Source organism: Lathamus discolor, chromosome 1 (assembly GCF_037157495.1).
Source record: "Lathamus discolor isolate bLatDis1 chromosome 1, bLatDis1.hap1, whole genome shotgun sequence".
NCBI classification, from domain to species: Eukaryota; Metazoa; Chordata; class Aves; order Psittaciformes; family Psittacidae; genus Lathamus; species Lathamus discolor.
Window position 1 is genome coordinate 73,436,264 of NC_088884.1, and position 143,475 is coordinate 73,579,738.

At 41.4% G+C, this 143,475-nt stretch overlaps 2 protein-coding genes and 1 long non-coding RNA gene across 9 annotated transcripts; 2 read left to right on the forward strand and 1 right to left on the reverse strand.

Annotated features, from left to right (window-relative positions):
• The first annotated feature begins 12,215 nt into the window (after nt 1-12,215).
• Nucleotides 12,216-34,960, forward strand: NT5DC3 (5'-nucleotidase domain containing 3). The gene is made up of 14 exons (XM_065680281.1): nt 12,216-12,433; nt 15,883-16,067; nt 20,068-20,142; nt 20,587-20,642; nt 23,584-23,674; nt 25,310-25,447; nt 26,781-26,841; nt 27,078-27,180; nt 27,313-27,414; nt 28,329-28,410; nt 28,752-28,838; nt 30,029-30,169; nt 30,538-30,602; nt 31,749-34,960. The coding sequence occupies exons 1-14, from the start codon at nt 12,238-12,240 to the stop codon at nt 32,008-32,010; spliced, it is 1,644 nt and encodes a 547-aa protein (XP_065536353.1). The 5' UTR covers nt 12,216-12,237; the 3' UTR covers nt 32,011-34,960.
• A 1,295-nt stretch (nt 34,961-36,255) lies between these two features.
• Nucleotides 36,256-118,614, reverse strand: STAB2 (stabilin 2). 3 transcript variants are annotated; one of them, XM_065680255.1, is made up of 69 exons: nt 118,446-118,613; nt 114,439-114,572; nt 113,443-113,558; nt 109,419-109,504; nt 108,515-108,584; nt 106,220-106,315; nt 105,800-105,925; nt 103,641-103,837; nt 102,466-102,599; nt 97,911-98,044; nt 96,213-96,295; nt 95,615-95,764; nt 94,104-94,247; nt 93,270-93,332; nt 93,058-93,177; nt 92,626-92,679; nt 91,337-91,417; nt 90,265-90,417; nt 87,118-87,180; nt 86,233-86,316; nt 84,664-84,750; nt 84,034-84,145; nt 82,616-82,796; nt 81,505-81,598; nt 81,147-81,305; nt 80,667-80,762; nt 79,816-79,911; nt 78,810-78,857; nt 76,323-76,459; nt 75,857-75,971; nt 74,826-74,903; nt 74,556-74,648; nt 74,335-74,442; nt 71,650-71,781; nt 70,460-70,585; nt 69,066-69,122; nt 67,779-67,874; nt 67,101-67,296; nt 66,527-66,622; nt 65,210-65,255; nt 64,494-64,570; nt 62,871-62,996; nt 62,260-62,333; nt 60,399-60,470; nt 57,651-57,770; nt 57,150-57,197; nt 55,896-55,979; nt 55,648-55,794; nt 55,141-55,266; nt 54,463-54,522; nt 53,754-53,930; nt 53,582-53,671; nt 52,381-52,527; nt 51,115-51,171; nt 50,533-50,656; nt 49,377-49,526; nt 47,462-47,566; nt 46,964-47,071; nt 46,174-46,367; nt 44,579-44,720; nt 44,104-44,237; nt 42,815-42,980; nt 42,498-42,604; nt 41,660-41,779; nt 40,765-40,923; nt 39,015-39,122; nt 38,242-38,370; nt 37,038-37,157; nt 36,256-36,427 (listed from the first exon to the last, which is right to left on the reverse strand). In XM_065680255.1, exons 1-69 carry the CDS (start codon nt 118,527-118,529, stop codon nt 36,377-36,379), a joined length of 7,647 nt encoding a protein of 2,548 aa, XP_065536327.1. In that variant the 5' UTR covers nt 118,530-118,613; the 3' UTR covers nt 36,256-36,376. The 3 variants fall into 3 exon arrangements, with proteins under 3 accessions (XP_065536327.1, XP_065536334.1, XP_065536341.1); XM_065680262.1 differs by lacking the exon at nt 87,118-87,180; XM_065680269.1 differs by lacking the exons at nt 36,256-36,427; nt 37,038-37,157; nt 38,242-38,370; nt 39,015-39,122; nt 40,765-40,923 and having other exon boundaries at nt 41,697-41,779; nt 42,464-42,604; nt 118,446-118,614.
• Nucleotides 48,065-84,285, forward strand: LOC136015010 (uncharacterized). 5 transcript variants are annotated; one of them, XR_010613034.1, is made up of 3 exons: nt 48,065-48,099; nt 73,105-73,157; nt 77,211-78,078. It is a non-coding gene; the product is annotated as an uncharacterized LOC136015010 (long non-coding RNA). The 5 variants fall into 5 exon arrangements; XR_010613029.1 differs by lacking the exon at nt 48,065-48,099 and adding an exon at nt 48,135-48,169; XR_010613031.1 differs by lacking the exons at nt 48,065-48,099; nt 77,211-78,078 and adding exons at nt 48,136-48,169; nt 84,211-84,285.
• Nucleotides 118,615-143,475: the final 24,861 nt, after the last annotated feature.

The window sequence follows — 143,475 nt, forward strand, 5'->3', positions numbered from 1 at the left end:
TAGGGTGTGTTATTTGGTTTTGGTTTCTTGGTCCCATATTACACTAGACACAAAACTTATTTTCAGCTCTTTTCTATGATATTAGACCATCCTTCTTATTTCTGAGCCAAATGATTTAATTATTGCATGCAAAGTGGAACAGCCTTAACAAGGGTAAGAATATTTGTTATTTGAATATTGAGGATTACACTCTCAGCTACTTTTCTGATGTACTTTTAGCCTGGCATTTCTCAGTCATTATAAGTGTTAATTTATTTGGTGCTCTGCTCCATCTCTTGATGTATGAATGTTCCATCCGTAGCTGCCTCGCTATCCTTATGTATTAAGCGCATTTTTTTTTTTTTTCAGCCTTTGTGAGAAGTGTGTATTTCATTTGGTGGCAAGGCTGTTGAAAATTGTTTCCTTGCCAGCGTGACTCCTTCTACAGATTCCAGGATTGTCTTTCTCTTGAACATTCCACGTGAAGTTGGATGGAATACTTAATAGGAGAAAGGGTGCATCTCCTAAGATAAAGGTACTTTTTACAAGGGTGTGTAGTGACAGGACACTTTAAACTGAAAGAAAGTAGGCTCAGACCAGGTATTAGGAAGAAATTATTTGCTATGAGGATGCAGAGACACTGGCACAGGGTGCCCAGGGAAGTTGTGGCTGCCCCATCCCTGGCAGTGTTCAAGCCTAGCTGTAGGATGCAACTTTGCTTAGACTGTAGCTATGTGCTGATAAAAGTTGTAAAAAACATTTACAAAGCGGTTGTTTTTGTCAGCTATCTTTTATTCATTTCTACCTGAAAGGAAGCAATTTAGCATGCAGTTAGAACTCTCAGTACTCTGAAAGCAAAAAGATTTTTATAGTGTATGAGAGCTACTATGACAGGTTCAAAGAACTGCACAGTTTTTCAGTCACAGGTAATTGTCAGCAATCTGATACTCATAGATGCTACAATAAATACCTCTGTGCTATTATCCAGGGCTATGATATGGATTTTGTGGGTTGAATAAGTAGTAGTTTTGAGAATTTTACATGATAATACTTCTCCCCTTCCCCCCCCCCCCTCATTCTGCTTGTATCTAACAGGTAACAGGTTGTGATAACACCTGTAGGCATCATTATGGGACAAAAACAGCTGTGGGGGAGAGGGGAGAATGAATCTTCTGCATTTTCCCAAAAGACAGGAGCAGTCAAAAGAGACATCCCAAAATCTGTTGTAATAGTTTTGTACCAGATGATTCAGTTCTCCAGCTACAAGACCTAGATGCTTTTGTATAAGTGAATGCTTCTTGCTGTGAGTTTTTATTAATAGCAATGCTAAATATGCCATTGGTTTAAAGAAGCAGCAGAATGCAGTGGATCATGTGCTGAAATTATCAGCCTTATGAAACTAATGAACTCTTTGTAAGGATTGGCAGTAGATTTTTAAGATTGAACGTGTCTGTCTATGGCTTTAGATTTTTCTGAGTAACTCATATTTAAGAATGGTGTGTTAATAGGCTGAATGGTGTGTTAATAGACTTTGGTGTATATATTGGAGTAGAATTTTAAAGGGACCTATTATCTGAATTTAGATCTATCAATAGGCACCCAGATTTTCAAAATATGTCAGTGCTCAACAGGACATGTGAGGCAAATCTTAAGCCAGACTTCAGTCTGTATCTAGCAATTCCTTATTGTTATTAAGTGAGAGCTGCTAAGCATTTGACAGTTCTGGAAGAGTTGTCTGTAGTGGTCAACTTGCCCATTCCCACTGATATTTAGGCAAAACTATGGATTTCAGATGAGCATGATCAAGCCTCTAAGGTCTTATTTCATCATTATGTCACTCAACAATATATGTCAGGTTGGATGCAAGGAAGAAGTTCTTCACTGTGAGGATGGTGAGGCACTGGAATGGGTTGCCCAAGGAAGTTGTGAATGCTCCATCCCTGGTGGTGTTCAAGGCCAGGTTGGACAGAGCCTTCGGTGACATGGTCTAGTGTGAGGTGACATGGTCTAAGGTGAGGGGTGGAACTTGATGATCTTAAGGTCCTTTCCAACCCTGACTATTCTATGATTCTATGTTACACTACAGTGATAGAGATCTCTTACAGTTTAATATACTATTCTATAAGTATTACCATGTTGATACTGAATTTTCCTGAATTCTGAAATGCACAAGTAGTTTTGTATCTCTTGCATTTTTTGTAAGGTTGATCTAGAAGGTTGATCTAGAAGAGACATGAAGATAACTTCAGTTATTTGCCAAAAATAGATTTCCATGAGACATGCTTGAATTGTACACACTAGAAACTAACAGTAGACTAGAAAGTAAGATCTTTCAAAAACAGGTGGGGTGAATTATCACTGGTTTAAAGAGTGATGGTGTTTCCTGACAGGCTCATAAGAAAAGGTTTTAGTGTTTAATTCATGCAATATGTGCACCATGAGCTTTCCAGATGCATGGTGACACTCTGGATGTCTGTAATGCCGTATTTCTTCTGTGTACAATTCCTATCAATAAGAAGATCCCAGAATAAACTGTCTGTTTGGCTTTATAGTGCTCTTGCTCTGTGCTGATTACAATATATAATTCACTTGCCATGTTTGGTCAGCAGATGGATATGGACATCATACTGTTTGCCAAGGCCATGTCCTCCCTGACTAGAGAATGACTTGCCAGTGATTGCCATCACTGATGGTATTTCTAGTGCGCTTCTGTGAAACTGTTGTCATCAACCCAGCAATTGTGCAGTAAGCTCTACAACATACGGTTCAGTTCTTTAGGATATTGAGATTCCTCATCAGGGCATCTGCTGCAGAAAACAGAGGAAAAAGGCAAATATGTATTTAATTTCATGTTAGAAAATACAAAGAGGATGAAAACCACTATAAATTGACTGTCTACTTACTCTTTGTGAAGTGAAATAGTCTGAGCCTTCTTCCAATAAAGCTGATGATAGGGTCCAGAAATGGCTCAGATTGCAGATTGAAGCTGTACCAATTTTATCTGAGAGATCCCTGTAATTGCAGCAATAGAGTGACTACAAATTCATGTTGCTTAGTAACGTTGTGGACAGAGCTATGAGGAAGGAGTCGTACTTTTAAACATATACTTACTTTCACCGACTTCTCTATTTGAATGTCATTTGCTACTTGCATATTACTATTTTAGCATTATGCCCTGGCAAGACACAGTTCCTGCATCCTGTGTTCATTGAACCTGTGCCTGTGAAGCCTTACCTCAGTGAACAACTTAGTGTGAGGAGTAGTTAAGGCTATGTCAAGCATATCCATAAATCTTCACAGGTTCCAGACACAGTCTATTTATGCTAAAGTTAGTTACAAGTGCAGTATAACTGTGATGCTTTGTAACTTACTGGATTTTGTGGAGAGGATGCACAGGCTTCCCTATTGAAGGGGAGCCATGCAGGGGGATAGATAACAGATACTAATCACCTTTAAGGAACATAACAATATGATGCATCCATCTTCACCTAACTTAATATTTATGCTTGCGTATTCTCATGATTATAGGTGGTAACATTATCAAAAGTACCTGTTTATCAACAAAGTTGTAATAGAAATTAACTGAAAAGTTTAATTCCATACATGTACTGTCAAATGTAGGCTCAAAAGAGGAAATGGTCTTTCAACCAGTGAATAAATCAATCCTGCTTTTGCCAGGTCTTACTGCTGTAAAATGTTGTGTGGAGGGAATCCTTGAAAAACTACAGGAGATGGGTAGAATCTCCAAAAAGAAAATAAAGTAGTGGGCTGAAGTGATTTTTAAGAGGAAGATGAATTAAAATATTCACATACACCTGATTGCTCTCTAGAAAATATGGGCTAAATGAAAGATTTATGAGCTACACTTAAGAAGAAAACCCATGATTCTACGATTTTCTGACTCTTAGGATCAAGTCTCATGTAGCTAAGATGTGGAGGGTCAGATCTATTTGATTAAATTCTTCAAAGATTTTCACAGGATGCAGACCAGACATGGCTGCCCTTGACTTCTGTTGTCTTTAGTGAGTGTGCATCATACTACAGCTAAAGTAGTATCTGCACAGCTAAATATGTATCCCAAGACTTTAATATTTTAATGGTGGGGTCATAATTGTAATACAGCCTTCTGAGTATTGAGGAATAAGTTTAGTTTGTTTGGGTTTTTTTCTTCCTAAAATTGATATATGCCTGTTTTTCATTCGTAGCAAGATAAGATTTTTTTTAATGCCAAAAAGCATGGGGTTTTAAACTAATTTAATTAAAATTGAGAGTTCTATCTTAGGGTGCATTTTTAAAGTAATATATGTAGACACACAGCTGTCATTATTTGTTAATGATTTGATTTTGGGCCAAAGTAGGAGACCATGTTTAAAAAATAAAACAGCTGACTGCCATGTTACTAAGCTGAATTTAAATCACCTATGAAAATAATGCCACCTATAAAAAGAGAGCCATACCACACTATCAAGTTTGAAGCACTGAGGTTTTGTTGTTGTTGCTTTGAAGTGCCTCTTTTCCCTAACTATGTGAAGGTTAGTTGTTTCAGTCAAATTAGAATAAAATTAAGGCAAAAGTTTTCTATGCAGAAGATATTACAGACAGTTAATTTGACTTGGGTAGAACAAAATCTAGTTACTGTAATCAAATGAGGTGTGTATTATAAGGATCAGAGAAGAGTCAGCAGTATGATGAGTGCATTCTCCTTTGCATTTGTGCTAAGGCTATGAAAAGGTTACATAAGTGTAATTAAGCTGTGTGGGCACTTAATTTGATAGGGGTTCATATTTAGCTTTAGAATAGAAAAGGTATCTTGATATAGGGTAAATGCAATGAAACATTCTTAAACCAACATAATAATTTTATATGACTTTAATCACAGCATCTGAATAAACTGGATGAAGTTAAACCAGTGCAATTTTTCCCAAGTAAAATAAGGCCGGAGAACACCTGTACATTTCTCTGAGAGGGTGTAAGTTAAAGAGGGGCTGGAAATGAGAGGCTGTGTCTTATGTACTACAAATGTCCCTCTGAAAATCTGCTTGACTGTGGCTACGCTGCAAGTCTCTGCAGAGTTTGCATCTGCTCGACAGGGACTTAGCTAAACCTCCCTGAGGGTACCACTGGTCAAAGCCCCCGCCAACCCAGTGGGCTATGGTATGATATACAAAGCTGGTACTCATGTAATGTTTCAATGTAACTTTATTTGCTCAGTTAACTTTATTCAGGCAAACAAAACTGTTCATCAAAAATAATCCTTTTTTATTTAGAGCCAAAATTTCTCTTTGCTTGCTTGTGTTCAGGAAAAGAAATGGTTTCAGTAATTCAGTAATTGTTGTGTGTGTAGTTCTTCTGACTTGAGAATTTTTTATTAGGTGAAAGATAGTTCCCTTTTTGCTCCTATGCAAATTACACTTTCCATGGCAAGATTAACCTTTTAGTTGGAGGTCAAAGGCAGTTGGCAGAGTTTTCAAGTCATCCGAAGAATAGTAAAAAGTCAGGGCTATATATAAAGTGCTGAGCAATAAGTGACATATAATTATATGATCATCTTACCTAAATTTGTCTGTAAAGGAAATAACATTTTGTGGCATGTTAAGAATTTGAAACCTTATTCAAGTTTCATTAGTCTCTTTAAAGATTGACAGCTCTTCTCCATTTCCCCCCGGCTCTTCAAATTTATTGCCAACATTATCTTTGCCTAGCTGAGTAAGTGAAAACAACCCAATTCCCCAATTGTTTCTTGCCTGCTCATAAACATGCTGAAAATAAGATTATTGGATAAGTGTTTACTGGGCTCTGGTTGGATATAGTAGGGAAAAAAAAAAAACAGTCCTGCTTAGTCTCATGACATGATGTGACATGTCATGCTGGTAATCAAGTCAGTCATGTGGAGGGGTTCTAGTGATGGAGAGCCAAAATAGCAAGAGCTATGATACCTTCTCTTTCTGCAGCCCTAAGGTGAGGCATGCCTTAGGGAATAAATTTCCTAGCTCCTTTGCTTGGAACTCCTTGGTGGCCACTTTTTGAGATTGGAAGGGCAGTGTCAACTGGTGTAACTTGAAGGGCACTCTGTCCCATGACTGCTTGTCTATGCAGTCCAGAAATATTCTTTGCGCTTTGAACTATTCTGGTTGAGATTAGTATAATATAGAGCTACCTTTCCAGTACTTCCGCCGGGACCAGAAGCTGTTTAGTGGGACAGCACTAGGTTGTGTACAGGCTTCTAGGTTAATTTACTTTGCCCAGAGGCAGATATTTTGAATTATTAGCTAGGAGCAGGATAAATTAGTGCATGGGAACTCTGGGCTGCTGCAGCTGGATTAGTTTTCAGATGACCTGGAAGCAATCCATGCACTAGAGAACCAGGGTAACCATTTTTTTTGGTCTAGATATATGTGGGCCCTGCTCCTTGTGATATGTCATTTGACCAGAGCTTGCTCCCTGGCATTATTATGTGACAAAGCTAGAAAGATGGCCCTCCAACAACTCCTGCTGAAGGAGGGAAAAATGCCTGCATTGTGACCTGTTGCAAGTGCTGAATTCAGTAGGGTTCACCCCCCCCCCCCCCCTTCTGTCATGTTAGGGATGAATTGTCAGGAACACACTGAAAGTGGGGATAGAAAATCCTCTCTCCTAGCGTAAGGTGTGATGAAGTAACATCTTGATTCTAATAGGAGTGATATATGCATTTTGGGACTGCCCTGGCCAAATCAAAAGTATATCTACACTTTTTTTGGCCAGGTGTTTGTTTACAATGCAAAATAGAATTAGATGTAGTTTCATGGGGTAGAACAGGCCCCAGTGGATTTGTCTTAGCTCTGGATAATTTCTGAGGGTTAAACAACCTTGTGCAAGAGCTACTGGGAGTAGCTGAGTGCCATGCCAGGCAGACGTGTCCAGGATGTGACCCATCTTTCTTCCAGACCGTTTGGCTGTCTCTGTACTGTTCTTGGCATTTCCTGTCCACTGTGAATTTAGGTACAGATAGACCTGGCTTTGTCTGCTTTGCCAGCATTATTATTTTGAAATCTGGTATAAAATAATTCAAGGTTTCTTATTTTTTACCTTGCAGACTCAGACTTCGCTTTGGACCAGATGCTGGCTAAGTGCTCACCTGTCACATAACAGCTAGCATGTACTACACTGGATAGCATTAACAGAGAAAAATGATGGGCTTCTAACTCCTCTGGTTAATTTGCTCTAAAGTGAATATATAGTTAAAAATGTATTTAATATAAAAATCAAGGTTCTTTTTTGTTATTTAATCTCTTCAGTACAAGATTAGGCTGTAAAGCTAGGAAGTTGGGCAAAAGCAGTTACAAAACTTGCATCCCTGTTTAGGTTTGCTTGATAATACTGGATTTGTTATATTGAAGAGGGGTTTTTTTTAGAGTTTTGGTAAGTTTTTAGTATGTCTGATGTAATGGCTGGAAAAACATACCAGAATTCACATGGTAAGGTGCATGGATGCTAAACTGTGCCATTTGGGTTACCAGAAAATCTTGTAACTTGTTTGGATTAAACATTTTCTTCTGGGAGGAGGGATGGCTGACAAAGGCTCACCAGGCAGAACCAGATAGTCAGTATCTTCTCTACTCAGCTCCACTATGGAAGTGTAACATTTAAAATATTCAGCTCTGGTTTATATTGGAGTTTGTGAGGAATATTACAGAGCCTAATGTTTCCTATTTCAGTTGCTTTGTTTTTTTACTCTTGTTTTAACCATGTATTTGCATGCATTGGTAGTGTGTGCTTACATTCTTGCTTTTCCAACTGAATGCGGCAAATCCACTTCAAATGGTGCTAGCACTACCACAACAAAGCAAAGGAAGCAAAAAAGTAACTTGGGGAAAAGATTTTTCTCCAAAGTTAAAGATGCTTTTCCCAAATGGTTGCATGTAAACACAGTTCTCCATGTTTTTAAACACCACTTCCCCCCAGAAAAACTACATAAGATTTTAATGTGTGGAACAATTTTCCATATGGAAACATTGGTTGGAGAGAGAGGTACTGGCTGGGTAAAGGGACTGTAACAGGGTACTGTTTCAAAGAGGACTCTGGTTAATAACACGTAAAAACTGTCACCAGCATCTGATGGTTCTGTGGCCTTTAAAGCAAAATAATTTTGACAAACACACTTAGGAAAATTTCTGTAAGCAGGCAATGTATTAAAGATGAAGAATGTAACATTCCTCAGAATCTTTTAAGGCAGTAAGAAAGACTTCATATCCTTTCAGAATGGACTGCTTCTGTGTTGCTTTTGCCCATTCTCTGTTAGTCCAAGGTCATTCACCTCTGTAATAAACAGCTGTCTGATACAATCTGTTAAATGGTTTTATTGCTTACGAAGCTATTCTGTTTGGAACAGTGTACCACAGAAGCTCCATTAAGACATCATCAGCTTTCCTAGCGTTGCATTTTAATTTCATTCAATGGGACTTTAACGAATTGTAGTATCTGTTAGCCCAGTCTTAGGCTTTACTTGAAGACTATACTAGCTGATTAGAAATCCACCCCACGATCACTTAAGTGCAGGAGTGTCTTTATTAGCCAAGTGGTTTCTGAGGTGATGAGTGCTCTCAATAATCACAGATGTGAGAAGGAGCTGGGAGGGCTGAGCAGGCTGCAGGGAGATTTGCATGTTTCCCTGTGTGAACAAAACTATGAAAAGCAAAGAAATTAGAGAGTGGTGTAATTACAGGTCTCATTTGTCATACATGGCATATGTGAAACACTTAACAGGTACTCAAAGGTGTTTTATGTATGTATGTATGGAGATTACGTGGCATCTATGTCTTGAACCTTCAACAGGTGTTTGTGAACTGGGGATAGTATGCAGCCTCTCTCTGAATTACTCCTGGTCACAAAATTCAGCCGAAACTAAAACATCTAGTTCATAAGCATTCTGTTTATCTTGAAAGAAATTGTGTATATGATCCCTACTCAGACCCTAGTTAATCCCACAAGTCCTGAACAGTAAGTAGTAGGATGCCAGATATAAACCGGGGTACATGGTATGTACTTAACACAACTGCATGCATTTTTGGTTTTAGGTCCATGCTATTTCTTGCTCTACTTGTGAAGTTAGATGGCCCTCTGAGATTCTTCTTTGAAGGATAATTCTTCTGTGAAGCTCTTTATGTTGGGTGTGAACTTTTCTAATTGCCAGCCATACCTGAACACCTTTCAGTTTGTACCAGGAAAGTGTCATAGTTGTGGTCAATTCTGACAATAACATGAGGGAAAGTCTGGGTTCTTTTGTGCATTGTGTAAAGTATTGGATACTTTTTAATCATTTTGCAGTTGGAATCACTTGCACCAATCTGATTAAGAAAGGACACTTAAAGTTACATTAGCCTGTAGGATTATATTTCAAGTTAAGTGCAGTTGTAGGTTGACTTCTACTTCTGTATACCCAATTCTGTTTATATAAGAACTGATATAACTTCTGGAAGAAAGAATGTATATTCATCTATCTTCTATAGACCCCAAATAAAGACAAATGAATTTCCATGTGAGCTTCTTCATGCCAGTTTACATTACCACATATTTTCCAGTATTTGAGTCATTACTCAGAGACCAACAGGCAAGGCAAAGGACAGAGTTGTCTGAAGCTGCGTTGTTTAACAACTTGTTTTTAAACACTGCCACCTCATGTTTTAGTTCTGTCTCCAGTCTTGCTTCTAACACTTAGGGATTACTTTGATTTGTGTGAACAACCCACTGGCCTAACAGGTAAGTAAAAAGTAATCCCCCCATTCCCTCCCAAAAGCTGCTATGGTTAACAGAACAGCATATAGAAAACAACATTTTTTAATTTGTATCACATACCTCAAGAATATGCTAGCACTACAAAAGCATATTGCCTGACATGTGGGGAGGATGATCTCTTGAAAGCGCTGGGACTAGATACTCAAGCATACATCTCTCTTTCTAAGTTAGTCCTGGCTACCTGCGGAGCTAACTGCAGATTGCAGCAAAAAGGGGAGTTTCTTAACCACAACAGTGGTTTCTACATTCAAGGCCCTGTCTTGCACATGCTTGCAGAAGAAATAGAAATACTGTAATTCTAGTTTAATAGTATAAAAAATAAATGAATGTGAAAGTTCAAAGTCTTTGGGTTTCAAAGAGTGAGTAACAGTACTATAAGCACTTTATTGCCTTTTTAGAGGCAAGTTTTCTAACCTTAATGCTGGTGTCATGGTAGAGGAACATAAATCCCTGGCCCTACAGTATTCTTTCTGCTTATGCCACAACAGCAACACCTCCACTGACTGTTGGAAATGGCTTTTCTGCTACTGCTCCTTCTTGTATTACTCAGAGCAGTTCTTGTAACTCTTCCTTGAGAATGCCTCACCTACTGATGTGGTTATTGTTCACAATATTTATAGCCTTGGGACTTGGAGACCAGGCTAGGCTGTGTTCAGGAGAGGAACAATGTGCCTTTTACCATTAATTTCAGTTGAATTGCACATGAGATTAATTAGCCCATAGGCTGGAGTGGAGAAGCTGTCCAGTTCTAATGCATTTTTGCTTTGTTGAATGTGATTGATTAATTAGGGGTTTGGATGATGAGAAAATCTACAATGCCCTAGAACTGTGCTATGAATTCAGAATGACTTTTCACTGAGTCTCCTAATTTCATAGATGACTTGTTTTGGTTTTTTCTAGTTGTACATGGGAAGTCTGATGCTGAAATGTACATGGAAGTTTAAATTTCCTCTGCCCCAGGGTGTTGTAACAAAAATGTTCTGTAAAAATCTCTGACTAGAAAGATCAGAGGAAGCATGTACCAGGTTAGAAATTCTCTATGGAGTTGTCTTTTGCCTTGTCTGTTTCCTAAATACTGTCTTGTTCTGCCCTTGTTCCCAGAATTCATCATGATAGATTCCTAGTAATGTATACCAGAATCACACACTGCAATAACAAAATGACAATGTAATATAAGTGATAACGTAGGAACTTTGATGAAAGCTGTATCTGGTCTCCACAAAGTAACCAAGTCTGGGTAATCCGCAGGTATCAGACTTTTGGCAACCACAGTTCTAATGTCAATCAAGAACTCAGCCTCAGTAAGGAGTACAGAACATGCAGCTACCCACTGACAGGCACTTTGAAATACAAGGTTGATTGTTTTTCTTTCAGTTTATTGTGGGTTTGCCTGTAAAAATACAATGGGTGTCATTATTTGTAAAAAAAAAAAAAAAAAAAAAAAAAATATTGCCAAGAGTCTGAAATCCTTCAGATTTGTGAGGCTTGCGGCTTTAGAGATGTATGGGGAGGAATGGCTGACTAACTTCATAACTTCCAGACTTAAGTGACAGTAAGTTCTGTGGATCTCCTTGGTATAAGAACAAGCTGTCTTATGTTTACTGTACTGGAAAAAAAAAAGTATGTTCTTTTTGTTGTAAAGAAAGTTTCTGAGCACATCAGGAGTTCTGCATGTGGAGCCATCACCTTTCTGCTGCAGAAATGGCCTGGACTTGGTGGTTCTTCACCCATGCATCATCTAACTTATTATTTTTTTAAACAAATATTGATAGAGCTGATTGAAGCTCTCAGACGGATAGGGTCTACAGATACCAGTGGCAAGTGTTTCATAGGGAGATGGGGGCCTCAAAACAGCAGTACGGCTTCTGTGAATTTCATGGTGTTGTTTGTGCTATGTATTTTATATCCAGCTTGTTTTGAGCTTATTTTGTTCATGGATGTAAGCAGGTGCGCGTAGCTCGAGTGCGCCATGGCTGGAAAAGCAGACCTTTGCTGTTGGTGTGGTACGAACAGCAGGCAGCTCCTCGCACAGCCAGACATCCGAGGAGCAGGCTGCTGTGCGGCTGGGGTGCCTTTCCCCAGCCGCTCCTTGACCTTGACCTGCGTGTGACCCCTCGGCAGTCGCTAACGAACTGCAGCCGGCGGTTACGGGTGGGGCAAGCTGCTTTCCATCGCCGCCACGGCAGACGCCAGGACCCTGTTAGCTCCACCGGGGGTCAGGGCTTCAGACAGCCGCTTACCCGCTGGAGCCGGCCGGTCGCCTCAGGCCCCCATGGAAGTGGGGCAGCAAGCGGCGACAGCTACAGAGCGGCCACCGCCCCCGGGCAGCTGACCCCGCCGGAGCGGGGCGGTCGCGGCCCTCCTCGGGCCGGTGGGCCGGCGCTACCTGCCGCCGCCGGGCAGGGCCCCGCCTCCGCGCGGCCCCGGGGCGGAGCCCGAGGAAGTGACTTCAGCCGGCGGCGGCAGCGGCGCGGGGCTGAGCGGAGCATGGCAGCGGCAGCGGCGGTGCGGTCCGTGCTGGCGGCCGGGCGGGCGGCGCCGGGCAGGCAGCGGTGCAGGGCCCTGCCCGCCGCGGGGGCCGCTGCCTTGTGCACTGTGGCCCCGCAGCAGCAGCCGCAGCCGCCGCCTGACATGAAGAACTACCTGTGGTCGCGCTACAAGGAGGCCAAGAGAGCCACCAAGGGTGAGCCGGGACGCGGGGCCCGCGGGCGCCGGTCCCTCTCCCGCTGCAGGTCGGAGTGCCGCCGGTCCTAAAGCGAGTAGATACATGTTGGCGGTGCGGAGCTGAGGAACGGCGAGCCCCGTGGGCTCCGTTCGGCAGCGGGAAGGGTTCAAGGAGCGAGGGGTGTGTGTGTGTGGGGCGGCGATGAAGCCGCCCCGTCTCTGCCCCTAAGGGGTTCGTGCCCGGCGTGAGCGTCTGTGGGTCTGTCCCGCAGGGCTCCGAGGAGCCGCCGTCTGCTCTGGGAGCCGTCGCGGGTCTGGTGGCCAGGTGCTCTCGCTCCTGCTGCCCCAGGTCGGACGGAAGGATCGTTGCCTCGCAGGTCTCCGTATCCCCGGAGACGTACCGCTGGAAGCGGCTGCCCCTTTTAATTCCACCGGGCTGTACCTGTTCAGAAGGGCCTCGGAGGAGAAGCCTCTCCTCCAGCGTAGCTTGGGCTAGGCAGAGCGGTGGGTTGTTCGAGGCGTGGTGTTTGGAGAAAGGCAAGTGAAAATAGAAAGTTGGGAAGTTGGTTGTCTGTTAGAGGGGAGCCCCGCAATAGGCTGCGCTTCCAAAAAGTGCGGAGAAGTTTTGCATAAATTTCGATTTTAATATTAGGAAGGAATTGTTCCCTGCGAGGGTGCTGAGGCCCTGGCACAGGTTGCCCAGAGAAGCTGTGGCTGCCCCATCCCTGGCAGTGTTCAAGGCCAGGACCTGGATGAGCTTTAAGGATCCCTTCCAACCCACACCAGTCTGTGACTCTATTACTTTTTGTTTTAGCTATGATTCCATTATAATACCTCCATGAAGCATTGAAGCCAGGGTGAAACGCTGCTGACACACACATTACTCTGGGAAGCACTGTTGTTCAGCCCAGTTAGGCATTGCTTGAAGGTTGCTTGCTTCAGCCCTTGGTCTGATGGAAAGAGTATTACCAAGGAGCTTGAATATGTGATCTTTAATTTAAAGATCCAAAAGACACTGTTCTGCAGCGTCAAGTGAGAAAGCTTGTCCTATAGTGGCAGTAGATTATGTTACAGTCTTGCATGTTTTGTCCTTAAAAAGAGAAATTACTGTATTATCCTGCACTTAAGAGTCTTGAGTATGAACTGGGGCTTCACTGTGCTGGGGGCAAATGTAGTGTTTGCAAACATAAAATAGAGGCAGCATTTCACAAGTGAAGTAAGAGATTTCAGAAGATCTAACACAAGCATTGGAGATCTCGGGAGAATGCTGTGGTATTTGGAGGGTGGGATAAGGGATAGGGAGAGTAAACACGTTTTATTTTGAATTTCTTTTCCTGTTCTTGAAATTAACTTTTTCTTGTTCTAAGCCACACCCAAATAATACTTCAGAGCTGAGGCTAGAGAGTAGGGTAATGTTAAGAGGAAAATAAGTCAGTCAGTGGGTGTGGGTTGGCAGAAGACGCGGCAAGTGCTTCTGGAATAATTCGGAATACTTTATTACAGCCAAAGTCACCCCATGGCTTCAAGTATGTGGCATTTCACTTAGTTACAGTCTTAAGATGACAAAGCTGTGCTGATTTTTGATGCAAGGTTTATAGCACTTGGGATGCTGTCTGCCAGCCAGAATGTCTTAATAGCTATGAAGTATTTTTACTGTTTTCAGTCAGGTGCTGGTCAAGGTTTTTTAATCTGAAACGTGTATCTCTATATATAGCTATATTTTTAAAATAAATGTTAACTCACCAGGCTGTACAACTGAAAAAATAATTTATAATACAGACATGGGTGTTGTAAAGTTATTTTGGAAGTTAGCTTAAAACTATGGTTATGGCTTCAAGTTAATTAGGTGATTCATGGCACTTTTTATAGAGTAAGAGTATTTGCCTTAATAGTATCGTGTCAGATTGCATTTGGTTATGTTGTTACCTCAGCTGAACATAGCATTTATCTCATGTATTACTATAAGCAGTGAGTAGAGATAGCAGGAGCTAATGTTTTGATTGAGGCTTATTTTGTTAAATCCCCTGAAAGATAGAGCTTACTATGACCGCTTAAGCATGGGAAACTCCTGGGATCTTTTTTTGGTGACAGAAACTTGGAATTAAACTTTGTCAAATTGCTGTTCTTTCTCTCAAATTAGAAGACTTGGGTGTCTGCATCAGATAAAGTGGAATGGTTTCACGTTGCAATCTGTTATTGGGCATCTGTAAAAGCTTCTTATTGTTTCTGTCCATTCACTGTGTGGCAGACTAAGGCATTGCTGTATAAAATAAATGTCATTTCCCTTTCTATGTGTTTGGCCAGAGTTTTCAAAATGAAATGCTATCAAATTTTTAACAGATCTGGAGTCTCCGTGTCTACCTGCCTTGTGCACAGGTAGTTTCCTCCCTCCCAAGGTGGAGCATGTTGTGTATCATTCCTCATAGCTGAAGGTGTTGACCAATTTCTTCTAAACTTATATGTAGAAAGTAACCAAACAAAGCATGTTCCGTTTAAACTCACCCTTCCAAGCACAGATGTAAACTCCCTTTTTTCCACAATAGGGAAAGCTGGTTTATAAAGATAGTATATGGGAAGGGAAGGAAGGAAAATATGTTCATGTTTTATGGTTTCACAAGGGTAGCATTTAGCCTCCTAATGTTGCTTTTTCAAGTTTTTGAAACAAGGACAAACATCCTTCATACTGACGTTGGTATTGGTCCTAAAGTTACTTAATATGTTATGGCTCTAAGTAAGTGGTCTTGGCTTCTCAGTGTACTTTTCAAACAAATATCAAGGGAAACATACCCTTAAAAATAAGAGGTTTGCACACACCAGGTAGTTGTGTGTAGAGAACAGAAGAATATTTTTAGCTTCCTAATATGCTAGAAGGTTAATAAGCATAGCAATGTGTATGTAACTGTTGTGTGGAAACTATTGCAATCACACAAAGCACAAAGTTTTTTTATTGGAGTTGACAGTGGGTTCTGTGGTAACCTTGAAATGATGAAGCAAAAGAATTAAAAGTGTCAAATTAAAACAATGCCAGTTTGGCTTCTGGGGCAGAAGCCAGACCAGATAGTGGGAGGAGAAGACAAGGCTTCTATAATAATAATGATGATAATAATCATCATCATCATCATCCAACTCCAAAGTTCATTTTCAAAAGCAGTAATAAATAGGTTAATGGAGTTAGCCAAAGATTACATGTATTGAGTCTGGGGTTCTCTGATGAGACATGTCAAAATACACCTCTCCTACTTGAACTGTAGAGAGGAAAGTGTGCTTCAACTAAAAGCTGTGGGTCACCAAGAAAAGTTAGGGACAGCACTTTCAATGGCATCATGTTGTTAAGGATTAGCTGGTTAGTGTAAATTAGTTTGATAGTTTCCATCATCATTTATCTATATTTAGAAATCGCTAATGGATTTCTGTGCATTATTAAAAACTACAGGGCTAGTCTGACTTCTTTGTTTTTTCCTTCACCAGAGTTGGTTCCTTCAATCATGAGTAACATGCTGAATCCAGATGCTATCTTTTCAAACAATGAAATGAGCCTGTCAGACATTGAAATTTATGGATTTGATTACGACTACACGTTGGTCTTTTATTCCAAACATCTGCACACGCTGATCTTCAATGCTGCTCGAGATCTTCTTATTAATGAGCATCGGGTAAGAAAAATTAGTGAAATAACAATAAACTGCTGAATAAAGAGTATAGAAATAATTTCTGACTGAGAGGGACATAGCTCTTTTCATGCCTTAGTCCTAGCTTGGCTCCCTTATAGCACATTTTATACAACAGCTGCATATGAACCACACAAGTCCTGGTTTAATCTCAGCTGCAGTTTTGAGCAGAGTTCAATCTGTCAACTGTTAAGGAATAGAGTTTTATTTGTTCTAATTTTTAATTTGGTGGTGGGTTTGTTTTTGAGGGTTTTTTTTCTGATTGTCATTAATTGGAGTCACCCTAATAAATAAGAAGCTTACAAATGACCATTGCTCTGTTTTATGCATTGCTGTGAGTGCAGTGATTAATTTCCATATGAAATACTTTTAGCCTGACTTCTTAGGAGGTCTTTGATTGCACTGTGTGCTTGTGAGGTGCTCTGTTATGTCCCTGGTGTTTCAGCTGAGTTAGCTGAAGGGGCAGCGTATGCAGTAATGCTGTAATCAGGTTGAATACAAGAAAGACGTAAGTAGGTGTTCAGCTCTGTAGTCCTCTAAGAGGGAGCACTGCCCTGTCACCTCACCAAGCAGTGTGTTACATTGGTGACTTGTTGACATCCAAGCAGCTTGGAGTTGGTTGGTGGGTAGTCTGGGGATGGGAGAAGTTACTGTCTGTCATGAAGGTGGGGAGGAGGTGGGTGACTTGGAAGCTGAAGGTATTGCAGGGAAAAAGATGGAAGAAAATGTGGACTGAAAGAGGTAAAGGTTATTGGACTGTAGGATTCGCAGGAAAATTCTCCTGCAAAAGTATTCCACAGAGTAACTTAACTAATAAACTGCTTGTGTATTTCATATAACCTAAATCTGAATGGGTGGTGTTATTCTACTTTTGGATTTGAATCTAAAGGTTAGGAGCTATATATAAACATCTATAAATATCCCTGGAAGAGCAAACAAAACTTCATGGGTGCTACAAGCGTACACAACTTGATCCCTCTGAGATCTTGGCATGTCTCGGCAGCAATTGCTGTAGGATGTGTAAATAGATTTTATTAAAGCTGTGTGGTTCTTGCAAAAAAAAAACGTTACTGTAGGAGTCAAGATTAATTCTTGTAGACAGAATTTCAAACTGTGCTCTGTCTTTATTATTTGATTGCATTCAGGTAGTAATAACTTTCCAGTTTGTCTCAATTAAATTCTCTTGAGTTATAGGAAATGAAGCTGTAATTACTTTTTGAGACAGCTTATTGAAATATATCATCTCTTGTTGGAATTTGTTGAGGGACAACAGTTTTTGTTAGTGCTGTCTCTGTAGCTTCTTACACTGGTAATGTTTTCCTTGCCTTTAACATTAGAAAAACTTCTAGATAGTATTGCCCATTATGACTGTCACAGTCAGCCTTAAAGGTGGCCAATTTTGGTCATGGCAGTATGAGGTAATTCATCAGAAATTGCAAAATGCAGTGTAGGAAGCAAGGAATTTTGAAGTGTGTCCAAGAGAATAAACATCAATTTAATGCTAATCTCAGAAGTGGCAGCAGGTGTTGAATGTAAACTTTTGCTCTTGGGCTTATTTCTGTTTTAATGTATAGGCCTTGTGTCACCTTATCTGGACTGCTATTTCAGTCCAGATACAAGTAACCCTATCAAGAGTAAGGCAAGCAAACAGAGCAATATTTTTATCATTTTTTTGTGTTTGGATTATAAGGAAGCTTTGATTTGCATGCCAAGGTAGACTCAATCTTTTTCTCATGTGTGCTGGCATGCACGCAAAAAGACAGCCCTCGAGTAAAGCAGGAAAGTCAAGTATGCAGAGTCAGAAATAGATTTCCTTCTTTGTGATTGATCACATTATGTATCCTCCTCTGATGTTTTCCCTTGTCTCTTCTGCTTCATGTTCCCTGGCCAAATCTACAAATCTTCACAACCTGTCTGTAAGCTTTTGCTGCTGTTCTTCGTTCAGTCAGTAGCCTTCCCCAAGTTTTCTGGAAGTTGTAGTGGGGATGATAGTTCAGGAGTATTTTCTTTACTCCAGATGCTCGTGTTTGGTATGAGCACAATCTACAGCAGTTACAGAGCAGGTCCTCTTCAGCACAAATAAAAACTTTGTGGAGAAAATGAGATTTATAAAGTTTTTTTTTTATAAAAGTAGCTAGAGCCTCTATTGAAGCTGTAGAATCTACTTTTTTCACCAAAGGCTTGTAAATTAGCCCTGTATGTATGGAGACAGTTGTAGACAAGGTGGAGAATGTGCCTGAGATTCGTCAAGTTCTAAGATGGTTGTGCCTGTGGGAGGGAAATCAAGAATTACCTTTCATTTGGTTAATCAAAGAAATGATAGGTTTCTCAAGCCTTGTCAGAAATGACTGAAGCATTTTACCTTTTAGAAACAAATGAACAAACCCCTTAGCCCAAGGCACACACCTAACATATTTTTTTCATGACTAACCTGTGCTTAGAGCAGGACAAAATTACAATGGGCTTGTACTGAAGAATGTTAGAAAACTCTCTAATAGGTGGTATGAGCTTTCTATGCAGTCATTCAATTCCCATGCATCATTAAGCAATCTTACAAATGCTGTTCAGGGTAAATATAGTTGGGTCACTGTGGTGGTCTCCTGATGTGACTCACCCTGATGGTGTTTGATGCCTGACTTGCTTTCAGGATCTGATCTTAGTGACACACTATACCTTGGGAAGGTCCCTGTGGGGAAGCATGGCTTCTCCAGGTGACATCAGCTGTTGTGAATTCTCTTCTTCCTTCCTCCCCATCTGTGTTTATTTGTGGTGCTTTGTATCTTTATAAGCACCTGTAGGGGCTAAATTTCAAACTCGACAATCTAAGATCGGGAGTATGGTCTATAGTGAGTTACTGCATAGTAAATCCCCCGAGTACGGGATACATATCTTGATTGCTGTTAAACCTCAGTAAATGAGTCTTTCATCATCCGTGGGCAATTAATTATCAAACAAGAACTAACTGCAACAGATACATAGCCACTTAGATTGAAGTCAGTTGTTTCATGTTAATTAAGTGTAGGGGTCCGTGAATTACACAAATATGTTCTAACCAACATACAGGCAGAGACGAGCACTGGGCGGGGGGGAGGGGGTGGTAGAGTCCTTATTTATTGGCCCAAGAAAGCACCCACAACCAGTGCAGGCTGCAGCATGACATCCTCAGCACAGCTCCCTTGGGCCTGGCGCTGGCAGCAGGGCGCTACTCCTCCACACGTGGGGTGAGGCAGGAGAAACGGAAAGCCTTGCGCAGAGCCCTCAGCACTCTCCTGAAGCGGTAGAGTCGTCGCCGTGGGGCCGCTCCTGGGTCTGGAAGAGTGGCAATGCCTGTGGGGGAAGAAGAGCTGTGGGCGAGGGACTTCCTTGGGCAATCCATTCCAGTGCCTCACCACCCTGCTGCCTCACGTTGTGCTGCTTTTATTTCTTGACAATGACAAAAATGGTGGGTTTTTTCTTTCCTCCTGTTAATATTGACGATGTATTGCTTTTTCTTTCAATAGAAGTGAGTGGTAAAGTTCAGTTATCTCTGTAAATTAAGGCATGTTCTTGGGTTTCTAGCTAGAAGGTTGAGTTGGAAACTGTGTTCATATAGTCTGTTTCTTGGGGAGACTTCACAATGCAAGATAACTCTGCATTAAATTTTAGGAATTTAAGAAAGTGAAGTTTGCTTTCAAAGGTGTATATATTAACCTTTTGAACAAAGGCTAATGCTCAAAAGTGATCTCTACAGAGTATGTGGATACCCAACTTTAGGTGCAGTGCTTGACTTGGATTTAAAACGATGACCTTGCATTTTGAAAAAAAAGTTTGACTTGTCTAACACTGAACATAGATTTCTCCGAATCTCCCCAACCCATCAAAAAGTCCCTTAATGACTAGTGAAAATGCGAAACATAGAAAAGGGAGGCTTTAAAATTCTGTAGAAAAAGATTTTTAGTTGTTGGTGTTACGCATTTAAAATAAAATCATTGCTCTCTTTTCTTAGTACCCTGCAGAAATAAGAAAATATGATTATGATCCCAATTTTGCAATCAGAGGACTTCATTATGATGTGCACCGGGTATGTATAAATAATTTTGTGACGAGTTATCTAGTGCTGAGAACCTAACCAAAGAAAATAAATAGGGCTTTTAAGTCTTCTGACTTTTCACTCTGCATTGACATGCAAGGGTTTTGTTTCATATTTTTCTCTTAAGTAGAAAAAGTTTTGGGTGCTTTTTTTGGTGGCAGAAGGTAACACAATAAACCTAAGCAGGCATCTGTTAGTAGCAAATGTATTTCTTCATGACTTAGCTCAGGTCACTGGACAATGTTTCCTTGATGATTTTGCAAGCCCTGGGTAAAAGCCATCGATGACACTATTTTGGAAGCTGTAAAGGAAGTTGAAGCAAATGTGTTCAGGCATTACTGAGACAGGTTATAGATAAAATTGCTTTGATCTTTATAATTTCATGGCGATCAGTTGATGTGATTAAAACTGATTTTTGTTTTTCTTCCCTGCAAGGCGTTACTAATGAAGATTGATGCTTTTCATTATATTCAGCTGGGAACAGTTTATAGGTGAGTAAAATTACTTCCTATTTATAAGACATATCTGTTTATTTTTTTAATCCCTTAGTTGCATTTATTAATGTACATCTTAGATTCGCATTGGGAACAGTGCCCTGACAAGCACAGACATGAATTAACAGCATTAGTAGTAAGGGGGTTTCTTTGCACCTTGGGGCTACATGCAGATATATGCACAAGGTTACCGACTGATACAGTACAGCTGACGCCCCAGTTCAAAGCTGGGGAAGTTGGCAAGCTGGTTGGTCACATAGTGCTGACTCACTTTGTTTCCGGCTGTTAAATTGTGCTGAAAGACATCTAAAAATACACTGATGACTTCTCTGCTGTTGCTTTCTATGTAAATAATGGTCGCAGACTGGCTGTTAGCATGACTTTGGTGTGGTTGTATTGATACTTGAGAGGTCTTTTCTGTGTTTGCACAGAGCTTTTAAGTTTGGACACATCAACCACATCATACTTGCAGAATGGAGCACAACTGCTTTGTGTTCGCACAGCCTGATATTTTTGAGTTTACTGAACTGAAGTTAAATAGGAAATCTCTGTGCTGTGCTTTGTTACATAATACAGACATACTGTATGTGATCTTTGACAGGAGAGTTTTTAGTATGGCTCAGTTTGCTGCAATGAAGCAGTACACGTTTGTAAATGCTACATTTGGTACCAGATTTTCAAGTAAACAAGAAGCCTAAGCATCTTTCTTGATATCATTGCACAAAAAGTTTTCTTCTAGGGCCAAAAGATAATGCAACCTCACAGTGATTTACTATGGGGACTGTATATGGTAATATGAAATGATGATAACATGCTCATTACCCCTTTTCATCTGCTAGTGAGGCAGGTAAGTAGACGATTCAGCCGTAGTCATTGATCTGTTCTTCATGGGTTAGTCTGAGATGTGCTTTGGGAGAGAGGAGAGGCAGGTAAGGAAAATGAAAGAGGAAAAAAGATGCCATGGTCCAGCACTGGGCTCATATTGTCAACGTAGTAGCTAGCTAAGGCTGCCAAAGGAATGTGTTCTGTATGTATTATCAGAGTCTGAGTGAAACTTTATACCATTTATATGTGCTGGGGTAGAGTAATTACTGTATGTTTCAACTGACAGAACCTGTTCCTGTGGTTTTCAAAGGAATGATTTATTCAGGCCTAGGAGGGAACCAGAGAACTCAGTGTGAAGGTCACTGATTGTAAGATTCATTTAAAAAGGCTGTCACATTATTATATTTTTCACTGTGAACAATGCTAGTTTTCTAGGTTAAAGGCTAGGTGAAGTAATCAGAGCTACATTTATCTGTAGAGGTATCTAGCAGAAATATTAAGATTGTAATGAATGGGAACGTGTATGTATGTATCTTTGGTGGAGGGGCTGCCAGGGCACTTACCACCTTTCTTCTTCTCTGTCCCTGTGGGGGAATTAAATTTGGGAAGTGGTGGAATTGCCATGCCTGGAAGTGTGCAAAAACCTAGTAGATGAGACCCTTAGTGACACGGTTTAGTGGTGTCCTGGCAGTCATCATTAAATGTGGGGTTAATGCCCAGGGGTAATGGTTGGTCTTCATGATCTTAAAGGTCTTTTCCAACCTAGTTGATTCTATGAGAGTAACAGAAGAACTGTTCATAGAAGGGACAAAAGGATGGCATGTGTTGATGGGGCCTGGATCTATTGGTCATCAAGTTCTCATGATATTTACATGCTGCTTCTCCAACCACCTGTATGGAGGTGGGGGGGGAGAAAAAAAAGGGCTGAAGGCTTTGAGAGATGTTGGGAAGGATATTGGTATGACTGGAACCGTATATAGTGACCTGGAGGAGAAGATGAATGGGTGGTGAGTTCGTCAGCAGTCTTGCCTTATGACTCAGAGTGGGACAGAATGAAGTAGTAGATGATCACAGTTGTTGTCAGCTCCTAGTACGGAATGCACATCTAAAGCCAGAACATGATGACCAGTCAAGAAAGGTGTTGAGATCTGTTGAAGAGCTGGTGTCCCTGGTTCTCCATATCACCCAAAGTAATTCTGGATGGACTGCTAAGCCACACATCATGGTACCTGTGAGTGTGTGTAGGGGCAAGAATGAAAGCTACAGCTCACTCAGTGCTTGCTTTTGTTTAAAATAATCTTACCTTTCTCTTCTATGCCAACATGGAGCTTTGCTGTCAGTTGCTGTACATTTGTAGTTCTTAGTTTTAACTGTGTGTTCTGTAAATGCGTAGGTCACTTGTATAGCAGAAGGTAGTAGAACTTGCTCAAGCATACAGCTTCATTTGCACTGAGAGGTGTAAGCAGTTCTGGTATGCCTCTGACAATGCACATCTCCAAGAGCAGTAGTGGGGGTGCTGCTGTAGGTGAACAGCTTCTAGTACATCTGTTGATGCTATCAGTCGAACTTTGTAGTTGTACAGATGAAGTGTACTGACTCTGAACAGGCTGTGATTGTGAACAATTCTTTGAGTAATCTTAAATTTTGGGAAACTGAACTGTTGATACACTTCAGAAGAAAGTCTTATTTTGTTAAAGGTTGTGTATGTTTTTCTTTCCCTTGAGTCTTCAAGGTCATGCTGCAGAGTAGTCTGGTTTAAACATTATCAGTGCTGTATGAAACAAAGGCAGAGTGAGGAATTACTGTGTTAAGAAGCTGGAAGCTTTAGCTAGTACTTACAAACCCTTAAGGCATAGTTTCAATGGAGACTAATTAGCTCTTTTCCTGTAAGAAAAAAGACTTAAAATTGGAATGCATTCTATGTGCATCAGCCTCTTAAAAAGTTACTTGCTCTGTAAGGAAAGATGCTGTTTTAACATACAGACTAAAGTGTTCCTATGATGTTATTAGTATTTTAATAAGCTCCAGATCTGTTAAGCTGTCAGACTTTCATTCTGTAATTAATTCAAGGTTTTAATCTGACTTTTAAGCTAAACTAAGTGTTGTTTTCCAGAGGCCTCAGTGTTGTCCCAGATGAAGAAGTCATTGCAATGTATGATGGTTCCCATGTCCCTTTAGAACAAATGAGTGACTTTTATGGAAAGGTAAAACCACAAACTGCTCTTTAAAAATTATTTTCTTTTGGGAGGGGAGGGATAGTGGTGGTTGCCTTTTGTTCTTGTTCTTACTAGCAGTTATGTTTTCTCAATACGTGATTGACTTATAGTGCTAGATGTGAAGTTTGCCCTCTAAAATGACAAATGCATTTTCTTTCTCCTGCTTGCTGTAGTTTCTTCTTTCACTGTTCTCTTGCCCAGTCATACAGACAGTGAAGTGGAACATAACAAAATCAAGTGACTTGCGCCGCAAATCTGATAAAGGCTGGGAAATGAACCATATCTGGTACCTTACCCTGGTTATGTACTTCTTCCCAGTGGTCTAATGACTTAGTTGATGTAGCAGCAAGTAAATGTGTGGAGGCATCCCTTGCATACAAGCTGGCAGAGTTGACATTAAGAGTATTTCACTAAAGATGAATGATAAAAGTTTTAGGATTTGGCTCTATGGGGAAAGTTGAACATTTTGCTGGTAGGTTCCTTTCTCTTTCCCAAATGAAGAATGGTGCTGTCTTTTCAATAAAAAATAAGTTTATTTTATGCCTTTTACTTATAGATGTTAATTCCATGCTGACGCAAAAGGCTCTTTGTGCCATGGAGCATTTTGTTCTCGCACTTGTTCTTATTTTAAGGAGCTGAACTTAGAATTCCCAAATGTGGTCTCTGCAGCAGTTCTGAATATTACCTTGGCATTCCCTGTGGAGTGCCTCGGTCTCTGCAGGTCTGCTTTCTTTGATAGTGACAGGACAAGAGGCCATGGGCACAAACTGAAACACAGGAGTTTTCCTCTGAACATCAGGAAACACTTCCTTTACTGTGAGAGTGACTGAGCGCTGGCATAGGTTGCCCAGGAAGGTTGTGGAGTCTCCATCCTTGGAGATTCAGAAGCCATCTGGGCAAAGTCCTGAGCAATTGGCTCTAGGTGGTCCTGTTTGAGAAGGGAGGTTGAAAAAGATGGCCTCCAGAGGTCTCTTGCAACCTCAGCTGTTATGTTTCTGTTATCTTGACCTGTGTGCTGTCTTGGGCAGGTTGCTTTACCTCCCCTGTTCTTGAGAAGTATTTGGTTGTATTTGCTCTTGTATGATATTCTCTGCTTTTGTGGAACAACTATACTTACATCTTTTGCAGACTAGAAATGTTTTCTTTTGTTGCCTCATTATTGTAGATTCTTACAAGTTTTTATCACCTCTTTTCAAGGATGTAAAGTGTTTTGTAGTCCTAATCAGTATTCCCCTCATTAAAAAGAAAAAAGAAGATAGCAAACCCTCCACCCCATCACAATACCCAGTGCCTCTTATTTTTAGAAGTGCAGACTTGCAGTGAAGGTCTCAAAGTCCTTCTCTTGACTTTTAGCTAAGCACTGTCTTTTATAGGTTTATGAATTAAAATACTGCTCTTAAGAGTAATGCATCGTGATTAATGCTTAAAATTAAGCCAACACTTTTGTTGCAGTTATTTTATAAAGAAAAATCTGTTAGTTCAAAAAGCATCTAAAGCAATGAGAACAGTTACAGCAAAAGCTGAGTATCTGCAACTAAGCTCAAGTGGTTCTGCTGAATGAATGGAAGTCTTCTAATCTGAGAAACACCTGTATTTTCTTCTGTTTTCCTCCCACCCCTATAGAGCTCACAAGGAAATACAATGAAGCAATTCATGGATATATTTTCCTTGCCAGAGATGACACTCCTTTCTTGTGTGAATGAATACTTTCTGAAAAACAACATAGACTACGAGCCCGTTCATCTGTACAAAGATGTCAAGGTACTAGCTTTGAAGATTTAGTTAAACCTCTGCATTTGTGCGTCTTCTCCCTGAGCTCTTCAGGAAGCTTCAAAGTGTTGTGCCTGCTCCAGTGAAATACCTCAACTTTATGTGTTGTATAGAGTAATTATTGCTATAGAACCATGAAAACATGAGTAAAATGAAGGTAGACCTTGGAAAAGAAACAGAATAATTTGAAATTTGTTTTAAATCCGATGTTGCTCTTTTTATAGGTTTGAGGGGTGGATGGGGGTCTTCTTTTGATTGTTATTAAATGCATACTTTTCTCACTAGGAGGAATTGTAAGAGGCTGTAGGGAATTCCAGTTCAGAGCTTTCAGTTGTACTGCTTCTGTATCTTCACTAGTATACGATCATCTGCCGTCTCTTGCTTTTGGCATATCTATTTTGTGTGTTTTCCTCCTCCTAAAAAATGTAGTAAGAATGACTAGAGTAATTTGACCCCCTTGATTTCTCAGGATATATCCCGCAGAGGAGATAATTTTGTGTCGTAGTTGTTTGAGAACAGGAGGTTATGCCCAAGTTGATGGTATTTGCCTGCACAGGGTTTCCATACAGGAAACTTCTGACCTCCAGAGTAATCTTCCCTTCTGGCTATGGTTACATAGAGTCAGAAGGCTAGTTCTTGTGGTTTCTGCTGAGCTGTTGATAGAAACTTCTGTACTGCTCAGCATTACCAACATTTTGTAAGCCCTGTAATGGCATTTTTTTGAGGATTTTTAGGACATGCCCCATAAGTACCAAAATGGCAGTAGCACTGTCCTAAACAAAGCTGGTACGGAGCTGATTCAGGAGAGCTGCCAAATGCCTTCAGAGTGCCTTATGAGTACTTTGCTTAAGCATTTAGCTTCTTTCATCTGTTCATAAATTTATTTTTCAAATAACCAGGGCATTTGTGAGTGATCATAATCTAAAATCTGACCTAAAGCTTTTGGGATTTTTGCAAGAGGAAAGGAATGTGTTCTGCTCCAAAGGTCATTGGAAACTGTGACGACTTTGCTTCTGTAAAGGGCTTTCACCCCACTTCACCCGTATGAGCACCCTTTCATAGTTGTTGTGTAAACCAGCCCCTATACTATACAGTTTCATACTTTCCAAAATTATGAGGTTAGTTTCTTGGAGGGCAGGCTTACTCTTTGTCTGGTGGTGGCGTGTGTATCTTGAAAATCATATGGCATTTCTGTGAAGTTGAAAGAGTAATTCAGAGAAATCAATTGTTTTACGAACAAATTACTACTGCTATGCAGTGAGCACTGGTTTTTATACTTGAAAAAATTTTTCAGCTCTGTGGTGCTCTGTTGCTTTCCTGACAGGATTCAATCAGGGATGTCCACATCAAAGGAATAATGTACAGAGCAATTGAAGCAGATATTGGTAAGTACTAGTGAGATCATCTATCAAACCTTTTTTCACTGGTAGTAAAATCGTATTTCTGGCTTCCTTATTTAAGATTACAAGTTCTAAATTTTAAAGCTTGAAAGAGTTATTTGACTTGTTTAAAGTGCCTTTGTTAAGTGTAACCTCATTATTCTGAAACTTTGGTTGAATGCAGAGAAAATTCTTCTTGAAAAGTTTTTCAATTAATACCATATTTTCCTCAATCTTCACAGAGAAATACATCTGCTATGCTGAACAAACTCGTGCGGTGTTAGCAAAGCTGGCTGATCATGGCAAGAAAATGTTTCTCATCACAAACAGTCCCAGCAGCTTTGTGTAAGTGAACAGTTACTTGCTGTATACATTTCTGAGGGCTGGGGAGGATGAAGTTCTTGATTGTAACTCATAGTGCACAGATAATTGCACTTCTGTTATGCTTCACTGTTAATATGGCTTTGTACTTTTTAGGGACAAAGGCATGAAGTTCATAGTTGGCAAGGACTGGAGGGATCTCTTTGATGTGGTCATTGTACAAGCTGATAAGCCGAACTTTTTCAATGATAAGCGAAGGTTGGTATTTAGTCAGTAAAAATTATTCAAGTAGTTTATTCCATATAAGGCTGTGGAGGATGTTACAAAATACTTCAATTTGGGCACAACGTAAAATGAAATCATATTTGATGAAGTCCTGTTTAAGGTCATTACAGAATGTAGCAACACCTAATTCTGAAGTCCAAATATTTGCCTGAGAAAGTTCCAGCAGCTATTAAAGGCCTTCTGGACTGAATTAGGGTCACAGAAGCAATTTCTAGCATCTTAGCTTGTAAGCTGGTGAAGCATGTTCCTGTCTTAATAAACTTGAGAATTTTTGGTGCCTTTCAGAATTGGCCCTTATCTGGAAATGTCTTTCATTGCTTCTGGTTTTTTTTCAGTCACACATAATATTTAAAGGGCAGACTAGCTGACAGACTGGAGTACTTGGACTAGTTGCTTAACTAGGTAAACACATTTGTAATGCATATGCAATGCTCTTACACTTGAAAAAAACCCATTCCTGTATGTGTACTTCAGATTTGAAAGCAAGACAGAGGGAGGTGGAATCTTCTGCCCCCCCCCCCCCCCATTTTTCTTTTCCTTTTCATTTAATATTGAAAAGAATTTTGCTGTACACCTTGCCCCCAGTCTTCTGCCCCCTTTTTTGGCTGCACAGAATGAGGCATTGGGTAAAATTTTTACACATCTTCACTTTTTTTGGTGTTCTCTTCTTAATGGCAGACAGTTCACACTGTTTATTCTCATCTGTCTGGGATACCTGCCTTAGTTTTCAACAGCTGTTCTCAAACTCCATTATGAAAGTCATAGGTAGACTGGATAGATACACTACATTTCACTGGGTAAAGTGGAAATTCTGATGCTTCTAATCCCCTTTAAAAAGTGGCAGAATTTCTACAGCAATGTAACGATTGTGTATAACTCTATTCTAGACCGTTCCGGAAGGTGAATGAAAGGGGAGTATTGCTCTGGGACAGAATTCACAAGCTGCAGAAAGGTCAGATTTACAAACAGGTATGCTTTCAATAAAGTCTTTTCAATTCAAATTTAATACCTATTTCCTAGAATCCCAAGCTTCTTTAGCTAAAAATGCTTCTAAAAAGTAGATACGCTTTTTAACAGAGTTATTTTAATAATTGAAGCGGTACAAATTTATCATTGGTATTGTATATCTGCAGTTGCCTTGCCTCTTGAGGTATTACTGAAACTGCTTGTAAAATTTGGAATTCATAATAGGTAAAGGAGGATAAGATTCTTTATATGAAAATATTTTTAGGGGTGTACTAAATTCTTTTTTTAGCCTGTGAAGGTGCAAGTGGCATGCTGCTGCAATGTTCGTGTCATTGTTTCTGCAGGGTAACTTGTATGAATTTCTGAAGCTTACTGGCTGGAGGGGCTCTAAGGTTCTCTACTTTGGTGATCACATTTACAGTGACTTGGCAGTAAGTAGTTTACTTTCACAAAATAGGATAAAAGACAAGGTTTTTTGTTAGTTTTCCCCTTTTCCTCCCAGTTATTCAATATAACACACTTTAATTTGAGATTTCTAAATACACCAACATTTGTGTTGGTAGTTAAGCCGTATTGCTTTTCTTGCAGCGAAGAAAATTGGTGCTGACCATATTTTCCACCTGACTCGTAGCATTTAACTTGTTTCCAAACTGCACTTAGGAATGTGGGAGTTTATATTCCTGTTCCAGATATTGATTGTGTCAGATGTAACAGAGAGTAAACACAGATATCCAAACGTACAGGATATGGCTAAGTTGGATGACATTTGCTACCAAGTGTAATATGAGCTGAATGAACTTCTGTTCTCAATGCAGGAGGCAATCTTCCTGTCACTAATCATAAGCTTTCTTCCTGGGATCTTGTGATTTGTAGCCCCACTATGCAGGCATTTTCTTACTATCTAACGAGCGAGTATATTGTTAACTGTTACTTTAGAATAAGCAACCACCACTTAACTCTTTTGTAATTGATGGTATATGAATGCCTGGATGTGGCTTAGCACTGCCAAGCTGCAGTAACAAATTTCAGCAGCAGCAGATGTTAATATTTTTGCTCCGGTCTGCTTTTAAAAAGAAGAGTAGTTTCAGGTGCTTCAGAAGGCTGTGAGCCAAATGAAGGAGGATGCGGCTCTGTCCTTCTCTGGTACAATGGAGGAAAGAGCACAGGTGGCAGCTGCCTTGTCCTATATTTGTCAGGTGGAGCTTGAATACCTGATAGGTCCCGATAAGACCCTTCTGTCAGACAAGTATATGTGTAAATACCACAAACCCAAGACACGATTTCCTCCAGATGATTCTGACAGCAGTAGAGTTTTTGTCTACAAGAAAGACGAATTTCCTACTGTTTGTTCCAAACCTAATGAATTAGTGTTTGTTCACAGGTGCTCATATGTTTTCTGCCTCTCTTTAAAACTGTGGCTTTTGAAGCTTACTCTGAAATTAAGTTCTGTTTTCTGTTGGCACAGTTAAGTCCCACTGTTTAATATTTCTGCTTATAGATAAGAAGCAATTAAATTAGTGCCCCTTTGGGATAAACAATGGTCAAATTATTATTATTTTTTTTATTATTATATATTTCTTTTTAAGACTAATACTTATATTTTGTAATTCTTGATAAATAGGATTTGACCCTGAAGCATGGCTGGCGCACTGGTGCGATTATTCCAGAGTTACGATCAGAGATTAAAATCATGAACACAGAGAAGTACATTCAAACCATGACCTGGCTTCAAACCTTGACAGGATTACTGGAACACATGCAGGTTTGTTCTCTGTGTGTATAATCGGCTCTGTGTAGCAGAAGAGATACAGCCAGGTTTCTAAATGCTAGACATTGACGTTGCCAAGCGCTTTCTGTCTCATTAAAGTTCACCAGTTTGACTGTAGATAAATAAATGCAATTATTTGTGTGGCTGGTTTAATAAGAATTTTGTCAAAATCTTGTCTCCTTCCTATACTAGTCAGCCTTGATTTATTCCTGCTTTCATTGTTTAAAATGCATGTGGATAACTTCTGTATACTGATCTCTGAAGCATTGCTCTTATTCTGTTAGCCAATAAAGGTTTAGTAATGGAAAGCCTCATTTATGAGGGCATCCTTAGTTACTTGTTACCCATACTTTACATTCCAGGTTCACCGTGATCCTGATTCACAAATGATTTTAGAAGAATGGAAAAAGGAAAGAAAGGAAATGAGGTAAGATGCTAGAGATGAAGAATTTGTAATATGCTTTGCAGTAGCCAGGTGTTCTATGTGATGTCCTCCAAACGTCTCTTCATAGTTTTTCTTCATCACTGATTTTATATTACCTGGTAGTTATGAACCTTCTAAAATAATCTGTGTAAACCACTATTCTGCCTGTCTCCTGTGCAGCTCTTCTCCCTTCTGACCCTTTGTGCATACGAACCACTTCTCCATGTTCCCCTTCTTTGGAACAGGCATTAGTTTTCTGAATGAAAGGGTAACATCGTGTCAAATACTTTTCTTTCTCCTGTCCTGTGTTAATCTGCCCCTGTTGCTACTGATTACTCAGCTTTACTTCTGCATGATATAAATATGCATTTCTGTATCAAGACTTGTGGCACTTCAGTTCTTTTAGATGATTTTGTTAGATTACATACAATACATATTAGAGTATGCAGAAACTGGGCTCTGCACTAGATTGGATATATCAGTGGACTCATCACAAACATAGGTAATAGGGCTAAAACTCCTAGAAGTCTAAGGTGATAGGGCTGAAACTCCTAAAAGTCTACTGTTGTGAAGGAGTAATCCCTAAATGCAGAGTGTGTGAAGTGAATAGCTGGCAAGGCCAGCAGCTGCACTACCAGCAGCTTTCTCCAGAAATGTGGAAGTAAATGAAATGGGAATTACACTTAGCAGTGACTAATAACAGAAGTTAATTCCAAGACGTGCTTAAGCTTTTTGTGTACATTAAGCCAAATCTTTGCAAATTTTTTTTTCTTTTTTTTTAAAGTCTTATCTTTGGGACAAATGGATGCCATTAGGATTTAGATGAAGGCAAAAGCTGTCTTTCACTATCTCTGGGATAAAGACAACTTGAGACACCATGTTTCTGAAGTCAGAAGCAACTTATCACTGGTTTTAGTGGGCAAAGTGTGAAGCTCTTCTGTTCACTGTTGTGACTGCTAGATCTAGGCTACATATATGCAAGAGGTGCAAAAATTATGTTGCATTAGAGTGTGTTGGAGTGCAATGGCAAGACAATAATGCAGAGAACAGATTATAGGAACTGCTTGCTTCGGGTTCTGGATGCTAGCTGGTAAGGAGATGTGTGCAGGTATCTTCATTCTTTTTGGGTGTTGTTTTTTTTTGTGACAGGGAGATGAACAGGAATTTCTTCAATGCACAGTTTGGAAGCTTATTCAGAACTGATGAGAATCCAACTTATTTCCTAAGACGTCTCTCTAGATTTGCAGATATCTACATGGCATCGCTGAGTTGTCTCTTGAACTATGAGCCTGATTACACGTTTTATCCAAGAAGGACTCCATTGCAGCATGAACTTCCTGGCTGGTCAGACCAGCTGTACACTGGTACATTCAGAATACCTTTCCTACCAGAGACAGTTCAGATCAAATAAACGTTCAGCAGCTTCTCTTTAAATTAAAATGGGCAAATACATACAATTTTTTTTTTAATGTACATGTATTTTATTTAAGTCACTTATATGCATTATCTTGATCTAGAGGTAATTCATGCTTGTTCTCATAAGTGTAGTACCTGTTTTCTCCTCTTTTGCTTGGAGATCTATAAACTCATCTTACATACAGAAGAAATGATGGACTGCCAAAACTGTAGTGGGCTGGGAGGGAGGGCACGTTTGAGGGGAAGGACTGGTGGCGATCTGGGGTGGTTAATCTTGTTTGTTCATTGGAAATTTAGATCTGCAGCCTTGTGGTTTACAAACGAATACCTGTACTCTGTTCTGGCCCTATTCAGCACTCCAGCTGCAGCCTGTAATGGATCTTGGCATTGAAAAGCTTAAATGCAGTATTAGTAATTCAGTGATGCACAGTTAATAGCCAGTTTACAGTGAGACTGAGAAGGGATGATGTATGCATTTTAACTTTCCTTGCTGCCATAGCTAGAGCCTTACCCGTAACTGAACTAACTGCTGTGGTGTTGGTGTGGCTCTGCTGCATTGCAGTGATTACAGTACTGGTGGCTCAGGCGGAGGGGCTTTTTCTCCCGTCTGTGCAGTTTCTGTTCTTGTAATGGCTGTGCTTGGCTGTAGGTGGACCTCAGCCTAAAACTGAAAGTGACAGTAACTTGGGCTGTTTCAGCTTCCTTTTATTAACTTTTCTTTCCTTTTGTTAAATATAATTTTATTTTTTTTTTAATTTGAAAAGACTTTAAATATTCACTCTCTAATACTAAAGCCATTTCAAGAGGTCTGGCGTTTTGCATTTTGAAGCGGAGACAGATCTCTGTCAGGCTTAAGATTTAACTGCTGCTTTTTAAAATTTTAAGTGTCTTACAACGGTATGCAATGTGGTTTTGCTGTTCCCTAGGAGAGAATGTATTTCATATAGCCTTCATTAAGGGACTTTCACAGTCAAAAGTAAGCACGCACAATGAGCAAATGAGTTAAAAGACAAAATACGAAATGAGAGAATGAAACCCAGAGCTTTCTGATGCCCTTTTTTTAGCTCAAGCCCTGAAAGCTGAATTGGGGGTGGTGGACAGTTTGCATCAAGCAAAATAATTTTGATGGTGCAGTTTTTATTGAATTACTGAAATTGCAGGTAACATGTGAGCACAAACTCTGGGTACAGTATATGTTCCAAAGATTTGAGCTGAAAAATGTCTTATTTTGCACAAGGAAAACGTCTGTTGATGTGTTTCCTCAAACAGGCACTTTATGGAACTGCTACCTAGTTGTTTTTAAATGAGGATGCTTTACTTTCTCTGCATCCAAAGGATTTTTTGTTCTTTTTCTTTAACTGGTGCTTTCCACCCCAGCCATTTTAGAAGGCAGAATATAATTAATATTTTTTCAAACTGTAGGTATTAAAGGCTCTGTTTTTAAAAACATATACTTAAAATATATAGCATTTGGTATTCTTCACTTCATTTTGGGATATCATTTGCTTCCTACCGTGATTGTCAGGTAAACAAACTTTTGGTGACCAAAAGTTTTCTTGTTTGTTTTATTTTCTTTTTAACCTCTCTGTATCATGTGCAAGTACCTGTGTGGAATTTCTTATGCAGTACCTCCCATATTTTTGAAAGCATATTTGCAAAGTAATGAATGTATTCTAATCTAGCCTGCACAACTTCATAAGTAGTTTTCCTGTATTCTTGAAATCAGTCTGAAGTCCTCAGAGGTTGTTATAGATTTCATGTTCCTGGTTTTCTTGTGTTCCTGCTTCAAACTTGATGTGCAACACCCCTGAAGCATGTGTATTTGAACAGATGAATATACTCAAAATGAGTAAGTTCATCTGACGGTCCTGCTGTTTTGCTGGAAGAAAAAGATAAAGTTTTTCAGGAAATCAGTTTGGCTTTATCAGGCCACTTGTTGGTGGGGCTGTGCAAGAAATATTTAGCATAACTTCATAATGAAATGCGGGGATGGAAACACCCCCCATTTGCCTTCAGTTCTTTATCCTGACGCTCAGCTAGAACTGAACTTGGTGTTACATGTGTGTAGCACCTCTCAGGCTCCAGAGATTTCAGTGCACTGTTTAAAAAACCCCCAGTCACAACCCCAAACCACTGTACATTCTCCATCTTACTACCAGCAAATAATAATCTTCTGTTACTCAGTTCTGCATTGCTGCATTTGATAATGTTTTGTTGGTTATAGCTCTGTGATTATTCTTTTAAAGCTGGCTAGGAGTCAGTTTGCCTGATTTTCCTGTGTTAAGCAGGAACAGTTTAATTGGGTTGGATGAGGTTATCCACGTAACACATGGCAGGGGGGTTGGAACTAGATGTTCTTAAGGTCCTTTCCAAACCTAACTATTCTATGATTCTATAAGATGATTTTCTGCTCTCCTTCTTCCTTTCTCTTAGCTTACAAATCAACCTTCTGTACAAAGCTATGTTACAACAGCCAGCTGAAGTAAAATCTTGTTTATATTGCATGACTTCTTGAAATAAACAACAGTGCATGAAAAGAAAAAAGATTGTGGGAGGGTTACGTTCCTTTAAAGCAACCCAACTATAGATAATATGAATTTAAGTGAGAATTTTAAAGTGTATTATTTATTTTTCAGTGCTAGAACGCTCTTTAACTTTTAAAAATGTCTTTCATTTTTGTAATGATTTCACTTTGTCACTTTCTGCATTACTTACTTTAATCTTGTTACGTTACTGACTTCAAAGATGTTTTTGAACATGTTTATCTTTGTTTTGGGGGAATAGTTCATTTGAACACCAAAGCAAGAAGAAATTTTCATTCTAGTCTGTCGAAAACATGGAGGAGAATAGTCTGTCAGTAAAAGAAGAGTTTAATGAACTGTGGAACTTTTTTTTGCGATAAAAATATTTAATGATTATTACAAAAAATAAATGCTTGGACTTTATCTTATGATCCTTACGAGCCTTGCCTTAATGTTTTGGGTGACTGGGGAGAAGGAAAGAACATGACAAAACTCTATGGGGAAAACTACTCTAAGTATATATATATGTGTGTTTGTGTTGTGAATCTTTTAATATCTTACAGGTAAAACCAAGCAGGCATATGTATGATGGGCAAGGGAAGGACTTGGGAGCATCACCTGAGTCTGTCTCTTTCATTCAGGCATATATACACATTAGATTCCCTTGGCTGTGCTAGATAGCTGTTGCCAACAATCCTGGGTTTGCCTGAAGGCCTTGTTCTGATGGGGCTGCTTTTGGAGGTAACTTACGCTCTCCTGGAGTGGCACCTTCCCTCCTGCCCCCCGTGCACAGCAGACACCAGGTAGCATATCACAGGGGAGTGCTACTGCTGCCAGCAAGGAAAACCTTCCTTTCCTTGCTGATCTGTGGCTTCTGTAGTGTTCTCACAATTTGCTATGGTATTAATGTTTTGAGGAAAGAAAATGACAGCACATCAAATGAGTTTGATTCACTTCTAATAGTACAGTGAAAGTTGCAGCTATTAGTGCTGTGCGCCGGTTGAAAGGCAGTGTTAGTGTGCTTGGGAAAAGTACAGTACGTGAGCAAGCAGGTAGCTTCTGCTCCTCTGGGACAGAACAAACTTCATGTGGGCAGAACATGGCAGGGGTATGTTCATCTTCATTGCCCGCTTTCCAAACAAACGGCTCAATTATAAATCAATTGCTATTTGAATGCTCTCATATCACCTGCATTTCTTGCTAAAGCTGCTATGATTACTTTTTATTCCTTTTATAGAGCGAGGTGAGATGTAAACAAAACTCAGTTCAAGTCTGAGGAAGGACAGAAAAACTAGAGGAGGCAAGCGGGGCAGACAGGGTGGTTGCATTTCCTGCTGCTGCAAGTCTTACAGGAAAGTATACTGGCAAAAAATCCCCTCTGCTTAAAAATACAGGTTTCGGATGTGTTCTGTTTCACACTTGCCAGTTGTAACTGAGCCAAATGAAAGCATAGAGCCGGAGAACTACCAGATCTAGGATAGTTGCCTATTTAACAGCTCTCTGTGTTTGAGGCCATTTTAAAGTCTGTGAAGAAGAATAAGAGCAGTTAAATAGACTGGTGAAAATCATCTACTTTTCACAGGGAGGCGTCTTCTTCTGGGTGGGTTAGTTGAGGTTCAGGTTTTGCATTTGGCTCTCCCAGCTGGTATTGCTCAGACACAGCCAACACTTGTACATTGGTAAAATGTGAACTCTACGGAATGCATCTTAAACAAAGCTGTGCTCTTTTGGGTTTTAATTTGTAATGAGATTTTATTCCCTGAAACAAGTAGGTGCTGTTTATCCCAGTGAGTGTAAATAGAAATGTATTTTATAACTGACTAATCCCAAATTCAGTCTTTAATTCTGATCATGAGGGCCACTCATCACAAGCTGCTGGTCATCCAAATCCTATAAAACAGAAGAAAAGGAAAATCAGGCTTGAACCTTGTGTTACAAAAGTCACTTTTTTGGCAAGTTCGAACATACAGATGGCAGACTTTGCACCTGACATTTTTGCACCAAACAGGTGCTTGTAGTGGGTGCAAAAAGGTTTATTTTGATTTAGACTCTGCATGTACATGAGAGTCCTGCTAAATTAGGCCATTGAACCTATGCAGATACTGTGGTTTTACTCAATCTTTCTTTCCCTTGCTTCCCAGTCCCCTTCCCATTGTGTTTCAAATACTTTGGAGTGCTAGCATGGCACTCAGCTGCCTTTGCAGCAAGAAGGGAAGACTTCTTGCTTCTTTTTAAGTTTCTATAGACACGTCACTACCATCCTGTGGCATCTGAAGTCCAATTCTCTTTACAGGTAGACTTGAGATACAGCTGTAGAACATAGCCTCCTTTTTGCCGTAAGTGAGGATTTCTAGCAGTGGTGAGGCAGAAAAGCCAGGAAAGTTGTTTTCCCAAGTTAATTTTCCTGTGTTTTCCAACTAGACATTTCCCTTTCATAAAGTCATTCCCTCTTACCATTATTTTAGCTGTGTCTCAATCTCAAATCAAAATGAACACTTACTGAGAAAAGGTCGTAAGTAGGCTCTGGTAGAGTCGGTGCAGAAGAACTTTCGTATGAGGGGTTGGTGATATTTGAAGGCTGTGACTTGTCCAGTGGTGTTATGTCAGTGTCATCTTTTGACTACACAAAATCACACAAACCTGCTTAAAATCCATCCTTTTCCAGTGCATTAAGTGGGGCACTTAAGCTTTACTACCAACTGGTGCAATGCTGTGACTGAATTGGTTTTATCACCTAAATCAGTGTCTCTGGGGCACGAACTCTGCGCTGGGTTGTAGTATTACCTCAGGTCACTTAATACTGGGATCTTTTTTCCTCTTCGTGGTTGTTTTTAAGCCTCAGCAAAGACTGGGAGAGGAAGGGCTGCCCTGACATTGTGCCTGGGGTAAAACGTACTTCAGGGCTTTCATTGCAACTGTATAAAAACACAGGTGCTTCCCCTGGCTCCTGGCTTTTGTTCCTTGATGATCCACATTGCACGCAGAGGCTGACTAGAATAGGAACGGATGTCTGGTTACCTCTAGACTTTCTTTGGGATTGATTCTTGTGCATTTTGTAACACTTGGGTCTTTATGGTCATCCCTTATCTCTGAGTAGCTTGGCTTTTGCTGGCTGGTTTTGCGTCATCACAACTCTATGTGAGGCTAGCAAAATTAGTTAATAGAAAGCACGCATGGGAGTGCATCAGTATAAGAATTTGCACTTTTCAGTCCTGCAGTTGTTTAAACTTGCTTGTCTTTTGCATCTGGCCTTTTTCCTATCAAACATTTCAATCTCCAGAGCAATAAAATGATTAGCAATGCCATAGAGGAGGGGAAAGAGAAGAGGTACCCTTTTCAGTGGTTGTAATTCCCTGCTTCCCAAAGGGTAGGCTTTCTGGTAAGGCAAAGGCTTCTGTGCCTATGCTGTGTAGTTAAATCAGCTTTTGCCCAGTCCTTGGTGTTGGAAGTGTCTGTGAAAGCAGGAGCCCTGTGGGCACCCTGGAAGGGACGGATCTCAGGGAGCAGTAGGCAAATGTAAGCACATGCCTGGGATGAGGCTTCCCCACTTTCTCTGGGTCTTGGTCTGAACAGTTCAAGTGGGAAGTGATCAGGAATGTTTCTAGCGTAATAAACTGCAAAGAGAAACTGGAGGCTGAGTATGGGAGGTGTGGGTGGTCATGGGAAGTGCTTCCCCTTGCTTCGCATTCTGGTCTGCAACTTACCTTGAAGTGCTGGAAAACTCTGTTTCTCTTCCTGAACCTAAGGTAAAAATACCCAATAAAAGCTACAATCCCAGTAACTACGCAGATGCCAAAGAATATCCCTGTCCCGGCTGCGGCGTGGAGAGGAGCCTGGAAACCAGAGAGAGGGTAAGTGAGCTATGGGTGGGCACTGATCACCTTTCAGCACCCAAACACGTGCAGTGTCCCTTGAGATATGCCCCAGTCCTTCACTGCTCTTGTGCTCAACTTCCCTGGTACAGGTACACCTAGATAAGTAAATGTGGTCTTTTGATAGTAGTTGCAAGCTAGACTTTTTGGGGGTGCTGGCCATCGCCTCTACTACAGCTTCATCTTATTTGTGGTTTTGAAGTTACGGAGCCTGCAGGCAAAAAATACCTGTTTTCAGAACACCTTGTTTTGGATAAGAATGAACACAAAGGCAACAGTAAAAAGCTTTTCTTTGTAAGCTGTTCGGAAGAACTGAAATGCAACTTTATGAAACCTCCATTGCAAAAAGGAGCTCCATTGTAAAATGGAGTTTTAATTTTATTTATATGAAATAAATATGGGAAGAACTTGTTCAGACAGAAACATTTTGAAAAAGTTTCACTGGCACCTTGTTCTGAACTTCCAATTTACTTTTGAAGTAATCTTTTAAGCACAAACTGCATATATAGGAGGAAAAGTGGGAATATGTGAATGTCAGCAATGAATTTTGGATGATCTAAGCTACAGCACCTCTCATCAGCCCACTAAAAAGTATCACTACTTACTAGTGCTGGTGGAGCCTTTAAAGGCTCTGAAATGATGTGGATTATCCCATTGGAAGCGAGTATATCCCACTCAACAATAGCGCTCCTGTCCACATATCTGATCTCACCCTGCCAGGAAAAAGAAGCAGTGAGAGCTGAGCTTTGACCCTCCTCCCTTTGGAGCTGAAATAAACCTTGAGACTATTTCCCCACTGCAGTTACTGGAAGGTGGTCCCATTTTGTAGCTTATCAGGAAGGGAGAGGAATGGGGTCAGTCATTGCTGCCCCAATACTTCTCTACACTCTGCTTTGAGCTGGTCTTAGGTCTCTCCAGTGTCTGTGTTTCAGGAGGGTGGGCTCATGGGCACCTGCACCATTGCAAACTCTGCTTTAAAACTGGATCCTTGCAAAATGGTTTCTCCCCAGTGAGCAGAACCCGCTCTTGCCCCTGGCATGAGGTAGTACCTTCATGGTGGTACCCTGCTGCTGGAGCACATGGACACTTTCTGTGCCCAGGGACAAAGGGGCTCAGCAGTGGCGGCACTGCAGAGTGATGTAGGAGTCGACCCATGTCCTTCTGCCTCAGCCCTGCCCTGCCCTGCCAGGGTGCCTGGTTCCAGCATGGTGTGCTGGACTGGTGGGTGCTTGGCTGCCTGGAGCATGTGTGGAAAGGCACCATGACACCCCCCTGAGCTTCACTGCAGCTGGGGGAACCAAAGGTTTGCTCAGGCCCTCCAGGGAAGAAGAGAAGCTACACATCTTCAACCAGCTTTGAAGGGCAGGAGCAAGATTTGTGTTAATGGGCTCAGATCCTCCCCTTGGCAGCTTCTGAAGAAAGGAGAATTTTCTTAAGAAGAATGCCTTCAACTCACATGTCAGATCAAAGTGATCGAGAAGAGCTTCTGGCATGCTGATGAATGATACAAGTAAGCCTTGTGCTGGTGAAGCTATCTCTCATGAGGGTTTAGTTTATTAATGTGATTAATGGGCTTGTAGCATAGGGTGGTTTTACAAATACAAATGGTAATTCTCATGCCAAAGGGGCTTCTCCTGAAAGGGGAAGGAGGAATGGAGCAAAGGCAACGGATGAGTCATTTGTGCATCTCTTCCTGCAGCAGCTATTTCCTTCTTGGTGGTGTGCGTGAAAATCCCTCCCTACAGTTGGCATGTTGGGCACTCAACTTCCCTTGAGTCCAGCCCATTCTGTAGGGCACGTTTTAACTGCAAGCTCACAGACACAGGGTTTCTTATTTTCATGTTCAGCTATACAGCATGGCTCACAGCAGAGTTCCAGCCATGTTTTAAAGGGGTTGCTATCCCAGAAGTCAGCTTGAAATGCTTGAGCAGTGAGTATTTTCTTAATAAAAGTGAGAAGTTACGTGTGTTTTCAAAGGAGGCATTCCCCTAAGCCATCAAAGGATACTTTCCGCTTGCAAGAAGGTTATAAACTTTTGCATTTAAACCCCACTAAAATAGTAATAAACCCCACTGTTTTGTCTGCTTTTGTTCTGAGCCAAGGCTGTGCTGGCATCTCCTGAGCCTCCCAGAAAGCTACCAAGAAACATTACAAATGCCAGCACCTTTCTTTAAGGATAAACTATTGCTGTCCTCTTTCCGCTATCACACTGTCATCTCCCATAATCCTGCCAGGTTGAGGGAGGGGTTGAATCATGCCTATATCCGCATCCTGTGTTTCCTGCAGGCCATCTGAACAGCTTCCTTCCATAAGGAGGGGAAAGGCATGAAGGCGGGAGGTTTATTAAGAAGGTACCTGTTCAGTGGTGGGGGCCTGATGTTCATGGCCCCTGCTGTTTGTAATGAGGAGTTTTTCCCCTAGACGAGTTAGAAGAGTGGTTCCGTTGGCCAAGTCCTCATAAAACATGATGCTGGTGTTAGATAAATGATACTCAATGTCCCGCCCGGAGAGTGTCTGCAAATGAGAGCAGTATACAAGGAACGTTAACTGAGCTCATTAATCCTCTGGATTTACCTGCAGGCTAAGTGCCTGTGACCTTTTTCGCTCTTTGCTATTAATGCTGCAACGAGTGCAATGTGGGGTAGAGGCTGTTGGGAAATTTGGGTGAGAACAGTGAGATCTTGTGTCTGTGCTGGCCCTGCAGCAGGCAGTACCTTGATTCCGGTAGGAGAAAGGACTTTACTGTTTTTGTATGATGATCTGAAGTGGTCAGCCTCAGAGGTATTTCAAACAGTTCAAAGGTGCGAGTCAGGGCATAACCTATGTGGACTGTTTGAGACGACGTTTGATTGAAGAAAGGGAAAAGGAGATAAGCATAGAAAAGAAGCTCAGGACAGAGGCCTTTAAAGTATTTGTGGGAAATTCCAAAGCTGTGCACTGCTTTCTTCAAATAACTGGGCTTGATGTTAACAAGGCAGACAGACTGCATCTCAGGCAGTCCTTTATAACTGGGTAGATAAAATCCCTGGTGGAAGAGTCTCTATAACGACTGAAACACTCAATAGCCTTGCACTCCTAGCCATGGAGGACAAATTACGAAGCAAAGTTTACACTATGCAGGCTTACACAGAAGTCATATCATACTAAGATTTTATCCTTAAAAGCTTGAATTTCACCAGGATGCAGAAACACATAATGGCTGTTTAAACAGTGTTATTAAAACGAGATGGAAAAAAGAAGCCCCCCTGACCTCATTTTCCCTTAGCCCATTATCATTTGGAGCAAAGAGAGTGGCGTGCACCGACAGGTCCGTGAGGTACCGCAGGAACTCTCTTCCCTTCCTAGAGGTGTTGGAGTAAGCCATGATGTCCTAGGCAGAAACAAGATCCAGCTTTACCAAAGAGCATTTATGTGCAGGAGCTGAAAAGATGAGACCATATAAATAAGAACAAAGATTTCTGTTACTAGCCAAGAAGCGCCTCTGGAGTGACATTACAAAAGAAGTTTGTATTCAAACACCAGTTTTAACTACAGATTTGATGAGCACATCTTAAACTGACTTGCAGGATGTGGCCCTTCTTGTCTGTGAGGCTATTTATACATATCATGTGTTTCTGAGTAGTGGCATGAAAAGGACCCTTCAAACATTTTGCCTTTCTCCAGCAGCAGTTCAGTAAAGTTACAAAGCAGCACACTTCTTGTGATGCTTAAAACTCCAGAAGCAGTTGGGCACTGAATATCCTTTAAGCTAAAGCTGCAGAAGCATTTGATTTTGTTGAATCATATCACAGAATGGTTTGGGTTGGAAAGATCTTGAAGCTCCTCTAGTTCCAACCCAGATGTGAAGCTAATCTGCAGCAGCATTTTGTTTCCAATGAGTTTTAGAAACACGAAACCTCTTTGGAGCAAGTAATTAAAAAGCCATTAAGTTCTGATTTTGATGGTGTGTATTTAGGCCACTCCACCTTACTTTGCTAGTGTGGTGGTGTTACCTGTCTGTATTTGCTGTGCTAGTAAAGCAATCGTTGAGATACAACCTGGTGGCAGAGCTTACTTTGCTCTGCTCATGTGCCCGCTGTTGGCCGTACCGACAAGAAGTTTGTCAGCGTTGGGAAGGACATCAGCACTTGGAGCAGGTTCCCACTGCAGGAGAAGCCGTCCCCCACGTAGCCTGGCTTGCAGGTGCAGTTCACCTCTGGAAGGTACAAACATGGATAGCAAATGCCCTGCTTGAAAAGGCTTCAGGCTGCCCTAAAAAACAACTTGCAGGCAATAGATTATTATTCTTTTTAAAGTTAAAAAGAGGCAGAGTCTCTCACATGGCAGCTTGTGGTTGACTAAAAGAACCACAGTCTTGGCTGCTGCTCCCTTTTGCTCAGAGGGATGCAGCAAAGGACCTTCTTACCTTTCTCCCTGTAGCAGAAGACATCCCAGGTTTCACTCAGGTTGACTCTTGTGCCATAATCTACGATGCCGACGTACCCGGAGCCACAGTTTGGGGAGGAGAAGGCAGTCGGGTAGCCCACTCTCTGTCCATCTAGCCAGCCGGCAGAGCACAAGTGGTACTTTGCCTGCAGTGGCACAGCCATAGGGAAAAAGCACAGGGGAGAAGCTGGGTGGTGGGACTGGGGCTCTGTGGGAGAAATGAGCGATTTCTCTGGGGTGTTCAGGCAGAACCTGACCTGCCAGCACTCTTCTGATGGGGTTTTGTCCATCCATGCATCCTGCAGCTTACTTTGCACTGACCTCTGTGCCAAGGGGCTGTGGAGACACGGCCCCATCTTGAAGTCAGTGGCTCCTTGTAAGGACCAAAGGAGCCTTCCCTGGGAAAGCTTCCCCGAGGCCCAAAGCCAGGCAGGATCAGAGGTGGGTGTAAAAGCCAAAGGGAATGTGCAATGCTATTGTGTGCCAGCCCACCTTTTGTCAGCGTTGGAAGGACTGACAAACTAGCTCAACACAGAAAATAAGTCCTCAGGAGCACTGGAGCTAGCTCTGCTGCCCACTTTGCTGCTTCGAGGGAAATATTAAGACAATGGGGCAGAAGGGACATGCAGCTTTGGCTGCAATCTGCATCTTCTTAGGCAGCAGAAGGAGGTTTATGTGCTATGGTCCAGCTTCACATTTTGCTAAAGATGCCTCTAAACAGTGAGTATCTTTCTTCCTTTTGCAGATGGGAAGGAGCCAGAAAGGCACAGTCAGTCTGACCCATTCTTCTAAAACATGTTTTACAAACCCAAGAGGTGATGCTCATCCCACTGGCATCAGCCATGTGTTGCCTATAACACATAAGGAAAAGGATATATGGAAATGGTTCGGCTATCTTAATCGCATTTGGGGAAAAGATTCCTGGAGCTTTAGATAAAGAAAATAAATGAATCTAAGCATTATTCTGAAGTGTACATTTCTTTAAGAAGTGCTAATAATTAAAAACCCCTATGAAAATGCTCTATAAGTCTGACCCTACCATCTCACTCCAGTATCATCGGAAACAAGAATTTAGCAACTGGTTCCATTGCTGTATGAGGAAGCATAAAACCAATAAACAGTCTGAAAACTGGTCCCAGCCTAGCATACCTTGGAGCATGGGGGAAGGAAAGGAAGGAAAATGAAGCTTAGTAGCACAGAGCAGCCCACTTGTTCCTCCCTCCCCATTTACAGCTGTGGGGATCTCCTCCCACAGTGAGGTTACCTCACCTTCTGTGCATACAGCAGCTGGTTATACGTAGCAATGGTGGCTGACTCATTGGCACAGGCCTCCTTTGCCTTCTGGTAAGTCATTTTGTACTGCCCTTGTGGGGACCGTAAGTGGAAAATCCCGACTGTGGTATCTGCAAAGAGAGAGAAGAACCAGCTCTTCCTAAAGGAGTTTCCATGGCTAAATGCAGAGTTGACTGTGCCATACAAATAACTGCGTATCTTGTGAAAAGTAGTTAGGACAGATTGAACCCTTATGGGTAACATTCTTGCCTGGAATGCCCTCATCTATTGCTTCATAAATCTGGTATCTCAAAGTATGTAAGCACATGTTCTAACTTTAATCTTCTCATCGTTTCAAGGGGACATAGGTAGAGGACTGTGTGAGCTTACAGACACAAAGATCCTGGCCACTGGCTTCAGTGCTATAGCACAGTGCTGAGGATGCCCCTGTCCCATGGTGTGCTACCCTCACCTTGGAAGTGCAGGTCGGCACAGTCAGCGTCAGGGTGGCACTGCCCGTTGTCTTGCAAGCAGCGGTCGAGTGGAAGCTGCATCACCGAGCAGTTCAGCCCATCACCGATGTAGTTGTTTTTACACTTGCACTTGCGTTTGTCCTGGTCAGAGAAAGAATAAGAAAGGCCAAGCCAAGTATTTAGCTGACATGAAAGTGGTATTTCAAGCAACACTCTGAACTGCTAGGAAAACTTCACTTGATACAGCCAGGAATGGACAAACAGGAAAGTTGCTACTAACAACTGTGATTCAACAGACCACAAACTCAGACATTGGCATTTATTCTGCTTAGCAAAACATTTATGCATGTGCTTGGGTGCTTTGCTGAGCTAATACCAAAGCATAATTCCATCCACAAAGCTAATAACATGCATTGGAGAATTATATGACTTGCAATTAACAAAATGCATGCAAACCTATCAAAATGGTATTTAAAGGACCAGGCATGGGAGCATGAAAGGAATTTAGAAGCCCACTGATAGTAACTGAGAACTATAAACCAAGCATGAGTTGGTGACAATCAGGGACTGTGATGGTTGGTTAGCACCAGGTTAGCAGCAAGGCTTTTCTAGATAGCTCCCAGGAGACAAATCAGGCAAGCCATCAAAATGGAATGGACAGGTGATCCTGAAAGCACCAGGATAAATGCTGGATCAAGTGACTGGCACAAGTTTTCCTCAACAACATTGACCATGTGGGCCAAGGAATTTGTATCATGTGGCTGCAGAGCACTTTAAGCCGAGTCCAGCCAACCAACAAGTGACACTGTTCTCCCAGCTGTTCCTAGGTTTATCCAACAAACTCCTATTGCAAACAGTAATGTCCAGCCAGGGACTGCTAGGAAGGAGACAGAAGAATTACACATGCAAAATGTCCCATCTGCTGTAGCACTCCTTTCCCTAGAGCAAAGATCTCAAACTGTTTCTCACTCCTCAGCTGAAAGGATACCAAACTGATGTGGAAAGTAAGCTGGGGCTATGTAAAGGTTGTTTTGGAAAACAGGGACTTTGAGAGGTATGGAGTTGGATCCAGCCAGAGAAAAGATTTCTGCTGGCACCTGGAAGAAATGCTTCAGATTTTCTTGCTGGTGACTGAAAGAGGAGCATAAGGAGAGGGAGCATAAGCAGAAGGAGCATGTTACAGATCAGAGATATGAACTGGATGTGTTTGCCTGTGTGTGTGTGTTGCAGTTTTAAAGTGACTAGAAATCACTCCTGGGGTTTGGCCATGTGTACTGCAGACTAGCATGGTGCAATGGATAATTATGAACCGAAATCAGCAAGCAGTGGGAGGAGCTGACAGAAGGGAGATTTAGATTGGATATTAGGAAGAAATTCTTCCCTGTGAGGGTGCTGAGACACTGGCACAGGTTGCCCAGAGAAACCGTGGCTGCTCCATCCCTGGCAGTGCTCAAGGCCAGGTTGGACAGGGCTTAGAGCAACCTGGTCTAGTGGAAGGTGTCCCTGCCCATGGCAGGAGGGTTGGAACTGGCTGAGCTTTAAGGTCCCTTCCAACCCAAACCATTCTGTGATTCTGCGAAGTCATTCAACTTACAGGTCCTATGACAGTGCAAATGGCATGCTCATGGCAGCCTCCGTTGAACCCATCAGCGCAAGGATTTATTGGAAGGCATGCAAAGCCATCTCCCTTGTATCCCTTCTGGCAGCTACAGAAGACTTTCACCCCGCTTTGTGTGCATTCAGCCATCTTGTGGCACCCACCGTTGTTTTGTTTGCAGAGGTCTGCAGCTGCACAGGGAAAAGAAAACGGGTGAATAAAGTCTGCTTTTAAACAGAATGAAGGACAAACCACCTCCATTGCTTTTTTAAACCACTCTGCAAATACTAGAACACTTGTTTAGGAAAACCCCCAACTGTTTCAGTTTCCTGAGGCTGTCCTTTAGGGCTCTGAAGCCCTTGTCAGGATGTTCGTGATTTAAGAGTCATAGCACCACCCCGCAGACTTCTCGCCAAGATGACTTTGAAGGATGCAAATTGCCTGGCTAAGAAAGAATGACAGTTTCTGCAGCAAGGAACTGTGGAACTGCCTTGTCTAAGACCATCAAAGAAAACCATGTAAGGGAAACCTTGCCTATAACCCTGCAGTCTCCAAAACCTGACTGCAGTGCACTTCCTTGCTCATAGTCCTGCTGGAGAAGTCAGCTGCCTGGTTTAGAACAACTTGATCTGTACCCATCCTAAATTTGTTTCATGTGCTGCACTGTGGAAGTTTGTAGGTTTGATAGCCAGCATTTCCTACTGGACAGTAACTACCTGCATGTGTACATGCAAGTGGGGACAACCTGCTTTCTTACAGCAGGTTGAGGATGGGAGAGGGCACTCACCTTCGCATGTGATCCCATCCCCATTGTAAAAGGGCTTGCACTGGCATGTGTTGTTCTCCCTGCAGACAGCGTTGATAGAGCAGCTTGGGGAACACACTGGTGGCAGAGCTGTGGGGAAGGCAGAAGAGCTGGGATGAAACTGTTGTTTGTATTGCAGTGCCCTTGTTCCATACATAAAGAAAAGCTCTCATACCAGTCTTGCTAACTGGAGAACCTGTAATAGTACTTTTCTGACTGCTTAGCTCTCGGGTGATACCTTCCTGCATGTAGCCCAAGCCCTCCATGGGGGAGGTAGGCATTCACATTCCCATTTCACAAAGAAGGAGACAGAGGGGTAAAGGGACTTGTTCCCAGTCCAGAGCAGAGTCCCTTAGTGTCCTCTGAGGGGTTTTGATGTTGTTAACCCTTTCTTCCTATTTACACAAACCCTCCATTGAATTGCAAGTGCTTTCAACCCGTGGCTCCATGAGACGGAGTCCAGTGAGAGAAGGCAGAGACCTAGCTTGGTTTCACACAGCCGGCCAGTCCATCCTGTTTCACAGAAACATCGGCCCGTTCCTGAATATCCTTCATCGCACTGCCCATTGTTCTCGCATTCGCAGGCTGCAAAAGGAATGCAGAGGGGTCACTTCCAGAGCTGCTGTTGGGAAAGGGGAAAAGCTTTCTCTAGAGAAACATCACTGAGGCTGTCAGTTTAGGTGTAGTGTTATCCAGCAGTAATTTAGACAAGTCTAACCTCATGGTTTTTCAGCATAAGGCCTGTCAGGCAGAGGACCAGACTGGCCAGAGCTGTTGGGCAGTCTTCATCCTTGGAGGTTTGCAAGCTCTAACAGGGTAAGTCCTGAGCAACCTGGTTTGAGCTTAGGGCTGACCATGTTTTGAGCAGGGAGTTGGACTAGAGATCTCCTGGAGCCTCTTCCAATCTGAATTATCCTGTGATCCTATAATTTTATAGCTGGCATTAATTCAGTGTGCCTCTGAAAATGAAACTGAGTATTGACCTGCATTATGGTAGATCAGCAAACTTCACAAAGGACTGTGGCAGGGAAGAGTTAATGGCTTAAGGTGAAGACCCAGCCTGATCCTGTCCTAATGGGAAGCAGCTGCTAGTGGTGGGGAAGCCAAAGGGAAGTAAGGTAAGCGAGGGGTGGGCTTTTGTTTGCTGTGTAGGAGAAGGGTTACCTGAGGAAGGAAGCCAAACATGAGGTTAGTGAGTTTTGCTCTAAAACATGGTTAAGTTACTTTTTAAGTTTCTTTGGGGGAGTGGGGTTGCCCTGCAAATTGAGGCATGAGGGGCTGATTCAATCTATAGCTGATGTTTTTTCTCCTACTTTTTCAGCCCTGCAGTAATTTATATGCTGAGTTCTTCTTAGAGAATTATTGGTGGCTCTCTGTTTTATAATGTAATGAAGTAGCATCCTTTCTTGCCTTATTCTTCCTAATGAAATATTGTCATTTAAAGAGGAAAATGGTGTGGGATGGGTGGAACTGATTGTGTGAAAATCTATCCTGCTGGAAAGAAGCTTCACTCACTGGTTTTATTTCATTTAATCTGGTTAGCTAATTTGTGGCTGACATAAATATGCATCATAAAGAAGGGGCTAATAGAAGTGTTTTCTGTTGGATATCACAATCTGTGTTTCAGACTAACAGCTTACACAGTTTGTGTTATAAAATGGATAAATTGTAGGTAAGCATAATCCCAAGCATTAGTGTCCAAGTCTTTTGTCTTGCCTATACCCCAAGGATACCTAGCCTGTAATCCCCCATCAGGTGTTCCTCATGAGCACTACAGGTGCAAGAAGTAGGGATGGAAGAGCTACCGTTGTAGCTTCTATCTGAAGGCTTTATGTCAGGGAAAACATTTGAGTTTAAAGGGTGATATTGATCCTAGTTTATTAGATTCAATAAGTAGCTTCCACCTGGTTTACATTTAAAACCACAGCAAAGTGGATTATTTGAGCAGTTTCTTGGCTGCCATCCCTCCTCACAAAACGCCTTCATCTTGGTGCCCTTTTTGTTCTCTTCTGCAAAAGCAGTCCATGGCTTTGGCCTTCTGTAATCTTTGAGGAACCACACAGCTAAAAGGCTTTCTTAACCTTTATGGGGATGAGAGAGAAGACTGTGCTGCAGCTGAAAACACATGTTGACAGAGGCTATTCCTCTATTCCTTGTTACTTATAGTCCTCTTATGTGTGCCATGTAAGAGTAAGAGGAGCCCTGCAGAGACAGCCATGTAAGCCTCTGCCCCCTTTGCCTTCTCCTCCTGTTTTCTGAGACCTCTGTGTGAGGCAGCACCGAGGAAGTACATTGGTGTTGAAAGGGGGAAGAGTTTCTCAGTTTACTAAAAAACTTATTGCTGACAAAACAGTTCAGGGGTGGGTACTCGTATGGAAAGGAAACTTAAACTTACGCCTGCAGCTGAAGCCATATCTGCCAGGCAAACACAGCTCACACGAAGTCCCATTGAAGCCGCTGTTGCAGTGGCACTCTCCTGTCCCGCTGTACCCATCATCACAGGAGCCATGGTTGTTGCATGGTGCCTCTGGGCCCCCAGGGCAAGCTGAAAGGTTTAAAATGGGGAGAAAAAAGAGTGGCTCTTAAGCTCAAATGCATGTGTACTCATTGTCACTGTTCATTATTTATTGCTCTGTAGAAATCCTTAAATAGGGAAATGCCTGTAAATGCATCTCTGCTGGGGTACATAAAAACATCCGTGACACTTGTGCCTGCAAGCCTCATGCTTCAAATGCCTTTTACACCTCTTGTTTTGGATCCTTCCAGCCCTGTGGGTGTCGTTACCTGGCTGCTTGCTTGTTCAGACCTGTCAGTGAATGGCATTGCCCAGCCCAAACCCAGCCTTGCTTGTGTATCTGCATGTGCTGCATGCTGCTGGTGAGAGCCCAAAGGGCAGCCTATGAGTTGGCCAGAATTGCATGGGACCTGCATGTATCTGCTTGTGAAATCTGGACAGAGTGAGTCAGCAGAGCTACTGGATCTGTCTGCCAGCAGACATCCCAAGCCTGTGTGCCCTGGTGAGGACCTCAGCACTGTTACCCCATGGGGCTAGCAGGTGAAGAAGCACACAGTGTGTTAGTGCCTGCTAACAAACTGCTGGAGATAAAGCCTCCTAAATGGTCTCATACTGTTCAAAGCTACAATTTCTGAGCTTACTTCAGTGGTGTGTGCACTTCCACATGGCTGAGTTATCATGAGCTGTGTCTCTGGTGTGTCCTGTTACCACTGCTGTAAACCTGATGTCTGTCTGTGCTGAAATGACTTCCAGCTGGTGACCCATCAAGACTGGCTAGGCTTGGTTACACAGGGCAGTCTTTATTTTCTACAGTGCTCATTTAGTTTGCTATTAACATGGAGTTTAAAACTTGTAAATGTGAAAAAGAAATTATCTGGAATGGGAAAGCCATAATACTTCCTGCGTACTTCAGCTCCTGCAGCTGAGCTCCCTCACCCATGGCTGGTCATTCTTCATGCTCCTACCCCAGCTTTCACTGTTCCTACACAGCCATGCTTATCAGGCCGTGGGCTGGTGGTGGGGAGGGGTGTCCTACCTTGGCAGTCTGGCCCGAAGTAGCCCTTGCAACATTTAGCTGTGTGGATGACCATGGAGCAGTTCCTACGGCAGCCATCCCTCCGCAGGCCATAGGACTCGTACGTGCACCAGTGGATTCCTTCCTAGGTATCATGTGTGCCAGTGCAGAGCAGGAGGAGAAACACAGGAATGTAAGTGCTGTGTGGAGGTTTGAGGTTTTTTTTCCTCTTTAAATCATAGTTTCTGATGCACACTGAATAAAAATGCGGTGTGTGATGAGTGCAGGGGGGAAGCCACTGCCTTATCTATGATTCCCAACTTGCTGAACACCATTAATGAGAATGGAGGGGCTGCTCCAAAGTTAACCAAAGCACTCGCTACAGTAAATGCCGTGCGAGACCAACAAGCATCTCCCAACACCAACAGTTGGGTGTTTGCCCAGGGACAGTTTTGTCCCTGAGGCTTTATGGCATCACTTAACAGTGTGGTTTGCTGTTGAGGGGTCTCTTTATGTTTTCAAAGCAAATTATTCTAGTTTGCTTGTGTGAACTACAGAGAAGAGCAGGTTGGACTACTTAAATGCAAAATTTGGATGTATTACCTTTGGTTTTGTCCCAGGAGGGCATTTAGAATTACTGAAACAGCTAACACAATGCCCCTGTGAAAAAAAAAGTGTATTAAAGTAGTGGTAACAAAAAGCTACTTGACACAGACAAGGTTTTGTTTAGGAAAACAGCAAATATGAGCAGAGTGTAGGCTTATTACACTTGAAGCAGGTTATAAAAAGCTCTGGAGAAGGAAGAGAGGAGAATGACAACAAAATAGTTGCAAATATTTAGTGCCATGAAATGCAAAAAAATAGTTTTGGTACCAGAACGTAAGTTCTGGAAGAAGAAACTCTGCTCTGGATTTAAACAAGCAGGGAAGAGATGGTGAAGGTTCTTCAAACAAATATTGATGTGGGCTGCATCACATCTGGATGTCTAATTTGGAGTAGAGGTAAATGATTACTTCTAATGAAGTGCTGACCTGATCTGGAAATGATGTCTGATTTCATTTGACATAATCATGACAAAAAGGTAACTTGAACAGGTGTGATACACACAAGTGTTGGTTTTATAACTGAGATACAAATTCTAATCAGCTTTTTTAAGACTGACTAGATGAAAGTTGTTTTACTTCTAGGTATTTTTTTCATGTATTTGAATAGAACTGAAGTATGTTTGGTCTTGTAACCATTTCAGAATGGGTTTCAGAACTTCCTGTTTGTGGGACCTGTCAGACTTCACAGAGGAAACTTCCCCTGTGCTAACAGTGCAAATTCAGGTGTGTTTAAGAATATTTCTGTGAAAGCAAGAAATGTGAGAGACTGACAGCCTGTCTAACAGAGCAGGCAGTTCTCTATCTTGGGTCCTTAATTCCCTGTGCAGCTGAGACAGCAGTGATGTTCCTTTATAACTGGAAACTTCATAAATGCAATCTGTATGACCAGATTAGTAGTGTGAATTTGTACTAATTTAAAAGCATGATAGGAAGTTCCATCCTTGCCAAATTTATGCTTACATTTGTAAGGTACTGCTCTTGTCGAAAGCGTGGCAGAGCTTGCTAAGCTGCTCTTAGCTAAAACCATTTGACCTGTGTGTGGCTTTCTGGGGATGCAGGATTTCTGTTGTGTACCTTTCAGGCGTTGTGCTGCACCTCTTAGCCTCAGCTCTAACCAGTGTGGCAGATGAAGCCAGCTTGAAGTGGTGGGTCTTAATCTCGTTGTGCCAGAGCTGCTGCAAGTGTAGCCCTGATCTCTGTGAGGATAAGGTTTGGCCCTTGGGCTGTGTCTTTGCCAGGGTGGGGGACCGAAAAGGGGACTGACCATGAAGTCCACGGCGAAGAAGCTGTCACAGCGTCCCCCCAGACTGGGGTCTGTCAGCAGGCAGTCAATGCCGTAGGCGATGCCCCCGTCGAACTCCAGCTGCCGCTGCACTATCTTGCACTGTCTGTCGTTCAGGAAAAGGGTGCCCTGCGGGATGGGATGGGAGAAGGGCATGATAAGTTATGAGCCAGTGCTCGGGGCCGGGCTGAATCCAGGGCCTGAATGGGAACTGGGGATAATCTTCCCCCTGTAGGAATGCTTTTGGTGGAAGATGTTACTCTGTAGGTAAGACTGACAGCTCTAGGGGCTCAAAACCAATTTGGGGACCTCTCTTCCTATAACTGAGTGCTATAATCTCATAGATGGGCAGATCTTTTTTCTTTCCTGAAGAGACCAGAATATGCCTGCCCCATGTCCACAGGTTTACCTTAAGCACATTTAGGCTTAGTCATGTGATTAAGGCTGGATGTCATTCAGGCTGGATATGAGGAAAAAAATATCTTTACAGTGAGGGTGGAAAAATACTGTCCAGAGAGGTGGTGGATGCGCCATTCCTGAAGACATTCAAGGCCAGGCTGGATGTGCTCTGGACAGCTTGACCTAGTTGAAGATGTCCCTGCTCGTTGCAAGGGATTTGAACTAAATGACCTTTGAAGGTCTTTTCCAACCCAACCCAAATTGTTCTATGATTCTATGTTTTCAGATGCAGATGCTTGCCAGCTATGATCTAATAAATTTGCAAAGAAAAGACATGCAGTTGTTCTTGTTTAACAGGCTGTGTGCATACCAGCAGTCTTGGCTTGTAAGTGATTGTAAATCAGAATCTGCATGCCGATGCTGTGATTATGGGGCTTCTGTCAAAGTCAGATTCATCTTCATGGTTTTCCATTGTGTATTTCTTTGTAGGAGAAGTTAAAACATGCTGGTATCTCAGTTCCGTGGTAACTGAGAACTGTTTTGAACAAATAGCATCTTACAGAAGAGAAAACAACAGCTCCTGGGAGTCCTGCAAACTATCTAGTTTGGTGTATCTGTTGGGGTGACTGCCCCAAAGTGGCTGTTGGCATGGACTGGCAAAGACCAGTTGAGTTTTGAAGCCACTGACCCTTTCTGTGGCTTACGCACAGGCATAGTAGGGTCTGTATGGGTGAATCCTGCAGCAGGGGCAAAGGACAAGTGTACCGGCAGAGTGAGCACTTACAATCTCCCTGTTATCTCCACAGCTAACGCTGAGATTGGAGCCCTGCAGGGTCTTCAGTGAGGTGGAGCGGGGGAGCTGGTAGGCCAGCACCTGAGAAGGAAACAGGGGGGATGCATGTGCCTGGGCTTGTATGTCTTGGCCTTGGCAATGCTCCTAAGAAGTGAGGTCTTACTGCAGCATCACGGACAATGTGGAACTTGAGGTACTGCACCAGTTTGTCAGTGTTGGACTTCTTGAAGAGGAAGTCCTGCTGCTCCTGTGGCAGCCCACGGATAGCTGTGTCTGTGGGCCAGAAGAGCGTGACGGGTTTGTGGATAGGGTCGTTGATCAGCCCAAGCAGGTTGTTTTTCTGCAACATACCAAAAATAGGGGTGGAGGATTAATGCTGCATGTAGAATGACATCGACCCTATCTGGTGAATGTCTGGTATAACTGGTATGCAGTGGCCCATGGGCTGTCTGGACACCAGCCTGCAAACACCATGACTTTAAAATCCAGATGCCTGAGTTGAACTGCCCAAGTTGAGCTACATGACTGAATTCTCAGAAGTGCTTCATCTCCCAGGGCTGCCCATTGAAAACCAGGCTGCCAGCCCAACTTTGGGTTCAAAAAGTCATACTTGGGTCACACCTTGGTCATGTAGTCTGACATACGGTAGGACAGGGCTGAGTGGTATAGGGAGAAGTGGTTCTACTTTGTAACTCCCCACCTTTGTGGGAGAGGGACCATGTGGTGACTACGGTTGTTGTGTACTGTGTTGTGAGCCCTTTGGCTCACGCAACGCTGTCCTTCCAGTGATGCCATGTGCCATGTCTCTGCTTCTGTCTTTAAAGAAAGCGTTTCAAACCTTTACTCAATCGCTGCTGTCTCTGTGTCCTTACCTCTAACAAACTGCTGAACAGGATGTATCCGTATTTGGCTGCAACCATTTTAAGGCTTTCCTAAAAGAGAAGAGAATTTCAGTAATTTATATAATGCAGGCTGGAAGGGCTTCCTCTCACTTGTCTGTATGGACAGGCAAGGGTCGAAATGGCACAGGTGACAAGGTGCATGGGAAGCTGCAGATCCAACCTTGCATGCGGGCGGATCGGCACATGGGTAGCTCGAGATTACTCAGGAGATGGCAGTCCTGGTCGGACACTCCCTGATTGCCTAAGCACCCTTTTCCAACCAGATTTGCATAGCCCACATGACCTTGGTCATTGTGCTTGTAGTAAGCGTGGTCAAAGCCCTTCCAAATCTTCGCTCGCGAAGCCAAGCCATCATTACATTGTATGTGTATTTAAAAAGCAGATATTAGTTTGTTTTCCCTATAAGTCACTTCTTGTTATGAAATCAAAGCCACTGTAAGAGCCTTGTGCAGAAGTCCTTATATTGTTCTTACTATAACTGTAATTCATGAATTAATTTTAAATATAACATTCAGTTTATTCAGTAGTGTAAAATGATATTTGTATAACATTTGTATATAACTTTTTTTGGTGACTTACATGACTTAGATATCTAACAGAAACTGTGGAAAAGCTCCTGGGTTGAGAATGGCAATGAGCTGCACATACCTTCTTAAGGGGCAAATCCTGCATATGTGATGGAACCAGGATTTGGTTTATGATATGGATCACGCCATTTGTGCCAACAGCATCACTGAGCATGATTTCAGCATTGTTGTTCAAAACCACTTTGTTCTGAAAGGCAACAAAAACATGTTTTCTGTGGAACCTTGTGTGAGGGTGAGGCTTATGCCAGATTTCTTTGGTACAGTGATCCCAAACCATCCTTTCTTTGCAGCAAACAGCAGCTTCAGTTCTAATAAACTGCCCTTTGCTTTTTCAAGCTCTCATCATGCTCATAAAGCCAGAGTCTGAAGATAAAATAACTTGTGTCAAAGCAAGGGTTGTACAGCTCCACTCTTTTCATAGCAGAAAAGTGCTGAATGCTTCAGCTGGATGGTATTTATTAATTTTTGTGCATCAAGGAGGAAAGGGAACCAATCAGGTTTTCAAAATGAGCTGGATGAGAGCAGACTGTTCTATTACAATGTCTCCTACCTCTTTATGCTCCATTACCTGAGAATAGCTGATGTGTATTGGGTCCCCATGGAGAGAGGTGATGTTGGTGATTCTTCTCAGGTCATTGTACAACAGACTGGCACAACCTACCATGTGGTACCGGAGGATTTGAGCCATCACTCCTTTGGCAATCCAGTCCTTGACCTGCAGAAGGAAGAGTTGGAGAAGTGGAGGAGTTGAGCAAGGCATCTGAATCCAAAACCATAGCCAGCTCATCAACAAGAACTTCTGGCTTTCCTACTTACTCGTGGGTCACTGTTCAGTATATCTGTGTGAGGTACAAACAGAGTGAAGGGGCCAGGTCCTGCAACATCTCTGATAGACAAGGCCTGTCAAATTTAAGAGGACAATGAAGTAGCGAGTTGTTAGTGTACTGAATGTCACACAACAATGGGGACAGCCCTGCTGAGTGGGAGGTGGTGCCTGCATCCCCATTGCTGCTGTGTGTTGGGTTCCCTTCCTTGCAATATAAGAGAGAACGAAACTCCTGTGCAGTGTGGACTTTCCTTCCCAGTCCCATCTGCCATCTCTGTCCACAGGTATAAAATGGAAGACTTGTCTCTCTGCTCTTTTGGCTTACAGCCAAATCTGTTTTCTCTGCAGTAACAAACAGGAGAAGAAGAGGAAAAGTTCACAAAAAACCACTAAGCATAGGGGAAGGCGGAGAGTGCTATTTTCCCCTGGGCAAGGGGGAATGAAGAAGCCTTTTCATCTTGAGGAAAGCATGAGTGGATAATACACATGCATTTCTACATGCTTTTAGCTGATAACATTGCTCATACCTAAGTAGTAGATTAGTCACTGTTGGAGGTACAAATGGACCTGGGATATTGCAGGCACTTTGCAATGACCACTGACAAACTAAAATAACAAAAGAGCTCTGCTAAAGCGAAGGGAAGCCATCAGTCTACCATGGTAACACAATTAAGGCTAGAATATGAGTTGTTGGACTAGCAGGCCAGTATACAGGTTTGTGCCCTAATGCAGGGGGTAAACAGAGAATTACTGCCTCCAGTCTCTGATAAGCAGTGAGAGCTAGCAGTGCACACAGGCATGTAGCAACACACAGAGCATCCTGTGATGTTTCAGAGGGGCAACTGAAAAGAGCATCACAGTTCGGAAATGCAGAAAGGGTAATAGAAGAGTGGTATTTGCTCATGTCAGATGTCATGAGAGATGTGCTGGCAGATCTCAGACTGTGAATGGGTGAAAGCTTTTGTTTTATGCCTGGTCTGCAAGCCCTATGTTTCCCTAGCATCTTGGTCTCGATCATTAATGTAGAGGTTTTCAGGGCATTTGAAACGCTTAAATTGGCATATCTCCAGTATTAGTGACTGGTGATCCAAATCCAGTCCCAACTAAGTTGGAGGATGTTCGTATACACCAGATTCTTGCCTGCTCCCCAACCTCAGCTGCCCTTGAGGTCAAGAAAACTCAGGAAAAAAGAGAGGGATGCTGCCTCTTCCCCCCAAAATTCCCCCTACTCAACCTTTTCTTACCTCTAAGTGGAAATAAAACCTAGATGTGTTGGCGTCCCTGAGAAGTTCCTGCAAACAAGAGCAAGACTTTGTAACAGTGATGCAAATACAAGGCAACATCAGTGGAAAGCAAACAAATGCAGCACTTGGACAAGAAATAGATCTTCTGGTTCGGAACAAATGTTGCCCCTCTGCATTGCTTCTGTCCAGTTCTTACCTTGCTCTAGCAAAGAACAGGCTTCCAGGCTTCTTTGAAACCTTAAGATACCAGTATTATCTCCCTAGCACTGCAGTCATAATGATTGTCCATAATGATTGTTTGATTTTTGTGTTCTGGGCAGGTAAATTTATATTTCAGCTTTCTGTTCCTATTCCTGGTTTCTTGGATTGGGATTATTTCAAACTCTGGAGTAGATTTACCAATTTGTCCAAGAAAAAAACCAGCATGTTTCAAGAGACAACCACTGTACTAAATAACACTGTAGTAAAGATGAGGGACAGCAAACACATGCAGCACTTTACCTGGAAGATATTGCCTCGGCACTTAAATCCATCCCCAATGTAGTTCTGTTTGCAGGTGCAGGTCCTTTCTGTCAGCTCAGTGTCATTACAGATGGCAAATTCACTGCAGCCTCCATTATTCTTGTAAGACCAACATTTAGATTATTTAATTCCTTTATTGCCAGGTGCACAAACCAATTCTAGTTCACTATTTTTCTTAATTCTTTTTTACATGTTTTTATCTTAGACTTAATCCCAGTTTTTTGAAACCAGATCTTTCTAGAACTTCCGATGCCATATGCTTTCTTGCAAATATTAAAGAGCATTTAAAGTTCCTAAGAAATAATTCTCCTTTTATGTAGAGGATGTAGTTTTGACTCCCTCTTTATATCTTTGGTTCATGGTGCTATAATTCAAAAGTCTTCCCTGCAAGCTTCACTCTGGACCATAGGGATGAGCCTTAGCTGTTCTGCTGAAGCAGCACTGACTTACACCAAAAGGAGCTATTCACAGCTGTAAATCACTTTTACAGTGCCAGGAGCCTGGATTTCTGGAGGATCTGTCTATTTTTCTTTGTCTGATGGCCCAGACCAGCTGGAACAGGGACCTGCCACAGGAGCTCTCCTCTAACACGTCTCCTGTCTGCTCCTGGGTCCACCACCAGTGCAACCTTAGGCTTGGAGCAGCAGGTTAGTCTCACACAGCTGCCTCCAGGAAGCTTCCCATGCTAAGGGGAGATGTCCCTCATCCAGGAGCAGCATGTTGGGGTTCAGAACCCTGCCCAGTCACAAGTAGATGCTCCCTAGTTAACATCTCAGCCTGCAAATAAGTTTCTGTGGTGCACTTGAGAGCAAATTGAGGAAAAACTGAGAAGCCACCTTGTCTTCTTTCCTTGTGTTTGTTTCATGGTGTCCTTCCTACTGCTGGTTGTCTCGGGTAGCCCTTTCCATGGGCTGTGAGTGGGAGCAGTAGCTCCTTTGGGAGGTATCATTGGGGCCTGACTTGACAAACACTGAGCCCTGGCTGTAAGTAGTGGATTTGGGTGCACTTGCTATTTATTTGGCTAGCTGTTGGCAATCTTGGGTTTATCCTAGCTTCTTGTACAGCTGTGCTGCACAACCATCATGAAGCCAGATTAGCCTCTGGTCTGACACTGATTCTTCTCAAGACTATCTTTTTTTTTTTTTTATGTGTCATCGGTAAAGCGGACACAGACTTGCTGGGACAAGGCAGAGGAAAAAGCAAAAGCACACAAAGTCATAGGAAGCAATGACTTGTTACTTTGACCTCAGCTTCCTTCAGCTTCTGTTTGTGCCCTTGCTTTTTCATCTCTGCAGCCTTTCTGAAGGTTAGAGAAAGTCTGCTGACAGGCCAGGCTGGGAGACTGAGAGTTACTGCCGCTGTGCTCAGAGCACAAAGGATTAATGTGCACGAGAGAGTGGGTATGTCCCTGCTGCAGCTTGCCGAGAAGCAGAGTAATGTGGTTGGTGAAGAGAACCATGTTTCTTGCAAATATGTGGCTTGAGGTATGGGAGCTGGCTCGTATGGAGCACATGTGGCTAATTCTCATCCTGCAGTGATAAGTGAGGGACAGAATGTGGAACGCTACAGGAAGTCCTGGGTTGTGCGTTGTGGAGGGAAGTGATTTGTGTGAAGAATGAGTGTTTGTAGGTTTGTTTTTTATTTTTTAACCTCCCAGTCAAGAAAAGGTGATGGGTAGCACAATGAAAATCTATCTCCTCTGTTTCACTGTTCACTAACCTGCCTCTGCTGCAGTGTTGCTATCCTGTATGATGCATCCACAGGGATGCTTTTGGGATGCAGCCCACACATGGCCATAGGCACTGTGGAGCTCTGCGCTTTGACTGCTCTGTGGGAGCTATGTCCTAAGTGAGCTTTCAGGCTGGGACCTCTACTGGAAATGTCTCTTCCACATAACACAGGCATGCCCGGGCTCCTGAGTAACTCTTTTCCCCCCAAAACGTGCATTTCACCGGTAATGACCCAGCAATGTGAGGACTTGATACTCTTATTTGACTGGAAAAACATCAGAAGGGTGTGTGTATGCTGATACTTGATCATTTCTCCTGTTTGGGCTGCACAGATATGGTCCTAAATCACACCAGAGGGCTTAATGACAGGAGACTATTAAAAGTAAATATGCATTTTGATCTGTTGTAGACTATTCTGTTTGGTTCCCAATCACATGGCAGAACAGCTACAACTGCCCCCTGAGCATCAATAACCTGAACAGTAGTTTTTTCTTTGTTATTACATGTAACATAGTAGCAGATCACACTTCTTTCTTCTAATTTGAACCAAACTCTAATTGTCTTGCCTCGAAACTGCTCTTATTTATTTAATTATTCATCAACAGTAATTGACATGTTGGTAAACACTTTGTGTCCCAAACACAGATTTCGATAGCGGCTTTTTATTTGAACTCTAGCAATGACAAAAAAGTTGCTGAGAAGATATGACATATTTTACCACTACATACTAGGGTCTATTTCTCTAGATCTGATTTTAAGTGTATGAGTCAGTGACGAGTCTGGGCCCTCACTTGTGTCAGGTCCCAGAAAAGTCCCTATTGTATACTTAGTTTCTAGAATAGTGACAGCATGAAAGCATGTACTGAACCAAGCACACTTCAGTTAGCTAAGTTAACATAAGTTGATTCTGGGTATATCTGATTTTGAATGTATACAACCCCCAGATGCGTAATGCTTATAACAAGACCTTAAATAATCCCAGTGAATGGATACTTACTTGTGAACACAGACTGATATATGTGCATCTTTTACCATCTCCAGAGTATCCCTTCAAGCAATTGCATACTGCCTACAAAGCAAAACCAGAAAAAATGTACACATGGAAAGATGTCTGATTATTTTTTCAGCACACTTATATTTAATTTACTTTTAGCTTAATAAATCAGATACCGTATCACTATGAAATAATCCGGCAAAAAAGTACATCATCTCTCCCATGGCAGTTTCTTAGCCAGCATGGGGAACCATAGGCTGAGATGGGGAATAACAATTTCCAAGAGTCTCTATTTGCCCTTTACCTGTCTATTCATCTTTCCTCTGCTCTTCTGTTCATTTTAATGACCTGTTTGACGTCTGTACATGGTCATCTTTCCGGCAAAACAGGCTAAATCCCTGAATTTGTTTCCCTCATTTTATTTGCATAGATGGGTATTCTCCTCTTCCTTTCCCCTGTTTTTTGTGTGATGAAACATCTTTGGAAACACTTGGTATTGTGTCCTAATGCTACTGACAGCTTCTCATGCAGCGGTAATGCATTTGACAGGCCATGATTACTCTGTTTTGCACTTGCAGTTATCGCAAAGATGAAAATCTAACATGGTTGCAAAGAAATGACTTATCTTCCTCTCCAGTTCACTGCTTAATGGTTCTCAGTTTTGAATTCAGATTTAATGTTTAGGAGATTGAAAATTCAAGGAGACTTCTGCAGCAGAAATAAAACTGCTAGGCAGTGTAATAGCAGTGTTTTATGTATGTGGATGACTGAAAGCCCTACAGAAAGCAGATGCATTTCTGTTCTATATGTTTGCCTCTGCAGTGCTGGGATTTTGTAGTAGAGGTTATTATTACTCCCACATTAACTGTAGTCCTATGGGTAAGGAATTATAAATAATCATGCTGCAGCTACTATGAGTAGCCCCAGAGAGGGTGTATGGAAGAAAATAGCCATCACCCATCCTGTCTAGAGGGGCTGGGAAAGAGTTTAGCCGCTCTCTGCTCCCGCCAGAAACATACTAACTTGCAAATGACAGTCAAGGCAAAGAGTTAATGGACTGGTACTGTCAGAAAGGGTTGATGGGTTTATTGCCACTCCTGTCCCTGGACAACTGGAAGGCAGGAGGTGGCCTCTGGCTCCTGGTCTCTGTTTCCTGCATTGCTCTTGAAGAAATACAGTTCAGTGCTTGCTGGAGGATTACAGTCCTGCCAATAGCCGGTATGAAACTATAGGGGGATGATAAGAATTGCTACAACCAGGGAGTTCAGCTTCTTCTGTAACTGTTAGAAAAACAGAAACCCTGATCTGAGTCACTTGATGGCCTGGGCAATTTGCTGCTTCTTTTCCCCTTTGCTGTTTCATACTTTTTTCTCTTTGGACATTATGTGGTACTTGTGCATGGGAGACTCAGAACAGCAGAGGTGTGAGTAGATGCTGGCATGCTGTAACCTCTATTTGGGAGCTATGGTTAAGGCTGATTTGTTTCCTTGTGAATACATTTGAGCTATGCTGGGAGAAGGGCTAGTCTGAAACGGATTTTTTCGCGGGCAGTTTCTATAACAATAAAGCAAACATTCTCTGGCAATACTTTTAAACTGACGGATTTTCATATCCAAATCTCCCAAATGAGAAAAACAACCACTTGAAACAGCAAACCCCTGCTTTCCTCTGCAGTATTGAATTACTTTTACTGAAATTGGTTTATTGTCATCTTTGTCCACACACTCCCTCAAATATAACTTCAGAATTTTTGTTATGAAATCCATTTTTCTATTTAAAAGCAAAGTTGAGATGAGGAAATCTTTCTTTACCAAGCTGTAAACACTTGGCCAGTCTTATTTTTATGCCCTGACAAAGTACTTACTTGATTGGGTCCAGTCTGTGTGCATTCTGCATTTCTGTCGCATCCACCGTTGTTCTCCAGACAAGGGTTGATTTCTTTATAAAACAGAAAAAGTACAATAAAAAGGAGTGACTTCTGAAAACCCAAGAAGGGAGAATTTTAAGTAAAGCATACTAGGAATGCAGATTTATGTGAATCAATGAAACTAATCCCCTTAGCTACTTAATACCTCAGTCTAGGTCTTGCAGTTGTCTTGGTAAAAGCTAAAACCCTGCCATCAGCATTTCTAAAACCATACCTGGGGATATATGGTATAACAATGTCTATATATCTTAAAGTCTGCAGTGTTCAGAGGAGTGTGAGCATATCAAGTAGCTGAAGATGGAGCTATCCTTGTAGAGAGGTAGATCTTTATTAATAAACTTTGGTGTCACACCACACTGCTGTAGTTGCAGGGTTTGCCAAGTAGTATCAACCACATGGCAGGTAGAGATGCCTTTGGCACCAAGGTCTACAGTAGTATCAGGAAACTGCGCTTCTGGGTCATAGGGGAGGAAGGATCTCCCATTTACAGGAAAAATCACTCCTGTAAGTTCCCTCCGTGTGATATATGAGAAGTTGCAAATGCTTACCGATGCAGACTATTCCATCTCCAGTGTACCCAGCATTGCAGACGCACACTCTATTGCCAGGTGTTGTTCTTCTGCACTCTGCCTTAGCAGAACAGCCACCGTTGCTGGTCTTGCAAGCATCAGTAGCTGAACAGTGACAACAGCCAAGATTAAATCAATGCGCTTAAATGGCTTTTTGCCTTTCAGGTTAAGCTGTCTCTATATTTTAAGGGGATTTGCTGACATTTTCTGAACACAAAGTCCTTCTGATTTAAAAGGTCATAGGCTTCATTAGTGCCAGATTTTAATACATCTCATTGATTTCATGGGGAGTGGTGAGAAGATGCTCCTAGTCTAGAATTTAAGAATTCACCCAAGACTGACTTTAAGTAACTTTCCATCTTCAGATTCTGCCCATTCCAACCAAGCACAAAAAAGGGACCTTCATGTTCTTATCTAGATTAAATGGCCATTCAAAACTTTCCTTTAGCTTGCCTTTTTCTACACACAGATCATATACGTTCTCTTGCAGGAGGTATGGATTGTGATAGCACCTAGCCTTCTTGTGACAAAAAGTCCTGGTTCTTGTTCAGATGGATACTCGTGCCTGTTCTCCAACTCTGGATGCATCAGAGGCTTGCAAACTAAGTTTGCTCATCCTATCCTGAGAGCAGGGAGGAAGCCTTTTCTGGTCTCCAGTGTGAATCATATTAGCCCAAACATTGGTTTAGTTCTTCCCTCAAATGACCCCAAGCTGATGTTTCAGCAGCTGTAACAGCCAGACTGGGTGGTGACTTGTTCTGTAACTCTCTTTGCCCAGGAATCCTGTACAGGGGGCTAAGGGTGAGTGGAGAGCCATTATAGTGTCACTCAGCTCTTCCTGCACATGGGGTATTTCCCACCAGTAGCTTAAAATGGATTTGGTTAATTCCTGCCAGAAGAGAAAATAAAAGCAGCTAGAGTGCTAAAATCTTGGATTAGGACCTTGTCAGCCATTGTGAGTCAGCAGACAAATACGCTTCTGTTCCTAAATGCATTAGTATTTTAATCAGTTAAGGATTAAGTAAAATTAATTACACTGTAACCAGAAGCAGTCTATTTTCTAAGTCTGGATATCCCAGACTCTTGGAGGGACACCTTGGATAAGCTGCTATTGCCCCTTTCTGAGTGCCTTTCTGATCTCTCTGGTTTAAAGAAGCTGATTTTGCCACCCCAGAAACCTGTGCAAGTTCAGAAAGCTGAGGAAATGGTAGGGCTGTACAGCTTCCCATAGCTGGAAGTGCTAGTGTATCCTGAACTGACCTCTCTTTGCTGGGCTTTGCTGGGAAAAGGAGTAAAAGTCATAATCCAGGTTTCATTACTCTGTAAACAATGGGGCCTGGGCTGTGCACGGAATGTTCTCTTTTCTGTGCTTTCCCTTAGCACAATGCGTCGCAGCTCGGAGGTTCTGAGCCCTTTGTTTGCTGTGAATCCACACCTGTTGGGCTTTTATTTGTTTTGAGCAAACTGGCAGCAATTCCTGTTTTTTAAGTGATGCGTAGGGAAGTGCTCATCTCTCACCAGCTCCACTGTGAGCACAGAGCGCTTCCAGCATGCTTTTTTGGTTTATGCTTTCTTCAGAAAGGATGAAACAAAGCCCATTACCTGTGCAGAATGTCCCGTTCCCCTCAAACCCAGCTGCACACTTGCAGTAGGCAGTGCTATTTGATAGGAGAAGGCAGCTAAAAGAAGCAGGGTGGAGAGAGACAACATTAGAAAGAAGAAAAAAGCTCATAGGTCTTTTGTACAGCCCTTGTTTTTGCACTTTGTTCCAAAAGTAATGCCACATAGAAATACCAAGGCATTTAACCCTACAGTATGATGTAGTTACAGCCATGAAAATGAACCTAGTTGAACCAAGCTTTCCAAAAGCATTAGTATGGATTATTTTAAGTATTAAAAATGCACTCTTTGGTTACCAAATGTCCTATTTTCTCATGGAGAGCCCTTGAACTGCATGTGTGCTCTCCCAGAAGCTGTGCACAGATTTTTGTTTGTGCACACGATTTCTAGAGGGACGCAGCAAAACGGATGCACAGGGATTGAGCCAGGCAGCTGAGTCTTCGCCTCTCCTTGTTTCTGAAATGTATTGGGTAATGTAAATCCTGCTCTCTGCTCAATGCTAGGCAGCAGGTACACTCCAGTAAATGGCTCAATGGGGGTGACTTTCTCCTTTGAAAACTAATTAGCTCTTTAACATTTAATGAACATAATTTCCTTTAACATATTTTTCATAAAGAACAAGCTGGACTATACATTTTGCCTTGCAAGAGAACCCCTTTTTCTCATCTTTCCTCCAAATAAGTGGATTTCATACATACTTAGCACTGGTATGACATGAGGCGTTACATGGGTCGTCTTTGATTTCTGCGAGAAGGAAAAGGAACAGGGATCAGAAGCTTTCATGTCAACATCCTTCTAGTTTCCCAGTCTTTTCTTCCTACCATAGACAGCTGGGGTCTGTTATGAGTTCTGCACAGAACAACCGAGTGCTCAGTCTGTATAGACTCCATCTATACAGATCAGCAGGTACCACTTACTCAGTTGTAAGCATATCACCAGGAAAATATTTCACCTGTTACCATCTGTATTTTTGTCTGATGAGTTTTGCACAGTATTAATTATATAAGGTAGATTTTCTTAAAGGAACTGAAATTTGCTCAGCAACTATAGCAACTCTAACTATAAAGTTAGGGGAGACCTTTTAATAGTTTTCCAATACCTAAAGGGGGCTTTACAAGAGATCTTGAGAGGAACATTTTACAAGGGCATGTAGTGACAGGACAAGGGGGAATGGCTTTAAACTCACAGAGGGGAGATTTAGGTTAGACATTAGAAGATTCTTCACTATGAGGGTGCTGAGACCCTGGCACAGGTTGTCCAGAGAAGCTGTGGCTGCCCCATCCCTGGCAGTGTGCAAGGCCAGGTTGGATAGGGCTTTGAGCAGCCTGGCCTACTTTAAGGTGTCCTTGCTCATGGCAGGGGGGTGGAACTGGATGAGCTTTAGGGTTCCCTCCAAACAAAACCACTCTGTGAGTCTATGATTACTTTTTTTCCCCTAAGCAAATTTAAAATTGATGTTGAATATTATTAATGTGCTTATACCATTTTCATTTTCTATGCAAAGTTGTGAGATATTGACTGCATTTTAATTATATGTAACTAAAATATAATTTTATTAGATATAGGAGATATATTAAACCAACACAAGATTATTTATTTGCTAATTAATTTTTATTGTATTAGCAAAAGCATAATTTAATATTCAGTGTTGTATGGCTAACTCAACTTATTGAAGCACTTGAGAGGCTTTTGATCTGAGGATCAAAATGTGTTGGGTAACTGTTCTGCAAAATATACAGCCTCAACAAATGGGATATTCTTTCAGGACAGGTACAGGGTGACACAGGTAGAGGATTAGCTAAATAAGGTGTTTGAGTGTCATGACCAATATCTCAGCTGGCTCTCTATTAATAGGGTAATTAATTGCTATAGCACAGGAGCGTCACCTGTATTTCACTGCATGTGGGAAGCTGCTGGGTATCTGGTGGCACACTGGGAGCTGGTCATAGCTGTAGTTCTGGCATTTCCTGAAACGCTCACTTCTCACCCCAGAACAAAAAGGAGGGAGCACTCACCAGTATCACACGTCACTCCTCTCCAGCCAACATCACATTCACAGGAGCCATCCCCATCGATCCCACTGCTGCATTTCCCATGGATACAAGTGCACTCTGCGGAGAGACATGGGAGAAACCCTGTCCCTGGTCAGGGGAGCAGTGTGTACAGCAAAGCAGTGAGGGGAAGGAAGGGCAGGAGAGATGGCCTGGATGTCTTCTGCTGATGGCACCTTCTACTCTTGGCTACTTCAAGGATTGCTTTGGCATTTGCCTATTGGCTTCTACAACTACTATAACTACAAAATAAATCTGTATTCAAAATATGCTTATCTTTCCTCTATTCCTAAATACAGAGGCTGAAACTGTATTTTAATGGGAAAGCATTGGTGAAAAGGCAGTGCTGAAGAGGATTATTCTCACTAGAATCGTGTTCTAATCCTGTAGCATGCTAGAGTAGGAGGCACCATCCCCAAAGAAGGGAGAAGAGATAAAATACTATAACAGGAATGAAAAGGGGTTAATGGTGTTTTTAAGACTAGGTTTTGACATCTGACAAGAGTAGTAAAAATGCTGGTGAGGGGATGCTCTGTACCTTGATCACAGTTGAGGCCGTATTTGCCCTCGATGCAGCTTTCACAGGCTGTACCGACGAACCCCTCTGCGCACTCGCAGGTGCCTGTGCCATTGATGCCGTCCATGCAGACACCGTTTCCAAAGCAGGCATTCCCTGCTTTCCCCGGGCAGGGCTGGCACTGTTGCCCAAAGAAACCCGCGCAGCATTCCCTTTTCTGGAAACCCAGAAATGCAGTGTTGAGGGTTGGGGTCAGGGTAGCACACAGGGAAGCAAGCACGGGTGTTGACTCTTGGGACTGCTGCTGGATGGAGGGGAATTGGAGATCTGGATTTTAAGCAGCACTTCAGGTTTACTGGTGTCTGCTATGCTCCTTACTGTGCTGGGGCTCAGGCTGCCACCCCATCTCCTTGGTGGGACCTTCGGCACCGCAAGGAAAGGTGGCTGTGATTGCTGTGATCAAGCGTGGAGTTACCCTTCCTAAAGCTGTGTTCCCTTTGAGCCACACTAGCTCCCAGCCCTTCCTACGCTGCAGCTGTCAGTGGCCTTTAACCTTCCAATCAGTGCTGCATCCAGAATAAAGGCCAATAAACACATTGTCAGGGGCTGCCTTGATACGCTTTTAGTGGGGATTACAAAGAGGGTGAAGTTCAGGGATTGGGGTTCCTGGCTTTAACCGCAACAGAAATGGTTACTCACAATGACCGTTTTAGCGCACTTTGGCTGGCACCCGATCTGGATGGTGTATATCCTCATGTTGTTTTCTGAGAGGATGCAGTATTTCTTCTCCGTTCCCTGAATGAAAATTGGAGTAATATTGATCAGCTACTTTCAAAAGTTTTAGGCAATGGGACCTTATCTGTATGCATGCTGTGCACTGACTCACACATTTACAATGAACATTAAGGAAATAGGTTTAGAAAGAAAAATGCATTGGTTAATGTTTAGGTTTTTTCCCTAGCAAACATGATCGATTTAACTCAGTGCCCTGTGGCGTTTTAAAGATGTGTCTAATACTGCCTTTGCTTAGATTTAAACATAATCTTTTTCTGAAGTTTGACAAACGTTTTTCTTTCTTTTTTTTTCTGACACATTTCCTATTCTTTTCAGTTATTCTTGGAAAACTGAGAGCTAATGTTCTGCAAAACCAGCTGTTGAAACACTGTCTTCTGGGTCTGGACACAGCTGGGAAAGATTGCTTGGTGAAGATTTGTCGGTCTCGTTGTTTACTTGTTAAAAGCTTGATATAGGCATCTATCCAGCTGTTCATTGTAAAGGAAATGTTAACGATTTTGAGTTTTACTGGTGAGCACTTTAGTTTGGCTTTGCCAGCCGCTTACTTTAATGGGGTAGATGGGACTTGATCTGCTGTGGAATCCTATTACTGGCGTGATTAATGACAAATAAAAAATAATAAAGGAAAATATGCTTGTATAACCCCAATAGAGAGGGTTTCCTAGAAAAATTTATGTGCCAAGAAACTTTAGGCCATAATGTGGTTGACAGGGACCTGCTACATATTTGCAGTCCTTATGTGTCAGACATTCAAAGTCTCTATAATCTGCAAGTCTCCTTGTGCTCCTAACTCACAGCATATTGCTGGGAACAGGTTGAGTTTGCCCTTCTGTACCATCTCTGATTTGAAGGGCTCCTTTAATTTCTCCTGTAGCAAGCAGACTCCATACTCTGTATGAGCTGCCTCAGTTTTGAGTGGTAGAGGTAACCTTTGCAGATTGAAGAGTCTTCAGCTGTCCCAATGCATAGCTTCAAAATGAAGCTGTCTTTAAGCTGCCCTTGATTTCACTCCCTTGTTCTCAGGGTGGTTGGAGTCTATGGACTATAAGCAATGTATGTAGCAGGCTGAAGCAACTATGACAACTTTTGCTGAAACTGAGGTAATTACATTAAAACCAAGATTGACAACATCTATACTCAGTTTTTATTAAAAAAAAATATATAAATTAGCATTTGTGAAATAATACTTACTATTTCTTTTGTTCCTGGGGGACAACTTGATGGCTGTGAACAAATTCTGCATTTTTCCTTAAACAACACAAATGGTTAACTGTGGTTAACAGACTACATAGAGCTGCAGACAGCTTGTTTAATAGAAAAGGCATCATTTCCAGCTATACTTCTAAACCTAGCCCTCGGGATGCATAGTCATGATAGTCCCTATGATAAAAGTGATGAAAGTAGCTGCTCTGCTCAGAAAGGAAGATCATCCCCACCAGGGACATGGGAAGCCTTGTCCCAAGGGTTAGGAGAAGGAAAGTTCTTTTGGATATTTCTCTTTGTTCTTCTAAAGCGATGCTTCCCAAGAGCCTTCCCATCTAAAGCACGGTAAGAGGCAAATCCTGAACTTGGACACAGCTTTTCTGTGGTGCAACAGCAGCTTGGAAATGGAAAACTCGTACCACGTGTGTATCTTGTGCTATATGTGTGTGAGAATAATTTCACAGTTTCTGCAAAATGCTTAGATACATGTTGTACCCAGTACGAAATGACTAATATTATTCCTGTTTAGCTAACTATGTTGTTGCTTTTAACAAGTCTTAAATGTGTGCTAAAGTCTGTTACTGTGTTTGAACATAGTGGGGAAAATAATTTTCCATGGGAAAACAAAGGCCTAAGTGCAAAGGGCCTGACAGAGCAAAGCTTTGGAAAAGCCTGGTGTGAAATACACTCAAATATGGGACCGTATCCAAAGGAAAAGCTGCAAAAGTTCAACCCTGTTAAATTTGCTTTAACCAAAGCACAAGTCACACTTTTTCTTCTTCGTGTAGTTTGTTGCGTGCTTCATAAAAAGGGAGGTAAGCTTCCTGTTGGCTGTGCCTTTTGACTTGGGAGAAAAGACAAAGGAAAGCTTTCTCTGCCAGCTTGAGGAAATCACATCCTATTCTTCAGAGGAATGTAAACCCATTTGTATTTCATATGTAAAAGTAACAGAAGTGGGAGAATGTTTACTCAGAGGGTAAGAGAAGTCCCTGTGTATGTGCAGTGGAATGAAAATAATTTTTTTCCTTGATAAAAAATAATTTCTTTTCCATTTTTTCCCACTTGTTTGCTTTATAAACAAGTGGCCTGACTGAGAACATGTATTAGAATAGTGAATTACTATTATTTTATTTTAAATTAAAGCTCAGGATTTTCTTACTCCAGTGCTACTCTGATTATATTTTAACCAGGCTGTCAGTACACTGATTGCAAGATCAAAGTTGTCTCGATAGATGCTAAAATCCTTGTAGGAATATCCTTTGTGGAAAATATATGCATTCCTTACTGGGAAGTAGTATCACATATCCTGTACATTTGAGCCATGTTTGGCTATAGGTCTCTCAGATGGGTCTTTAAGCACCTATAAGAACAGAACCACTTACGATGATCACTGTATCATTGCTATCACATCTGTTCTTCTGGATTTCCAAGACCTTTCCCAGCCCATGGATAATTCCTTTGTCTGTTGCAACATTTGTATAGCTTATAGGTGCATCATTTATGAATAACTGCAAAAGAAATGCAATCGGTTAGAAAGCAGCAGAGCTGAGTGATAGCCATATGGTAGACAGAGCAGCAGTGATGAAAGAAGGAGCAACGTACAAGTCTACCTTCAGGAAAATCAATGAATGTAGCTAATTTCAAGCACTTGCTCATATCTCCGTTGCTGCATTTAAGAGCTTCACTGGACTGAAGGGCATAAGATGACTTGCAGCATGCTGAAGTTTCTTAGCAACAGGATTTGGCAGAGCAGCTTTTTCTACCATAAGGTGTAAAGGTGAAGCGTTTGAAGAAGGAGCCTAAAGCAAGCCAAGAGCTGAGTTTGCTGTCTGTGGGGGATGAGGGGCTTCAGGGAAGCCCTTCCAGCAGCTGCTGCTTCAGGGAGGACTTTCATCATCTCACTCCATCCCACACTCCTACTGAGTCCTCACCAGCAGCATCCCTATGAGTGGATGCTTTTCTGAGGGTCTGCCATGGGCTGAGCAAGGAGCAGGGCTTGAAACCGCTTCAGTGAGAAGCTTTCTGTCTTCCTCTGCATATGCCTGGAGGGATCTCTGGGACAGAGAAGAAGGAGGACCAAACTCCCGTTCCGGCTCTGCTGTGAATTTGGCTGTGTTGCTTAATCTTACTATGCCTGATTTTTCCATGAGTGGTGTTGAAAGGCAATTCATATTTATTGCCCAGTGCTTTAAGCTTTTAGGATTAAAAGTGGAGTAAAGCCACAGAAAATAGAATTAATGTTTTATAATCGAGGGCAGGTTTCTAATGTCTCTTAATGACTACTTTGCAACGCAGGCTTGTAGAAGCTAGAGATAGATGTCCACCACAGCAGCTTCTAAAATGTAATGCTGAATGTGAACAGCACAATTAAAATCAAATTCAAAGATCCCTTCAAGGGTGACTTGGAATTAAGCAGGTCTAAGAGAGGCATTCGAGTGACCACTTTTGTGCTATTATATTCCAGGAGCTAAAGGAGGGGGTGAACAGCTCCTTTTGACTGCATATTAAAGTTGAAGCTGGCTTCATAAAAAGCAGGAAACCTGTTTCTCCAAACAAGTGAAAACAACAGTACCTGACCATCATGGAGGAAGACCCCAACCTGGTAGGAGAACCCTAGCATGGTCTCCCTGTGCATGCCGTTGTGCAGGTTGTTCTTCAGGAGCTTCTCACTCAGCACAATGTGGTAGCGGATTTGGCTTTCGCCCTGCAAACATGGTAACATCACAAAACATGAAAGGTTATTAGGGATAGATTTTCCCAAAGGGTACAAGGCAAACATAGATGGCCTGAATTTGAGGAGAAGCTTCTCTAGCTGGCAGGTTAGTTTGTATTTCCTACCATGGAAAGCCTGCATTCCTTTCATAATGAAAATGTAATTGACCATGGGGGATTAAAGGCTTGTTGAACTAGCAGGACCAAAGTTTACTCGAGCTTAGTAGTGTCTCCTACTGTGTACAGAACTGACTGATTCAGGGAGAAGCCAGTCAGATGACTTTTTAGGACTCTGAACTTCACGAGTTCATTTGATATGAAAAGTTGAGTATGTGCTTTTATATTCTTCCCCATACCCATTCCTTTCCTTTGGGAATCCCTGAATCACTTATAGATGAATGTTTACAGGAATTTATAGTTTTTTTTTTTTGTTGTGTTTTTTTTTTGTTGTTGTTGTTGTTGTTTGGTTGTGGTTTTGGTTTGTTTTTTGTTAAGGTCATTTTCAGTCAACAAAGTGTTGGAGCCACATCTGTTAATGGGGAAGTTTTCTCTGCCTCTTTGCTAGAGTGTATTAACTTTTCATTGATGTGGTGAAATTGTTCTCTGTACATCAACATTTAGTAAGGGCTTCCAAAGGTTTCTGCGTCTTGTTCCGGAGCAGGGTACTCCCAAAGCTCTACCTGTCTTGCAGGAGAAGGAAGCACGATGTTTTATGGAGATCTGTAGATGTGAGAGAAGCTGGGGCATTTGGAGGGTTTTAGAAGCTGCCTAGTTATAGTAACAGTTATAGTGCTGCTGCAGTTGTATGCCTTTGCAATAAAAGGTGCTTGCAGGAAATCCTCTTGCCTGCTGTCTTCTTGTTCTGAATGTTCATACTGCTCCTCATTCTTCCATCCCTTCAAAAGCATGGGAAAGCAAGATACATAATGTTTCCTGGCTTTGCCCACAAGGTGAAATAGTGATCTTTACATCTCTTAAAGAGAAACCCATTCTATTTTGATTTCCTCAGATTTGACAAAGAAATATTTACAGGAAAGAAGATGGGAACTAAGAGCTAATCTCCACCAGTGTTCAGATCTGTTAAATCCTCCTGACTCGGATGCTTTGGAAAAAGTTAACTCTCATTGATCTTTGTTTCTGTCTTTCATCACCAGCAGAGTGAGAACAAAACCATGCTTCATCAAGACCAAGAAACGGGCTCTTTTCCCTGTGCTGAGCTCTTCCCTCTGTGGCCGAGTTCCCCCAAGGTGTTTCATGAAGAGGATAAGGCTTAGGCAGGCTTAACCTTAAGGTGTTTTCTGATTTTCTTTGTCAGGTTGCCACACCAGACAAGGTTGGGAGAGTGGAAGAAAGACAGAAGAAACACTGGTAAGCTGTGGAAATTAAAAGGATTTCTTTGAGCATGTAACCTAAATACAATGGGATTGATGTCTTATGTTTCTCTCAAAGTTTGTTATAAATGCTTCTTACAGTGATGCGGAAATGATTATGTTGTGTCATAAAACAACTAAAATAGCCTTCAAAAGTCATTTGAGCAGATGTAGCTTGATCGTGTATGAATTCTTCCGGTGAGGCAGCAAGCAGGGGTTTTGCTGTGGGTCTGCTGGTTGGTGGAGTCATTTGAACCTTGTGCTGCTCAGCTTCCTGGCTGTAAATGGAGACTGTGAAAGTAGGGACAGAGTGTGGTGGCGTAAATATTTATGGAAGAGGCAGGGGAGTATCAATGTCATTGAGCAAGTCATGGGAGAAGCCTCCTCTGCAAGGTGTGGCTCTCGATACATGCGTTCAGTAGAGCGGCTTCAAACTGGAACAATTATGAATAAAGGCGCTGAGGTGATGCAGGACGCGATAGTTTATTCTGAGAGGAGACTGACAGTCTTGAGAAGGCTCTTTGGCCCTGTAAATATGTCAGGACATAAATGCCAGAAATCTGTTTCAGCTAAAGCATACTCCTGGCACTAGAATAAAGGAATACAAACTGGCCAGAGGTGTGCTGTCAAAATAGCATAAACTAGCTCTGGGCATGAGGACTGAGGTCAGAAGGGGAGGTGGGATGGCCTTGTCTGTGATGATGAGGGGCTCGTGGCCAGGTCAGGCATGAGCCTGGTGTCGGGCTCCTTGGGGTGGGCAGCAGCAACAGGCTTTGCCTGAGGGAATTTTCCTAGCCAAGAGAACTTTAGTAAGTTTTCTGAGCCCTGGGGTGGCCAATGGCGGCTGTAAAGTGGGATTAGAGACGGCCTGCAGAAAGGGGTTGGGTGATAGTGTTCCTGCAGGAGTGACAGGGCAAGCATCTGGATAGTTTCAGAAGGAGTCGGAATGTTTTGTGGCGTTATTAATGACAATGTTACCAATGATGTCCAGGACTGGACTTGTTCACCTAGGAAACTCATTTCAGTGTTATTCCTGGTCATTCCTGTCCTGATCTTTGCACAAGTCTGTTGATGAAATGTCTTGGGTATTATATTTCTGTGTCATCTGAATCCATCCACTTGAAACTAAGGTGAAATACTGAGTTTTTAAGACAAGTCTTACAAGCAATACTTACCAGGGTAGCAGACTTTTTATCCCTTAGGTAATTTTCTATGGCATCATTATCTGGGGCAAAGACTGTGTACGTGTTTGCAGCTTCTATTTCATTTGCCAGGTTGTATTGCTGTTGTGGAACACATAAACAAAAATCAGAATGGGCGCTGACAGTCTGATACTGGTCCAAATGCAAACAAAGCAGAGAACTGCTTCCATTCTTAAAACAGTGTGAGAGCTTACAATAATGTAGCCTCTGAAAATGGAGTAATCGGGCATTTGCTCCAGGCGGGCCAGCAGCCTCGGCATGACAGTGCTGCGGAGGGGGGTCAGAACCTGAAAAGGGAGCAGATATCCCATGTCAGTGCTTGTATACGTGCTGTGGTTGAACCTGCAAGGATCAGACACAGGCCAAAATGCTGTTTTGTATAAACACTTCTTTTCCAAGAGCTGCTAATTATTTTCTACTGTTTGTGGTGCAGAGGAACAAATCCTTCCTCTGCAGCCATATACCTTATCAATAACATGTATGATTCCATTTGTGGATGCGATGTCACCAGCCACAATGTGAGCACCCTCAAGGGTGAGGTTCTGAAAGAGAAAGAGGAAAGAGAGGGTTTGCTTTCTCATTGCAGTGGTGGCATTTTCCCATTGATTCCCACACGTTCCCAGAAACTTGCCTGGGACTCCACCATGGCTTCACTTGCCTCAGCCCACAGGGAACCATGTGCATGGGAGGTGACTTTGGGACTCTGTTCTGTTCCCCGTGTTCAGACCAGCAAAACCGTGGGACTGCTTGCACTGGGGTGGTTATGGGGTGGGTGTTCTCACTCCCACCCCACAGCAGGGTGAATCCCTGTGCCAGTTCATGCCTTCCCATTTCTGTGCAGCTTTGAAAGACCCCATTCATGATTTTTCCCTCTGGGCATGGAGGTGGGAGGAAGTTTTCCCTTCCTTAATGGGGGTGAAGTGCTTAAATGTGCCGTATGTATTTCCAGAAAATCCTCCTCAGAAGTGGAGTACTAATGTGCTGAGGGGGAAGATTGTCAGCTCTTTTACTTGTCATTAAAAATACCTTCAGGTGGTTTGGGACTATCAAGCTGTGGATACAGACAAAGTATCATTGCTTCCTCCTACCTTCCCAGCTCCCTAAAATAAGCTATTTAGTTTTCTTTGTGCCCTTTATCTTAAAGTAGTCCACACAGGCTGCTCCAGGTGGGGACCATGCTTCTCCCTCGGTACACGACTGTCCAGTGTTTGCAGTGGCTACAAACATTGAGACATTAAGAATATTACAAAATGGGACATTAAGAATAAATAATACTGGGGACAAATTCCAGCTAGGTAAAGTGGGGGAGAAAATCAAGGTAATGTTTCTCCCAGAGGGCCCAATATAATTGATCTATTCCTTTAATTTTATGTTATGGTCTTTTTGTTTTAAATACACCTACAATGTCTGTGTGGTTTTGTAATACAAGGAAGTTGGTGGCAGTGATGATCAGAGTTTGGTGTATGATACCACAGTGGTTTGCAGGTCATCTCACCCCATTTTCTTTAGACAAGCGTAGGAAGTTGCTCTGTAGAGATGTTGGCAGCATGTCAGAGGATGATAAATTCTGGAAATCAGCAAAGCTGTAAGCTCCTGTCAATACATGATACCTGAAGGAAATTAAATGGATGTGAAAGTGTTGTGTTTTCTCTCTTTTCCCAATAAATATGCTTAGTGTGTCTGAAACTGTGGTCTAAAGCAGGAATTATTTGTACAATACCTAGTTCAGCTATGTTCTGATTTTAGCTTGGCCTTTAAACACTTCTGACATAACACAAATAATGCCTTTGTTTCCAGTGGAGTTGCTACAGAGATTTACACCATTCTAACTAGAAGAGGAATCCTATGATCCTCCCTTAAAATTATAATAGCTGTCTTGATCTAGTGGCTTCAAACCAAAGGCTTATTTGCTGTAGAAAGCGATTCATCATAAACCCCCAAACCCTGAACCATTAACATACTTCAGTAGAGTTGGGATGTTACTCTTTGACATCCAAAAGGCTTTCTCGTCCTCATCCATGTTTTCAATTGCTTGCAGAGAAGGCACGAGGACAGTTAGGTTTGAGGTGCTGGACAGCACCGAGTTTATCTCAGCCTCCTGCATGGAAGTAAACAGGGTGAAATAATTCATCCTAAGGATGATCTATAAATAGCATCTGGTGACTTTTTAGCAAGGTGGAGTATGTGACGTGCTTTGTGACCAACCTGGAGAGGAAAAACTATTAAACTGAGCAATGACTTGAACAAAACTACTTAGAGCTGCACAAAATGGTAAATGGGTGTCTATTTTTTACAGACTAGATTGCCAGCATTTAAAGGGCAGAAGCAATGCTTAGGTCGGAATTGTTTTTTGTGATGAAACACTTAGGTTTCCTCCTACAAAAGTTACTTTGACTCATGGATTCTATTTTATGCACTTAAATGTTAAAAGTAAATCATGGTGATAAATATGAGTGGTTGCTGATAACTTCTACTGATAACTACTGATAATCTGCTTTTACAGAGCACCCTGTGCTATTTAATAGATAGAAGGATTATGAACTGTGAAATAAGAAACCCACATGGCACAGTGCTCCCATTTGATGTAAGACTATTTAATGTGGCTGGGATTTTTGGAGATGTCCAAAGGATATCTGTGCCCACTAGCTTGCTGTGACAGCTCTAATTTTAGATGAGGGATGTGGGCTCTGTATCGTGCATGGACTGATTCATCTTCCATATGTTTGTATCTGCCTTAAGGATGGGGGGAGCTTCCACTGGAGATTTTTCCAGTATGTGGATTTTTTTTTTTTTGTGAGGAGACCTAAAGATTTGAATGCTGAAGATGTGATTCTCTTGACTTTTCACAGGCTCCACAACTTTTGGGACTGCCAAACTTGAGGGAGCAATATGAGCTTGAGTTCTACCTTTTTGCAGCTGGTATGCTGCCTGGAAGATGGCTTGTCTTGCATAGACCTTCACTACTGAATTTTAAGTCAAGAAGGGAACCAGCTCCCTTAAATAGCTAGGGATTTTGTCTCTGTTAAGATCATCCATCTTTCTAGTCACCATCACTGTCACCTTCCAAATATTTAAATATAGAAATAGAAACAGACTTCCTCTTCTCATCCTTCCTGACCAGCAAGAAATATATTTGGTTATGAAAAGTGATAAACATCACATTCCTGCTCAAGTATGAAGTTAAGAACCCACAGATGGATGTATCTCCCTATTTTGTTCATGTTTGTAGCTACCATTATTTAAGGAATACTGTTTCTTTGAAGTGTAGCAGAGATTTCCACATCTCTGTTTCAACAGGTTATACAGAATCTGCGTCCTGATTTCCTCCCCACACCACTTCACTACCTAAAGAGCACATTAGCAGGTGAACAACCCTTCCTATTGTGCTCATTCCTTTAACTTCATTAGTTTCTCGTTACAGTGTACAGCGCTGCAGTCAGCACAGGGCCAGGCAGATAGCTGATTTAAACTAGCCACATTGGCCTTTCTTTTAAGCAGCTCCCTGTTGCAACTGTGTGCTTTAAGGATCCCTAAGCTATTTAACTTTGAAAAGCGTGAAAAAGGCTAATGTTCTGTGCCTTCTGGTTTTCTTGCTATTCATTAGCATAACACTGTTCCTTTCTGTTTGCCACTATTTCCTATACACTTCTTATACTTAGGTTTTAACCTTTTTGTAGGGGAAAATGGTTTTGAACTCTATTCATACAATGTCAGCCACGCTAGGGTAAGGACCTCTAATATTCCTGCTGCCCTAGTAGTAAATAATAGTATGTGAAAATGTAAATAAAGAGTGAAAATCAATATACCTAGAACAGTGGGTTTTTTAAATCTAAATTGGTATTTCTTCCCTAATCTGCAGCCAAACAAGCTAATTTCTTCCTTCATTTCCTGCACCTCAGTCAGCTCCACACAGACTGAGTTTTCTCCTCCTTGATTGCTGCGAAAGCAGCACACTGACCAGCTGTACAGCTGCATTTTCCTGCCATGGGGCACAGTGAAAATGGGGAGGGTAAAGCATTGCCTTCTCTCTCCACTAGTATTTTTATTGCATGAGAGAAGCTGGAAGCAGACACTTAGGGGCATATTCAGGCTCTGCTTGTACCCTGATGCTTGTCATCTGGACTAGAGTATATTTATGTACAGAGCTAGTCCTGGCTTGTGTAACCCCCTGCTCCAGCAGGTGGACTTGTAACTAGCTCTTCTGCTTGTGGAACTTCCTTACTTGCCTGAATTTGGGATAAGAATTTGGTTTTCGGGCAGAAATAGGGAACCAGATGATCAGCCCTGCCATGACTGGTGAGAGAGGCATTCTGATGCCTCTTCAGAGCTTGGGCCTCTGCTCTGTGATGGGAATATTGCAACGAGATTCCTGTCTCTATAGCCTACAAGGCTTATGTATTTATGCAAACTTGAACATACTAAAAAAATCAACCACAAAGTGTACTTACATTAACCCATTGGTTAAATGAAGCTGCTTCTGACAGAGTGGATAACTCCTGATTAGAAAGAGAAAGAGAGCAATGAATATGTAAGGTATAATTAGTTGTAGCAAAGTACTCCAGCTTTAGCTTATGGTGTAATCCTCTGTGTCTGGCCTGGCTGATGTGACATGGAGGAGGAGGTTTTCAGCATGTATGAAAAGGGAGGGCATTCATGCTTTTCCAGTACTGTTACTTTCTGGCAATGGGAATGGTGAGTTACCAGCTTTTTTGAAAATAGGCCATCTATTGCTAAGGTGTATTAAGCTTACCTGATCTTGGTCCCTAATATGTACTGACCCCAGGCTAAGTGCTAATTTTCTAGGAATCTAAGACTTTTCTTAACTTCATGCAAAATTAACTGAAAGAAGCTGTGCTCTTTGGTTGGTATATGTGCAGCATTTTACGTATCATCTTGCAAGTAGAGAGCCTTTATTCTGCCACTGTACTCAGAACAGCGAGTGAGATAAATGATGGTATGAGCAGGGATGGCAGGTAGTGCTTAGAGCCATGTAAGATTATTGCCAGTGGCTGGGACAGCTGACACTTCCATTTTTCCTGTGCTGTTAAATGCATATTTATTTCACCATTTTACTTGTTTTGGGTTTATTTGCCTGCCGGTCAGTACGGTTTGTTTGAGCATGATAAATTGATGTTTTCACTGAGACAGACCTCAGGGCAGAACTTCACAAGAGCTGTGTGCTCGCTGGGAGGTGAGTGCTTAGCACATCTGCAGGTTAGGCCTCTGGGGCTGCCATTTTTCAATTTGTCTTAAGAAAGAAATATGCTCAGATCCCTTAGGCCCCTTTCCAAGCTGTGTTTTTAAACACAACAGATCGCTTATGTATCAGACGAGTGCCGCCAGCTGGAACACTGTTTGCATGTAGCACTGGCGGGCATCATATTTTTCTGTTTATAATGGCTTTGCGATCTCTCTGGTTATGATCCAGTGTGAGAAGATGCCCGTCTTACTTACATCTGCAGCATTTCCATAGCAGATTCTGCCATCTCCTTCGTAGCCCTTTGGGCACACACACTTCCAGCCATGAGAGGACTCAAACTGGCAAGTTGCCTTTGAACCAGAAAGAGAGAAAATTTGTCAAATACTCAGGAGACCACTGAAGAGCAAGGATGGCCTCTAAAGCCCCTTCTGAAACCTATTCATATACAAACATGAACTTAACATGATGCATAGACATCCTCGCCCTCCTATAGGACAAAGTCCACCAGCTTTGGGCATTAACTCCCTCACATGCCCACCATGCCCTAAATCTGTAGGAATCTAAAATCTTGCTTGACCCTTTCTTACTTCCTCTGTATATAAACTGAGCCCTGTTCCTTCACCCAGCTATACCAGATTTGTCTTATGCTCCTCATTGCTCTTCCCTTTATCTCTGTTCCTGTGTTCTGCCTGAGGCTGCTGTGGCTCTTGTAGGCACTACAGAGCACAGCAGAGCCTGCAGGTCAGTTGAACCCATGCAGTTGCAGGTAAAGCTTATAGATGCTTGTGTAGAGATGACTTGGCTAAGCACCCCAACAGGCTAATGCATCCAAATTGAAATTGCTGGTGGAGAAGCAGCATGCATTTATTCCAGGCTTCAGATAGTACATTTAGGATTGGGAGCAGCCCTTGTCTCCTCAGCACATGTACCAGACTGATGTGGTTCATGTAGCATTTTTGATGCTTGCAGCACTGCTTGGAAAGCTTTGTTCTTACTCAAATGGAAATTGCAGGCTTGAAATGGCAAGGAAAATCTATGGTGTGTGCAGGAGGCAAGGTGTGATATGTATCTGAACACTTTGTTCAGGGAATGATTAATAACTCACCAAATGATGGCATTTTCCATTTTGTTCGAGGCATGAGTTTATGGGTGTGCACTCCACTCCATTCCCCTGAAATCCATCCTTACACCTGCAGTCATTCTGTTTTTTGAATAAAACACTGCAATTCATTAAAGTGACTAAAATAGGGTGCATATTCTAGACATGGTGAATTAGTCTATCTGTCTTTCTGTGTAGTTCCATTATTTCAGTGAAATGACATTGATTCATATATCCAGAAGACCTTTATACCTGACATCTACTAGCATGCTTACTAAGAAGTATTCGCTGCCAGAACACCACCACGGAGTGGGGAGGGAGCACTGTAATAGGAACTGACGGAGACTGCCTTGTGTGGAGAGTGCTGTATGGGAATAACCTTGTGGCTGTGAGGGAGGGGAGAATTTGGGGAAGAAAACCGGGTGGGAAGCACAGGCAGAGCAAAATGGGTGAGAACTAGTGCCTAATGAATGTGAGAGGACGTACCTGACCCGGCCCAATGTATATGCAGGCGGCATTTTCGTGGCACCCTGCCACTGTGGGCAGCAGGCAGTTGTTGATGGCTGAGCAGTCCCTTCCATCGCCTGTCCATCCTGCCTGGCAAATACATGTGTGCTCTCCTGGGCCAGTCTGAATGCATTCGGCCTGGGGGGATGCAGAAGCATCAGTTCAGGACAGGTAGGTGGCATCTGGCTTTAGGTATAAGGCTTGTCTAAGCAATAGTGATACTAGCTGGGGAAAGAGCTTGAAACTGCAGTGAAAACTGTGACTCTTCCTTCTGCAAGTTTCTGCCCAAACCTACTTTTCTATGGTGTCAGGCTCTATGGGAAAAGTAGGTACTTACATTGATATTGCAGCCACCTGGGTTTAAAGCAGCACAAGGATCAGCTTTGGTGCAGCTCATACCATCTCCCTCATAGCCAGGTTTGCAAACACAGCTGTAGGGAAAGAAGGGAGGCATTAAACATGATAGGACAGCTGTAAAGTCAAGCAATTGTTTTCCTCTGTAACATGTTATTTACAGGCATCTTAAATTGGTAACCTTGGATTCATGGCACAAAGATTATATTGTTTGGGGTTTTTTTCCCCCACAAAATAATGTCTGGCTTAAGTAAGACAAATCAGGGATCCATTCTCTGTGTATGAGATGGGAAATGAAATTAGTTTTGCCATGATGTGATATTTGCAAAGGTGAGCTTGTAGCTCTGAATTAATTATGAGCTGGGATTGCTCTTTCTTTCAGTGACACAGAAGATAGCTCTTTCCCTGAAATGCATGCAAGCAAATGAGCCACCCCATTTCCCCAGGTTGTCCTCCCAGATTAATCTGTACTGGAGGGAATTTCTTTAGCACTCAAATTACACAGCATCCCCCATCCTGCCTTCTGTGGTGACTGTTGTGGTTTTAGCTCATTATGAATACACTGAGGTAAGAGGCAAACTTCTTGTGTGGGAAAGTGAGCATGAGGCAAGCAGCAGGCATCTGTAACAGTAAGAGAGTTTTGTGACCCATCCTATCAGGACTGGAGAGCCTATGCTGTGGCATGTAAACCTTAGCTGGTCTGATCTGAGTGAACTGTCTATCCCCAAACTGCTTGAGAATTTAATTGTTTTTCAGCAAAGCTCAGAATCCTGATTCACTGAAGAGATGGTTAGAAACAAGAGCTTCCTGAGAGAGCCTTTGTAGTTGTTGATAGGAAGGCAGCCTTCTGAACAAGGGCTGGATCTGTATGAATATATCGGTGTTAAATATAAGGTACAGGGTAGGGCATTGAGAACTCCCGATTACTATCTTGGAACTCAAGGTTGATGTGGTGCATGTTTATGCTTATTTGCTGCATAGCAGTATTTCAGTGGCTGATATCTGTGTACTGCTACACAGCGCTGTTTTGATCAAGCAAATGGGAAAGAGCTGCAGCATGGTTAATATTAATTAGATGCAAGTTACTGACTTACCTCATTGCACCATCGCTAAGCTGACAGTCTGCATGTGGATGACAAAGGTGTAGAGAGGGATTGCACGGAGCAATCTGCTTATCACAGAGTTTCCCTGTGTATCCACTTCTGCATGATCCAGGAAGACAGATCCCGTCACTGTCTATTTGGTTATTGCACTTCCCATAAACGCAGAGGCATTCTAGCAGAGATAAGTTACAATGTGCAGTTCCATAATTGTAAAAGGCGTCTATTCCTACGCAGCACTTATGAATCGGGTCCTCCTTTTATTTCTAGTATCTAAACTTTTGTATTTCTAAAGTCTTACTTTGTTGGGGAACTTACTATTTATTTATCATACCCGTGTCTTTTCAGGTGTGCTTAATGGGTAACTATTTAATATATGTTGTATCTTTATAGTACACTTATCCATCAATGAATTTCAAAGTACTTCAGAGAAGTAGGAGCAAAATACTGTGTCCTAGGCTATTAAGGCTGAAATTATTTCATTGCACAACTTGTGGTGTACTTTCAGTGATATGGGAAGCCTTTTAATGTTGAGCCCACAATGCTACAAATTGCATAGTGCTGGGCTGGTATACAGAGTAGCAGCACAGACCTATAATCACTTTATAGGTGATAAATATTTATCTGCTGGGGGGCACAGCAATGTGCCCAAAGGACTTGGTAGGTAAGCCTTCTGCAATCCCAAGAAGTGCCAGTGGTGACTAGTTAAGCCAACACGTACTGCTTTGGTGGGACTGCAGCTTAGGCAATACCACCTTTTCGTATGGAACTTGTTTCTCAGTTTTTGTCCATGTACCTGTGCAATTTTGAGTGAGCCGTGCTTCATGAATGACATAGCAAAAAAGACTAAACCCAATTTTGTAGATGGGGATTATATTTGCTGGTTTATATTCTGTAGACTCTCAAATGTAGTATGGTTTGACATAGCAGGAATAAATCTGTCAGTATATAGAAGATGACTGCTGGAACTACAAATTTTGCAGATCATAAATTATTCAGTAAAGACAGTTATTAAGTGTCCCTAAACACAATCTGTTTATAGTTTTAATTGTTCTTAGATTACATATGTTTGTCATTGCAGGCAGAATCTGCTCTGTTGTGGGCAGTACTAGGTGGGAATGGAATAGCAAAGATCTTCTTTTCCATTACTTATGTGAGGAGACAGAAATGAAAAGAACAATAAATTAGTATACAGCAAGCTATGACCTCTGCAGAAAGTCCAATTAAGTCAGTGAGAAGATTTTCACTGACTGCAGGCTTATGATGTATCCCTTTGAAATAAGAAATGGAAGTACCCCAGAGACATCATGCTCATCTGACACAGAGAATGTTTAGCGAGCAGTTAACTCCTACCCCAATGTTACTAGGGTCCAAAAGAAACAGTTATGCTGAGGAAGTATGGCTGTTCTTACCTTTGTCACACTGAGGACCGTATTTGCCAGGGTCTGAGCAAAACTGACACTGCGAGCCTTGAAATGCCTCAGCACAAATGCATGTCCCATTTCCATCCAGGCCGTCCATGCACTGTGATAGTGGAAAAGAGGTGATTTCTATGTATAAATTGAAATGAATTTTTATCCTTCCCCCAGAGAAGAGACTGTGTGCCTCTCCACACTATTGACTGTGACAGACTAGTAGGAAGAGCCTCAGCTTTGAAGAAAAAGGTATTTCAAAGGAAAAACTTTCCTTGTGCTTGTACTTTGCTGCTGTGTATTCTACATTCCTTTGCAATTTTAAAGTGAGAATAGTGAGCTGCATCATTACCGTGTGCTGTGCAGAGCAGAAATGTAAGAGTGGGTCAACTCCAACCTTGCCTGTGTGCTATGTGTTGGAACCACAGAAGCCTGCAGTTCAGACATCTGAAAGGAGACCCGTTAATTTTCTCTCCCCCATATAACTGAACCTGAAATTCACAGCTATCACTGGACATAAATGGAGGGAGCCTAACATATTTATTGTGCAGAAGCACTTTAGGGACTTCTGGGACACAGTTTATCCTTCCCTCTATGGGTGTTCAGGGTGCTGACAGATGCCCTGCTTACCTGACCATTTCCTGAGCAGGGTTTGGAAAACCCTCCTGGGCACGGTCTGCAGTCAGGGCCAAAGAAGCCTTTGCAACATTTTGGTTCCTGTGAAATAAAGTAAATATCCTCTTTTGTAGTGCCTTAGTGAGGAGGCAGTGCAGGAAAGACAACTCTCCATCATGTTTTGTCTCTGGCAAATGGCTGTAGGGGTAGCTGGCTCTAAAATGCTTGTGTGGAACCAGAGCCACCCCTGCAATGGCCTTGTTAAAACCAAGAGGGGTGCTGGCAGCCTAAGAAGGGGATACACAGACCCCCATATTCTTCCCTTGTTCTTGTCAGACTCATCAGTGTTAGAAATCCCTGTCCTCTTGCCACTTATAAACGTACCTGTGTGCATCTGCTCATACTGTGTGCGATCTCGTATTTGGCAGGGGGAGTGCAGTGCAATTCAGAAGCAGGCAGTCTCGTTTGCATCTGAGATCAGGAACTTGAAGATATGTTTTACCTCAGGGAGATGCTGTGAAAGCCAGACATGCTGCTTTGATCTTCCCCCTTCCCCTCTGCACCAGTGTGGCATTTAGCCACTACACAGCCCTAAATGTTTTTCTCAGCTGCATCTTTTGTTTTATTCATGAATTTGCTGCTTGATCCATTTGTTTATCAAGAGCACAGAAAATGTATTAGGAAAAAAAACCCCTCATTTATATGTGTGACTCTTTTCTCCCAAGTAAAAAATGACAAGAGGAAATGGCCTCAAGCTGTGCCAGGGGAGGTTCAGATTGGATATTAGGAAAAAATTCTTCACTGAGATGGTGAACAGGCATTGGAACAGGCTGCCCAGGGCAGTGGTGGAATTACTGTCCCTGGAAGTGTTCACAACCATGTAAATGAGGCCCTCAGTGACACGGTTTAGTGGTGGACTTGGCAGTCCTTGGGCAGTGGTTGGATTTGATTGTCTTAAAGGTCTTTTCCAACCTAAATGATTCTATGATTCAAGGGAAAGGAATTAGCAAAAGGCTCTCAAAGCTTATGGATTTGTTAGACTTCTCTGCTTGTTACTTAATGGTGGTTATGAAACGCAGAATCCTATTTAGGAGCCCCAGGATCTAGAGAGGTGTAAGTACTTCTCATGGGCTAATGACTTCTGCAAGGACTAGATTTGCCAAGCAGAGCAAGTGGAGCGTGGTTCTTAGGAGCATTTCCTATTTGTTGTTACCCCATACTGTGTGAAGTCCTGGGGCAGGAGTGGCTGTGACTAAGTGGCTGTCAAGCTGCCCTGTTCTTTGTGGTTGAAGCTGTCTGGGACAATGACAGCACCTGGGCTTGGAACCTTTATGTTAAAATCCTGCATTACAGAGTATGAGTGTTGTTAATAGCATGTGGCAACTAAAAGTCTCTCTGGAATGTGCCTGGTATTTTGCTCGAAGTTTTTACATTCAGTCCTCTCAGCCTCCTGTAGAAGGGTATGGAAACTATATGAACATCTCCATACGTCTCTCAACACCAAAAGGAAAGTTCACAATGCAAAATACAGTATTTTATAAAACTTTCATATGAATTTCACCTTAAGGAATCATAACTCCGTACCTTTATTGTTACATTGCAGGCTCTAGCACAGCCAGTTTTTTGAAAGGTTGGGCCTTCAATAATGCATCTTCTTTTCGAGAAAGGCTGAAACATGCACAAAGTGGAAGCATTATTATTGCTAGGCAATGTAAAGTTCTGTGATATAGCCTTACTATGCCAATATAATTTAACTGGAGAACAGTAAGTACTTTGCTATAGAGTTGCATTTAAAAATGTTTTAAATTATGTATTTTTCATAACATGAACTTTCTTTTCATTTTTACTGAATAAATGACATATAGGTTATTACTGAATATGGCACACAGGACTAACTACTAATGAGTTTTTATAACATGGGGAATAAAATTCCTGTGGTAGCTAGACTAGAGTTTTGTGTGTGGGGAAAAATGCAGCCAGATTTGCATCTCTTAGATGCAAAGCAGATGGGAAGGTTTCTATTCTTTCTGAAGCTGCTTCTGTTGACAGTTACTTCTGGGAGGATGCTTAATCAAAAGGAAATTTTTAACAGATGCGAGGTCTATTTTAAATCTATTCCTCCTCTATTTATAATTTACTAACTCTCAAAGTGTAATCATAGCAATTCTCATTCCTCACCTCCCTCTTCTGACAAAGCCTGTCTGAAATAGATTTTACTTAACCTGGAAGGAGTCAGAGCTTCTATGAAGTCTACAAGGGATCTTGCTACAGTAAAAATATAATACTGAAATCACCTGATGATTCAATTATTGCCTAAAAGAGGTTAAAATAGTGTCTATAGTTGTATTTTTATGTGGCCTCTTGTATTCATATCTGGTTCTTTTTCTCGTTGTATTGGGAGAGCAGTAATCAACACATGGGACCCCTTCCCTCTAAGCATTTTGTACAACTGGGGAATCTGTCACTTACAATGGGCTTTGAATCCTGAGGACACGGAGCCATTGCTTGTGACAAACAACTTGTACAGAGGCCCTAGATGGAAACAATAAGGTTAGTCATTTGAGATTGTGTTAAACCAGGTGCATACTTATGGAAGATATACCCTGTACATTGTTAGTACATGTGTTCTATGGCTTTTAACTCTTACAGCATGGATCAGGAACTGAACAGCAGCACCAGGGCTGTACCTGCTGGTTCTAATTTTTCTGGAGTGGTTGTTCATTTCCACCTTCCCCCTTTTATCTTCATCTGTCCTTCCCCTGCTCCCTTATTTTAAACAATTGGAAGCTTCCTAAACAGAAGATAAACATGGGCATGAATGCACTGGTGTCCTTTGCTTAATCCCAAATATTAGCTAACATTGTCTGAAGGTCTAGTGCAGTCTGCACATTTAACTTCCATGAGAATTTTTTATTTCATCCTAGGCAGACCACAAATTAATGGTCCCATATATACACAGCGTGAACAGAAATTTGTCTTGCGTATAGACAGGCACTGAAGAGAAAAATATTCTTTGCTTCCATGTTGTAGATCCTGTACTCCACTGTGATCCAGTGGTATATAGCTATTTTTGCGTCTTCACCTTCTGGTTGCCTTTCCCCACTAGCTAATTTATCACCATGTGGTAGTGACGGTGGAAATTATGGCACCAAGGAGATATAAACTCCAGTGGCAGTTTTAAAGATGAGTTCTCTGACAAGCTCAACTTGCAATAACTTCAGAGATTCTCATCTCTTCAGAGGGTGAATATGGAGTTTGTCAAAGCTGTGTTGCTTGTGACTGCTAACGTTTTGTGTTTCAACCTAGTTAGAATAAATCCTAGAGCTGGCATTCTATGCGTTACCTCACTGTGTTTCATAGTCACTGGACAAGTGACCATGAACATGAATTATGGCATTTTACCTACAGATTAAGCACTGGAAGTGTGGGGGAAAAAAATCAGGTATTGGTTTGAATTTAATAGTTGCATGGTGTACAGCAGTTAAAGGAATAAAGGGTCAGACTTACAAAAGCATTTGGGTGTCTAACAGTTGAGGTTTGTGGTTCAGATGTATTTTGTCGAATACACTTGGGCACTGAAAAGCTCTTTGATAAGCTGTGGAGTCATGGCTGAAGCTGTCTTAGGCTCTTACCTTTCTTTGTGTTTCTGAAAATCCCTGCAAGTGCCTCTTTGCTGCTTTAGAACTTAAAAAATCTGTTTGCTGTGGGAAACGTTTCTCTCTGTTGGCATCACCCTCCTGATGTTCAGAGCAACTCAGTGTCACCTATTCACTCCCTTCTTCTGCCTGGGATGGTTTTAGCCATTGACGTGTACCCGCTCCCTTCTTTTCCTAAGGATGGGGATACTGTCTCTCCCCTCTGCCTTGCCACAGCGGGGAGCCGAAAAAAGCATCTTCACTTCCACACGAGGTCATATCTGCCTGTTTTCAGCAGTAGGTTAAAACACTGTCTTTGCACTGAATTAACTGAAGCATAGACATATATTCCTGTACATCAGGTCTGCTGTGGGAGGAGGTAGAGCAGACAGCTGGGAACAGCTACTACTGCTTCACTGCTCAGAGCACCTCTTGTCAGAGGTCATCAGAACTGGCCACAGTCCACACCTCAGGCAGGTACTGAGGATCTGTTGTCCCTGTGCTCTTTGTGACACTGTGGATAAGCACTGCTGTCATTCAGTTCTGCTCAGGTGTAGCTTTCAGTGTTTGGGTATGGCTACATGGGTACGTATGCAATAGCATTATGGTTTTGTCTTTCAGAATGTAAAGTTCTTGTAGGTGTGTACACCTGCTTGTTCCTACAGTTTGTCTTTTTAGCTGGTACCACAAGCATTATTTATGAGGTAGTATTCCAGTTTTCTGAGAGTGGAGGAGATGCATAGTGAAAGGTCAGAACAGCAAAGTCATTGCTCCCTTCTGGTGTTCTCCTTGGTACCAGTGCTCTGCTTAAAGCCTTGGATAGTAAACTATATTTTAAACTATGCATGAAGCTTTCAAAGGTGACAAAGCCACTTAATTCAATTTGGGGAGTAATTTTTGTGACAGATGCAGTTTGTTTCATCTTTAAATCATTTTTCTGTGTTGCTTTAGGAGTAGCTGATGTCAGTCATAGATTGTAGGTAGGGTTTTGGTAAGGAATTCAGATTACTAAAGTGCTCTTGGTCTTGATTGCTTTTTGTATTGGAGATTGCTGTTTGTCACCCTGCCTAGTTTATGACTGCATTGCACATACGGCATTCTGTAGTTGCTGCCAGAGGTAATAGTTCTTTACTGCGCCAGCTCTTGTGTTTTCTTCATTGCATTTTGATGCTGTCCAGCTCTGTTGGGAACCTCTTTCAAGGCTGTGGCTCTGGACTGTTGTAAGTTAAGATAGGAAATGTTTTGCATCACTGTACCGGAACTGTTAGTGGCCCAGATACGTGCTTGAATATAGTACAGTAACAGCTCATTGGAGCCACGCTTACTGCAAATTAAAAGCTTAGTTGGATACTTGGTCTTCTTACCAGAAATAGTGTCTGAATGTTACCAAGTGTAAAGGCCTGTACTGTGTTACCAAACTGAACAAGGTAGGTCAAAGTCTACCCTTTGAAATATAAAAGTGTTCTGTGATTCCTAATTTGAAAAAAAAAAAAAAAAAAAGGAAGAAAGCAGAGCTAGGGGAAATTGTGGCTTCTGAAAAGAACATATTTCTAATATATTAATACAAAATTAATAATTAATATTTTAACTTGCTGGCTCCTTTCCCTGCATGCTTAGTAGAAACTGATCTGGAGTAGTTTCCCTGGGAACTTGACACTGCTTACCGTGTTTGCACAGATGGGAATCAGGAACTGGAGGAAAGGGTTTGACTGGAGAGACAACATATTTACATATACTACTAGATGATCCTGAAAGAACTAGATGCTTTAAAGTGGTTTAGGATGCGCTCATATGAGTTCTCTGTTTGGAAATTACTTGTATATGTGCAGCAATGTTATCCAGGTGGCTGTATATGATTGATATATGAATTTAAAAAATACCCCCTTTTTTAGTGGACAATACCAGAGAAAGTAGTAAAGAAGAAGCTAGAGTGCTTTGCATGGAGCACTGAAGAGCTGTTGATTTGTTGTGATTCTCTTACCATTGCGACTTCGCTTCTTGTCTCATCACACCGATGTGGTAGAATTGGAACAATTGTGGGTGGGATAAGAACCCCTGCTAGGGTATAAATGCGACCATTTTTTGCAACAATATCTGTTTCTTCCATTTCTTCTCCACTCACCAAGACTTGTCCCTGTGAAACAATAAATTGTTATTAATAACAAAATTTTCACAGTTTCTCAGTTTCTAATAATTTGAAGAAATTCTACTTGTACTTCTTTTAAATTGGCTATCTTTTATTACTCTTGTTTTATGTAAGTAAAATGAGCACATATATTGCCCATTTTAATGAATATTTCATGAACAGTGGTGTCTAAAGTTTTCCTTTTAATCTGCTCTCTTAGCTTGTGGAACTGGTTAATAAAAAACTGGCCAAAATGAGAAGACTACTCACGACTTCAGGCACTTATTTCAGTGGGCATAAGCACACTTTAGTCCTCTCTCTGACAAAGTGGGGAAAAATGAAAGAGTTTGGGGGGGTGTGTGGCGAAAAAGTATTCTTTATGCATTTCTCTTGCAACTGCTCTGCCTTTTCAAGAATTTTCGTATTTGCCTCTTATCTCCAGAACAGAAGGAAATTAAACATAACAGATAAGTTTGATTTCACAAAAGTACTGAAAAATTAACACCTTTAAAAATGTGTTCACTGCATTTATCAGGATCAGAAATTATAACAGTAAAAAAAATACAAGACCATGTGTGCACTGAAAAGAGTTTAAAATAACTAAAATATGTAACAGAATTACTTAAAATATTTTAAATAGATTTTTTTAAGTTAGAGAAAAATAAAAATCTCGCCTAGTCTGTGGCTAATTGTAAGAAAAAGGGAACTGCAGACTGTTCTTATGTATTGATCATTTGCTCTGCATCCTTTATAATACTAATTTTTATCAGTAGGTGGGAATGGCAAGTTACATTCATTCGCACAATATTCTGCCTCAAGAAATTCCTCTACTAATGTTCCCCCTCCTCCCTTTTCTATTCCCCCTGAATGCAAACAGTTGCCTAGATCAGAGAGAGCTGTTCACAGGTGAAAGCTGCCTTTGACTTACAGTGCTGGTCCTGTTAAAGTAAATGAACTGCTTTGCCATGCTTCTGATGTGCTCTATTGAGACAAGACTGGCAACCTCTAGCTGAAACAAACATAAATTCAGTGAGAGAAATGTATATCATTATTATTTTAAAATCCAGATGGGTTTCACAAGAAAAACTGTTTTTCTCTTTAAGGTGGGCAAGTGAACCTATTAGCATTGTGGGCAGCCTCACGTTGACTAACCTGCTTGTGTAACAGTGACTAAATTTTTACTAAGTTTGCTGGTTACTGCATATGAAGAGCTTGTTGCCCCCAAAGATAGTAATTATTCTTCTAATTATAGCACCTATTCTAAGTAATGTTATCACCCCCCCTCCTAAAAATAGCCCTGTTTGCATCCTTAGACCACTGTGCAAATGGCAGTGCTAATGCCTCATGGAGAGAAACATGGATCTCATGCCTCTGCTCCCTGTGATCCTGCTCCGTGCCAGGAGTGACCTCTGCCTTGGACGCTGTGAGCAGGGCCTTTTGCTAAGGATACAAGCCCTTCCTTCCTTCCCCATCCTGTGGTGAGGATGAACTTCAGTCCCCTCTAACCTTAGTTGCTGGTGGTGTTGCTGGGTCTGCTCTTTGTTTTCAGCAGAGAAAGGAGGAAGAAACAGGGGGCTTACTTAGGCAATGGCAAAACCACCTCTCTCTGATAAACAGAAGACTAATATTAGCAGAATAGGTTCAGAGAGAGCTTGATTTTGAAAGCAACAAGTACTTTTCCTGCTACTTATTCCTTCAGTCCTGCCAAACTGACAGTATCCCCTGACAGTGGTTCTTGCTCCACAGCATGCTAAGGCAGTGGGTCTCAGGTTCAGGATGATTGTATGTGTGCATATCTATCTATCTATCTATCTATCTATCTATCTATCTATCTATCTATCTATCTATCTATCTATCTATCTTTCCCACTTGGGTTAAGCCCCTGTCACCAAATGGTATATTTTAAAGTGAAAATAGTTACTTGCATGTAACACACTAGTGTGACAAAACACAGTTTTAATTTGCCATGATTCAAGGACTACCCTATGCCTCCTAGCAGGGTTTTATTTGCATTAGTGACATTGAGGTGAAAGGATTGTGTTCTCTGTTATTTACCATTATGCGACTAACCTTAGTAAAGACAGAGGCATAGCTGTCCTTTGCAAGCTTACCATGCAGCACAGAATAGAGCTTGTTCTTGGAAAACCTCTACCTTTAGAGTGGCAAAGGGTTTGAAAATGCCTTTATACCCTGGGTCAGTAAAGCAGCCATGCTCACCTCTGTATTGGAGACAATGTGGTATCGGACCAGCTCCAGCAATTTCCATGAACCCTGCCAAAGCAGAAAAGAGGCCATTTTAGCCCAAAATGAGTGGCATAAACCCGACTGGCCTGTTGAGAGGACGGGGGATAAGAACAACATCACTAGTTGGTGCATCAGAGGTTTTGGGGCTTTGCTGCGTGGCTGTCTGGACTGTGCTGTGCTGTTAAAGCAAGAGCAGGGGAGTGGGCGCCTGGTGTGGGGGATCATCATTGCTTTATATGATGTGAGACCCCAGATTCTGTTCCTTTTAGGTGTTGCCTTGATCTTTAATTTATCAGTTCAACCTCGATCATAGGAGCTTAACTTAGATGAACACTGGACAATGTACATATGCATCTGCTATGTATTTACTATCTGAGAAAGATTTGTGTTGTAGAAAGACTGTACCTCCACAGAAAGCAGGTAATCCAGAACGCCAGCTTTCATATTGCTCAAAGCCTCATTACTTGGAACAAAGACTGTGTAAGGCCTGTTGTCCTGCTGTAAATCCATTCCCAGGCCAGTTTTCTGGTTTGGTTTAAAAAGAAAAGTGAAATTATATACTAATATTGAAGAAAAACTGAAAATAGCTCTTTAGAATTGCTTTTCTAGGTCCTTACCTCTATCAAAGATGTAAATTGGCTGTATCTTCCATTATCTTGAAGTACTGACATTATGGTTTCCTGAAATACGATGAAATTAAGATTTGTTTTAGTTGGGACCACAGAACAAACCCCAAGCCTTATAAGACACTTTCTGAATTACTATACGAGTCTCAGATAGTACAGATTGAATCCATGTGGATCTCCTTATTGTTTGGGTGGTTGGTGGGGTGCAGAAGTGTCTGAGTTGTAGCACTTGTCCTGGGACTATACTTGATTATAGTTAGTTTATCATTGTCCTGAAATACTGTGTAGTAACAGAACATACAGTGTGTGTGTGGAAAGTGTTATTAACTTTTCATTCCCAATAAGAAAGAACAGAAAAATAAATTATTTGCATCACTATATCAAGAAGTGAACTCAAGGAAGCATGCCAAGCAGGGTACCAGACACCCCAAAGCATCCAAAGTTACCAGTTTTTATAATATTAGCCTTTAGGGGTGAGGGATTGCTGGTTTGAGCACAAGTCTTGCCTAATATCTGTCCAGATGTCCCTCCTTTTAGTGTGTTCTGGAATTTGGTCAGATGTGTTGCGACTGCAATGAGGAACCACTCAAATGCAGTGAGAACAACCTAATCCTTCACAGACCAGCTTGACAGAAGAGGGGATGTCTGTTTACTGGGGAAACTGTGACATCACCTTTCACTTTGAATGGTGCTCCTCTGAGCTGACCCTGCAGTGGCTCAGAAGAGTTCGTCCAGCTGCTGTCTGTCATCTTCCTTGGCATTCAATTAGTGTGAAACTGCTTTAAAAGAAAGTCTGACATTGAATGTATATAGTTTATGACTCACCTCTTTGTTGCTTTCAAATGTTCGCTCCACATTATCCATGGCTTTGTCAATAATGTGCAAAATCCCATTGGAAGCAATAATATTTCCCTGCAAAAATTTTCCTTTCCTCCTTCCTCCTTGGATTTTAATTCTTAATTGATTATCCTGAAAGAAACCAGGCAATGGATAGTAAGCTCTCTATTCTGGAATGACAACAGAATGAGTATGCCTGGTGAATAACGTCTAGCATTCCCATTGCCAACACCTGGGCCATTTAAATCTGGGGAGGCTAAAGGTCGCTTCCAATTCTTATCAAGGAAATGGAAAAAATTCCTTTGGCTTTGAATCAGGATCATGTTATTTTGTTCCAGGACAGCAAAGTTAAGAGAAGCAGGGACAGGTCCTCTGGGAAAAAGCAGTGTATCTGAAAGGGCTCTGATGACTGCTAGTAATAAAAGTCTGCCAGGAAATGATTTTAAATATGATTGTACTAAAAGGCTCAACTCCTGTAATCTTAAGGGACTACAATCCATTTCCTTATATTATATGTATATTTAAAATAACAAAATGTTGCTGATTCTGCACTGTACCAAAGCCTGCAGGAAACTAACAGGCCTCAGACAGCAATGATATTTTCCTATTACAAATGGAGTGTGTACTCATTAAAGAAACAAAATAGATCCCTCGGATGCTACTGATCTACTGCAAAACATGAGAAGTACTTGATTTCAGCCTTCATATAGGCCCAAGTCATTCAAGAGCATTCAATGGACCAAGAACAGTAACTCTACATTATGAAATCTAGTGTATCAGTTGTAGAGAATAAATTTTTTAGACTGTGGGATCAGACTTCCCTGGAGCTTATTGACATCAAATAAACTGGGCTAGTGATGAACTTTACTATGTATTTTTTATGATTTACTACTGCACTAGGTTAATGGCTGGACTCTGATCTTAAAGGTCTTTTCCTACCTAAAGGATTCTGTGACTCTCTATGCATTTTATTGATGCTGAAGACCTCCATTTGCTGTATCATTCAAAGGATGCTGATGCTCAGTGGGAGGTGGGAACTGCAGTGCAGTTGGTGCTCACTCTGTATGAGCTGTACACACAGGTTTCCAGCATAAGTTCTGGGCTTTTTTTTGACTCATGCCCCCTCTTACTTCACTTAGGCTCTCAGTGCTCTCTTAATACCCACCCTACCTTCTCCCAGCTCTGTTGGTCATGCCTGCAGATTTAGGATAACTTAATTTTAGCAAGCATTTTTAGAGCAATCTGTGTTAGACCTCTGTGTCACTCAGTGGTGATGTATTTCTGAAGGTAACTTTTGTTTTCTCTGATTTTAGCGGGAACTTTGCTGGTGGTGTTTCCAGTTTCACTTGAACTCCTTGTAATGCATGGCTACAGCTGTTTTTTGCATAACCCAGCAGATACCTGCATCCTGATGTCTTGCTGCAGAAAGACCTCTCATACTCCTCATTGAGTGAACAGAGAGTGGCATTCTTGCTGAGGTAGGCTGGAAGGCCACTTACCTTTTCTCCTTTTGATATCTCTCCTGGCTTGCCAGTCAAAGTATATATGACATTAGTATTATTCAAGCTACTGGTATTCAGCTGACCAGCAATTACATGGAGTTTCACAAAGTACTGTGCTTTCTGTTTATCATTCAGAAGATCCTTTATCTAGAAAAGCAGGAGAACAGAGATTTATTTCAACGCAGGCTTCATCTAAAAATTAAAAATAAAAATATCCTGGTGAATGCTTTTTTTCCCCTCCCGTTATATTTTATCCCCCTTAAATAAAAAATGACCTGTAGCCTCCCCGCTGAACATTCGGATCTTAATTCAGCCCCTCTCTCAACCGAGTGATAAAAACCTGAGCATAGCTGTGTAAGACAATCCAAAACCTGAAGCCTGACTGTGTTCTACCCTGACTTGCCAAGTTGGTTTTCTTTTCTTTCAAGTAGGAAAAAGACAATCTCTGGTCCCTGTATTTAAATGTACCCAGAAGTATACTAGAGCAAAGAGTTCTTCTGAATCTGTTGAATCAAAACACTTTTAACACAGATGAGATTTCTGAAGGAGCTAAATCCCTGCCCCTAATGTAAAACCCTTTCTCTTGTTTACTTACATTTGTGCCTTTGAGCCCCTTGTTTGTCGGTACAAGGACAGTAAATGGTCCCAGAGTACTCAGTGGCCATTCGTAGGTATTTTCTTATAAGAAGGGAGAAGGGGCGGAGAGAGAAGAAAAGAAGTTAAAACGCCTATTGAAAAGCTTATTGGAGGAAGGGACTGTGTACTCTGGGGTATAGAATACTATTGTGATTATTAAATGTTAATGTAAGTTTCTAAAGTCTGAATTATTAAAAAATAAGAGGCATATAGGACGTGAAATCCAGCTGCTGCTGCACATTTGACACAGGATGGGGCAAAACAGTTAGAATGCTTCTGGCAGCCTGGATTCTGTGTCATGCAGACAAGGGTGGCGGACACAAACCCAGTGTTTCTTTGGAGATGTGCCTTACAGGAAGATGGCCTTCTGCTTTAAATCAGTTTAGCCTTCCTAGGGTGAGGGTTATGCTGCTGATAATGTGCTGGTAGTGCAAATGTCAGCAAGCATGCAGCCAGTCACGAAAACTGATGCACTGAATATTAATTAAAGTTGTGTTACCCAGATGGTATTTCTGATTCCAATGAAGTAGTGTGAGACCGATGATATTGCAGCTGAAGGCATTAATTGTTTCTAATATTCAGCTCTTTCCCCAGGGGCTTAAAATCAGAACTGAAAAAATCTTTACAGTCGTTATAGATACGTTATGCCAGAGAATATATCTCAAAATTAATATGCTGTATTATAAACCAATTTGGACTATTCTGCTGTATATTCTTAGCTTTTGAAAGACATTAATGTGAGTAAATGTATTGTAAGGTAACCTGTGGTTAATGTGTCATTGTAGCTTCTGGCTAGTAAATCAAACGGTACATATATGTCCAAAACTTAACCAAAGAACATGAAATTGAGATTGCTGTTAACAAAAGGTGGCAGAGAGCATGCTGAGCACTTTTTAGATGCATAAGGAAAATGCACAGAGAAGCTCCAACTGAGCTCTCGGTGCTGAGGCAATGGATTTCACTCTTCAGTGCTGAATTTGAAGGTCACTGCTAAGTTTTGTCCTTGGTCAGCTATGGGGGATTCTTAATCCATTTTGGTCAGGAATTCAGGATCTTTATTTTAACCATGGGGCTCAGTGAAAAGGACCAAGAAAATTATATTAAGCAGGAGGAAGTTTTTCATATATACATATTTAACTGAAGAATCTATCTCTATTGTAGCAGTGTTAGTCCATAGCCATGCAGCAGAAGATGAAGACAGTTATGTTATTCTCTTTACAAGGTGACTGCAATAACTTAAAAAGGCTGGCGAAAGCAATGCAACTGCTGATGGCTGGGGACCAGGGAAGAGAGACCCAGCTGGGCATCTGGATGTTTTTGGTGTACTTCTGTGTGTTGTTCTACATCAAATCTCAATTATCTAAATTAATGAAGGCAGGGAGGAAGAAGTAGTGGGATGATCCCATTTATTCCACTATGGGGCAAAACCCACTGGTGATACAGCATGAATGTGTAAGGGGTTGTGGGAATATGTTTGTCATTTCTGCTTGTAAATTCTTGCAGATTGCATGGCATGCTACACAAAGGCAGCTTTAAATGGTCAGGGTGAGTCTGCAGGGAGCAGTGTACATGCTATGACACTTTCCTATGGTGAGGAGCACTGGGACAGTATCAGTTCACCCAGCAGAAGCTGACTCTGCTGCATGTGGTCACTTACCCATGAGTGATAAGGCAGATGTCAGCTTGCCTTGCCACCGCCCTCCCACTTCTGCGTTCAGGTCTCGGAGGCGCTCCATCACGTTTCCATAGCACACAAACCCGTTCCCCACAGAGCCCCCCTGGCATGTACACCTGTGAAGGGATTGTCATTTTAGCTGCATGCTGATGCCCCATGGTGTCATCAAGGCTCTTTCTAAACCTGTGCCAGCTGTTAACCTATTGCTTCTCCAAAGGCATTTTTAGGAAGCTCCTGTGCCTTTTAGTTCAGTCTTTGCTTCTGCATGCTGTCAAGTGCGTCAGTGTGTAGGGCAGCCTAGTGGCTGCTTGCCTGATGTGATGTCCTTTTATCAGCTGGCCCAGCAGGCAGTGGTGTCTGTCTTGCAGGACCTCTTTGAATGGGGCCCATGTGACACCTCTGTCAGCTTCACATCTGCATATGTTACTGAAGCCCAGAAAGCCACCGAATGGGCCTGCCTTGTGGGTGATGAGAGGCTACAGCATAAGTGTATGGGGTGCCACATTGATACCAGTACTTTAATATTATCTTTTCTTCTAAAGCTGCTGTAGCAGAAAATCTATTGCTTTCTCAGATGTATGCTTTATGCTGCTCCTGTCTCAGTACTGGAAATAGCAACTCATCTGTAGCTCTCTGTCTGTCCCCTGGGTACTCCAGCCTGTGAGAGGTGTCAGTGACCTATGGTTGACACAGTCCTACATACATCCAAAACAGACTCAGGTCACGGTGCCTGTGGGAGGGACTGAAATGCCTTGAGATTGGGCTTGATGGCCTCACTGCATTGGGATGGGCTGCATTTGAAGTAGTGTGTTGCATTTAAGGCAAACTCTGAAATTTATGTCAGAACCACCACAAATGTCAGTCTGACATTTTCTGTTCTATGAGAGAGGGAACATGCCTCACGAAAAAGGAACATTATGGCCATGAAAGCCTTCAGTGTCATGAGAGAGCTGGGGAAGAAATTGTTGGTTGTCAACATGATTGACATATACTTACTATTAGGTGCTGATGGGTACAAACGGTAGTGCATTTCAAAGAGCAGCTAGGACTTGTGTGTGCCTTGGTCTTGTGTCAGCCTGACTGCTTTCTAAAGCATCTGAATGCTTCAAGCCTGCCTCAATGTGAAGGGATATCGATATTGATACCTGCTGGTTTTGGCAATCTCAGATCTTTCTATTGTAGTCTTCTGAAAATCAGCCCCCACTTGGCTGTGCTTGGGAGACTGGCTGGAGGTGTCAGCTCAGTCATGTACTCATCTTCAGTGCTAAAATTAAAGCAGGCACTTGTCAACATGTAGCGTGTACAGAAAGAAACCCTTACTATATTTAGGAGGTTAAACAACTGTATGGTATGTGTTGTCAAACATTGGCTTTTAATAGGACCATTCCTAATATAGTCTACAGCATGCTCAATATTCACATGAGCCCTATCCATAATGATGCATCTCTCTGGATAGGATTCTGAAGGCATGGTTAGAGAGGCACATTACTCTACACAAGCAAAAGATGTTCTATATATAGCTAACGACCTTGTTGTTTGCATGTGCTGGTTGTTACAAACACGCATCTGCCATTCACACCCCACAGCAGTATCAGTCTGATGCCGAATCATCTCCTGTTTCCCACATATGGTCTCTACCATAGCTGTTTCTCTGATGAAAACAGTATTAATTGGAAGTTCCCACAGTTCCTGCAGGCTGGGGGACTGCATACAGACTCAGAGGGATACTCAGATTTTGGCCAAGAGGCTCAGCCTTTGATTCCTTCTGGTCCTGGGTAGAAATATCAGTCTAAAATCATCTTAAATTTTCAGGATACAGTTCTAATGATCTTTTTAAGGGGTTCTCTTGGGAAGAAGGTATGACTGTAGAGCCTGGATGAATAGGTTAGGGCTGGGAGAGAGGAGCAGGTCCTCCTTGGGAGCTGACTCATTTCTTCTGATAGGGTAAATATTGCTTTATAAATGTATGCAATGTAATGTATTCACTTAGAGTACTGTGTGCAGTTCTGGTGTCCTCAACATAAAAAGGACATGGAACTGTTGGAACAAGTCCAGAGGAGGGCCACCAGGATGATCAGGGGACTGGAGCACCTCCCATACAAAGACAGGCTGAGAAAGTTGGGGCTGTTCAGCCTGGAGAAGAGAAGGCTGTGTGGAGACCTCATAGCAGCCTTCCAGTATCTGAAGGGGGTCTACAAGGATGCTGGGGATGAACTCTTCATTAGGGACTGTAGTGATAGGACAGGGGGTAATGGGTTAAAACTTAAATAGGGGAAGTTTAGATTGGATATAAGGAAGAAGTTCTTTATTGTAAGGGTGGTGAGGCACTGGAATGAGTTGCCCAAGGAAGCTGTGAATTCTCCACCTCTGGGTGTGTTCAAGGCCAGGTTGGACAGAGCCTTGGGTGGGATGGTTTAGTGTGAGGTGTCCCTGCCCATGGCAGGGGGGTTGGAACTAGATGATCTTAAGGTCCTTTCCAACCCTAACTATTCTATGATTCTATGATTCTAAGTGTACAAGCAAGACTGAAAAAGATGGGAACTATCACTGCTTCAGCTTACTCAGGAGGAGAACTGCATCTCTCTTGAAAAGGGGAGCTTAGCTCTCTGTCTCCATTTTGCCTGAATACTTGTACAACAGAGTTTTGGTTTATGAAGGTATGATTTCTATGTTGAAGACATAGAATAAAAGTAAGAGTGGGATTAAAAAAAGAAAATAATTGAGTTTAGTTGAGGGAAAGCCAGTTCTGCTTGGAAATCAGAGAGGTCATGGTCTAATATGCAGTGTAATACTGCACCAGTGGAAGACTTGTAGCTTCTGGGCAAGGCTGAACATAATTACTGTGCTGAAGCAATGCCATAGAAAGTGTCAGCACTCACTCAGGAAAGATCTATATGGGAACAGAAAATAGAGACAATCTTGATTTTCCAGGAGGTTGCCATGTTATGTTCACAAACCAAATGTTTGCCTTATTTACATCTTTGTCTGTACATGAGGTTTACTTCTGTACAAATAATTTGATCCTGGAGAAAGTACAAGTGACTGTAAGAGGGAAGCTAACAGCACAACTGCATCTTTAAAAGAAGCCCAAACCTGGCCTCTGTTACAGCTTCGTGTTTTAGAGGTAAAAAACCCCACCAAAACAAGCCTTCCCAAATATATTTAAAGTCTGGGATGCAGCCAAAATGCATTAAGTGTTTGTCACTTATCAGAAACAATTTATTGTGCCCACATTTACCAATCAAACTTTTTCTTTGTACAGTTCCTCTTTCATACATGGATTTTCCATAGTTGGAAACTATCCAGTATAATTTCAATATTTTTCAAATACATAAGTTTAGTTTGATTTGAATCCCACTACTTTCTTCTGCATTTGTTTTTGCCTTTAAAGGTCATTGAATGAATGATGTGCAAAGCATCTGGAATGCTCGTTTTCCTCCCCAGTCATAAATGTTTAATTTTCCTGTTCTAAAATTCTCAAAACATCCTCAGCTGTAGAAAATTGAGTTGCAACAGTGAAACAGTGACCAATCAGGAAAGAAAGGTCCTGATTTATGTGATGTGGAACTTCACAGTAAATTTTCAACTCATATTGAGAAGCATGGTAGTATATGATACTAGGTATAGCATAAGTCTATATTAAGTGCAACTAGAGGGTAATATACTGCCCTTTAGAAATGAACTAGGGGATATTTGAGATAAACTTGTTTGAAATGCACAATATCTTACACAAAAGTGATGTTCATATTACACTGTAAGAGAAAGCTGCATGATGAAGCAAGTACTGGCAATAAGAATCCAGATTCTTTGGTTTAAGATAGCTTTGTTAAGCTTAGTGTTAAAACCGTGTTTCTACATCCTAACATCTGTGTAGCAAACTTCTGTGCAGGAAAACAAACTCTGCCAGAGGTTTTGCATTATCCCACGTGCTTGACTGGAGGCTTTGAGGAATCTTGCTGAGGTTGGTGTTGCTTTCACAGCATGGGGGTCAGATTCCCTAGTTGTATCTGTATTAGTATACTAAAAAAGAGCGAGGGCTGCAGCTCTGTCTTGTGATAATTAATGCTGATTAATTTTTAGCACGCTGCCTGGCATGTTTCTGGCACACACCAAGTAGCGTTTTCCCAGGCTGTGCCCAAGCACAGTTGAAGGGATAACGTGTGCCAGGAACTGCTGCCAAGAGGCAGTTACTCTGTTTTGGAAGAAGAGGTGGCTTTAGCTCTGAGCCAGACACTGGATGCTGCTTGCCCTGAGGAACAGAAAAGAGGTCTTGGTCCTTTTTATTTACTAGTGTAGAATCGACCTCTGAGTGCTATAAAAATAAAACTTAGTAGGTATTAGCATTTGGTCTGATTTCATCAGGCACTATGCTAATTGGCTGACCCTAACCCTATTAAATCTTGTGATTTGTCCTTAATAAAGAAACCATTGATATAACTTCAGAAGGTGTTCATCCACTGGATTTGTTTTAGCAGCCTGTTTACTAGGGGAAGGAAAGGGAAACAGGGTTAAACCTTTAGTAAGCAAAAAGACTCACGTAATCTGTCCTGGTGCAGCCATTGAGCATTTAGCTTTTTTATGGCAGGTGTTGTTTGTTTCACAGATGTCCGTCATGCTGCATCCTTTCCCAGGTACAAAGTTTGTATAGTGCTCCTTGCATTCACAGTGGGACTAAATCAGAAGGATGGGAGATGGGAGAGGAAAATTAGGCGTGCACAAATTGTAGATTTCAGCATACTTTCTGGAACAAAGGTTTAAAGACAGTGAGCTTTCGTTAATCACCTATTGAGTTCAGATGCAAGTATAAAGCTTATCCACATTTATACAACTCCCTCCTAGGTTTTATCCATTCAGGAAAAGTACTGACTCTCAGGTAAATTTCCTTCAGATAAAGTCCTGTAGATTCACTTTTTTTGACCAGAGAACATTAAAAATCAGAGTGGGTAGGTCAAATTTGTATCTCCATTCCACAGCTTTCTGCCTTCCAAAATGAGTGCCAAAGCATACTATTAATGAGTGAGGTATATCAGAACTACCTTTTACACACCAGCCATATACAGGTCACTGAGGCACCCCTCAGAGATGCAATTTATATGACTGTGAACTGCAGGATGACCCTGAATGACCAAGTCCCTTTTTCGGCACTTGAGGGTGTCCAAGCAAAACAAACAAACAGTCTTTGAAGTCTTGCTTTCTTGATGGTGAAATGTGGCTTTACAGACACAAATCTGAGCCAGTTCCCAACAACATGAACAAAATGCAGCCTTTATACAGTGCCTTTCATCAGGTATCCACAAAGACACCTGATTACTTCTTTCTTAAATACACTAACTTTAGGCCTGTATCTGGTGGTACCTGTGTAAGGAATCTATTGGTCCTACAAGCCCCCTGTGGTCAGAGAGACAAAATTTAACTGGGAAAATTTCATTTCAGTGCCGTCATTTTGGGGAGGCAAATCTGAGCCAAAATATTATAGGAAAAAGAACCCTGTTGCCATTCCCATTTTCAGAAGGGAAGCATGGTATACATAAATTGAGAAGAGAGGTGGAGTGATTCACTCCTGGTCAACAGTAGGGCTTATGCCAAAGCCAGAATTAGAGCTTCATCTCCCTGAGGCCTGTTCCTGTTACCTTTATGGTTTCTTTTTGAAGGGAAATTATTATCTTAGGCACTTAACAGAGGAAACATCTGGGGCATTCATTCAACACTAACCTTTCCTGGGCCGTCATATATACAAATAGTGGACTCTGCAGGGCAATTCCCGTATGTTGCTTGGCAAGGGTCTACAGGTAAGCAGACTTGACCATCCCCTTTGTAACCTTCTTGACAGGTACACCTGTGCTGATTTGGTCCGAGGTAAATGCAGTCAGCATTAAGATCGCAGACCTTTTTGGAACATGGGTTGATAGCTTGTGAAAAAAGAAGTAAATGAATTATTGCCTGCAGTTCTCAAATTGATGACAAGGAATTGCCAGAACACCTTCATGTCAAACAAAGCCCGGGTAGACTAAACTTCTCATAACAGCCAAGTCTGAAGTATTGCGGCGACATGAAGACAGAAGGGAGGAATGTGTTTATACTAACATAGCAACTAGCTGTTTGCTTTTGAACAGAAATGATCTCTTAACATTGGGAAACTGAGTTATAAACAGATTACAACGTGTAATGTGCTCATTAAATATCACAACTATTTCTTGTTCTCTGGTGGATTTTAACTAGAGAAGGTCAGGTAGGTGACAGAAGGTCTACGCAAGCTTTAAGCATGTGTTAGATCAGTTGGAAAATATTTCTTAATACAATAGCCATTTACTGTTTTCTTTCCGGTAATTAAACAACATAATGTCATGTGTTCAGCAAGTACTTCAGTTGAGTATTCCACACTGCTGTGGTTTCAGGACTAAACTGGAAGCTGCTTCCACAAGCCATTTTTATCAAGGCTATGGAATTATTTGTTCTTGTTAAAAATCCAACAGTGCTTGAAGAACATCTTCTCACACTTTTGTGTTCACCTTAGGATATAATTAAACACACACTGTAGCTAGAAAGTGGCAGGCCCTGAACTCACCTAAAAGGTGGTGCTGCTCACTGTCTTCCCCTTTCCTTCACCCTGTGTTCTCCCTCAGATGGAACTGAGACAGTTGACAATGCTCAGTTTCATTCTTTGAAGCCTTCTCTTCTGTTCTGGTGTGAAATCATGCACACACAGATATGCATATGCTCAAATCAACTGTAAGCAGTGCCACCTCCAAGCTGAGTCTGGGGCAGCCACTCCTATCCCCCCTTATGTACTTAGCTGTGCTGGAGCTGCTTGTCCTCTGCTTCCCAGCCAGTCAAATATAAAAGACACTGGCTTAAACCACAGGCAACCCTAGTGTCTAAAGGTCCTGGGACAGAGAATGAACATCCATGCAGACTGCATCAATATAAACCCCAAGAGAGGCAGGGATACCTAGCATCCTCTGTTGGTTGCTGCAGTTTGTGTGTTGATTGTCTATGCTGGCTACTAGAAGAACCTCACGTTTCCTGAGGAGTGACTTTCTAACATCTTGCTCTTGGATGATGTTCAAGCCTATTCAGAGAGGATGACACCATAGCTAGGACCAAAAGGTTTGAATGTAAATATTTTCAGGTGGAATAAAAACGATTGAATCTGTGCCCTGATCCAACACAACATTTACTAAATAGTGCTTCTAGCATCAGATGCAACCATTTTCTTCATTGCAATTGGTCTAGAAGGAAAAGCTGATGCTGTAAGACTAATGTAAGCAGAGGAAAGAAAATCTGGACTCTTGTAATACAGCTAATTTAAGCATTCAATGGCAAGTTGAGGAGTCTATGATGACAACTTTAAGGTAGCCTTTTACCTCTGGCTGAGATGCTATTAGCTTTGTTTCATGAAAAGTAGGAAAGATAAAATGAGCTTTACTTATCTGTAGGGTTTATGCTTAGTGATGAAACTGAGACACCTCATGATGAATAATCAGTATATATAAGCCTTTGGTTGCTGTTTTTAATGTTTATGGAAGCAAACTATGATGTTGAACTTTATCAAGTAGAAGGATGTGATAGGAGTGGATTGGTAAGAACTGATGACCCAGTATTCACACTATGTATTTCATGGAGGTTTACTAGCTTTACTCTGATTCCCTGGAAGGGAGCTTGTTAGCGTTTGGACTCATGGGCTTCTGAAGCACTTTTTAGGGTTTAATTTCATCCTGAAGGAATCTAGTTTGTGCACATATGACTGCTTGGGGATATGAACCCAAGAACAACTAGATGGTGAGATCTGGTTCAAAAGCGTACTCAGTATCTGAAATATAATACTAATGGTGTTGTATACAAAGAACTCAGCAGATATGAAAATTACTTACGTTCACATTGTGTACCATCCCCATGGTAGTTGGGCAGACATGTGCATTGCAGTTGTCTTCCATCCTTGCCTGAGGCAGTACATCTGGCATTCTCAGGGCAGTGCAAGGCTTCACATTCAGCTATTGCTGAGGGACAGAGTGTGACAGGTTAAGCTGTGTCTGCACTCTGTACTGGGAGACATTGTGTTCTGCAGCATACTAGTTTAAAACATGCCTGATCTAGGGACCATAAATTCCATTGCTGTCATAATTTTTCTGGCAACTGAAGTGGTGAAGATGGTTAGGGAGCTCACACACAGGGTTTGAATTTAAGTGTATATTTGGTTGCTCTGGAGTGATTAACGTGTGACTAATTTTACATTTGTCCTTACCAATTCTAACTGTATCAGAGCTGTTGAATGTAGAAAACAATCTACTTACGCTGATCACAGCTGAGCCCTTTGTATCCAGATAAGCAAGTGCATTTTCCATCCCCTGTAATTCCACTGTTGCACACTCCATGAACACAGTTGCAAACTGTATGGAGAGATGGATTGGCTTTACTGAATAATAATGGTGTTTGGAAAGATATTGGTAGTGGGTATCCCGTAGCAAATAGCATCCTGGCCAATAGCTTTGACCAGACCAAGCTTTTACCTCAGTTCCTGAATTTAGAGGCCTCCATTAATGAGAAGATCAATAATCACAGTTATGTATATCAATAAATAACATACTGATTTTTGCAGGCTGTTAATAGCCTGGGGTCTGAAAATTGTCAGGTCACACACTATAAACACCAAACTAGTTGCTGATACCGTAAAACTTGTAAAATTTGACATAGAATCTTGAGACAAAATTGAATGTAGTGTGTAACAGATCATTTTTATCACAGACCATTTGTTAAACTGCTCATTTTTGCTTCAATTCTCTCTCATACACCTCCAGAAGAGATGAGTTTTGTGACCCTTTTTTCTCCCCATAAGCAGAATTTATTTAGTTAAAAGGATGATTAATCACTGTAGGTCTCAGGCATTTTTTCTGGCCCCATGCCTATAGTCTGTCATTTCTGGTTATAAAACTTGTGACAATATGTGCACAAGATGCTGTATTCAGAGTCAAGGCAACTATGAAATCCTTTTTGAAGATTCTGTTGTTTTAAGCTTTAAGTATACTTAAAAAGCTCAAATATCTGAAAGCCGAAGTGCAAAATGTTGCTTAAGTTAATATGCAGCTGAGTCCTGTGGTAGCTTCCTGGAAAATAATTGCATTTACAATATTGAATTAATTCAAGTACCCTATCTGCATGGAAACGGCTCAGTCACATTTCTGTGTATCAACACTGGCATCCAGTGGACATCTGGTGGAAAAAGTGCCTTTGAGTCAGCAGTGGTGTAGGATTAGTATAGAAAAGCCGACATAGATTATTTAAAGTGAGGCCATTCGTGACTCTTTCATGTAGATGTTGAGGGAAAAAGAAAAAAGATTTTTACTTAAACAACTATTACCACTAAAGAGATGCTTCTTAATACCCATTTTTTTTCCAGGCAGCTTTCTGGTTTGACAGTTTAATGATCAGCAGGGGTAAGGAAGGTAAAGAAAACGCTAGAAATCATTGAGAAGCAGGCAAAACTGGAAAAATATTATACAAGTATATACTTGTGATACATATAAATTTTAAATGGTGAACATAGCTCTGATTGCTCCCTCAATGCCCTGCTTCCCTTAATAGAAGTATGGCTAACCAGTGAAATCACAGAATCATAGAATGGTTTGGGTTGGAAGGTACCTTAAAGCTTATCCAGTTCCAACCCCCTGCCATGGACAGGGAAACCTTCCACTAAACCTTCCACTAAACCAGGTTGCTCAAAGTCCTATCCAACCTGGCCTTGAACCATCTACCAGCCAAAAACTGGAACTAAACCAAGTCCACCCTTTTTCACACCTTTGACTGAATTATGGAATTGTCTGGCACTTAGTACTGTGGAGAGATAAAGTAAATTGGACTCAGGCACAAGATAGTTAATTTAGGGAGGATAGATCCAGGAACCAGAGCCTTTAAACACTGCAATTTGATTTCAGTCTCTGGTTGCTTCTACTTTTTTCCTGGGTATTAACTATTGGCCTCCAATATGGGATACTAGGCTAGAAGGACTTTTGGCCTGTTTCCAAACAGGTTTTTTTGAGTCAGATGTACTGATTTAAATACCACGTATTTCATGCCTTAATAAAGATGGTCTGGTTTGCAGATATATTTATAAACCATACCAAAATACTGTCAGCCACTACAAGTTATGCAATTGATATGTTCCCACCCACTATTTTAACTACTGTAACAACCTTCTGTATTTAGATTAAATAAATGTAAATCCATAATTTTGTGTGAAAAGTGGGAAAGATAACACCTGGCTACCTGAGAGGCACACCTGCGGAAACACACAGACGATGCTAATCACTGATTTATTTGATTATTTGCTATAGCAAAGATACTCAAGACAAGATTAAGATATTTTTATAGCACTATACCATGTTGTCTGTACAGTCCTGAGTTGAATTCTGCCCCACTGTGAATGAGAAATGCAGTAGCTGCCTGTTTTCTTTTCCCATTGTGTTCCCTGAAGCAGACAGCAACTCTTGATGGGACCTGTTACTCATTTCACTGTTGTTATTTTTTAGTGTCTGAATACAGCTTGCACTTACCTTTCTTTCCCCACTTTAATAAAGAAAGTTCTAACTCACCTGATGTGCAGTAAGGACCAAATATATTATCTTCAGCACATTCTTCACAGGCTGTCCCACCAAACCCTTTCTGTGAATTCCAGAATAGAAACAAGAAATGAAGTTTCTCATCTACCCCTGTGCAGATAGATATATGCTTAGCAGCCTGAAAACAGCATCTTTAGCTGCCAAAACAAAATAACATGGCAGGTTTAATCAGCAAATCAGAAATGACCACTGCAAACACTGCCTTTTGAATGATTTTTTTTCCTCCTTCTCTCTGCCTTCTTAAAAATAACTTTTAGATCTGTCACTTCAAATCAGATATTCTGAATGCTAAGGTACTGATAAAGAATGGTAATCAAGCTTAATGCCTAAATCAGTCTTACAGTTGTTAGGTTTTACTTTCTGAATACTCACTGTCTCTTTTCCACATGTCCCAGATGTGCTTTTGATGTAATGGAAAGATTAACCAGTAGAGGGGGAGGTAGGAAAGATTCACTTGAGTTGTTTTTATTTAAAGATCTTTGGGGCTGAAGTTTATTAAGCACTGCACATCGCACTCTCCACAAAGAAGCATTGTAGTGAGAGTATAGTCCCACACACAAGTACTTTCTAATGAGGACAAAAAGTTGTAAGTAGTAGCTCACTCTAAGGAAAAACAAAAATAGAGGAACTCAAAACACCTGAGTGAAGAAGGCAAGGCAGAAGGACTTTGTAATAATTTCACCCAAACATGCTCAAGTCAGTAAAACACTAGTGTGAAAATTATTTGTCCAAAACAAGCAAAAAATGAACTTCAAGCAGATTTTCTCAACTGTTTCTGAAATACTTCCGATTAATCTATTTATGCAATGGAATACGCAGTATTTTTTAGCAGAACTTACATATGATTATGTTTTTTCTTTTAAAATAAAGGATGTACCTGACAAGTGCATGTTCCATTCCCATTTATACCCTGGGAGCAGTGTCCTCTCCTGTTGCATGGTGATGCAGCTCCTCCTGGACATGCTAGAAATGACAATGTGTAAGCCATCAGTCAGCTCCCTCTGACCCTTATGGTCCCCTTGCAGATTAGGGGTAACAACCCTGGGGGCTGCAGATATCTGGGGGAGACAGGGACCTCAAGTGACAGCTGCTGTTTTGCAGGTGTCCAAATCTCTTAACGAGAATCTCAGCATCAGCAGAGGCCATCATCTCCTCTGGTCTGGGAACTTAAGCTAGTGACTGTAATCAAAAGATTGCATAAAAATAGTTTTCTTATTCTAAAATACCATATTGATTTTGTCCCTACTGACCCACCTCTATCTGCAGACAGTCTAAACTGTTAAAGTGGATATAAATGGAGTTCACCTGACCACTTCTTCTGTATATTAATACAACTCTGATTGAATATTTGCTGCCAGAATTATATTTGATAACAAGTTAGAGTTTAAGCCTTTTTATTTTCCCCACAAATTGCATTTACTTTATGTGGGAGTTTTTTACTTTTCCCCTCTACCTCCTATAACACTGTGATATTTGATTCAGATAATCTTGGAAATTGGAATTTGGGTATCTCATAACCTGTTTATGTCCAAGGGGCTGTGGTCACTAGTAAAACCTGTGTGCCAAAGGTGTGCTAATGTCTTCAGATCCTCTGGTGCTAAAACCATAATTACAGGCAGTGGTATGCCAGGTGAGACAGAGTCTGACTAAAAACCCCAGACAGCAGGAGAGAAAAAGAAACAATGACAGTATTTTCAAATCAAAACAATTTATTTTTTAGCTGAAATTGTTCAATATTAACATTTTTACTGAAAGGTTGCCTGTAGGCAAACCATATTACAATAATTTTTAGTTAAACTGTTCTGTCAGGCTTTTCTCCATGTATGGCTATCCTTTATTTTTTTTTATAGTGGTGCAGCATCTCCATGAAAATTATTTTTAAATCCCTTACATAAGCCCTTCCTTCCTGTAACTGAAGTTCCCATTAGGTACCATAATCCTGATGCAGGCCGTATCAAACTCCTACTGCCCACACAGGTTCTCTGTGGTAGATTTATTGCTTATAAAGAGTCTTAGCTTGTTCTGTGTGGGTGGAGATGGGCAACACTGGATTTATGCTTCCGCTGAGTAACTTAATCCTGATTTAGTGTTTAAGTGATTCGGAAGGTTTCATGAGGGTGATGAGCAAATGAGTGGATGCTATATGTACACACCTAATTTTAGTGAATGCTTTGGCTTTATACCAGTCTGTTGATATTTCTTAATTACTTAATGATCACTCTGTAAGGTCTGTTGGATCTGAGTAAGCTTCTTGTGAAAAAACAACAAATCTAAAGATGAAAATTTTAGTGCAGTTTCTCATACATGCTGGAATGAAAAGATTTATTCAGAATTTACATGAAATAACCAGAAATTAGGTAAAATAATGGTTATATGTACTTTAATCTTCAAGGTGGCTTTTAGTAAATCTTGTTTTCTGGCTTCCCTGTGATAGCTACATCTCATCTTTAGCACTGACAAAGGTGCAAGCTGTTTAATATTTGCTCTGAATGGAAACAGGTTTACCTGCACCAATGCTTTTATTGAACGTGCAAAGATAGAGAGAACTCAGAGTTTATGGTATAGTTTCTAGAAAAGGATTCTGTAAAACTGCTGACAAAGGAGGGCTTTTTTTTTTTGCCATTGGCATTCATTGAGCTTCCTCTTGTCTTCACTATCTCTTGTCACTTGTTTTGATACCAGCACCAAGGGACAGCTTTATCAGAAGTTTAGCAAATTACTATACTGTTCTATGAGTTTGGCCAGGCAGATAAAACTCTTCCTCCAGCTAGCAGGGCTGCAGGAGACTGGAGTGGTCCTGGCACAGTCTCTTGCTGCTACCCTGGTGCCGGGGACAACCGAGTCCTTTGCTTTTGTTGGGGATGTTCTTCAGAAAGTAGTAGGAAAGAGATGCTTCTGCTTAGCTCTTAGAGCTGTCGGAGTATGAAGGCAAAATCTTTATATCTGGGCAAAAAAAGCTGAAGTCTTTCAACTTTTTTGCTTCATGGAGTTTAGCACTTCCCAAGTGTTATCAAATGCAGCCTCTTGGATTACTTCACCTGGCTCCTTGAAGGCTGTAACAGTGGGTAGAACTTGTAAAGCTGTATTTTGACTGCATAATTTCACAGAACTAGGTTTATTATCTTTTCTTTTGGCCTTTAATTTTTTAATTTTTAAAATTTTTTGTTTTCTTATTCTCACAGTGCTTTCTATTCAGTTGCTCCTACCATGCACCTTTCAGTTGGTACCCAGGCTTGTCTTTGGAATCATGCAAATATTTGTCCAGAGTGGGGACCTGAGCTGGCATAACGAGTAGCTCCTGATGAAGCCCATCAGTTAAACATATGGGACGTCTGAGCTCCACCAGCTGCGGTACCTGTGGTTGGAAGATACTGGCAGTGTTAAAAGGCTGTGGCCTTTTCCTCTGGGCCTTTCTTCCCCTGAACTTTTCCCTTTTTCCTTGATGCTTCTTTACAGTTGAGTATGTAGCTGGTTGGCTTGGGGCACTTCGTGGGGAGGGAAGGGGACAAAACATTCACACTGTGTGTTTCAGTGTGTGCTATCATTGAGGAAGTCAGAGTGCTATTTGAGACCTAATTTTGTCATTGCCATCAGATGCTAAATGTGAAGTAAGCCCCTAGTCAGGGATTTTTCTCTGGCCTCAGGAAGGACCGCTTTCCTCCAAACATTGCAAGGCGTGCCATATGCTCTTAGAGAGATTGCGATAATGCAAAGAGCTATTTTCTTCCTCCAAATGACAGCAGAAACAATGCTGAGACCTTGATTCTTTGCTTCTTGGGGCCAGGAAGTTTGGCCAGAGGAAGAGAGGTTCCTTGCCTCTGCAGCCTCCTGCCTGCAGTGGTACAGGCAAGACTAGCTCAGGGGAAGTGAGCTCTGCCCCTCATATGGCCACCCTGAAGTATGGGGTGATGGTCACATATAGCATTACCTTCCTCCTACTGGGAACTGAGGCTGCATTTGGTGAGAAGATGATAAATCACTACACAAGTTGTTATCTTCAGATGAAGACAAGACCACACACTACGTACTCAGCTATTTGCCTATCTTTCCTATTGAAGTAGCTGTTGGGGTTTGATTATTTTGCTTTAGTAGATAAGTGAGTGGTATTTAAATCACAGCTTGGGCTAAAACTATATGTTTCTATTTGTTTTGTGGACAAAGGGACTTAGCAATTATTGAATCAGACCTTAACCCCATTAACTAAACAAGGAAATGCTTCATCTGGGCAGGGAAACTTCCTCTGTAGGTCTTGATGCCCACTTCAGTAGCCTGAGGTTTGATGCACATGTGGAGTTGCTGATAGGCTTTTCCTGAGGAAGGGGCAGCAAAAGGAGAGGCACTCCTGATTACCCCTGCTTCAGTAATGCCTTTAGCATTTGTTAGTGGCAAACAAGTTGGGAGGAAAAATTTTTTCAGGTTGAGCTGAAAGACCCTCACTGCCTAAAAAAAGTAAAGAATTAAAGAGATACAGAAATATCTCAGATACAGATGAGGGTATTTTTGACTGAAGATAAAATATTTAAACTTGAAATTTGAAACATTTAGATTTTAAAATTCATTGTGGGGATCCTCCCATATTTTTACAGGCATTGACTGAAAGGATTTGTTTTGAAAATCTCACAACCAAGAGGGCTCCCTAATATTGTTTTTGTTTTTGTTTTTGGGTTTTTTTTCCTTAATTTTTGGCGTATTTTTCTTTTTAAATGAAGTTTTGAACATGTGTTTTCCCCAAAATCCTCCAGGTTTTGTCTGAAAACTGCTGTTTACTTCTATAATATGTTCTGAGGAGCAAACTTCTCAAGGCACTAGTTGCTGAAAAGAATAAAAATCACTGCTTTGCTTCTAATCAAATATTATAAGAAAATGCAAACCCAATACCTTAAATCACAAAAAGAGCTTACCCATGCAGTCTGGGCCCCAGCGTCCCTGGCAGCACTCAGGATGTTCAAATTCCTTCACACAGTGATGCCGACATCCCGGAAAAGAAAGTGTGTGTGTTTTGATGTCTAAATAATACCTGAGGAAAAGAATTTGGAGTTGCTTTAAAGTACTTAAAAGCCTGCTGTGGGGAAAAGTGAAATTCTTAATCTCGGTGTCAGGCAGGAGAGCTTTAAACTTAGTTATATCACCCTGTCTTTTTTTTTTCCTCATTAAAACATACATCACACATCAAGGTCTAAAAAGATCTTTGGAGCTGTTTCTTTTGCCGTTGTATATTTATCTTTTATTTTATTTCTTTTTCATTTTATCTTTTTTTCCCCTTTATTTCTGCAACCTAAGCGCAGCAGTTTTCTCTAAATATTGAACTGAAACAGTTTTTAAAAAAAAATTAATATCAAGGTTCTGTAAGTATTAAAGTAAGCTCAAAATAGTTACATTTCCCCTAAAATACTGGGGTTTTTTATTTTTTATTTTTTTTTAGTTTTCAATATGAAAGGCAAGATTTCAATATTTTTTTGGATATTCCTTCCTGCCCTTCACCCCCCACATCTCCCCAGTCCGGCAGTTTGAAAAATCTGTTATTTATATGATAATATATGATAATATGATATGAATTATATATCAGTGTAATTTATATGATAATATATGTCTGTCATTATATTGACATATAATTCATAGCAAGTATGTAGAATAAACAAATAAATGATTTTAGGATATCACTCAGAAGAATATCTGATAGGCCATTGATAGCAATGTTTATTTTCCTCTTATACCGTTTGCTGATCAATTTTAGGCTTGAATTAGTCTGAGTAAAGCTTTAGTTCTGGAGTTGGTGAGCCCAATGATAAATGTTCATTAAGAAAATCACATAAAATAGAGCATTTTTTATATAAATTAACATTTTTTAATTGATGGAGAACAATATTCTTGAAGCAAAGCTCTGACAAAAGAGATACCTGCAGTCTGGTATTCCAGTTCCGTTGGTAATTTTGGTGTAACCAGCAGGGCACTGGGTTTCGGCGTTTAAAGAGCAAGGCACACACTCAGTTTTCATTCGAATGAGCAGCTTTTGATCACATCTCTTCTTCATCTGTAATAGGAGATGATTAATTAAAAAAGGAAGAAGTTCTCTTTGTTGGTTCAACTCTGTCCGCAGTTGCATTGCTGAAAAATGACAAATTTAACTCAGCTTTTTTCCCACTAAACCACATATCAGGGCTTTGCAGTTGTCTTCTCTGCACAAAATATATCCAACCACTGAAGGATAAACACTTCTAAGTGTTATATTTCTCTTGAGAATGCTTTGTCAGCAAATGCTAAGTTCAGCAGACTTAAAAGCCAGGTTACTGAGACAGCATCAGCCTGCAGAGTGTTAGTTCTGAAGCTCGTGCCCCTTGCTGTGGAGATTCCATTTTCACAAACGCTGACCTGAGAAATGACTTGAGAAGGTCACAAAAAAGAGAAAAAGCTTAGGGTGTTGTCACAGAAGTGGTATTTTATATTGTGGTTGTAGAAGTAATAGGTTTGAAAATGTCTATATACAAAAAATAGTGTTTCTTTCCTACTACTGAATCAGTTGACCTGTTTTAAAGCACAAAGTCTTTGCTGAACTTCATCTAATGTTGGCTTCATCCTCTTTCATCCTGGCTAGTATGTGTGGAATTAAACTTATAATTCACAAATGGTGAAAAATGATCTAATACAAACTATGATCTTTAAAAACCAACTACAAGTAATAAATGAAATCATCATTCTTGGAGATGAAGTAGTGTGAAGTGCTCCTTTTTCTATTCCAAGATGATAATTTATCCAGTGTTCTCCAAGTACGGACCTGCTTAGCTACTTTTAACTCACTCAAGCAACACTGACCATGAGAGACTTCCTGTCTGACACAGTAGAATTGAAATTAACTTTTTGAATGGAATTTCAGTTAGGTGGTTGAGTAGTCAATTGAGTCTGAATCATTACCAGGCCAATGTGAGGAAATGTTCAATGTTTATCTCTAAATACTCTACCTGCCCACTCTGTGTGTGTGCGTGTACGTGTGTATGTATGTAGGGCAAATTCTAGCAGCATCATCCATTTAAAAATGTTCATATATGTTAAGCACAGAATCACAGAATCGTTCGGATTGGAAGGGACCTCTGGAGATCATTTGGTCCAGGCCCCTCAATAATAGTTAATAGTTAGTCTGTGGATGTTCTAAGTAGTTTTCCAGATTATAAAGCCAGAAGGACAATTATACTAGAGGAGCATAATTCAGGATAATGGAGCTTCTCGCATGAAGTTTGTTTTGAAAGATAAGACTTTTTAGAAAACTCCCATTTGATTTGGAAAAGGTCAGTTGTGGAGAAACAAGCTGTGGTATGTTGCTTCGATTTTAATTTGTCTCTGATGGTTTTGCTGTTCTGTTCTGTTACAGAGTTTACTACTCCTTTCTTATGAGTACTTATAGTCATCTCTCAGCTCCCCCTTGGAGCCAATAGCCCACCAGGATGTGGAGTGTCAGACCCAACATTTCTGGGCAATTCCTGTTTGCAGGAATGGGCCCTGCACACTCTCCCTTCAAGGTCTTCTCTGTCCCTTCCCTTGCTAGATCGACCATTAACACTTTGTGCAGCAGCACCATGGTAGGATCTTCAGGTCATTTGCTATGCAGGGTGTGTTCCAAGTTACCACTTTCAAGGATGGAGCCATTGCAGTGCTGTACACAGCACACATCCATGTGTTGCTCAATGGATACTCCCAGTTTGGGAATATGTCCAGGGATTCCCCAAAAAAATTCACAATTGCAGCTCTATGCTGTCCAGGCATTATTGGACCTTCTGGGCACATGTGAGATGCTGCAGCCTCTTTGCAGAAACTAATGGTTAGCCTGGGTGGGTAGACTGGCACGTTGGGCAGGATTTGAGCAACCTGGTAGTCCCAGAGGAAGCCCTCACCCCAGCAGTTTCTCCTCTTGTTAGTGATCTTTTCCTTCAGTGTTTGACATAACAGCACATTTCAGTAGTGAAGTGTCACAGACACTGATAAGGAGATCAAATTTCATGAGCTCTGAGACACTCCATTTAATAGTCATCACCCAGCTATACGTATATTTCAACATCAATTTAGCAGTCAAATTTTAGTCTTTAGAAATGTACTGTTGAAATCTGATTTGGGTAACATACAAGTATTTGAATAGTGAAACGTTTTTCTGTTGCATAGATGTATTTCAGGTGTCTTTGAAATAAAAGTAAGGCCTCTTTCCAGATGTGAGGATAATGTGGATACATCTTGAGCAGGACATGGCAAAGCAGCAGTGAGCAGTTCCATGCTGGCAGGACTGAGCAGCCTCCCTGCCCTTTCAACAGAGCCCAGTGCTGGTGGGGGCACTGGACTGACCTGGCTTTTTGGGCCTCAGGTCTATGGTAGCTCCCACAGACTCAAACCAGAGCATCTCTGCACCTTGCTTCCCATCCAAAACCACTTCACAAGGCACCAACACAAGGTGGCTTGGACACTTCAAGCCTTTCAGAACGCTGGTGCTCAACACTAGTGCAACCACCTTAACAGCCCATCGTTAGTGATAGCACCAGAGCAAGAACCAATACAGCATTGAATGTGAAGTCTAGGCACCTTAACTCACATGAGCATTTCCACTGAGTCATATTGGTACTGTAAATATTGAATAATCATAAACCCAACAGTGTTGGCTGATTTTTCTGAATCTTTAACCAAGTGTGATACTGAAGCCCTGCCCCTCGCAGGTGCTTGTAGAAGTTGTTATGAGTCTGAGGCTGGATAACTGGCTGAGCTTGTAGGATATTCAGATTCAGAAGTGAATAAACTGTCAGCAGGAGTGCCTGAAATTATCTAATTGCAGAAGCTGTCATTGAAAAGGCACCCCACAAAACTTCATTTTGGAACAAGAAAATTTAAAGAGATTTTTGAAAAGGTAAATTCTAAATAAAAATAAGTTATACCCTTTCCCTACTGCTAGCTATAAAATGCTGTTTGTTTTGGAACGGTGGGGTTATTTCCACTTTCTTCCATTTCCTCTTCCCTTTTTGCTTAGGGAAGCTGAAAAAAGGTGATTTGTCAGTGGCTCTGTTTTTAGAGACAGAAATAGGTTTAACGCATATCCCAGTACTTGTTTGCACTTTTCAAAGTATTTTTCCATTTAAAAACCCCAACCAAACAAATGACAGCAAAAAAATAATCTGAGTGGCTTCCCTTCCCCTCCTAATTTCTCCCTGTGCTTTTATTTCCTCTTCTGCAGGTGTTTTTTCTCTAGATCACAGTAATTTAAAGCCTCATGTTGTGAGACAGTTTAGATGAGTGAATGTCTCCTTATTGAACTCCTGGTTCAGATTTGAAAACCAACACTTTCTGCCTCTGTGAAAGGGTGGTGAAAACAGATTTTGTGCAATTCCTCATATCCACAAGGTTCGTACATGACAAATGTACCACTTCCCCAAAAGTTTACAAATCTTTTACTTAAATTCATAACTTTGTACAATCATTTCCAATAGCTGAATTCCTTAGAATTTTTCCCTACCTATCTGAAATAATTTTTCCGCCTTATGCTTAGTAGAGTTGATAATTTTCACTATGGAAAAAGTTCTTTAATCTTCTGATTTATCTGAAATTCTGATAGTTCTATTGCTTTTAATGAATGTATCAGCTACAGCCTTTTGCCACATTTGCCATTTTTTAGAGACCTTTTCAGTGTACTCGTGACATATCGCTTAAGCCAAATTCTCATGTGAAATGAAGAAATGCATTTCTGTTATCTCAGAGGACTGAGTTACAGAGGTATTAGTTTATAATTCAGTGCCATATGCATCAGTGACTGTTAAAGTGGGGTTTTCTTCTGTAAGATACAGTATCTGATAACTGTTCCCTCTATAATAGTGAAACAACCCCCACCCTTATACAGACATATAGTAATTCATTACCTAAATAAGAAGCTGCTTCTTACCTCATCTGGGACTTGTGATGTCAAACACAGTTTCACTGCAGCCAAAAGAGCCAAAAAGAATAAAATAACTGTATTTCTTTCCATTGTGAAGAACTGGATTTTTTTCTTCAGAGCTTCCCAGACATGCACACTAAAACCTGTTGTCAAGTGATTGTTTGTTAGAGGTGCTTTTTCTTCTGCATTCTTAGGCAAATTATTTAAAGGGACTCTTGTCTTCCTGAAGGGAAAATGAGTGAAGGATACAGCATGCAGAGCTCGCCTGTAGGCAGGAAAAATTCCAAAACTCAGGGTATTTGCTGCAAGTTTTCACTGCAGAGCTGAATAAACCCTTCCTAATTGAATGACAGGATATCCTGACAGGACTCTGTTCCTTTATCCCTCTCTCTGAAGCTGTTGACAGTACAAAACCGAGGACACTGAACTGTTATGACAGAAGATGTTTTCTTCTTTTGGGTGGGCATGGATAGGGGACTGTGTTTTGCTATCATTACAGTTGTTCAGCTAATCTAAGGCAGAGCAAAAGATCTCTGAATGTTGGCTTATCAGCCCTAATTACATAGGGCTGATAACCCCTGAATGTAGTTCTGTGAGGAATACTGCCTACTTTACCTCAGGAGGGTAAAAGAACATCTCCCAGCTTTGGTCAGCTGGATAAAAAAAAAAAAGGGATTTTTTTTTTTTCTTTTTGCTATTTTTCTTAAATCACTTTGATTTCCTGGAGCCAAGCAGAGGAAAATCAGCTCAGCTATGTTACTTGTGCATGACTGGGAGGGATGAGCAGACAGTCATCTTGATTTTCTCAGAACAAGACTGTTTCTCTCAGAGCTGTTCAGCTCTTTTCTACTGCTGCTCTTTGCTTTTCTCATGTTTCAAATACCTAATAATTTGGCTGCCTTCTATTTGCCAGCTTTGCTTTATGCCCCTGACATTATAATTTTTCAGTCATTTGAAGGCACTCCATAAGGATGCCTTAATACGAAGTTGTGCTTTGAAGCCAGGTTACGGTTTTGAAGAGCCCACAGTGGGTGTAAGCATCATGCTTTCTCTCAGATTCCTATTTGTGGTCATGGCTAGATGGTGCATTCACCACACGTTATGCCTGATGCAGTTGTACTCTATAATCTTGCACTCGGTATTGTATTCTTAAAGAACTCAGTGGTGATAGATACATAATACACAAATTCATCTAGGTTTTTTATATGTTCTAACTGAATACTGCAGATTTGCTGGTAGGAGATGGCAGGGCAAGATGTTTCCTGCGCGCTCATCAGATCCTGTTCCTTTCTGCTATACGATAAGGAAAGTAAATCATTTCTTGTTTATGCAGACAAGATAGCAGCCAGGGGTTGCGATGTACATGCTGACAGTACGTATGGCCCTGAGAAGTGCCGTTTCTCTTTCCTGAGGTCGAGGCCTTTCACGTTACTTTGGGTTTGCATACAATGTACAATCTGGTCTGGCGGAAGGAATGGCTCAGGTTTTTCTCCACAAGAGCAGAATCCTGGAGGATCTCTCCCATGGGGTGATAGCTCATGGCCACATCCTGTTCTCCTTGGGGTGTTTGGGAGTAAAACTTACCCTCCCTCTTCTGCAGCTGTGCCTTGTTGGAGCATGGGCATCGTGGCTCTCTAGGAAAGGTTTGTGCTACCTGAGCTAAACATGGTTGCCTGGTCCCTGCATGTATGATGGCAGGAGCTGACAGCTTCTGCAGCAGCTTGAGGTCAGCTGGGTTTCTTGCCTGTTGCTACTTCAGACAGTGCAGTGATGAAAAGAGCTGTAAATCAAGCATGTCTCTTTCCTGTCCTGTAGATTGAGATAAAAAGCAACACACATCAGCTCTCTTGTTATCTGCTGTTACCTCCCGTATAGGCATTTGTGTGAAGCAAACCCTTTTCCCCTTTCCTTCCTCTCTCTTCATGTCAGAGTGCTGTCTCCCTGCTAACTGCCATGATGAACGCTTTCCCTGCTCCAAAGAGACGGGCCACCCTTTCCTTTTCTCGGCGAAGGGTTTTAGCTTGTTCATGGGGGTTAAAGAAGAATAGTAGAGAATTTACTAGGGAATAAAAATAAAGAATCATAAAGCAATTCTTCATTAGATTAGACATTAGGAAGAAATTCTTCACTATGAGGGTGCTGAGGTGCTGGCGCAGGTTGCCCAGAGAAGCTGTGGCTGCCCCATCCCTGGCAGTGCTCAAGGCCAGGCTGGATGGGGCTTGGAGCAACCTTGATCTAGTGGAAGGTGTCCCTGCCCATGGCAGGGGGTTGAAACTGGATGAGCTTCAAGGTCCCTTACAACCCAAACCAGTCTGGGATTCTTTGTTAAATAAAGACTGTGCCAGGCTCTAACTATAACTCTGGCCGGCTTCTGCCCCGCTTTGGGCAGAAATGCAGGCTAATCTATCACTTGGCACACTTTAGTTATCTTGCTGCATTTACAGCTCATTGGAGACTTTCATGCTCTTGCATTTCCTACTCTTACCTTTTCCTGGCTTTAGTAGGTTATTTTACTTTAGCTTTGTGTTGTGCCTCTTTCTGCGTCCAGCTGGAGTGGTGGAGCGGTCTTGAATATCTGATTGCTATAAGAAGGTGAAAATTCTGGAAGCCTTAGACAAAAATATTAAAACACACACGTGTCTGTGAAGTTGATCCCCTCAGGGTTTTTGTAAATGAAGATTATACAGGTAGTAGAAGTGAGAGCAAGGAAAGGGGGAGGACTGGGCATGGATACACCTAAGAGCTGGAATCTATTTGACATGGAGCTGAGCCAAGCCCCTCTGGAAGCATCCCAGCCACTTGGATGCTCCCTGTCTTAGCTGCTAGTCACCCTTGTACTTCTGAAAACAAGCAGGCTGATGGAAATGACTAGTAAGAGTCACTGTGGTGCTGTAATGCTGCAAATACCACATGTTGTGGCATACACTTGTGTGTCCTGGCCTTCCTCCACTCTGCTACTGCCTTGCTGGACTGGATGCTCCTACTTTAAGTAGATGTGAGCTGGTTGCCTTTTTATTTTCTTCATCCACTTACTGCCTCTCTCCAGGTTTCTCCTTCTGTTTCTGTGCTGGAAATGTCAACCACCCACAGAAAATATGGTTCATTTATGTAGGTGTTCTTGAAATCAGTTTTTAGTGCTGCAACTTCTTTCAGCGTTTGTTTTAGTTGGATTTTCTCAGAGGCTAGCATCTGGCACAGGAGGTCAGTTTGAAAGTAAACAAAAACCAGTGGAGGTACAAACATGATGGCTGCTGCACTCACTTTCTTCTACATCATTCTGATGGCCACACAATTTCTTGCAGTTTTTAAAGTTTCAGTTGATTATTTACTATATGATTCATGTTGTATATTGTTCTCCTAAACTTTCTGAACGTGAAACTCTCAACCTGAGACAGCTGAACAGCCTACGATGGGCTGTCAGAGACTCATACAAAGCTGAGCCATTTCACAATCGTATGATAAAAGCACCATTTTAGAGGAAGAAATAGAAAAGAAATATGACTGTTTTGAAGCACAGTGCTCATTGCAGCCTGAACATTCATGAGCTCTGCATAATAAAAGTTGGATCTGCTTTTCCAGTATGTCCCACTCTAGTTGTTGCTCAGCTCCTCTCCAAGGGGAGAAGCTTCATTAGTGAAGTGTTAGAGAGTGCCGACTATGAGGGCAGTCTTGAGCTGCATTTAATATTCTTAGTAATTTGAAAGCAGCAGAAAATAAATGAATTACTGTTTTTTTTTTTACTGTATGTGGCTTCTGTTTTAGAGCCAGCCACAGCAGGAAAACTGTCCCAGGGGTGTTTGGATACGGTTTGAGGCTCCACATGTCTGAGGAAAGTCACTTTGCTCTTTGTTTGGAAACTGGCTAAAGCACCTTGCAGAGGGGTAGGAAAAGATAAAATGTGTTCAGAAGAAGAAAGCTTCCTAGGGAGAGGGAGGCTTTGGCTCTGCCAAGAGAAATGTCTGAATGCTAATTGTAGGTGGAAGGAGGGGGGCACAACCATCAAGTTGTCTAGGAGGAGGCTTGGGGCGAGGGGGGGAATATTTGGGAAATACTGCCTTTGATTAACACAGTCTTAATTGGAACATAACAAAGAGATTAGAAAAAAAAAAAGAAGTTTGGCAAGTTAAATCTTTCCAATGCCATACATCTGAAGAAGCCAACGGCGGCCTACGGAGAGTCTGAATGGGCAATGTGGAACATTCTAGGGGTGTGTAATTTTATCTGCGGGGTTATGACAGCCATCATTTTGAAAGATGGTGACTATCAGAACTAATTAATTCTCCAAGCCCATAGGATGCATTAAGATAGAGCTGCAGCTGGTATGCTGAGGAATGCCGCGCGCCCGGCAGAGGCCATCGCTTTTATCAATGTTAATGAGGGAGAAGGCACAGACAGCTGATCTAAACCCGAATGCGTTCATGATGCATACAGCTGATGGCAATGCAGACTGCCAGTCAAGGGGTGGTCTTAGCCATAGATTAGATCCTCATAGTGGCCTCTTCAGCTTTCTTTCTTTCCTCTCTTTCTTTTTTTTCCTTTTTCTTTTTTGTTCTCAAAAGAGTCTTTCAGCTGGTGAAATTGTAAACAAAAGGCATTCTGGCTGAGGCTGTGGCAGAGAGGGCTTTGCTGGGCAGACGTGAGGAGAGTTAGCACGGCGCTCGCTTGGACAACGTTATTTACTACAACTTTTAAGGGGGTGTTAGGTGGGGGAGCTGTAAGGCTGAGCTTATAATCAGCACTGTGCTCTAAAGGGAACAGCCACAAAGTCAGGGGCTGCTCACAGGTACGTCTGCTACCTTTCATGCTACAACAACATGTTGCTTAAAAAAATGAGAGTCATGCTCAAGCCATAGTAAGGCCTCATGCCCTGTAGTTCCAGGAGTTACAGTAAAGTCCTTGATTTGTGGGAAGCATTCCCCGTTTTCAGCTGTGAGACATTCAGGCCAAGATGTACAGGGGAGATGAAGCTACAGAGCTTCTGGATAGCAGTACCATGGGGATGAAGGGAAGGACTTAGTAATCCAGATCTGGAAATGTGGGTGACATTAATGCCATCTTTGTGTGTCTCTCTCTGCTCTCCATCTCCTGCATTTTAGTTCTTGATAGACCATGCATGGACTCTAATCCCATGTTGCTGCCAGCTAATGGGCATGATAAAGGCAGAGGCTTGACTTTTTTGAACACTGTGGCTCTTTCTGGTGATATAATACTCTTCAGAATTATTAAATCTCATATTTAATGGAGTATAAATATAACACATATTCCTTGCACAGATTTGGAATAAAATGAATCACAGTTATGAGCTGCTTGATAATTGCACCAAAATAAACTTGTAGCTTGAATTAACATCCACCCATTTGTATAATGTTAGCATGGAAGAAGCTTCAGCTTTAAGATGCAGTCAAAGGATATCAGAAACTAGGAACAAATAATAGGCTTACACAAGATGAGAAAGTGTCTCAAACGGATGACAGCTCCCAAGCGAACCTATTTTGCAGTTTATAAACATCCAGACAGGAAGGAGACTGGGGTTGTTTGTATGTGTGTCTTGTACTTCAGCAGTTCTGCTAAGGTTGCAGTGTGCAAGGCCGAAATACCAGGAAAACCCTGAGGCTCCCAGATTGAGGATAGACAGAGAGATGTAGAGCATGAATTTCTGGTGCTGTAAATGTTACATTGATTTTTCCAACTCCATGGAAGATAAGCAGGACAGAGCGGCACACACATTTCACATCTTAGCGGTTGGCTGTAGTACAACTGGGGACGTTTGGAAACCCCAGGCACCATAAGGTAAGGGAGGTTGTGGAGCTGGGGAAGCAGCAGAGGTTGTGTTATTATTATGGTGTTATTACCTGCTGACTTCCTTCCTTGCGTTAGACAATGCAGAGAGTTCACTGTAATTTTGGCCTACGCAGAGCTTGTATGCTTTCATAGTAATGCTTCTGTTTTGACTAGTCAGACTTGAACAAAGTTAGCTTAATATAGTTAATAATTTACTAGTAATAGAACGGAATTGCAGATAATGATGTGGAGCAATCAACCTTTGCTCAGTTTTTTTTTTCCCCCCTTCCTTTTAAATGCAGCCTTTATAACATTATCCAAATGTTCATGTTTATGGCTATAGTGAATTGATTTCAGACAATTATCTTGTCTGAGAAAAACTGTCTCAAAATTTGTTTGAGAAAGAAAATCATTCAGAAGACAAGCTGGCATAATTTCCACAAATCAAATCACACAACATTGTCTTGTCTTCCTCCTTATGATATATAAACTTGCTGTGGTTTACATCAGGCTAAAGGGATCTGTTATGTGCTGTGCTAGGTGGGTAATGCAGTGTGGGTATGCAGCATGGTAATCCCTAAGCCAGTGACCTAAGGGCAACAAGTTGCCCACAGGAACATCTGATATTGCTGGGAAGAGCCAAGTGCGGAGATGCCTGGCGTGTGGTGGCTGGCTGCAGGCCAGCAAAGGTTGCAGGCCATTGCCGTAAGAAACAGAGCCGGACTTCGAATAAGGAAGCTCAGGCTGCGTTTCTGGTTCCGTATCTTACAGATGTGGATGACCAGCTCATCCCTTCTGCCTTGGCTGCATCTTCTCTCCTTTCTGCCTTTTCTATAGCTTGTCTGCCTTTCATTATGGTTGCGCATCAGTGGCTCGAAAAGTGACACCTGGGGAGGAGATGTCTCCAGTGTAAGTCAATGTTGAAGAATAAAATGCAGTTTCTATGCCAGCATCCTCCATCTCTCTTCAGTTCAATGCCTTTTCTGCTTCCTGCCTAAGTGTGGGCTTCCTACCTATAGTCTTCAGGGTCAGGCTTGCCTTAGCCCGGGGCTGTTTTGCAGTGGGCCGGGAACCGGGGGCAGGTAACGGTCCCAGGATGGAGCCTAGGACCCTCCCCGCGCGACCACCGGAGGGCAGCAGAACCCAAGCCACTGCTTCAACCCCCCCCTTCCAACCCGCAGGGAGCAGCACTTGGAGGGGGCTCCTCGCTCCCCACGACACCCTGCGAGAGCTGGGTCCTTGTGTGGGGAACCCCACTGCAACCCAGACGGGACACGCCGGGGCGTGAAAGTGCTAACACGTTTACATGGTTGAGGTGTACCGATTTCCTAAAAATAGTCGGACAGCATGTGGGTATAAATAGTTATGTTAAAACCAAGTGGTTTAGAAATACACATAGATAGGAAATAAATGTATACACATATAAAATAAACATATAAAATAAATAAAATAGAATAAATAGCTTAAATATTTAAAATATAGAAAAATAAAAAAGAAAACAAACAAAAGAAATACATAATATATACATATAGAAACTATAAAAACAAATATATGGAAGTATATGAAATAAATATACGCATGTTCAATTGTGGCAATATTAAAATGGCGCGTGGTTTTAATATGATAGAAAAGTTCGGAAGCATTCATCGTGAGTCTTACTGTGTTCAGACAGTTGGGGGATACTTGTACTTCATGGGAGGTTTTATTTTCTGCCTCCATCATCTACTTCTCAATTTTCTTTCTTTCTTGAGAAATCTGAACTCTGCGGAAGCAGGGAAAACAGGTTCTATGCTACGGAGGAGACATAAGAACTCCACTGAATTTGAACTGATTAGTACAATACATGTTTCTAACGTTGTTATAGAATGAGTATGGAAAACTGGAAGCATGAAAACAGGGAAATGAAAGAATCAGGGGCTTTCTCTCTCTCCAAAGGAAACAGGGATTGGGGGAAGCTGAGCCTAAACTCTGAAAATTCCATAGGCAGAGTTCTGGGGTCCCACAGTGCCTTGCTAAATATTTCCCCCACAAAATGCCTGCAAATTGCATTAACTGCCCTGAATTCCAAGATGCTTCTGTCTAGTAAAGTCATTTATGGAGAACACTGTATGGGCCTTCCTAAGTGTCTCTACAGAGTTCAAGGAGAGGAGCATCTGGATGACACTCTTAGTCTCATGATTTAGTTTTAGATTAGTACTGTGAGGGGCTTTGGGAGTTGGGCTTGATCCTTATGGGTCCCTTCCAACTTGAGATATTCTACAATTCTGTGATCTACTTGCAGAGAGTGCACAGGACATGAGGTAGAGGGGAGAGGATATATCCAGATACCTGCAGAAACATATGCTGCATCTCAAAACCTGAGCACCTAGGGAACTATTCCCTTTCCCATGACTTCCACTGAGTTGTATATCCTCTATGAATAAAAAATTTGAGTGATTTCAAATACGCAGAAACATCTACTGAAGTTCTGAAAGAATCCACTTTGTACCTTGTAGGTTGAAGACTATGCTAGAAAGTTTGCTGTGTTCTTGCTGTGATGAGGTAAACATACAAGGATTTTTTTGGATTACACAAAAGGCATGGTAAGCAGGCTATATTTTTTGTTAAATACACTGGAAAGTCAAAATAAGCATAAAAATGTAAAGTCAATGTTACTGGCAATGAGATTAGGCTGAGCAGACATATGCAGAAAGAGCTCTTCAAAGGTTTGTATGTGTTACAAAGCTCTGTACAGAAAGCACTCATGAAGAACTCGTCAAAATCCTAATCTCCAAACATAGATAAGTTTTGGTTATGTCTAATGCAAAAACTCCACAACCTACAGTTTTGAAAATGTTAATGGAGAACTCAAGTATTTAGAAGTATGAAGAGTCCAGAATTAAGTGCTTTCCCCAAGAGGATTATTCGGTTTAGCAATTACAGACAGTAACTTGAAGCACTAAAGTGAAGAAAGGAAAAACTGGGTTATGTAGGGGTCATAAATTCGTAATTTTCTAGCTGTTAAGGGCTAGATTTGTTTACAAATTTTAAAAATGGAAATCCTGTGGGGCTTTTTAAAGCTTCTGATGAGGTAATCAACTAATGTCTATTAAAAAAAGGAAAAAAAAAAAAAAGAAGAAAAAAGACACTTAAGTGGAGCTTTAATGTAGTTATTTCAAGTCCACTGAGGTTATAAGCAATCGAAACAAGGTCTGATGATGTGAAAGTCTAAGCAGGAACATTGTTAACATTTTGGCCCCTGTAACATCACTTGTCTTTGCAGACATATCTTTTTTTTGTCCCTGGCAGATAGTCTTCCAAGACTCTTACCCAGCACTGTGTCTCTCTGTAATTGCAGAATGTATTTTAATATAGTTTAGCATGAGAAATATTATAGCAGTGTAAAGACAGACTCTTCCACATTCACACCGTCTTTAGCATCCTATTCTTGTGCATCATCAATGACATTAGTGCAGCCAGAATCCGAAAGTCCCTGCAGCCCCAATGAGTTGTACCATACAAGTGTACATAAATGACAAATGCTGACTGGCTGTGTGTAGTTATTTAGGGATAAGGAATAGCATTGTAAGACAATGCAATTCAAACTGCAGCTTTTTGGGGTGTTTTTTTGTTTGGTGTTGTTTTTTTTATTGTTTAATTTAATTTTATTTTCGGGTTATTTTTTTTTTATTTATTTATTTATTTATTTATTTATTTATTTATTTATTTATTTATTTATTTATTTATTTATTTATTTTTGGTTTTCAGTTTTGACCTGAAGATGTGGAATAACATCAAAACTTCAGGTATCAATTGGGGAAATAACGTGGCAGAAGAGCGGTGTGGCATAACCTCACAAACCTCACCTTGTTTAATAGCATCAATATGCTAAGGTGAAATAAATGTTAGCTTCTGGTTTCATCTGCTGGGGGAAAGCACCTTTGCTTCCTAGAAGACCAAATAGATAATTACAGATGTGGCCAGCACATTTTAATGACAGAAATTCATTCCTATTAGAAAAGTAGGAAGTGATGTATGCTTGTGTGGAGTAGACAAAAGACTAAAAAGAGATAAAATGAATAGAGGTATTGCGAAGTGTGTAGAGAGGGTAAATGGGAAATTCTTACATTTTCTTCTTTAGTAATTCTGGAGTAACAGAATGTTTGAAAGAATTACCTTTAAAAACTAACCAAAGTAACATTATTTGTAAATATGAGGAAAAACTTTCAGTCTTTTCTGCTGGGGAAACTTCTTATTTTCTTATTGTCTAATTGTAGGCAGATAAGTCTTTGTATCTCTTAGAAGTTTGTGTTTGAGAAGAACAAGACAGAAAGCTGTTTCACTGACCTATGCAGCATTCAGCTAGAATCTGTAAGAAGCAAATTCTTCTTTCTTGTAGAAAATGTTTTGATTTTTGAATAAACTTGCTTTGTTCCAAGTCAGAATGTAAATAAATAGTCACAGGTTGAGTTGAAGAAATTTTACTGCAGAAAAAAATGAAAATGTTCACCTTTTTCTAACTTATTTGCTGAGTAAAGCATCTGCCTGGTCTACTGGACTCCTCAATTGTGTAGTAGCTTGTCTCAAACTGTGCTGAGGAGCAGAAAGGCTCAGAGCAATTCAGGTGCCTAAACACATAGCATGTAGTGCCTCTTTAGATGCCTTTAGACCTTCAGGACTAGTGAGTGCTGTGGCCTTCTGGAGTTGCACCTGGCAGACACATGAGATACCACAGACATTTAGAACAGTCTTAGACAGTTGAAACAGGCTCTATGGGCATATGGCTTCAAGGAACTGGAAACCTGGAAGTATAAAGGGCTGCGGATTTTGTGGGACAATAGAGGCATGGGCCTACCATGTATTTCCACATGTATTTCCTTCCCAAGTCCCTATTAGGCAAAATTCTACAGAATCACAATTTTTAAGACTTAAATTTCCTTCTTCCTCACTTGTTTGGCTTCTATGGATCTACAAGTTGGGAGGCACAGGCTGCTTGGAGGTCCTGGATGCTGCAGAGCATGTTCTGAGGGAAAATCAAACTGATGCCTCAAAATCAATATCTTCTTTCAGAAAAGGTTTTTGGAACACAGGTTTCCTGTTGGGAAATCATTATAATGGAAAAATCACAACTGTTCATCTGATGCAGGCAGCAATCAGAGGGTAGAGTAGATACTCATCTGTTCCCATCAACCACCGCTGAGTATTTCAAGAGACATTATGATGCAAGTTTTCTGTCTGACATCCAGCTCTCACTGGCTTGGCACTCTCAGCTGTGACAAGTTTTTCAAAAGAGCTCAGTTCCCATTGCGACTATTATGACCAGGTTTTCAAAAGATTTCAGCGCACTGAGTGCTGAGGTCCTTTGAAAACCTCCTAATAATTATTTAGGTGAGTAAATAGCATCTCAGTCTGGTTGTAAAAGCTGACTCTTTCTGGAAATTCTTGTCACAAAGGATTGTATATTATCAACCTTAAATTTTCGTGTTCCCTGTGTGTGATTTGCCTTTACATGTTCTTGACATTTGAGCCGTTTAAAACACAATTTCCACTAAAACAGAATACTAGAGCAACTATAGGTTGCAGTTGCTTTCACATTAATTCAGAATCAATGCAATGCCTTTTTACATTGATGGATCTAGCACATTAAAACTTGAATGCTGTTATTGAGCAAAGTTTCCAGATTTGCTGATACATAGCAAGAGAAGATGTGGAAGAGTAAGGGTGAATTCTTGTTAGTGTTATATCTCTAGACCAAAGACTAGGGGGAAAAGAGACTGTACTGATGACAGTCTTGCACCCAAGGACAACAGCACTGAGGACAGCAGTGAAGGTTTTAAGCAGTGTCCATTACAAAGTTGGATTTAACTAAATCCTGTCACAGTGCTTAGGAGGCAAAATGCCCAAATTCGTATTCTTGGCAAAATTCCTGAGTGAAGACGTTGTGAATTTAACCCTTAATGTATGTGAAAACACAAGAGCATAGCAACAACACCATGGAAAATCAAAACCCCATTTAGTCTTGTATCCTCTTCTTGAGAGTGCACAGCACTGACTGTCTAGCAAAAGTGTATAAAACCCAAGCTGAATTTAGAATACTGTTTATAAAGTACTTTTCCGTCATTCCAACTGTAACCAGCTATTTATACCTGGTTTATATTCTTCCTTTTGCCTCTATAGTATCTTGTGACAGTGACTTCCAATGTAGTTTCACATTGTGTGAAAAATCCCATCTCTTTTATTTGAAGCCTCCTGTCAGATACTGTGGATGAGTGTCCCTATGTGCTGGGGTGTGAGAAATAGCTAATACTCCCTTTGTGACTTTCTGAAATTCTATAATATCCTTCCATCCCTTGCTCCCCATTGTTTGTTTTCCAGGTACAAGGATTATAGTTTATCCAGCTTTTCATCGTACAGGAGTCTTTCTAGACCTCTGACCTGAGTTTTGCCCTTCTCTGAGATGAAACCTCTCCTAGTTTACTTCTGTTGCTTTGGAAATGGGATGAGCCAAGCTCTCTACAGCATTCAAGAGGTTTGTACCTCATAGATTCACATTGCTACACAACAGGTTTTTTTTTCCTGTTTCATTCTCAGTTCTCCTTAAAATCCTTAGCACTCCATATGCTTTGCTGCCTACTCTTGAATATTTAGCTGATCTTTCAGAGAGAGAGCACCACAAGGCTCCCAGATATTTTTATGGAGTGCAAATAATACTGATTTAAAGACCATTCTTGGGTCATGGTTACTTTTTCCATGTGTGAGTGGATTAATGCAAGATTTCATTTACTGCTTGTCCTCTCTGATTTGCTGAAATCCTCTTGCAGCAGTTCACTCAATTGGCCTTACAATTGACCTCTCAAAATATTTTCACAGAATCACAGAATGGTTTGGGTTGGAAGGGACCTTAAAGATCATTCAGTTCCAATCCCCTGCCATGGGCAGGGACACCTCCTACTAGACCATTTTTTGTAACATGCTATGTTTTGTTGCCTCATTATTAACTCCATTTTCATCTATGTTTTCAGCATAGTCATGTATCTCACTTCTGGGCCAGTATTTTTCCTCTAAGTTGAAAAACTGTCAATCTGTTCCTTTTGTTTATTTCATATGTTTCAGCCAGTTAATAATCCATTTGAGGAACTTTATTCAGTAACCATTTAGTTTCTCTCAGAGGCTTTTGTAAAGGGTGGTTAAGCTCTGGAGCCTGAAAGACTAGGTCGTATAAATGGGTATAGTTCTAGTGGAGCTGGGGATCTAGACTCCTTGGAAAAGCAGACTATCTTAAAGAGTTCACAAATCCGTAATAATCTATTCCTATTGTTGCAAGTACTGCAGAAGAAAATCTATTATTTCTGTTTCTTGGCCAAGGTGCTCAGATGTGTCATCATCTTGCCATAAAAACTTTATATTTCATCTATATTTTCTTTATCCAGAAGCAATTGGTGCAGACGTATGCTCCCATTTTTTTTTTACCCTTCAAGAAAGAGAAATTAAAAGTTTTTGGTCATCTGGGACTTATGAAGTTCTAAGAATAACATGGTAGCAATTTTATAAAGTGAAATATTTATTATTTTTTCTTAAAGTTGGGTAAGCATAGATAAACTATATTATGTTGGTTTTTATGAAAACTGTCCAGTGAGCAGCACATGGCTCTATCCTTTGAAAACAAAGGTTGCATAATAGATGGAATTACAGTATTATTTTGAGCAGTCTTTTGTTTTTTTTTTTTTGCCTGCCTTGTTGTTATAACCTCATGCTGCCCCTGGTGTAATGTCTCCGGTTAGAAATTAGATACCTGCAAAGAGCTGCAAACATCATCTGCAGGACATGAAATAGGAAATCTCAAATGTATTTGGAGTGAGGCTGCTCTATATATTACATACAAGGAAGTGTGCTTTGAGATGTAATGTTGTGGAAGATTTTCTTCTTTCTATTATTTAAACCACTTGAGCTTGTCTCTCAAACTTAATAACACCATGGAAATCCCTTGGTGAAGCTACAATTTATGACACCAGATAGGGTGTATTTTATTCTCTATTTCTGAAATTATTGTTTGTCAGCAAGGGCTACAGATTGCTTTCCTGTAACTGCCTTCCATGTGATAGATGCACCAAGATGTTTTGTCTCTTAGACTCTTGGTCATAGAGAGTACTTCACAGAAGTATTCAGAAATCTTGCTCATTCTGATTATTATTGACTTCAGAAGGGGTTTGGGGTCTGTTCTCTTTGCTGAGTTAATTCTTAGGAAATTCTTGGATGCATGGTCATATCAATTAAAAAACTCATCTGAGTGCAGCTTAAGACACGGATGCCCATGATCATAAAGCATTTGTGTGCCTCTGCCCTGATCTCTCTTTGGGGTTGAAATGGTGAAAGCCTAAGAAGCACCACACACAGTTAGTTCTAAGAAGAGAGATTTATGTAAAGTTGGTTAAAAAGGGAGAATAGTTTGTTCGTGTTCAGTTGGCCTAAAGATATCTTAGATGGGACCACAAAAATAATTACTATTGGGTCCATTCCCCTTGAAATTGATGGTAAAATGCAGAAGGCTGCATAGTGCTGTGATGCAGCACAGGATGGATCTGGAATGAAATCCTATTGCAAACTTACATGCTTTTATCCCTGTGTGGCACCTCCTGCAGAAAGACTTGTGAAACCTGGAAATCCCTCAGTCAGACCAAAGCTACAAGAAAACTGGGACCTGTTATTGTCTAATTTCAGCCTTGGCTAAATCTTCTTTATTAAAATCCCATTTTTCCTGCGTGGAGATATTAAAACACATCAATAATGTAACACATGAGAATGTGAAAATTCTCAGTTGTAGATTTGGAAGTCAGACTAAGCAGGATGAATGCATAAATCATGATTTACACCCCACTGAATGAGAGGTCCAGCAGTCCTGTTGCTTTGTCTCAAATGACAGAGATACGTGTTTTTTCATTAAGGATGTCAAATTCATATTCTGGCAACTTGTGTGGTACCTACCACTGTAAATCCCTCTCTAAACTTTCATTTAAAAAGAAGTACTGGAGTCTGTCCATAAAAGTTAACATTCTGGTTTCCCCAGTGATAAATTACCATAACATTTGATAAACACAGTATGCCATAAGAGGGTATATCAGCCACTGTTATCAAAAGTTAATTTTCTAGACTAAATATTCATTTGGATCATTAGAGCTATTAAATACTGTGTCAGCATTTAAGGAGCTGGCTGTGCCTGAGTGCTAGAAGGAGCCCAAAAAGAATCATATCCTGTCAAGATAAATGATTGAACTGTTCAATGAACTCTTTGACTGGCATTGGTTCCAGTCATGCCAGCTGAAGCTCAATTCCTCTTTGTCTGTGTGGTCTTGTTTTCACCTTGCTTGTGGGGTGAAAGCGGTTTGATGTGACCTCCTCGCAGACAGAGGCATGAGCCTAACCTCTATTTACACCCTGTCATAATAGGGAGCTGGCAAACACCGCTGCTTGCTGCTACTCTCCTCATTTTGCCTGCTTTTTTGTCAAATAGTCAGAAGTTGTGCATTCTAATAATAATCTAATTAGCATAGCAGGCTTATAACATCTTGTTTATGTTGTCTACTCTATTTTGAACAAAAGGGAGCAAAGAAAATATGCTTCTCTGCATAGCTTTAGTACTGCCTTAGGTGCTGTGTATGAAACACAGCAATATGGTAACTGGATAAGGTATATATAGTTTTGTCATTTATAAACTAATTCCACAGTGTACAAAGTCTGAGGCTTGGACTTTAATTCAGTAGTTGATGTACAATGCTTGATACCTGGCTTACTTTTTGGCATTCAGCAAACCTTCTCCTAACAAACTGAGTTTTTTGATAGTGCTTTATGTTTGCACCGACTCCAAACTCATTTATTTTCTCTAACAGTGAAACTATTGTTCAGTATTTTTTCTTTAGGGCCAGATTTTCTGTGTCATGCAGTGTCTCCAGCTTCCTCCCTCCCTTTCCCTCTAGCTTAGTGATTGTTTCTTGGGCCAGAGCAGCAAAGTCTTCCAAGACCTCACAACTCAATGTTCTTAATGGTGATTGCCCTGGGGCACTTGGGCTTCTACAGAGCTCAGTGGAAACATGCATCTCCCTTGGAAAATAGGAAGGTGTCCTGGGTTACCGGCTGGGCTTAAACCATGACAGAAGGAAAAAAATCTTGCAGAGAACTCTTCTGAAAATAACTGTGTGGTTGAGAATTTCAGGTGAAGTGGGATACTGCAGGTTCACTTGTTTGCGTTCCTGCATTAATGTGGGACAGAGCCATGTCTAACATACAGTAGCTGCCCCCTGAGAGTGATTTATCACTGTGGTGTGTAATAAGCTTGTGACCTACAGCAGTGACTGATAGCTACTGTAGATTTCACAAAAGGGAAGAAGCCTTATTTATAACTACAAAGGAAAGAGGTGATTTAAAAATGAGAGAAAGGAAAAAGACCCCGATAAATCTCCTTTGCGTTTTGAGGGATTATTTCTATTTATACAAGGAGATAAGTTATAAATAGAACCACAGTATGTGTACTATTCTTTTACTGCTGTATTAAAAGGAAGCAAGACGCAAATGGGATGGTACAGTGCGGGGAGACAGCTAGAAACCTGTTTCATAATACCTGCCAATCTAGGAAATATAACAAATTTTAGGAAAGAAAGAGTTCCTTTGTAAATAATAATTAAAAAAAATATTAGAAATATATTTTTCATCTATCCAGCCTGTAATTCAGATTGCTAAATTACTTAAAAAGTAAATCCTGATATGAACAAAGGGAACAGGGACTAGCTCAGCGTATTGGATGCCCTCTTGAGCAATTATACATGTGTCTGTACTGGATGGGAGATCTAGTGACAATTTTGTTGAAGGGTTGCTGTAACTGTACAGCAGGTAAAAAAAAGACCCGAAACTTGGGGCTGGGGACAAGACACTAAATCAGGTTGCTTCAAAGGGGGAAATTCATTGCCCTCTCAGGGTACTCCTGGAAATGGAGTTGATGGGAGGGCAAAATCTTTGGTAGTGCTCAGAGGGAGCCTTGGCAACTCCTTCCCTGGCATGCCTGATCTCTGCCCTCTAGGCTCAGGACATGGTGAGTGATTTAGATGGTCACACGCCTGATCACTGACATCAGCAGAAAGTCTCTCTTCCTATCATCTCTTTCTACATCTTGCCTCAGAGGGGAAAACTTCCATTTCTCTCCCTTATTTTCCTTTATCCTGTTTATATTAATACTGGAAGGCAAAAATATCCAAATCAGCATATGAATTCTAATCCTGTTTCAGACCTGCTGCCATGTAGGCTAGTAAGGAGTTGCGTGCTTTGTAATACTTCACATTTTTGCCCAATTATTGCTTCTGCTACCATGGGTCATTAATAGCATGAGCTGTGGGAAGCAGTCACTTCTGCTGTGCAAATGTTGTACTGTACTGCTCTTTCTGTGTGACCCTTAAGTGCTACGGGGGACATCTGAAGTCAGTGTACTTATAATGGAGCTAGTTAGGTATCTCCAAAAATGTTTCTTCTTTCCTGTGAGACAGTATTTAGTTACAACAAAGCCTGTTTTTAGGAAAGGACAAATTCTTGAAATTGCTTATTTCAACATTTTCTAGGTGAAAAATGTTATTTTTCCGGTTTGGAGCACTGAGATTATTGAAAGAAAACATTTCAGCTGACTTTCCCCCTTCTTCTCTCTCCTGGGCTATTGATTTGCAAACCTTTTCAGGATTTTGTTTTTTTATTGTATTGGGAAGGGGAAGAGTTTGGATGTGCAGAGAAGATGAAAGCTGCTAAGGCCAGTTCTCACACCCAGTGGCATGGTAGCAAGTGTTCATGCTCATCATCCATGAGAAGCCTTGCATTACATTGCTGCAGCTGCCTTCTGGTCCCTGAGAAGGGCTCTGGATATGGCAGCCGCCACAGCAACTTATGGCAGAGAAGTCACTTGCTAAAGCCCCTTCATAAAGTAGCTTTTTATGCACAAGCAAAGCCTTTTTACTTGCGTTTTCCTCGGTGGCTCAAGTTTGTCCCTACATTGCAATGAGCTTTGTGCTTCCAGGAGCTGCCTGGTTTCAGCGTAAGCCGTGAACTTAGAGCACCGATTGCATTAATTGTTTTCACGCCAGCATATTTCCATTGTGGCTGCCATTATAGATGTGTAATGTTTCTTCTCTCTCTTCTTTCATGGCTTTCTTTGCCGTGACAGGCTCAGTCAGATTCCCTCATTCACATTTGCTAATGTGAGGGCTGAATAGAATAAATCTATGCAATGATGGCTTCAGAAATGAGGGGAGGAGGATGGGGGGAGAGGGAGCTGTCTCAAAAAATAATTTCTACTTAATAGGTGGGATTTCAACAGAAAATTTCAGTCAGTTTGTCCCAAGCAAGATGCTTATGGTATGAATGGTAACACAGCCCCAAATCCAAAAGTCTTATCCCCCCGCTCCTTTTATTCCCAACTTAAAAGTCACCCAAGCGAAGGAAAAGACAATGCACAGATTACTTTATTTGGCTTCATCAGGTTTGCCAGGAGAGGAGAGTGCTGCCAAGCTCCTCAAGACAAGCTATGCTGGGTGCTTGCCCCTGTGCCAGTGTGAAGACAAAAAAAAATCAGGAGCCTTGAAAAGAAGCTGGTGCAGCACATGGCTCTTTCCCACTCCTCACAAATGATGGCTGTTGTGCTCGTTAACCTCTTCTGGGGCTCAGTCAGTTCATGCTGTGCAGCAGCAGAGAGCTGAATGAAATAAAAGGCTTGCAGGACCCATAGAAACGCCATAACTCCTTCATTCCCAACGCGCACGGAAAGGCCGCCTTCCTCGCAGAATACCAAGTGCCTCTCGTCAAACTCTTAATAAGTCAATCCTGGCTCCATGTGGCAGTGACAGCTCAGATTCCAGCACAGGCCAAGCACAGCTCCACGTTTACCCCGCTAGCTTTGGCAAGCCACCTTGGGCTCGTGCTTGGCTTTGCTCTGATGACACGCTCTAATGAGTCTGGGTCTTCTGCAGTTTAGTTAGGCCAGCCCAGACTCTGTGCGTAGCCTAGTCCTGCTCAGGTCATTAGCAGCGGTTTAACAGGAGACACGTAATGAGCCTTTAGCTTGTAAGATCATTAAATAACTGTAACTGCATAATATCAGTTATGAAAAAATGTCTTTTTTTTTTATCTGAGTGGCTATGGTTCTGATAAATGAAAGAGATCCTCCTCTTTGTGGTTATAAATGAACAAAGAGAACTGTATAGGCTGATCTGAGGCCTGCAGAAATGAAAGGAAACCCAAAAACTTCAAGGCACTTCAAATGTAGGCTTTTCTAACTAGTAACCTTTGATTTTAAGGATTTTTATCTCAAGCTAGAGGACAAAGATACTGTTTAAAATGAACTACGAGCAGTTGAAGGGCATGATAAACTCCTGCCTGAGGCTGCAGAAGGAATTTGTGCGCCATAAACAGTGTAAGATATGAGCTCCAATATTTAAAACAAAAGGGAAGAAAATTTGAAACAAAGCATAATTAGAGAAAAAAAATCAGAAAAGGTAACAAGAAAAACATCTAAATAAAGTTCTCCGTGACAGTTTGAATGAAACAGGGAAACACATTGCACCACAACTGAATGCTTTCCATTAGTATTTTTCACCTGAATTTAGATATCAAAGGGCAAAGTATATAGAATAAAAGGGAAGAAAATGCCACTGCAGCAAAATAAATGTTAGAACACATGAAATGCATTTCATTATGCAGTATTCATGCATTGCTTTGTGATGCCAAAATGCAACATTAAACAGTGAGTTTTAGATGCCAGTGAGTGCAGAATGGAGAGCTGCTTTGCTGGGCTTCTTGTTCTGTTTCCTTTCTGGATCATGAACTATCACTGGAATCACTCTTTTCCTGAATTCTGTGAGATTTTGGATGGTATCCCTTCTGCTTTGCTGCCAGAAACTGAAGGAACTCTTTCCCCGATACTGTGGTCAAGCTGAGAAAGTTCTCTAGGCTCACCATTCAGTGGAAAATATCCAGATCAGGAATTTTTATGGTAACAATATTCACCCTGAAAACTGTATCTAAATAAAAACTTTAATAATCCTGTATATCTTTAAAGGAAATGGCATCAGAAAGCTTACAACTTGTCTGGCTTACCCTTGGAGAGGAGCATTTAATTGAATATACTTTTGTTTCATTTCAGTTTAAATCCACAAATGTCTGTGTATTAGTCTTACACTGGTATGTAAAAAACAGAAAATGAAGCCTAGTTAGGAGGAACAACACAAAATGGTGTGAGTGTTTCTAAAGGATGAAAAGTGTGTGGTCTTCATTCAGATTTCAAACTGGTTTGACCCCATGTCATGCTATTGGCTTTAGTTATTGTCCTGATTTATGTTAGTGCAGACAAGAGCAGGATTAGATATAAGTGTGGTAGTCCATTGTTTAGAAGAAACATGTTTGTTTTTCATACTCTCATTCAGAGAAGTTGACTAGAACTAAGTTACTTCAATTATCTTTCTTTAAAAAAAAATAATCTTTTTTTTTTTTTTTTAAAAGATGTGAAGAATTCTATTCAGAATTTAGAATTAGAGATTAAAACATTAAAGGAAAAAAAACATAGTTCCAGCTCATTAGGAAAGCATTGTTAGACATATTTCTATTCTAAGTTTTAGAGTAATTAACATAAATGAAAAGATGAATTTTATAAGTGAACTGCAAATCTGACTGGCTGCAAACATTGTAATTATACTTTTGATGAATACGACATAGTCTACCTTTTCATGTGTGCCTAATTTACCAGAACATTGCGCTATTACTAAAGCCCATCTGACTATGCTTACTCTTGTGAAGAGCAACTTTTTGAAAAGGGAATAACATATTGCTTGCATGCTGAATATAAAATAAGGCTGGCTTAGCTTGGCTGAGTTTTTGACTTGTAATATAGTGAGGGAAAAGTTGTGTCCTCACTTCTTCCCTCACTTGTATAACACTATGTGGAGTATGGGTAGATCCTGCTGGGTGTAGTGTATGTAAAATCTCAGTGTAACTTCTAATATGGCTTAAAATTAGACCGCAATATGAATTGAAGTATATATCATGTTTGTATTCATAACCTCAGCTGATGAAACTAGGTGAACTGATGAACACATGTGAGTGTTCTCTACCTGATACACCTTAGATAAACACTAAGAACACTTAGATGTATGTGGCACTGTCTAACATGAAGACCCCAAGGTTAGTGTTGCAACATGAAGACCAGCAGGAACTCTGCAGAGAAGAGTCACAAAGCTTTAGAAGGCATAAATAATATCTTTCCATACCATGGTATTTTTTCTGTTAATTGAACATGATGGAGCACGATATAGTAGTGGCTGATGCCCTCTGGCTTAATCCTGACTAACTTTAGTGGGAGCGAAATAGGTTCAAGAGCTTCTAGACCTGAAGTTGCCTCCTTCATGTTCTTGCTGCCTCCCCATCTCCTGCTGGGAGGCATTTCTGTGAAGTCTCTTCCAAAGGGGCTGTGATGATGGGGTCAGGTCAGTCTGATACCTGAGACTGAGAGGTGAGAAGAGACAGGGCTGGAGACCAGTTGGGGAAGTGAAAGGACTGGAAAGAGTGAAGGAGGGAAATGGGGAAGAGGAGCTTTGCTCAGTAACAACTGATAGTACAAGAGTAAACAGCCTCAAGTTGTGCCAGTGGAGGTTTAGATTGAATATTAGGAAAAAATTTTTCACTGAAAGGGTTATCAAGCACTGAAACAGGCTGCCCAGGGAGGTGGTTTAGTCACCATCCCTGGGGGCATTTAAAAGATGTGTAGATGTGGCACTTAGTGGTTGACTTGGCAGTGTTAAGGTTATGATTGGACTTGATCTTAAACATCTTTTCCAACCTAAATGATTCTGTGATTCTATATGTTGGCCTGAGGCTAGATTTTGTGATGTGGTCCCTGTGAAGAAGCTTTGTGGAATCCTGTTCTCAGACTGACACGAGACAGCGCTTAAAGGAAGTTTTCTGCTTTATGTTATCCCACATTCAGTAGTTTACTGGGGAGATTGTACATGATACTGCCTCAAAATATGGCTCTTCAGATAATTATGCTTTTGCCTCTAGGATTTATACTTCTGTTCCTAATTTTGTGTAAGCTGTTTTGAAATGCCACATCAAATTATGCTGAGAGCACTACCATTGTGAAAAGGATACGTAAGAGTTAAGAAACACTGAAACTGAATCACCTTCAGCAATCTCTTGCAGTACACGTTATCATACAGCTTTTAGTTGAAGAATGACATTTGCAACAGAATCCCACTGGAAAGTGAGTAGTGTCTTTCAAAAAGGCTTTTTAAGAACAATTTTGAGACTTTTTTGTCAAAAGATTGGAGATATGTATTTAATAAATAGGTGAACTCAAAATATTGTTCATATGATGTTTAGTGTGACTAAACTGTTGAAACTCGGAAACTCTAGAGCCGTCACCTGGAGGTTTTCGAGACAAGACTGGACAGGGAATAGATAACCTCATCTGTGCTCCCTTTTCCACTAGAGGCTGGATGAGATAATTTTTTGAGGTCCTTTCCAACCTAACGTGTTCTAAGATTCTACAAATGCTCCTTCGGACACATAGTGGTGCTGCCTCTTTGCTAGTTTCAGCAGTTACTACTGTTACGTAGCTGTAGCACAACACTGTCTCAGTATGACAGAAGAAATGATCATTTATCAGTGTCCATGTGAACTTTGAAGCTTGAATTGTGGTTTGTGCTGCTCATGCAGCAAGTTATCCACAAACTCCTCAGTGACCTGCAAATGTTGCCTGCAGGGTTAGAGGCAACTTCACTGTCAATCACTGAATTTCAATTTGATCTTAATAATGAAGAGTCCTAGAGATGACACCTTCTGTGGTTTAAAAACTGTATGTAGGGAAAGAGGCCTCTAACTCAGTGTGCCCACTATGGTAAGAGGACAACACATGGACATTCTGGTATTTTGGAGTCCTTTGAGGATGTAGTTTCTTAGGAAAAAAAGTAGGTGCTACAAAGACTGTGTGCCTGAATGTGCAGAATGACTAAAACAGAGATCCTGCAGATCCTTCACAGTGACGTGCCCAAACACTACAGCATGCTAGGAATAGAAACAATTAAGAAAACAGCAATTAGGTGCTCTGTCAGTGATGAAATTCTCTAGGAGTATGGGGAGCCTTAAATGGTGGACCATTTTGTGCTTGCAAGCAGTGTGTGCTTGTAAAAGAGACTGTAGAAAAAGCCTCATTATTTCTGTAGGCAGTAGTTAGCTCTGTATTCTGTCTTGTCTTAGTAGATTCAGTTAAATCTGGAAGAGTAAGTGAAGTCTGAAACTGCTGAGGAGTGTCATACTAAATGTATAACAGAAACCAAAATGGAAGATGAAGCATTTCTGAGTGAGCAGAGGTTCAATCTTTCATCTTCTCCTATTTTCTGAAGGTTGGGTCCTGACTGCAGCCTGGAGTTGAACTCTTCACAATGTTGAGCAGTTCAGAAATAATCCCCAACAGCAAAGCTAGACTTTGCCAATCCACCAAAATTACCCTTTCCAGGATGAAGTTTATATTAAAGGGTTAGCACTTCTCTAAAACATGGCTATGTTGGATTTTCGGTCAGGACATCAAGAAGAAAAGAAAAGCTGAGACAGAAAGAGGATTCTCTGTGTCAGAGTCCAAAATGGATAGAACCTTCACATATGAAGTGAAAAGCTGGACAAGGTTCAAAATGTGTGAAGAGGTGCAAATTTGGGGCAGATGGGATCAGCTTGTGAGAAGCAGCCAGTGGAGGTGAAGAGAGTGAGGATGCCCACTGCCACTGCTCCCATGGATGCTGTTCCAAAGGGTTCCACACTGCTCACCAGTGAGTAGGAAGACCTCTGTGCTAAAGCAGTGTGTTGTCAGAGGCAGGACTCTGGCTGATAAAACTAAAGCATTAGAAAAGGTAGAAATTAAATCAGAGCTTGTCTGATTGAAAGAAGACTGAAAATACCTATCAGGTCTCCCTGCTGCATGATTCCCAAAATAATGTGGCAAGCTGTGTCTCTTGTAAAGAGAGAATTACTGGGTTATGTATGCTAATTAGGGCTCTGACAGACATTGCCTAATGATTTATCTATCAGCCTCCTGATTAACATTCATATTTCTTCATGAAGGAAAGCACTGAAAAATAGCTTGAGTCTTTCTCCCCTGCTGTCAAATGGCTGAGCAAAGACAGGAAACTATTCCTATGGGTGCTTGCCTGGCTCGTGGGTGTTTCCATGTTCAACTTTCCTGCTCTCTAATTACTCGTGACAGCATCATAATGTGATTTTTTTTTTCTTTGCCATGTTTACAAACATTTCCATCAGCAGAGGAATCAAGCACAGTCCTTATCTTAGTCTGCTTGCGATGGGTTATTAATCATGGGGCATCCTGACAGAAAGTTGCTCAAGGCATTGTCGTAGGCAGGAAAAAAAGCAAAAGAAGCCTACAATTCCTCAGAAACTGATGAATTTAAATACAAAGCAACTGTTTGTGAAGACAAATACTAGTGTAGGTATACCTATTGCCAGCTTTGTTTTGATCTTTGATTTTGAGATGCAAAGAGAAGGCAGTCCGTGCCCTCTTTTGCAGTGGAGCTTGAGAAAGTTTATTTCTGGTACTAAGAACAAAAGAGGAAACATGGAAAAATATGGCCATTCCTTTTTTTTTTTTTTTTTTGTCTTCAGTTCTACTTTAGAGGAAGCCTTCCCTTTTAAATAAAGCATTCCCTTGCTGTCAGCTTATTTTTCTGATTTTAAATCTCTATCATAACAAAGAAAAATTGAATGGGTTTGTGCTAGTTCTGTGGCATTTGTAACAATGCAAGGGATAAAAAAGGCCCATGCAATGAGCAGACTAAGGATAGGTGGGGGAAAATTCAGGGCAGAATGATGCAGAAAGGCAGAGTAAAATGGCAGGACAAGGGTTAACAGGTTCAAACTTAAACAGGGGAAGTTCAGGTTAGATATAACGAAGAAATTCTTTACTGTGAGGGTGGTGAGGCACTGGAATGGGTTGCCCAAGGAAGATGTGAATGGTCCACCCCTGGTGGTGCTCAAGGCCGGGTTGGACAGAGCCTTGGGTGACATGGTTTACTTTGAGGTGTCCCTGCCCATGGCAGGGGGGTTGTAACTAGATAATCTTAAGGTCCTTTCCAACCTGAACTATTCTATGAAAAACAAGTTAACAGAAGAGACAAAGACTCTGTCTGAAATTAGACTCTAGATAAACTGGTCTAACAGACAAATCCTGCAAATGCAAATACATTGATTTATA

What these genes read in the sequence shown, in the direction of transcription:
- NT5DC3 (XM_065680281.1), top strand. Translation starts at nt 12,238, where the DNA reads ATGGCAGCGGCAGCGGCGGTGCGGTCCGTGCTGGCGGCCGGGCGGGCG. An exon ending in CAGCTGGGAACAGTTTATAG is followed by an intron (nt 20,643 to 23,583) that starts GTGAGTAAAATT and finishes GTTGTTTTCCAG; the next exon opens with AGGCCTCAGTGTTGTCCCAG. An exon ending in AAGGTCAGATTTACAAACAG is followed by an intron (nt 28,411 to 28,751) that starts GTATGCTTTCAA and finishes TTGTTTCTGCAG; the next exon opens with GGTAACTTGTATGAATTTCT.
- STAB2 (XM_065680255.1), bottom strand. Translation starts at nt 118,529, where the DNA reads ATGGAAAGAAATACAGTTATTTTATTCTTTTTGGCTCTTTTGGCTGCA. An exon ending in AGATGGAATAGTCTGCATCG is followed by an intron (nt 62,334 to 62,870) that starts GTAAGCATTTGC and finishes TGTTTTATAAAG; the next exon opens with AAATCAACCCTTGTCTGGAG. An exon ending in TCTTCGCCGTGGACTTCATG is followed by an intron (nt 51,172 to 52,380) that starts GTCAGTCCCCTT and finishes TTTTTTTCACAG; the next exon opens with GGGCATTGTGTTAGCTGTTT.